This window comes from Takifugu flavidus, chromosome 13 (genome assembly GCF_003711565.1).
Source record: "Takifugu flavidus isolate HTHZ2018 chromosome 13, ASM371156v2, whole genome shotgun sequence".
Classification (NCBI taxonomy): domain Eukaryota; kingdom Metazoa; phylum Chordata; class Actinopteri; order Tetraodontiformes; family Tetraodontidae; genus Takifugu; species Takifugu flavidus.
Genome location: NC_079532.1, coordinates 15,227,591 through 15,358,608, shown reverse-complemented (window position 1 = coordinate 15,358,608; position 131,018 = coordinate 15,227,591). Strand labels below are relative to the sequence as shown.

At 44.4% G+C, this 131,018-nt stretch overlaps 2 protein-coding genes and 3 long non-coding RNA genes across 14 annotated transcripts; 1 reads left to right on the top strand and 4 right to left on the bottom strand.

Moving 5' to 3' along the window:
• Positions 1 to 20,009: 20,009 nt before the first annotated feature.
• Positions 20,010 to 124,327, bottom strand: LOC130536635 (spondin-1-like). 10 transcript variants are annotated; one of them, XM_057052712.1, is made up of 18 exons: positions 123,808 to 124,326; positions 113,146 to 113,252; positions 94,093 to 94,226; positions 84,185 to 84,258; positions 83,754 to 83,876; positions 81,122 to 81,256; positions 75,147 to 75,295; positions 54,914 to 54,961; positions 53,672 to 53,736; positions 53,026 to 53,227; positions 44,014 to 44,154; positions 40,989 to 41,064; positions 38,585 to 38,767; positions 36,211 to 36,381; positions 32,562 to 32,729; positions 31,722 to 31,880; positions 22,378 to 22,635; positions 20,010 to 22,308 (listed from the first exon to the last, which is right to left on the bottom strand). In XM_057052712.1, the coding sequence occupies exons 1-18, from the start codon at positions 124,022 to 124,024 to the stop codon at positions 22,145 to 22,147; spliced, it is 2,574 nt and encodes an 857-aa protein (XP_056908692.1). In that variant the 5' UTR covers positions 124,025 to 124,326; the 3' UTR covers positions 20,010 to 22,144. The 10 variants fall into 10 exon arrangements, with proteins under 10 accessions (XP_056908692.1, XP_056908696.1, XP_056908697.1 ...); XM_057052716.1 differs by lacking the exon at positions 31,722 to 31,880 and having other exon boundaries at positions 123,808 to 124,327; XM_057052717.1 differs by lacking the exon at positions 36,211 to 36,381 and having other exon boundaries at positions 123,808 to 124,327.
• Positions 25,227 to 31,332, bottom strand: LOC130536650 (uncharacterized). The gene is made up of 2 exons (XR_008953420.1): positions 30,302 to 31,332; positions 25,227 to 29,612 (listed from the first exon to the last, which is right to left on the bottom strand). It is a non-coding gene; the product is annotated as an uncharacterized LOC130536650 (long non-coding RNA).
• Positions 34,124 to 36,202, bottom strand: LOC130536653 (uncharacterized). The gene is made up of 2 exons (XR_008953423.1): positions 36,048 to 36,202; positions 34,124 to 34,468 (listed from the first exon to the last, which is right to left on the bottom strand). It is a non-coding gene; the product is annotated as an uncharacterized LOC130536653 (long non-coding RNA).
• On the bottom strand, positions 65,836 to 70,150 carry LOC130536643 (uncharacterized). The gene is made up of 2 exons (XM_057052741.1): positions 68,174 to 70,150; positions 65,836 to 67,978 (listed from the first exon to the last, which is right to left on the bottom strand). The coding sequence occupies exon 2, from the start codon at positions 67,292 to 67,294 to the stop codon at positions 66,161 to 66,163; it is 1,134 nt and encodes a 377-aa protein (XP_056908721.1). The 5' UTR covers positions 67,295 to 67,978; positions 68,174 to 70,150; the 3' UTR covers positions 65,836 to 66,160.
• Positions 119,926 to 120,236, top strand: LOC130536654 (uncharacterized). Its single transcript, XR_008953424.1, has 2 exons — positions 119,926 to 120,018; positions 120,081 to 120,236. It is a non-coding gene; the product is annotated as an uncharacterized LOC130536654 (long non-coding RNA).
• Positions 124,328 to 131,018: the final 6,691 nt, after the last annotated feature.

Below are 131,018 nucleotides of genomic sequence, written 5' to 3'. Positions count from 1 at the left end.
ATTAATCTACTCCTCCTACCCATCTTAATTATCATATTCCACGTGTTACTGGTCGAGGAGGGGGAGTGGCAGCAATCTATCACTTCAAGTTATTAATTAATCCTAGACCAAAATATGGCTCCAGTTCATTTAAAAGCCTGACTCTTGGCATCACCCATCTGAACTGGGAGGCAGAAAAGCCATTTCTGTTTGTAGTTGTATATCGGCCCCCTGCTGGGCCACATTCAGAGTTCCTGTCTGAGTTCTCTGATTTCTTATCTGACTTCGTCCTTAGAACGGACAAAGTCATTATCATTGGAGACTTTAATATCCATGTAGACATTGTAAATGACAGCTTAAGAAATGGCTTTATTTCATTACTTGAGTCAGTTAAACCAACTGACTCCTCCAGCAGATAAACCAACCAACTCATAACTTCAACCACACCCTAGATCTAGTTCTGACTTATGGTTTTGAGGTAGAACATGTGTCAGTGTTCCTTCAGAACCCACTCCTGTCAGATCATTCTTTGATCACTTTTACATTTATGATTAAGGATTCTTCTATGCTCAGAGCACAGTCTTACTATAGCAGATGTCTTTTAGATAATGCTGTAGCTAAGTTTAAGGAAGCAATCCCTGTGCTAATCCCAGGACCACCGTGTGTTTCCCCAGGGATAAATCATTATAATCTTAGCCCTGCTGAGGTTGACTCTATTGCTGAAGGTGCAGCAACCTCAGTGAGAATCACGCTTGATTATGTTGCCCCCCTGAAAAATAAAATAGTAAATCAGAGGGGGTGTGCCCCCTGGTATAATTCACATATCAGGACCCTCAAGCAGAAAGTGTGAAGACTGGAAAGGAAGTGGCATTCTTGTAAACTAGACAGCTATCATGTAGCCTGGAAAGACTGTCTATTAGTTTACAAAAAGGCCCTTCACAAGGCTAGAACAGCTTATTTTTCTTCTTTAATTGAGGAAAATAAGAGCAACCCCAGTTTTCTTTTCAGCACTGTGGCCAAATTAACTAAGAGTCACAGCGTTTTAGATCCACGTATCCCTTCTTCCCTTAGTGGTGAAGACTTCATGAGCTTCTTCACTGATAAAGTTCTAGCTAGAGAAAGCTAACCAGGCCAACCCAACAACTGGACCATCACCAGATGTGCTGACTGGGGGAACATACAGGTTCTCCAACGAGCCCTTAAACTCCTTCACCCCTATATATTTTTCTGAGGCGTCATCGCTAATTCAGAAATCCAAGACCACCACGTGTCTTTTAGATCCCATCCCAACACACCTGTTGAAGGATGTTTTACCATTGATAGGCAGTTCTGTCCTTGACCAGATCAATGGTTCTTTAGTGTCAGTTTATGTACCCCAGTCCTACAAGGTGGCAGTGATTAAGCCGTTGCTTAAAAGACCATCACTGGATCCTGACGTATTAGCAAATTATAGGCCAATATCCAACCTTCCTTTTATCTCTAAAGTTCTTGAGAAGGTGGTGGTGACTCAGTTACTGGAGCACCTGCAGAGGAACAGCCTGTTTGAGATGTTTCAGTCAGGCTTTAGAGCTCACCACAGCACAGAAACAGCACTTCTTAAAGTTACTAATGATCTTCTCATAGCTTCAGATCATGGACTGGTCTCTATGCTGGTTCTGCTGGATCTCCGTGCTGCTTTTGATACAGTTGATCACAGCATCCTGTTACATAGACTGGAACATGTGATTCATACAGTAGGGTTAGCCATGGAGTTCCTCAAGGTTCTGTACTTGGACCAATCCTCTTCACCTTGTACATGCTTCCCTTAGGGAACATTATTTGGCAGCATGGGATAAATTTTCATTGTTATGCTGATGACACTCAGCTTTATTTATCCATGAAACCAGAGGAGACAGAGAAGTTAGTGAAGCTCCAGATCTGTCTTAAAGACATAAAGTCCTGGATGTCTTCAAATTTCCTCCTCCTTAACTCAGGAAAAACTGAGGTCGTGGTGTTTGGTCCTGAACCTCTCAGGGATAGATTAGATCATATGATCACTCTAGATGGTATCTCACTAACATCTAGTCACTTTGTGAGGAATCTAGGAGTAACTTTTGATCAAAATCTCTCCTTCAACTCACACATTAAATTAGTCTCTAGAAGTGCCTTTTTTCACCTGAGGAACATCACAAAGATTGGGAAGCTACTGACGCGGCATGATGCTGAAAAGTTAATTCATGCTTTTGTTACTTCTAGGGTGGACTATTGTAATTCTTTATTATCAGGGTGTCCAAACAACTCTTTAAGAAGCCTCCAGTTGATTCAAAATGCTGCAGCCAGAGTTCTGACAGGCATTGACAAAAGAGATCACATAACTCCTGTAATGGCGTCGCTTCATTGGCTGCCCGTTAAATTTAGAATAATTTTTAAAACCCTTCTTTTGACCTACAAGGTCCTCAGAGGCCTAGCTCCATCCTACCTGGAGGAGCTAGTGATACCTTATCAGCCCAATAGACCGCTCCACTCTCAGAATGCTGGTCTACTTGTGGTTCCCAGAGTTTCTAGGAGTAGAATGGGGGGGCCGAGCATTTACCAGTAGCTACCAGGCCAGCCTGCTATGAAACCAGCTCCCTGTCCAGGTACGGGAGGCTGACTCCATCGCTACTTTTAAGATCAGACTTAAAACCTTCCTCTTTGAAAAAGCTTATTGTTACTAATTCTGTAATTCCAGTTACTATTATAGATAGACAAATTATCATACTTAGGGGGTCGTCTAATCATTAGGTCACATCTTAGCTATGCTGTTATAGGCCAAGGCTTCCAGGGTCCGGAAACATGATCACCTGACAGGCCTCTGTCACCCCACTGGATCATGGTCTCCTCTCCTCTCCTCTCCTCCTCCTCTCCTCTCCTCTCCTCTCCTCTCCTCCTCCTCCTCATCAAGCAGACTAGTTATGCTGATTCCTGTGTAGTTTTTCTGCTTCTCCCCCCCCCCCCCCATTCATTTACAGGTATCGCCGCTTTCGGAGCTGCATGATGACCTCCGGCACCGCTGACCCGTTGTATAGTGTATTTTTGTGTGTGTTTCTGTGCTCTGTGCCTCTCCTCTCCTCTCCTCCTCTCCTCTCCTCTCCTCTCCTCTCCTCTCCTCTCCTCTCTCTCCTCTCCTCTCTCTATACCCAGCCAGCCATCAGCAGGAGGGTCCCCCTACATGAGCCTGGTCCTGCTCAAGGTTTCTTCCTGTGAAGCATCAAGGTAGACATTTCACAGAGGATGCCGTACATGCTGCCGGGTTCTGGATTATTGATGCCAATTATGTCACATGCAGGAAGCTTTATGGTAAGACAGAACAATAACAGATCTGCCAGAAAAGCTGCTTCAAGAAACAACACCAATAGGTGTTGGTTTCATGCTGACAGCAAGCAATGGGCTGTATAGTCTTATACATAGATCAAGAGGTGGGAATAAGTGCTAGTAACTTTGCCCTTAAAATGCCCTGATTCCTTATTTGAGGTTTAGGAAAGCAGATCCACTCAGACTGTGGTACAAATTTTCATTGGCACTCGTTAGTGAGTTGAGTTAAACATGGATGCCTGGAGTTGCGGTCAGTCAGCAGTCAGCTTGGAGAAATACCTTCAGAAATAGCAGTGCAAATGGTTTTTCCATTCCATATGGGCAGCTCATGGGAGTGAATGATTGTGATCACCGGTCACGTCCTTGACTGTATGCTCCTCTAAAATAGACCGTCTCATATTACACATGAGTTGCTGACAACTTTCATGACTGAAGTCACAGCCCTGATTAATTCAAGACCCCTCATTCCTGTGTCTTTGAACACAGAACCACCTTGACTCCAGCTGTACTGCTGACCTCCCCTCCCCCCCCCCCCCCCCCCCCCCCCCCCCAAAAAAAAACAGCACGTCTCCTCCACCTGGAGATTTATGAAAAGTGAAACTCCTCAAAGAGGAATCGAAATATGTTCAGAGCCCAGCAGAGGCCTTTTGGAACAGGTGGCATTGGGAATGCACACACCACACAACAGTGCCAATGCAAGCGGCAAGACAACAGGCCTAAACTTAAGGGAGGAGACATAGTCCTGCTGAAGGATAACCAACCCAAAAGGAACAAGTGGTCTAAGGTCATTGTGAATGCTTCACTGAGCCAATATGGAAGAGTGAGGAAGGCAGAAATTGGGGTTTTCAAAGACAGAGCCCAAAATTTCTCTTTCAACCCTTCCTAAGGACTGGTTTATGTGGGGTTGATTAAAGACCACAGGTGGGAAGTTTTCAAAACCCAGTAGACTGCTGGGAGTTATTTGTTTCAGTGTTTTGAAGTCCCAATGTGGCCATTCCATGGTAACATGGACAATTTCCAGTTTAGAAAGGAAGTTGTTATAAATCAGGAAGTGAATGACGTCCTTCTGATAGAATGTTCTCTATGTTTTTTATCCTTTTTCCATCTTAAATACCCAATAAGATGCAATATATGTAAGTATAGGTGTTTATAAGGTTTAATTTAATGCTTAGAGAGCATTATTTTTGTCAAAATGTATGTTTATTTGTTAACTCATTTTTTGGTGGTATGATGGCCTCTTACTCTACAGTGTTTTTATACCTATACTTACCTTGCTTTCATAGACTGGTAATATAAATGTTATTCAGTGCATTTATAGAGTATATTAGTCCTGTTCAATGTAGTACAGGCAACATAGCTAATTTAAGTAGCTGTGTGGATTATAAACAATGCTCACCTGTTGCCTACCATCTTCTACCTGTATGTAATATCTATATTTTGTAATCTATGACGTTTTATAGTTTCAAATCTATAACCTGTTCCTAAGGTGAAACCTATTATTGTCAGTCTCTTATATGTCTTAGTTATCTCAGTTACCTTATGTTAGAGTTGAAACAGAGCAACCCAGCAAAATCCTGCGTGACTCAACAAAAGACACAGACACACGGTTGGCCTTGCAAGGGAGAACGAGCAGCAGTTCACTCTGGAACACCCTCCGTCGTTCTGCTCCTCTGCAAACCTCCTTCCTTTATTCACATCAGCTCGTTATCTTTGTGTAATTTCACCCCCTCCCTAGATGCTTTTAAGGTTTCAGATAACAATCTCACAGTAAATCTGGTGCTCTGGACAAGTGTACTAAATCAAGAGAAGTGAAAACACTGGGCCAGATTCACGAAGCGTTCTTACGAACAAATTTGTTCTTAAGTCCCACTTACGAACAGTTTACGAAGATTGTGGCATTCACCAATTTCTTCTTATCCTGGATTTATTCGTAGGTAAGAACAAATCCTACGAACACTCAGGAGTACTCTTGCGCACATTTCAGTGCCGACATGTTGGCATGGTTGTGTTTTCTTCTCTTGTGCAGTTCAATAAAATTCAATATTACAATGATAATTCTGTCATATTTATTTATTTATTTGTTTATTTCCTATTTTTGGTGATTTACGGAGAATTTTTAAATTACGTAAATGTGCCAATGACTTAACATTAATCAACCAAATTGGAAACCATGCCAAAACTGTCTTTTTATTTGATTTTATCTTGATTTATTTTATTAGGGGATCGAGGATATGCCCTAGCTCCCTAGTTGTTGACACCACTGACCAACCCTCAGACTCCTCAGGAAATTGTATTCAATCAGATGCATGCGCGCAGTCGCTCCACCATTGAACGCACCATCGGCATGTTAAAGGGGCGCTGGATGTGTTTGGACACAGAGCCACAACCCCGTGAGGATGTGCGTCCTGACGCAATGATGGGGCCAGACTGCAGGCACGCGGTTCATGTTCGAGCGCGATTAATTGCCCGTTTGTGAATAAAATGCATTATTGTCACAATCCGAGCACAGGTTTTACACGTTTATTTTTTTTACATTCTTATTTTTTTTACATTCTCGTTGATTTCTTTAAGCGTGTTGGCTATAGTCATCAGGGTTGAGGCAATTTTATCAAGCGTGTTAGCCATCCTTTCTTGATTGTTCAACACGGCGTCAGAAATCAGGCGTGGAGAGGCAAGCTTTGGGCATTTCGCTTTGGGCATTTCGCTGCTTTTTGCTCTGTCTACAGGGTCCTGCTGCAGTTCCTTTTATGGGCATTAGTGGGCGGTGACTTATGCTAATCGTATGTTAATTAGACTCACCTGGCACGCGCTTTCAACTTACGAACAGATGGCATTCATCAATCTAAGAACACAGCTGCGAACAATTCTGGGGCTTACGAACGCGTTGATGAATCCGACGTAGTGTTTTCTTAAAAAACTTCTTAAGGACAACTTAAGAAAGAATCTAAGAAGATTCTTAAGAACATATTGGTGAATCTGGCCCAATGTTCTTTATAGTTCTTTGAGTGAGAGAGGGGGACAGTGAAGGGAGGAAGATGAAGGAGCGTTTACTCTCCGTTATTACTGATCTCACAGTGTCTATACCGGCACTGAACACTGTCAGTCAGTTTAAGGCTGTAGAACATCTTTTTTTTTCAACTTGGATATTTTGTGAAGGAGAATTTGTTTATGTAAAATTACTTTGTCATTGATTGTTTGGACTGAACCGGACGGTTTGCTAACCGGACGGATTGCTAACCGGACGGATTGCTAACATCGCGTCCGACAGGAGGAACATCAAAAACATCAGACCGTGAGTTACCATTTTACACGGAACACAGATCACTTTGAAGAGCAGACATCGGTGCGGAGGATCTTAAAATTTTAAGTTTTATCGACGGAGTCACTTGCCCGCTGCTAGCGCCGGCTTGTTTTTAGCCACGGTGCTAACCTGGAATCACCTCCGTGTGCTGGCACGGTGCCTAGTGTGGCTGTCCCCCGGCTTAGGCTGCAGGCATGATGGCGGTGTGTGAGTCCTGCCTCCCCACGTTCTCCAAACTGAGGGAGAGCATCTCCGGGCTCCAGTCCGAACTCAAGGAGAGGGACACATTCATACTCGAGTCATCTGCTGTCGCCTCGACCCAGGAGAAACATATCGCCCGTTTGAGGTCCGAGGGACAGGGTCTGCGGGTCGACCTGCTGGACCTCTCCACTGTTGCTATGTCCCAGGCGAAACAAATCGCCCTCCTGAAGGCATCCGGCGCTGGTGACCGGAGCACGACGACCACGAATGACACCACCCTGTCATGGACCAGGTCCATCAACGCTGAAATTCCAGCTACAGCACCGGCGGAGTCCCGCCGGCACCGCCAGGAAGCCATGCCCAAGGGCGGCTCATTCCACCTCCTTCCTCCGCTCCACGAAATCGCAGGGTTTCATCGCCAGGGACGGAGCAGGAGCCCTAGTGAGCTCAACACCGCTCAAACCAAGGGAACCCTGGTCGGTGGTGGCCAGGGGCGCTGGGGCTCGTCCATCTCCCCCTCCTCCGCCCCCGTATCTGCCACTGGATAACAGGTACGATATCCTAAGCCTGCAGGACTTCCCTCCCGTGGGCGCTTGTTCCAGCTCGCCTCCTGGTCCTGTCCGTCCAGCTGGCTCTCACCAGACGAGGAACCAGGGTCAGCTCGCTTGACATGGCCCTCTGCTACCATCCTGGTCAGGAGCAGCCACGACCCGGCGCCACCATCCCCAGGCTCCTCGCCGCCACCGCCGCACCTCCAGACGATCAGAGGCGGCCACTCAGGTGCAGCGGACCCCCGCGGTGCTGGTGGTCGGGACCTCAATGGTCAGGCATGTGGCGGTGCACGATGGCCGGACCTTCTGTCACCCCGGTGCCCGTGTTGTGCGGAGGTTACATCCTCGGCCCTGCAGCTGAGTGCACAGCACCCCTCGGCCTCCACGCTGGTTCTGGAAGCCGGCATAAATGACCTCAAATTTCAGCAGTCGGAGGTTCTGAAGCAGGACTTCATCTCCCTGGTAGACTGTCTGCTGGACACGGGGAAGCGGCTAATTATCTCCGGCCCGCTTCCCCCACCTCGCTACGGTGACATCATCACCAGCCGCCTCCTTCCGCCAGCTGCACCTGTGGCTGAAGGGGTACTGCTTGGGCAACAGTATCCCCTTCGTTGACAATTTTGCTGCCTTTTTAAATAGACCCCATCTTTTTAAACGGGACGGCCTTCACCCAAACCATGAGGGGTCCTGGCTTCTATCTTTGAACATTGACTTGACTGTCCGTTCCTGCACAACATCCACTTCCTGACTATTGGTTAAAACACATGCACACCAACACTCTGCCCCCCACTCACACTCACATATACGTTCACCCCCCGCACGCTGCATCATACATGCCTCTCCACCACTACTCCCCCTGTCTGCCATCAACATCACAGATCATTCACTCCATTGACCCCATCATTTCATATGGACAGAAACCCAGGACTGCTTCCAGACGTGACAGTGCTTTTATTGTTCCTATAAAAAGACACGATGAGCGCACGTCCGGCGTGGACATAAAGATGGCCGTGCTGAACGTGCGCTCTCTTTTAAATAAATCTTTTATAATAAACGACTTAATTTTAGACAGAAACCTCGATGGTATTCTTCTTACTGAGACATGGCTTGGCACTGATGCACCTGCTGTTCTCACAGAGGCTTGCCCCCCAGATTTTAACTTTTTATTTTCTACAAGGGGGGGCAGGAAAGGAGGTGGAACCGCCTCAATAACAAGGACCCAAATGTCTTCACGCGAGGTCTCTTTTAATACGTTTACATCATTTGAGCATCATGCGTTTGTTTTTAGCAGCCCTCCTATTTTAAGCATAACAGTTTATAGACCACCCCAATACTCCACCTCTTTTATCAGTCAATTCTCGGAATTTTTATCAATCATTTACGCTAAATACAATAGGATTTTAATAACTGGTGATTTTAATCTACACCTCAACAACGCCTCGGACCCAGTGTCCAGAGAATTCTTAAACCTCCTTCACAGTTTGGATTTTAAACATGTCACGCAGCCGACCCACAACAGAGGGCGCACCCTGGACCTGGTCATAACCTATGGCCTGTCCGTGGGTGGGTCCTCTGTTGGGGATCTGGCAGTGTCGGACCACTTTTGTGTCTTTTTTAACATCACCAGTTTTAACCAGCGGAGGGCCCCTGTGAGAACGGTGAGGAGACGCTACCTGACTCCTGAAGTGGCTGCAAATTTTATCCAGATTTTACAGAGCACTCCTGCAGAAATTTTACCAGCACCGTGTGATTTTATTATTGACACTTTTAACATAAATTAAAGTCAACGCTGGACTCTGTGGCTCCACTTGTCACAAAAACTGTAAGAACAACGTGCACCACCGTGGAGAAATGAAGAAATTAGAAAACTGAAAAGATCCTGCAGGAGTGCTGAGAGGAGGTGGAGGAAATCCAAGCTGACCATTCATAAAGAAATATTTTATCAACACCTCAAAACCTACAATAACACAATCAAGCAAGCAAGAACCTCTCATTTCAAAAAACTAATCTCTGACAATAAAAACAACCCCAAATTTCTATTCCACACAATTGAGCTTTTAACCAATGGTAATTTTAACAGGTGTCCCACAACAACGACTGACACCCTCTGCGAGGCCTTTGCAGACCACTTCAGGAGTAAAATCGATGATATTAGATCCAGTCTTTTATCACAGCAAATTTTAATCAACAACACTCCTGGATCATTGCTTTCACCTGAGGAGACACTGGAGAGTTTTGTCCTGGTTGATGTGAGGACACTTGGTCGAGTTTTCTCCCAAGTAAGGCCCACAACCTGCCTTTTAGATCCAATTCCCACACCGTTTTTCAAAACATTTTATGGATTCTTTGAGGAGCATCTTTTATATATGGTGAATTGCTCTCTTCAGACGGGTGTCTTCCCCACCTCCTTTAAAACGGCGGTGGTGAAGCCCCTTCTGAAGAAGAGCAATCTAGACCACAGCGTTTTAAATAACTATCGGCCAGTATCCAACTCACCATTTTTAAGTAAAATTTTAGAAAAGCTTGGTTTTAACCAAGTGAATGATTTTTTAAACTCAAACGACATTTTAGAGAGGCATCAGTCTGGTTTTAGGATGAACCACAGTACAGAGACAGCCCTTTTAAAGATTTTAAATGACATCAGGTGTAACCTAGATAACAAAAAGCTCACGGTGTTGGTTCTACTGGATCTGACCGCCGCCTTTGATACAGTAGACCACCATATTTTATTGAATAGACTAAAGAACCTGGTCGGCCTCTCTGGTACTGTTCTTAACTGGTTCACCTCCTACCTTACTGATCGAAGCTTCTTTGTAAGTATGGATACATGCTCCTCGAGAATCCACGAGACAAAATGTGGGGTTCCCCAAGGGTCAATTTTAGGTCCAACCCTTTTTAATCTTTACATGCTTCCTCTTGGGGACGTCATCAGGAGTCACGGCATCAGCTTCCACAGCTATGCTGACGATACGCAACTGTACATCGCCGTGGCTCCTGATGACACAGGGCCAGTTGATGCCCTTTTTAACTGTATTTTAGATATCCAGTCATGGATGGCAGAAAACTTCCTACAGCTCAACCAGGACAAAACAGAAGTCTTAGTCATTGGTCCTGAAGGTCAGAGAGAGAAACTTGTACCAAAGTTAAAGGATTTTAAGCCATCTCAATTTGTAAAAAATCTGGGTGTGATCTTTGACTCTGAGCTTAGTTTTATCCCACACATCAAAAACATAACAAAGGTAGGTTTTTACCACCTGAAGAATATAGCCAGAGTCCGCCCGTTTCTCTCTCAGGCCAGCACGGAGGTGCTGATGCATGCTTTTATCTCTTGTCGTTTAGATTATTGTAATGCCCTGCTCTCTGGTCTTCCAAAAAAGAGCGTCACTAACCTACAATTATTACAAAACTCAGCTGCACGGGTGCTGACGAGGACCAGAGGGCGGGAGCACATCACACCGGTTTTAGAAGCGCTGCATTGGCTACCCGTGCGTTTCAGGATCGAATTTTAAGGTTCTTTTATTAGTTTTTAAATGTCTTAATGGTCTTGGCCCGACTTATTTATCAGACATGCTTTTATTCTATCAACCCTCGCGGACTCTGAGGTCCTCGGGCACCGGCCTTTTAACCATTCCACATGTAAGCTCTAAAACGCACGGGGAAGCGGCCTTCAGTTATTATGGTCCCCGACTGTGGAACAGCCTGCCGGAGAACCTCAGGGCCGCAGAGACTGTTGAGATTTTTAAAAAGAGGCTCAAGACACACCTTTTTAATCAGGCCTTTAACTGATTTTCTGATTATTTTTAATTTCTTTTATGTCCTCATAGTTTTTATGTCTTATCCTTATTTTACTTGATACTTTTACTGTTTTACTCCCTCAGTTCTTAGTTTCTCAGTTTTTAGTCTTTACACCTTTTAACCCATTTACTGTTTTAGTCTGTTTTAGTCTTAGTACTGTTTTACTCCCTCAGTTATTCTCAGTTTTTAGTCTTTACACCTTTTATCGCATTTACTGTTTTAGTCTGTTTTAGTCTTAGTACTGTTTTACTCCTTCAATTCTTAGTTCCTCAGTTTTTAGCTTTTATACCTTTTATCCCATTTACTGTTTCAGTCCTTCAGTTTTTAGCTCCAGTGTTTCCTCATGGTGTTTCCTCATGGGGGCCTGCCAGGCTGGGAGATGTTTCCGGTCTACCGCTGGGGGTGCTGTCCCATTGTCGACTCTGGCCTGGGTGGTTAGGGGGCTCTGTGCTTTGGTGTGGAGCCTCCGGTCTGTCCGGGTCGGGGTGGTCTTTGTGGCGGTACGACCTGTGGTCACGGACCGTGACCTCCCTCGGCCTGGTGGGCCTCCAAAGGTGGCGTCTCCTTCGCCTCAGGTCTCGGTGCCCAGCCATGTCTCAGCTTGCCTCAGCTTGTTTATGTGTGTGGGTGTGTGTGTAAGTGTGTTGTATGCATGTGTGTGTGTGTGTCCTTTTCTTGATTCTCTTGTTCTCTTTGCTGTTTTTATCCTTTGTGAGGCACTTTGTGCTACCTAGCGTATGAAAAGTGCCATATAAATAAAGATTGAATTGAATTGAATTGAATAGTGACTTCCCCTAAAACCAGCGAGTGATCAGTAAAACCAACTGGCATGATGTTACACTGCCTAAAAACACTGAAGTGATGCCTAAAACAATAAAAACGTTCAAGACTGGCTGAGGATATCCTACCGTCACCTAGGCGGGACCATGTGTATTGCCTGCTGTCTGCGTGCATCCTCCTACATCCACCAGGCCATGAAAATAGGCCAGCCGTCTCAGACAATGTTGCGAGGCTGGATGAGGCTCTGCATGGTCGCGGTCTAAAAAAAGACTCTGTGCAGTTAAGATCCCCACCCAGGAATAAAAACTCTCCATCCCCACAACCATTTAAAGCGGTGCTGACATTTTCTAAAAAGCTCTTTCTCTCTGTATCATTGGTGGGAGCATAAATATTAATAAAAACCAAGGAGTGATTCTGGAGGTGCGCCTTCACCAGCAAACACCGTCCCCTCACCACATGCTCCACCTCCAGGGATGATGGAGTGAAGCCCCTTGAAAAAAGGAGGCCCATTCCACCACTGAGGGTGTTGTTGAGGCTCAGCAGTGCCTGCCCTTCCCACTCCTTCTCCCAGTCCGTTTCGATGCGTCCATCGCTATGGGTCTCATGGAGGAACATGACATCAACGCATTTTCTTCTTACTGTATCGAACACAAGTGCCCGTTTTTTTTTTTTGCATCCCTGGCTCCGTTGACATTCAGCATTCCAATTTTGAATGTATTCATGGCAAGGGGAAAAAATAAATCAAATCAAATCAATCTTTATTTATATAGCGTCTTTTACAATCAAAATTGTTTCAAGGTGCTTTCCAGAATCCCAGGGCCTAACCCCCAACAAGCAACAGTGGCAAGGAAAAACTCCCCTTTAACAGGAAGAAACCTAGAGCAGGACCAGGCTCATGTAGGGGGACCCTCCTGCTGATGGCCGGCTGGGTAGAGAGAGAGGAGAGGGGGGAGGACAGGTAGATGATAGAATGGAGAGGAGAGGAGAGGAGAGGAGAGGAGAGGAGAGGAGAGGAGAGGAGAGGCACAGAAACACATACAAAAATACACTATTTATGCAAGCTGCCGGCCGAGTGGGTCAGCGGGGCTGGAGGTCATCACGCAGCTCCGAAGGTGGCGATACCTGTAAATGAATAGAGAATGGGGATGGGGAGAAGCAGAAAAACTACGCAAGAATCAGCATAACTAGTCTGCTTGATGAGGAGGAGGAAAGGAGAGGAGAGGAAACCATGACCCAGACAGAGGCCTGTCAGGTGATCATGTTTCCAGACCCCGGCAGCCTTGGCCTATAACAGCACAGCTAAGATGTTAACCTAATGATTAGACGACCCCCTAAGTATGATCATTTGTCTGTCTATAATAGTAACTGGAACTACAGAATTAGTAACAATACGCTTTTTCAAAGAGGTAAGTTTTAAGTCTGATCTTAAAAGTAGCGATGGAGTCAGCCTCCCGTAACTGGACAGGGAGCTGGTTCCATAGCAGGGGGGCCTGGTAGCTAAATGCTCGGCCCCCCATTCTACTCCTAGAAACTCTGGAAACCACAAGTAGACCAGCATTCTGAGAGGGGCTATTGGGCTGATAAGGTATCACTAGCTCCTCCAGGTAGGATGGAGCTAGGCCTCTGAGGACCTTGTAGGTCAAAAGAAGGGTTTTAAAAATGATTCTAAATTTAACAGGCAGCTAATGAAGAGACGCCATTACAGGAGTTATGTGATCTCTTTTGTCAATACCTGTCAGAACTCTGGCTGCAGCGTTTTGGATCAGCTGGAGGCTTCTTAAAGAGTTGTTTGGACACCCTGATAATAAAGAATAACAATAGTCCAGCCTAGAAGTAACAAAAGCATGAATTAACTTTTCAGCTGCGTCAGTAGTTTCCCAATCTTTGTAATGTTCCTCAGGTGAAAAAAGGCACTTCTAGAGACTAATTTAATGTGTGAGTTAAAGGAGAGTTTTTGATCAAAAGTTACTCCTAGATTCCTCACAGAGAGACTAGATGTTAATGAGATACCATCTAGAGTGATCATGTGATCTAATCTATCCCTGAGAGGTTCAGGACCAAACACCATGACCTCAGTTTTGCCTGAGTTAAGGATGAGGAAATTTGAAGACATCCAGGACTTTATGTCTTTAAGACAGGTCTGAAGCTTCACTAACTTCTCTTTCTCCTCTGAAACCATGGATAAATAAAGCTGGGCGTCATCAGCATAACAATGAAAATGTATCCCATGCTGCCGAATAATGTTCCCTAAGGGAAGCATGTACAAGGTGAAGAGGATTGGTCCAAGTACAGAACCTTGAGGAACTCCATGGCTAACCCTTCTGTATGAGGAGGGAACACCATGGACATGAGCAAACTGGTATCTATCAGATAAATATGATCTAAGCCAGTCTAGTGCTGTCCCTTTAATTCCAATCACATGTTCCAGTCTATCCTCTCCCTGGGCTACCACCTTATCGTGGTGGAGGGGTTTGCGTGTCCCAATGATCCCAGGAGCTATGTTGTCTGGGGCTATATGCCCCTGGTAGGGCCACCCATGGCAAACAGGTCCTAGGTTAGGGATCAGATGAAGTGTAGCCCAGACCTCCTAATGACGAAAAACAACGTTGGTACCAGGTTTCCCTTGCCCGGATGCGGGTCGCCGGGGCCCCCTCCTGGAGCCAGGCCTGGGGGTGGGCACGTTGGCGAGCGCCTAGTGGCCGGACCTCTTCCCATGGAGTCCGGCCGGGCACAGCCCGAAGAGGCAACATGGGACCCCCTTCCTTCGTGGGCTCACCACCTGCAGGAGGGGCCAAGGGGGTCGGGTGCATTGTGTTTTGGGTAGCAGCCGGAGGCAGGGACCTTGGTGGTCTGATCCCTCTAGGGACATGGAATGTCACCTCTCTGGTGGGAAAGGAGCCTGAGTTGGTGCGCGAGGTTGAGAAGTTCCGACTAGATATAGTTGGCCTCACTTTGACGCACAGCAAGGGCTCTGGAACCAGTCTTCTTGAGAGGGGTTGGACTCTCTACCACTCTGGAGTTGCCGATGGTGAGAGGCGACGGGCAGGGGTGGCAATTCTCGTTGCTCCCAAGCCCAGTGCCTGTATATTGGAGTTTACCCCGGTGGATGAGAGGGTAGCCTCCCTTCGCCTTCGGGTGGGGGGACGGATCCTGACTGTTAGTAGTAGTAGTAGTTCAGAGTATCCACCCTTTTTGGAGTCCTTAGAGGGAGTGCTGGAGAGTGCTCCTTCTGGGGGTCCCTCGTCCTCCTGGGTGACTTCAATGCTCACGTTGGCAATGACAGTGTGACCTGGAGAGGTGTAATTGGGAAGAACGTCCCCCTTGATCTGAACCCGAGTGGTGTTTTGTTATTGGACTTCTGTTCTCATCTCAGATTGTCCATAGCAAAGACCTTGTTCAGGCATAAAGGCGTCCACATGTGCACTTGGCACCAGGACACCTTAGGCCGCAGATCGATGATCGACTTTGTGGTTGTGTCATCGGATTTGCGGCCGCATGTTCTGGACACTCGGGTGAAGAGAAGGGCGGAGCTGTCAACTGATCACCACCTGGTGGTGAGTTGGCTCCGATGGTGGGGAAGGATGCCGTACAGACCTGGCAGGCCCAAACGTGTGAGGTTCTGCTGAGAACGCCTGGCGGAGTCCCCTGTCAGAAGGAGCTTCAACTCACGCCTCTGGGAGAGCTTTGACCATGTCCTGGGGGAGGCGGGGGACATTGAGTCCGAGTGGACCATGTTCCGTGCCTCCATTGTTGAGGCGGCTGACCGATGCTGTGGCCGCAAGGTGGTTGGTGCCTTTCGTGGCGGCAATGCCCGAACCCGCTGGTGGACACCAGCGGTGAGGGATGCCGTCAAGTGTGAAGAAGGAGTTGTATCGGGCCTGACTGCTTTATTGACATTCCTTTTAGCGCAGCTCGATCTAGTGAATGCGTCATTAAACCACAGGCACTACGCAGTTTCTATGCTATGCGCCTTATAACACGGTGTGCCCTGTGTATGAAAATAGTTCTAAAATAGGTCGTTAATTGAAGGTGCGCCTATAATACGGTGCGCCTTATGGTTGTGAAAATACGGTAATATTGCAATTTTATCAGGTTATTTTTGATGCTTTTTTATGTGTGTCGCAGCTGTACCTGCAGTAGAAGTTGTATAGCCATAAAATAGTTATTGAGGGTTGGATTGATTCAGACGTAGCACTACTGAAGGCCTAGGTGTGAAATGCACGGCCCGCCACTGATATACATACATACACATACACACACACACACACACACACACACATATATATATATATATATATATATATAAATTCTCTTCCTCGCCTTCCTGGGCGGTGCCTCCTTCCTTCAGACTCGGGTCCTCTACCAGAGGCCTGGGAGTCTCAGGGTTCTGCGCAGGATCTTAGCTGTTCCTAGGACTGCACTCTTCTGGACAGAGATCTCTGATGTGGTTCCTGGTATCTGTTGGAGCCATCTACTCAGGTTGGGTGTTACTACCCCCAGTGTCCCAATCACTACTGGGACCACTGTTGCCTTCATGCCCCACATTCTCTCCATCTCCTCCTTCAGCCCTTGGTACTTCTCCAGCTTCGCGTGTTCCTTCTTCCTGATGTTGCTATCACTTGGGATTGCTACATCTATCACCCCCACTGTCTTCCGGTGTTTACCCACCACCAATGTGTCAGGCTGGTTGGCCACCACCATCTTATCAGTCTGGATCTGGAAGTCCCACAGGATCTTGGCCTGCTTGTTCTCCAGCACTTTCGGGGGTGTCTCCCACCTGGACCCTGGAACCTCCAGTCCATACTCAGTGCAGATGTTCCTGTACACTATGCCAGCCACCTGGTTATGCCGCTCCATGTATGCCTTGCCTGCTAGCATCTTGCACCCTGCTGTGATGTGCTGGACTGTCTCAGGGGCATATCCACACAGTCTGCTCCTGGGGTCTTGTCTGGTATGGTAGACCCTGGCCTCTATTGCTCTGGTGCTCAGGGCCTGTTCTTGTGAGTAGTGAGTAGTGCCTCTGTGCTGCCTTTCAGTCCGGCCTTTGTCAGCCACTGGTGTGTCTTCTCGATATCAGCCACTTCCTCAATTTGTCGGTGGTACATTCCCTGCACGGGCTTGTCCTTCCATGATAGCCCCTCAGGTTCCTCCTCCTTGGTGGGCCTGAGGCATTCCCTCAGCAGTGGGTCATTGAGGGCCATCTTCTTGATGTACTCTCGGAGGCTTGTTGTTTCCTCCTGGACAGTATTTTGGACACTTCCTAGTCCTCGGCCCCCTTCCTCTCGCTTTGTGTACAGCCTCAGGACACTGGACTTAGGGTGAAACCCTCCGCGCATGGTGAGGAGATTCCTTGTCTTGATGTCAGTGGCTTGTATCTCTTCCAGTGGCCAGGGTATTATGCCAGCAGGGTATCTGATTACTGGCAGGGCGTAGGTGTTTATGGCCTGGATCTTATCCTTACCATTCAGCTGACTTTTCAGGACCTGCCTTAATCTCTGTAGGTATTTGGCTGTGGCTGACCTCCTAGCTGCCTCCTCATGGTTACCATTTGCCTGCGGGATCCCCAGCTGTCCTGCACATCTGTGATGTTCCCTTCAGATAGTTCATCCCCATCAGTTGCAATCAGCTTTCCTCTTCTAGATATCATCCCCACACATTTATCTAGTCCGAATGACATCCCAATGTCTTTGCTGTAGATGCTAGTGAGGTTAATCAGGGAGTCAATGTCACGCTTGTTCTTGGCATACAGCTTGATGTCATCCATGTAGAGGAGGTGGTTGATGGTTGTTCCACTTTGGAACTGGTACCCATAGCCATTCTTGGTGATGATCTGGCTAAGGGGGTTTAGGCTTATGCAGAACAGCAGGGGGACATGGCATCTCCTTGATATATGCCACATCTGATGCTCACCTGTGCAATAGGCTTTGTCGTGTTCCACAGCTTCATGGAGTTCTGGATTAACTCTCTTAGTGTCCTGTTGATGTTATACTGCCTTAGGCACTCCAGTATCCATGTGTCGGATTGAGTCATATTGAGTCATAGGCTTTCTTGTAATCAATCCGGGCAGTGCACAGGTTGGTGTGCCGCGTCCTACAGTCCTGGGCGATTGCCCTGTCGACCAGTAGCTGGTGTTTGGCACCTCTGGTGTTGTTCCCTATGCCTTTCTGTGCTCTGCTCATGTATTGATCCATGGGCCTGTTGATCTTAGCCGCTATGATGCCTGATAGGAGCTTCCATGTGGTGCTAAGGCAGGTTATGGGCCGGTAGTTGGACAGTATTGTGCCCTTCTGGGGGTCCTTCATTATGAGGACTGTCCAGCCTTGGGTTAGCCACTCTGGGTGGTCCCCTGATGTTAGCAGCTGGTTCATCTGTGCTGCCAGACGTTCATGGAGTGCAGTCAGCTTCTTAAGCCAGTAGGCGTGGATCTTATCGGGCCCTGGTGCTGTCCAGCTCTTCATTTTGGACACTCTTGTTTGGATGGGTGCTAAGGTGATGACTACTGGGTATTGTTCTGGGAGTTGGCTGTGCTCAGCTTGTAGGTCTTGCAGCCATTTGCAGTAGTGTTGTGCGTTGCCTCTTTCTCCCAGATACTCTTCCAGTATTGTTCTGTCTCAGCCCTGGGGGGGGTCTGTTGTCATCTTGTTGCCCTGCCATTGAGAGTAGGCCTTTGCTGGGTTGGTGGAGAACACCCTGTTTATTCTCCTTTCCTCTACTTCTCTTGTGTACCTTTTTAGTCGGGTAGCCAGGGCTGTGAGCCTTTGCCTAGCAGTCTCCAGTACCTCAGGTATGGACAGTTTGTTGTACTTCTTGGGCCGCTCTGTCCTCGGATTCACGCCTCTACTCAGCTCTGTTAGGATGCTGACTTCTCTCTGTGATGCCATGATTTTTTCCTCTAGTCTTCTCCTCCATGGGGCCATTTGCTCCTTATGGCTATTCATGCTCTTCATCTTATAGCCAAGCATCTGTAGGATTACCGTTGCTGCTGCATACATCAGCTGATTGGTCTCAGTGATGGTAGTGGTTGGGATGGTTGACAGTGTCGTGTTCATGTCCTCCAGTAGAGATTGGTCTGGTACTTTGTGTGTTAGCCTTGGCAGGGAGGTAGTTGAGTTCCCCCAGGACTTCATGATTCTCTCTCTCAGGTCAGCCTTTTTCCCGATTCCGTCTGTCATTGGGGCTTTGTACCCAATCATCTCTCGATGATGAAATCACCCCCATACTGACCTGGCATCCTGGCTCCCCCTTGCCATAGCATATTTGTACCGTGGGTGAGGCACAACACTGTGCTTCATCAATCTCTAGCTGTGATAGCAGCTTCTTAATGCGGGTAATCGAACACTGAGCTAAGAGCTGCTTCTTAGTCAGTGCGGATGTGGGGTTTCAAAGTACCCATTTCTCCCACATCCTCCGCATGTACCCTCTCTCGCTGGGGTTACTCCCATAGTAACACTCCATCAGTACCACATTCTCTGCCCTGCTCCATGAATGCCTTGTTCCAGTCGCCAATTTGACATCAGGTGGCCCTGGTTCCCTGACCCCTGACGCGGACCTTGTTGACCCGGGCGACGTCCGAGCCGGTATGACTCTATCAGGTATCATTCCGCTCATACCGAGGTGTAGGCATATATGCATAAGGAGCCTTGCCTAACGGCTGGATTCAAACCGATAACCTTCCGCACCAAAGTCAGTGGCATAAACCACTGACCTATCCATTATATATATAAAATTTCTAGTAGTATGATCATTTTATTTAATTATTATTGTAAATTCAAATGTCGAGATTATCTACTGCTCAGATTAATTGTTAGTCTCGGCCAAAAACTTGATCTTCGTGGAATCTAATAGCTACCAGCTGTGCTTTTTCTCATCTCGTCTTCTTCACTGCTTTATCCCTTATTAGGGTCACGGGGAGGGTACACAATAAATCCATTCAGCATTGTTGTCCTATTAGGTTTGTCAATCAAAATGTTTAAAAGGTCAAGTAATTGTGTGGATATCACTCAATCCTGCTGATATTGGGCCGCTTCAATTTTGAGAAGAGCCTAAGTATGAAATGAAAATATAACTCCTTGATTTTTCACACTTTATTGCATATGTGTCTCTTAGAAAATACATACTTTATAGATAAAATTGCATGAACATGAAGTGACAATGTACTGTACGTAACTACAATGGTGCTACGAATATAACATAGGTAATGCATGGATTTCTAATATAATGTCTATTTTTAATCATCAAAAAACATGTGCAGCAAAGCCTGTGCGAGATTTTATATCTCTGCAGTGTCAAAAAGCTTGCTCATGATTCATACCAGAGCCCATGGAAGAGAAAGCATAATCCCTTTTTAACATGCTAAATATTAATCTGAAAAAGTGTGATTATGTTACTTCAGAGAACATGTCAACTAGTATATATATATATATATATGTATATACCAATTTATTTAAGTATAAAACATCCCTTATTGAATGTATCTGTTAGTTGAGGAAAGTTAACATACATGTTCGGAGCTATGCATCACATAATTTAGTTTTGCCACGGTTTACATGTGCTAGCATCTTTAACTTGGAAAAAGAAAAATAGGCATCCTCAGTCTATTTTTTACATTTTAATTTGTTTAAAAAATGACTGTAGTTATCTTGAGTATAAAACAATATAATATATGAAATATAGATTCTTGATCTCTATCTAACATTTTTGGGGGGAATGATGGGATGCTTTGCTTTTAAGTGCCAGTAGAAGGAAACTATGTTGTTGAATCATTTATATGTTGATTTTAAATTGCTAAACTTATAACTTTTTACGACAATACAAGGATTTTTTTGACTGGTAGAATTACAGGAGGACATTTGTTAAAATGAGGGTCATTGAGCACTTCTTGAAGTTGTACTTCAAGTTCCATAACCTCAATATATATATTTTCAGTTTTAATGTCTCTAAAGTCATTGATGTGGTAGAAAAATAGTTAATAGAATTAATGGTGCTCAAATGGCAACTTTAGTGGGATTGTGTCAGCAGCAACTGAACTATGTAACTTCCTTGGGCAGGTATGAACACCGTGGTCCTGGTACATTGCAGATCCACTCAACCCCTGAGCCCAAGCTCAAATCCAGTCTCCCTGCTCGTCACACCCACTCTAATTTCCCTCTAATTTAATGGGAAAAATTAAATCTCACCAATTAAATCAGTGGTTCACAACCTGGGGGGCAGAGAGCTTTCTCTGTGCTGAGGTTGTGACGTTATCAAAATTTAAATTTGTGCATTTAATTTCCCAATAACACATCCAATTGGACAATCAAAATTCTTTATGTATGTAAGGTTAAACATATTTTTGGTCCGCATTTAAATGTATCAAGCTATTCTGAACTGTTCTCTGCATGTCAGCAAGATCGGGGCTATACATCATCCACTGTTTTTCTGCCCTAGAACAAAAATCAAAAGAGGTGTTTTGATATGAGTTTTGATGTCCAAAATAGTTTTGGTCTTATGAAACCAAAAATATTAGACTATGTATATATGAATGTAATGAATGAGGCCTACTCTATTCAAAGAATAAAGTTAAGTTCAGGTCTGAAGTGTGTTATGCACCTGATGACAAAACCTTTTTATTGGAAAAACGGTTGTGAACCGGTAGATTAGATCAGCAAAGAAATTACAGCCTGTGGTGTTGCTTCACAAAATTGGACATCTTTTTAAAGGTATTGGCTACAGGTATTACACTGCTTCTTTTGTTCTAAAAACATTTATCCATACACCAACTTTCCGTGACATGAACCAGGAGATATTGCTACAAATATTTAAGACAGTAATATTAATCATTAATGCAACTTAGATTTGCTGAAAATCTATCAAATGAACTATTGTTTTTGTCAGGACATACAGTGTGAAAAAACACAGAAGAATTACAATTGTAATTCTCCGAAACAGCAAGTAAATGTTGACTTCAACACCACTGAGCAAGCGCATAAACTGGTGTTTGTTTCAAAAGACAAGCATTTTATTTTTTACTTTTTTCTTTTTAATTGCTCATGTTATGTATTCATTTAGCAGGACTTTATTGCCACTACATCCCTATGATATCCAACATATATTGCCTTCCAAAATGCATAAGTATGCCATTGCCTCACCATCACCTTTCATGATTAATAAACCCTATTTATTTTGCTGCCTGTTTTATACCCTGTTTATGGCAAACTGTTGGGCTCTAGCATGGATGAACATGACAGGCACGGATTTCTTTGCGGTCCTTGCAGTTGTTCTCAAGAGACCCCTTAACTCGTTTCTTCAAGTACATGAAACGTTCCTGGATCCCCCCTCCACATGATTTGGAACAATAAGTCCAGCTGGTCCAAGACTGCATCCTACAACCTACAGACAGGAACATATCAACCCCACTCTTGAGTAACAGCATCACACTAATGAACAGATCCAACCCACCTTGCTGGTCGCCAACAACTGCATCACTACCCGCTTTACCATGTCTCCTTCTCTTTCCTCCAACTTCTCGTGTCTCCGCCTTTGTTTTGGTTTGACACTTTCTGATTTTGCATTTCTTCCGCTGAATAGTTTCTGGACAGGTGCTCCCCCCAAACTGTGGCTCCAACTTGACCATCCGAGTCCTGATGGTGTGGCCTTTACCGCAGGACTTGTTGCACTCATACCAGTCAGACCAATCAGAGACCATGCAGTCAATGGCTGGATTGGAATATTAAAAAAAAAGTTTGACACAGGTTGTTTGCAACATATTATGCATATTATTTTCAGTCTAACAAAATATAAAACACCTGAACCATAATTTCTTAATAATAAATGCCTGAAAGACAAGCAAACAGCATTACAATTTTTTTGGTGAACCTTCAACAATCCTAAAAATCTGAAATCCTGGAATGACAGGCTTTTTTGGGATTTGTATTATGAATCAACTACTAAATTGAAATGACAGAAGAGTACATATTTGCTGTGCTTGTGTGCTGTGCACCTAAAAAAAGCGTTTTTTAGTTTTATTATTTATTTTTTTACAAAAATGTACCAACAAATTCATTTTAAATTGGACAGAATAGGAATCCAAATAAATAATCCTATAACCTCATTATTCACTTAAAGATAAAAATCTGTCAGTTTCCCCTCACTTCAGTGTCAGGTTGAGAAAGCCCCTTCAGTGTGTCCTTATCCAAGCATGTTCAACTTGTTTATATAGAGAACACCCACATGAAAATCCAGTCTGCCTAGCCAGTCTGTGCCTGCGACCTTTGCAGTCCAAAAAGGTCTAGCCCCACCCATAACTCCTAGAATGTAAAAATCTCCTTTTGATACTCCACCTCTTCACATTCCTCTTAGGAAAAAGACAGGGGAAGCAAGTTTTGAAGGGGAGTAAAATTACATTGCTAACATAAAATGCAAAAAAACCCCAAAACATTTAGCTAGTGTGGTAACATCCAATGTGATGCTAGCATTAGCTTTATGACTCTAATTTAGATGTGTGCCTACAAGCTTACATTGGTACTTTTAATACATATGTACATGGGCATGTCATATTCTGATATCAAAATTCTATTTGAAACAAAGTGTTGAACATAGAAGTTTAATCAACTATCTAAGTTTTGTAACATAAAAAAAGTAGACATGTCTTACATGTCTTGAACCCAATGGTCATCTGTGGACATGGCTGTGAGGCCATTGAGAAGAAACTAGCACTTCATAACATCTTGATGGAAAAAAAAAATGATGGTGCTGGAGAATTTCCTCATTTTTTGCCTCAGGATAGTGCCAACTTTTGCTTCCATAATGTAATCAGAAGACTGTTCGTAAATTAAAAAGTTGTAAATAATGCAACATTTGTGATAATGATAATAACAATATTACATTAGTTATTGTTGCAGATACTTTTCCACTCATGATATTCCTGTAATGGGTTGTTTTTGTTGTCCATTTCAGAATAATATATCTGAGGCATAGTCAACTGAGAACCACTGTCCTTGATTTTCCCAATGTCCAGATAAGTTTGTTCTTTTTTGGATGTCTTTGTGTTTCAATTGTTTTGCACCTGTCTTAATGGCTTTAATCATGTTTTAACTTTTTTATTCTAACTCTTTTGGAGGTACAATTGTGTGATTTTGTAATAGATTTGTTCTTTGCAGCAAATGCTGCTGCATATCCTGGTTAGAACTTTCTTTAAAAAAAGGCTCTTAATCTCAAAGGGATTATTTTTCCTTGTCAAATAAAAGTCAAATAAAATTATCATGACAAGTCCCAAAATTCAACACAAAAGGCTGTTGTGATACATCAAGACATAAGACATGACAAAACACACAATAGTTGAGAAAATAGGTCGACTATAATAATAATAATAATAATAACAACAATAATAAAAATAATAAAATAGTACAAAGGATGGTGGTGTACTGATGATGTCCTCTATATGAATGTAGTTAGGAGAGGACTGGTTAAGCCCTGAGGAGTAGAGTTAAAAGACAGCACATAACAGAGTTTTATTTGTATCGGTATAAATGGGCATTAAATTCTGGACAAAGTGAGAGGAGCTAGATGTCTTTCCTAGGAACCTCAAGATGTATGTGTGTGTGTGTGTGTGTGTGTGTGTGTGTGTGTGTGTGTGTGTGTGTGTGTGTGTGTGTGATGCCCCTGTTTGTTTAAACCAGTACTACTACTAGACTGAGATGATTGACAGCAAAACCTACAACAGGATGGCAAAGTAAATTGAATAAATAATATAAATACAACTCATATTAACAGGGAGGTTAATAGATTGAAGTTTGACAAATAGAGGTAAAAAGTTTTTTTAGGTTTTTGTTTTTCAGCCAAAGAGTATATTATAATCTAATAATTTGCTGAATGTTTTAGTCTGTGGATTGATGGCTACATGGCTATGTGTAACAGATAAATAAAATGAACGCTAGTCACTCACTCCTCCATTCCTTAACATTCTGCTAGACAATCAAAAGTGCATGGACATAAGAATGTTTTTTTAATAAACATAAGTCTTCTACGCTGCTGAAAGCAGCAGTAAAGCCCCTTTCACATGGGTTGTTTCAGCAATGTGAAAGGTTATCATCGCAGGTCGCCCTTGGTCGAATGACCCTTCAATCGACCCGGAAAATTAGTGGGACGACGTATGTCACCTGCAATATGAAAGCCATCCCGCTAAATTACACGATAATGTTGATGTTTCTGCCTGTTGGCTTCTGATTTAGTCATTGAAGATCCTGTTAACAGAGACTTATCTTTGAAGGGCAGTGATCCCCCCATTTTTCAGTCAAACAAATCCAATGTGCAGCTACACAATCTTTAATGGAAGCATATGTGAAGTACAACATGCTCGGGAAATCCCAAGGATCAGGAATTGTTTGTATACCTACAGCATGTGTAGTGATATTACAGCTTTTTATCGATCATGCCACTTCTGAAATAGGCGAATTACATAGCTTCAGCAGCAAAGAAAAGATTCAGTGGCAAATTTAGGGGACTGTGCTGGACGCAGTTAATGACACTTTACCAGACTGGGTCGCTCTGAGTGGCCTTATTGTGAACTTTGCAAATTAATATATGTCGACTCAGCACTGGCCTCCAGAGGATCTAGAGCTCTCAGCTAGGTGCATCATCATTGTTCACTGCGTTCTCCACAGTTGTCAGGAATTTAAGACACACAGACACATTATTCGCTAAGAAGAATTTTTTTCTCAGAAAAAAGTCATGAGACCTTCTAAACGGAAGGTCAGTCCCACTACTGCTGGCAATGTGAAAATACCCAAAGGCTGAACCAAGGTGGGTCACCCTGCATGGGTGTCCTTTGTGGATGCGCTAATTTTATTGAGAAAGCAGTGGCAAGGAAAAACTCCCTTTTAACAGGAAGAAACATTGAGCAGGACCAGGCTCATGTAGGGGGACCCTCCTGCTGATGGCCGGCTGGGTAGAGAGAGAGAAGAAGGGGGAGGACAGGTAGAGGAGAGAGTAGGTAGGAGAGGAGAGGAGTGTATAGGTAGGAGAGGAGAGGAGAGGAGAGGAGAGATAGAGGAGAGGTAGAGGAGAGAATAGGCATAGATCATACAATACAATACATACAGAAATACAACCCTAACCTTATAATAAGTAAAATAAGGTGCAAGTTGAATGGGTCAGCGAGGTCGGAGGTCAGTATTCAGCTCTGAAGGCGGCGATACATAGATGAATACAGAAAGGGGGGGGAGCAGAAAAACTACACAAGAAATAACATCACTAGTCTACTTGGTGAGTTTGCTGCACCTTCAGCAATAGAGTCAACCTCTGGAGGGCTAAGATTATAATGATTGATCCCTGGAGAAGCACATGGTGGTCCTGGGATCAGCACAGGGATCGCTTCCTTAAACTTAGCTACAGCATTATCTGAAACATAGTAAGACTGTGTTCTGAGCATGGAAGAATCCTTAATCATAAATGTAAAAGTGATCAAAGAATGATCTGACAGGAGTGGGTTTCGAGGGAACACTGACACATGTTCTACCTCAACACCGCAAGTCACTGTGGTTGAAGCTATGCGTTGGTTGGTTTATCTGCTGGAGGAAACCAACTGACTCAAGTAATAAAATGAAGCCATTTCTAAAGCTGTCATTTACATGGATATAAATTATTGCTAAGGAGGGACATAGAAACATGAGGGAAACAAGTAGGGACAACAAACAACCGAACATCACATTTTTCAGTGATGGTGTCAACATGGCCACCAACCTGCCGCACATGCAAGAGATCAATGACTGCAAAACAAGGCACAGAGATGAGAACCTCAATGATGCCTTAAATACTTCGCTGTTGGAGGAAGGTCGGCACATATACTTGACAGATGGCTGCTGCTACAAAACAAGTGAAGACATTGCATCTTATGCAAAAGTGGAACTGAACTACAACAGCTATATCACTGTGAAAGCTGAAATCATCCCACAACCAGCCTCTGCGCAACTGGCAGATATAGTTGTGTTAACGAGAGCTTTGGAATTGCTGGAAGGGGAAACAAGAAACATTATCACAGACTCCGCATATGATCTTGCGGCAGTCCATGTCGATGGACCAATGTGGGTGAAGAGAAACTTCAAGAACTTGGCAGAGAACGCTGTGAGACACTGTGAGGCTTTGAAAAGGCTGGTAAAAGCCATGCATCTGCACATCGAAGTAGCAGTAATAAATGCAAAGGCTATAGGAAAAAGGCTGGATCTCACAAGGAAACAATGCAGTAGATATGGTCGCAAAGAAATCTGGTGGCTTTACGATGCCACTGAGAAGAAAAGATCAAGACGAAGAAGAAAAAGATCAAGAATAGTCAGAAATGAGAGAAGGAAATAAACCAACAGAGACATGGATCCTGGAAATGCAGGAAAAAGCCTTGCCAGAAGGAAAATATCAATGGAAACACACATTTACTATCAGAGTAGGAGAGTAGATGAAAAACGGACCGGCAGCATCCCTGAACCAATGATGCTAGGACAGGCACATTCAGTAGCCCATGAAAACATAGACAACATGAAGACACTGCTAAAAAGACTGTGGTGGTGGCCCAACTAAGGTACACCATTGGCAATTTTGTGGATGATTCCCAGGCCTGCAGTGCCCACAAGGACAGAAGAGCAATAAAAACCGTCACAGGCCAGTATCCACTGCCAAAAGGCAATTGATTACACAGACACGGGACCAGAATAAAGAACATGGTGGACAAATTTTCAAGCTGGTTGAATCGTACCCCTGCAAAGCCGAAACCGCTGCCAACATCGTAAAATTCTTGAAGACAGAGATCATACATGATATGGAGAGCCTAAGGTCATCCACTCTGAACACTTCACATTAAAGACCTTGAAGGAAGTGGAAGAGGCACACAATGCAAGTATGACACAGTGTTCCATCCCCAGAGACAAGCAGTGGTCAAAAGAGCCAATCGAATGAAATGCTAAGGCACGAATCATGTCCAGAGGAAAGAGCAATGCACTGCCAATTGCATTACTAAAAATGAGAAAGCATACATAAAGTAAAATGGAATGAACCAAAGTGGTGTGGTCCTTACAAAGTTTTATTGTTGGCATCACATTTAGTAAAAGGGAAATAGAACCCAGTGGGTCCAATTAACCCACTGCGGCCAAAGCCAAAGGGCCACAGGACAAACCCAACGCATGTACTGGCCCAAGGACACAAGTAATGCTGCTATTGATGTTATCTGTTGTGTAGTGTTGTGGCTGTTGTTTTACTTTTATTTTTATATTACTTTTTGGTGACCCTGTGACTGAGACAAGGAGAGAAAACAGTCAAGTGCTGCTGGATTGTGTGGCTAACATGAGATATAAAATAGCTCAGATAGAAGACTTGCCATGTTCTGTATGTTTCAGGCCTGTGAACTCATGTACTTGGTTGTTTGTTTGACAACCGAGGAAGACTTGATAAGCGGAGCTGCCAGCAAAAAGATGAAGATTAAAGTGAAAGTGAAAAAGGGGTGTGGCTTTATGGGCTCTAGAGGTGAGAGTTTGTATTGTGTCGTCTGTGAATAATTATGTCTACTTCTGCTTTCACAAAATTCTGCTTTCACAAAATTCTTGTATGTTTTCAGTGTGACATCCCTCATATTGGCCGACGGGGAGGTCACATTGACTTTTGAGAAGAACAGCTGCACAAAGGGCTTGAACTCTGCAATGTTGCACCCATGAGATGTTGTGGAAATACACTTATGACCAAATATACATCTGTGCTGCAGCTGATCTGAGAGGACAGCCCTCATACATTCATACTAAATAGTCAACTTTAATCATTATAGCTATGATCCATGCAAGCATGTACTGGTTTGTTTTTTCTTAGAATATATACTAAATGTTCTCCTTGTTTGGTCATTATCTAAGCACTGACAGCTTATACTGAGTTTTAAACAACGTGTGCATTGTGTAAAGATAACTTGTCTGCTAGAAAAATAAGTCGTTTGCTAGACCTACAACCGGGTCCGGTTGATCAGGTCCATTCTATCCTGTCTTATATGGCTTATATGTCCTGAATAGGTTGGCTTGACCTCTTTGAGATTTACGTTATCTGGGGCCTCCGGTGTCTCATGTCCTTGGCAGATGCCAGGAACAGGCAAAGCTTCTTCCAAAAACACAAGATACAGTATATATAGGATGGACCTGGTCTTTCAGTAGATTCCTTAGTTTGTGTAAAAACTTCAAACTGATGTATTTGTGTTGTAGTGAGTTGTCGTGATCAGTTTAATAGCCAGGTTATGGTTTAGTTGGCTTTGACACATTGTGAAGTTGATGTTAGTTAGGTTGCAATACATATTCTGCATTCCATTTACATTGAAAGTCAGAACTCAGAATGACATCACAGCTGAATTTTTAGCGTTCCTGTAACGATGTTGGAAAACAAGATGGTGACCTCCACCAAAGTGATAATCACGCTTGCCTTGTCCGAATATACCATATTTTCACAACTATTAGGCACACCTAAAACACTGAGATTTTCTCAAAAATCGACGGAGCGCCTTGTGTGTGGACGGAGTTCCAAAATCTGCTGTGTGCCTTTGGTGGGTGCACTACGGTAAACGCTCCACCAGTCGATTAGCGGCACACCTACGCGTAAGGATCCCCTAAAATGGCGCCGGTCAAGCGAGACGCGAATGAATGAGGCTTACTTTAAACTGCAGGCCATCGAATATGCGGCTGAAAATGGCAATCGAGCAATCTTAGTGTTTTCGCTTTATGAGGAGACGGCATCTCTCCATACGCCCAAGGACAACTGTTGCGCAGCGGCTGCCCGCGGATTACCAGGAGAGGATGGCCATCTTCCGCACCTACTGCTGCGACAAGATAACCGCGCCCAGCCACATCACCAACATGGATAAGATCCCTCTGACTTTTAACATCCCTTTTTGCCCACAAAGTGGAGAAAAAGGGACCGGCACGGTGGCGATATGCACAACGGGGCACGAGAAGTCGTTGTTCACCGTGGTTCATGGCTGCCGCGGAAACAGACAGAGCGCTGGATGACGGAACACTGCTTCACAAAGACTATGAGGCAGCGGCGGCGACGCATGGGCTATGATACCGTCTTCATGCATTGTAAGAGCTTTCACAAAAGCCGGCATCAATGCTGAAGCGGAACCGGTCGGTGAGTCTGATTCAGATGATTAAGAAGAGGAATTCGGGATGTTGGACATTGAAATAGTGCAGCTGTTTAATTTAGATACAGAAGATGAAAACTTTGATGGTTTTGTGGCGGAAGAATGAATATTTTGTTCAATAAATGTGTCGAAACTCACTGTTGTGGCTCGGGTTTCTCGCCTCCTCCCCCACCTGCAGGATCGGCAGGGGCGGGCCGAACTCTGATGAGCGCTGAGCCTCTGGCGCACCTGCAGCGCATTACCGTAATTCGGCGGCTACTTAAACTCCCCTCTCTTTGCCTCCGGTGCCGGATTGTTGTTTCGCTGCAGTGTCTAGCTCCCACCGTCTGTGATCTCCAGGTTTTTGCCTCCTGTTTTCCGTGGTTACTTCCAGCGTGTGAGTTTGTTCCAGTGCCTCGTCACTGCGTTTTCGTTTGTACTTTTTCTCGACGTTTTTTTCCCTGTATGGTGATTTTTAGTTCGTAGATTTTCTGTTGTTACTTTGCTAGAGTTGTTTCCATTGCTACTTTGATTGATTCTTTCGTATTGCACCTTTTTGTTATCAATAAAGAGCCGTATCTTTTACTCTGCATCTGGGTCCAGGCCTCCTTGACTTTCCATAACACTCACTGTTTTACTTCTGCTGTCATTTTTTACTGTATGTTTCAGCATGCGCCTTTTAATACAGTGCGCCTTATGGTCGTGAAAATACGGTAAACAAAATCTGGACATACATGCAAATTTCAAACGTGGTGAATGAAGAGGCAACACAAAAAAGCAGAATGTACCTTTTTTTTCTATCTCCTGGATTTTCATTTACAAAAAGAATCAAAGGGCGAAGGGGTGTTTACTGTTTAAACTCAAGCCAGCCATCTTTGAAAGCCAGCTTGGCAGTGGTGAGGAATCTCTGACAATCCGAGTAGGAAATCCGATTTCGGGGGCGTTCCAGGTAAAACTTACAACTTGGAACCGTGGAAATTTGGACATCCAAGTACAAATGTAATGCAACAATAGGGTCAGGATCTTTTGCATGCTAAGCTAACCGTCCTTCCTCTAACTTTTGGCACCCCATGAAACACACACCTACACACTCTCTCACATTTCACATGTGAATGAGACTTTAGAAACCAAATGGTCTAAGTATCCTACAGTCAGCCAACTTGGTCAACCTTATTTGTTTGTTCTTCTGTATTCCTGACCTCAAGGCCTCAGCAGCCCCTTTTCACACACAGTAGATAGATTGTATGTTTGCTTTATTCTTGTTAATAAATGTCTTCTAAACATACCTGTTGTCTGTTAAATATTGCACAAGACTTGCACAAGAATTCTGCAAAGCTGTACACTGTAAAGACCTCCAAATTTCTTCAAATGTAACAAGCTGTTAACGGACAAATTTTGGTACAAGTTATTAACTACAGTGCTAAATTGACAACCTAGTTAATTTTATGAGACTGAACGAGTCCTATGTTCAGTAAAAAGACATTTTTCCAAAACGGTATCGCCTCAGGCATGAAATTTTAACAACAATGTTGCTAAAATGCATCTTATAGACAATGGGCATAATCAGTCCCAAAAAGGTCAAACAAATTTATCCACCTTTATCAAATGACAGGACCAATAATAAACTGTACATTAAGAAAATAAAAAGTTTTGTTCTTCAGGAACTTACGACATTCAGGCAGCATGCACTTCTCAGACTGTTCCAGCTCCTCTGGGCACTCCACAGAATCTGAATTCAACATTCTCTGTCGTGTTCGTATTCCCAGCCCGCATGTCACACTACATTCACTCCAGGCAGACCAGGGTGACAACATGCATGGAATGGTATCTTCAGAAAGAGAACATTTGTGTAAAATTATCACTATTGGACTGAAAATCATATTTCTGTTCTTGGATTAGGATGATATTGGAAAATGTTCTTTGAGTTGTAAATTGGATTGTGTTTTTAGGATTAAAAAAAAAAACATGGTAATAAAATTCTGAACAAAAAATACAATTTCCAAAGCAGCCCTTACCATTCTTCCTAACATCAATCCATGTCAGGAATAAGTTACATTGAAAGATACTCTGTTTCTTCTGACTAAGAATTTAACAGAGAGAAACTCACTTTATAAGTTATATAATGCATGTGTGAAGTTTTAAACATTGCTTTTGCAAAAAACCCATGAAACATGACTGTGAAAGACATGTTTTGCCTCAAAATGGCATATGGCCTAAGGTTGGAAATAAATTTAAAAAGAAAAGAACTGAAAAGAAATTATATATGCAAGCAAAATACTAAAACCAAATGGATAATTGGCCAAAGAGGAAGAGTGAAAATTTACAGGTTAATAGGATTACTATATACACATAGAATAATCATTTTGCAGGTCTTAATGTTTACAAATTTCTATATTGTACTAATACATTAATTAATTTATCCAAAATGATTTGACATTCAAGCTCATTCTCTTTGTCAGTGTAAAAACAGCACTGATCAATACATTTTCAAAGATTTGTGATAACTTACGACACTTGGGCATCATGCATTTCTCCACTTCAGCCATTTCTGCATTACATATAGATCCATCGCGGGAAGGCATCTTTATCATGCGTTCACGCCTTCTTGTGCCCAAACCACAGGTGGTGCTGCACGGTTCCCACTCAAGCCACTCAGTCATCACACAACCACTTGGTGCTGCAGGAATGACAAAGCCCTTAGATACCAGTCCCTTGTTTAATGAATTTGCTATCAACAACAAACTCTAAAGTCTATCATTTATGTGAGGAAATATATAAATAATATTTAAAAATTGTATTTGTTAACTAATAATTAACACAGTTACACTACAACATTTATGTAAGTAAGTAATGCATGAATGAATAGTGTTGTAAGCATACCAAAAGATTTATTCTTAAATAATTAGTTGCATAAAATGGGAAAATCATAACTTTGAGTACAAAAATCGAAATGTTAGGTCAAGCCTAATATATTTTATTCAGAAATAACTGAAATGCCGTCATTTAAGATGGAATAGCTGTTGTAGTACTGTAGGCAGAAGAAAAAGAAGTGAGACTGGGTGATTTTTTTTCTTTTTCGAGTGAGAAAGGGCTGCTCTGCAAAACATGCTACGAAGCCAAATAAGTTTAGTATTGTGGACTGATTGGAAGTTGGAATACCTCAAGCATCAAGTTCAGAAGAAAAGTAATTTGAATGCTGTGGCAATCAAAGACACATTGAAGATGCCTGGAATGATGTGCCATTGATGCAAGATGTTGAAACTCTTCTTATGACAGTATATTCCACTTTCTCTCGATGCACTGTGAAGAGGGGCAAAATGGAGAACCGAAAAGATTCGCAATGAGGATCCACTGTCATTCAGGCCTCTGAAGGAAATGTGATAGCTGCAGCAGCACAAAGTTGTCAATTCTGTTCTGAGGAACTGCATTGTGCTTTGAGAACACTGCAAAAATTAACCCTGCCACAAAAAAACTGAGTAATTCAAAGTTCAAAGTCACTCACTGCTCTGGGAGCTGCTGTGTGCGGGCAGGCACACATAAGAAAGGCTACTTTTGAATGATACAACCTGGATAATATGGAAGGGCAGTGCTTTGCAAGAGCAAAAGATTGAGAAGTCACATCCTCAAAACTTGTGGGATGAGAAATATTTCCAGTGGTGTGACTGTTAATGAGGACCTTTTCAGCTGACAGCTGAAATGAGCTTATTCTTTTTATTCATTCACTCTTTGATCACTTGGATGCTTGTTTTCCAGAGGGTGAATTAGGAGTGGTCTGCAGTTAAAAGCACTAAGCTTAGACATCAGGTTTGACTATGGAAAAACAGATACTGCTACGCTGGCAAAGTATGAGACTATTCTCCACCATCCACATTCTATGGGGGCCATTAAAAGTGAATATGCTGAATTCAAGTACATAGTAAAAATAAAAACTTAAGGGTCAATCGGCACATTCTCAGACATGGGGGCTGCAACACATAGATGTGAGGTGTTAAAGGAGATCCAACAGCTACAGTTCAAGAATCCAGTGCAGATTTTGAAAGAGGCTTCAATTGAATGAATCACATCCAAACAGCATGGAGAAATATTTTTTTAAATGGCATAATTGGACAAGCTGATGTGCATAAAGTCAAAGCAAGAAACAGATGGGGCCGTCAAAGTCTATAACCACTAGAGAAGTGAAGACAGACAGAAAAAATAGGGGGGCATTTAAGTACCTGACATTTGTGTTTGTTCTAGTGTAATTTATTAAGAATTTTCATTTATGGATATTAATCATGAAATGTTATTATTAGATCTTGCTATGATCTCTGGTTTTGAACAGGTGTAATACTGGTCTGGCCACAGTGTGCACATAAAATGTTCCTCACAGTGGTCCAGTGAATACTCAGGGAATTCCATGTACCTTATATACAGTGCCTTGCGAAAGTATTCGGCCCCCTTGAACCTTGCAACCTTTCGCCACATTTCAGGCTTCAAACATAAAGATATCAAATTTAAATTTTTTGTCAAGAAACAACAAGTGGGACACAATCGTGAAGTGGAACGAAATTTATTGAATAATTTAAACTTTTTTAACAAATAAAAAACTGAAAAGTGGGGCGTGCAATATTATTCGGCCCCTTTACTTTCAGTGCAGCAAACTCACTCCAGAAGTTCAGTGAGGATCTCTGAATGATCCAATGTTGTCCTAAATGACTGATGATGATAAATAGAATCCACCTGCTGTGTGATAGTCTCAGGCTTCTGTTTAAAGCGCAGAGAGCATCATGAAGACCAAGGAACACACCAGGCAGGTCCGAGATACTGTTGTGGAGAAGTTTAAAGCCAGATTTGGATACAAAAAGATTTCCCAAGCTTTAAACATCTCAAGGAGCACTGTGCAAGCAATCATATTGAAATGGAAGGAGTATCAGACCACTGCAAATCTACCAAGACCCGGCCGTCCCTCCAAACTTTCATCTTGAACAAGGAGAAAACTGATCAGAGATGCAGCCAAGAGGCCCATGATCACTCTGGATGAACTGCAGAGATCTACAGCCGAGGTGGGAGAGTCTGTCCATAGGACAACAATCAGTCGTACACTGCACAAATCTGGCCTTTATGGAAGAGTGGCAAGAAGAAAGCCATTTCTCAAAGATATCCATAAAAAGTCTCGTTTAAAGTTTGCCACACGCCACCTGGGAGACACACCAAACATGTGGAAGAAGGTGCTCTGGTCAGATGAAACCAAAATCGAGCTTTTTGGCCACAATGCAAAACGATATGTTTGGCGTAAAAGCAACACAGCTCATCACCCTTAACACACCATCCCCACTGTCAAACATGGTGGTGGCAGCATCATGGTTTGGGCCTGCTTTTCTTCAGCAAAAATTGATGGGAAGATGGATGGAGCCAAATACAGGACCATTCTGGAAGAAAACCTGTTGGAGTCTGCACAAGACCTGAGACTGGGACGGAGATTTATCTTCCAACAGGACAATGATCCAAAACGAGCCAAAAAGCCAAATCTACAATGGAATGGTTCACAAATAAACGTATCCAGGTGTTAGAATGGCCAAGTCAAAGTCCAGACCTGAATCCAATCGAGAATCTGTGGAAAGAGCTGAAGACTGCTGTTCACAAACACTCTCCATCCAACCTCACTGAGCTCGAGCTGTTTTGCAAGGAAGAATGGGCAAGAATTTCAGTCTCTCGATGTGCAAAACTGATAGAAACATACCCCAAGCGACTTGCAGCTGTAATTGGAGCAAAAGGTGGCGCTACAAAGTATTAACGCAAGGGGGCCGAATAATATTGCACGCCCCACTTTTCAGTTTTTTATTTGTTAAAAAAGTTTAAATTATTCAATAAATTTCGTTCAACTTCACGATTGTGTCCCACTTGTTGTTGTTTCTTGACAAAAAATTTAAATTTGATATCTTTATGTTTGAAGCCTGAAATGTGGCGAAAGGTTGCAAGGTTCAAGGGGGCCGAATACTTTCGCAAGGCACTGTACATGAAAAATTAAGGGGAACATTGTTGAGCAGTATTTTCTCCATAATTATTTACTTTTTACCTGTATACTACTTAATAATATATATCAAAGGCATTGTAAATGTGAAATTAAACATGTATGTGCATTTTCATCAGTGTCACATGACTACACATAATGGACTCACAGCATTCATCATTGACAACACACTTTTCTGTCTCTTCAATTTGGTGTTGACACAAAGAGCTGTCCTCGGGAAACTGTTTGATGTATCTTTCTCTAGATCTCATGCCCATCCCACAAGACACACTGCAGGGTGACCAGCTGATCCATTCTGACATCATGCATGTGAATGTCTCTGTACACAAAACAAAGAACAATAAAATAGTTTGCACAAGAAGTACAAGCAACAAGAATATGTAAATAATTTTGGAATATTTATTTTTTTTAAATAAACTTGATTGTCATCACAGGAGGTATTTCTGCTGCTAACAGCATATATAACTTCTTCAAGACTTACACAACTGAATGTAGCTCAAATTTTCTGTTAAAGTTGTAAATATGTCTTCATTTTAAAAGGACACCCTAGAGATAGTGCTAACCACAGTATATTAGCTTTCATTCTTGCATGACAACAGAAGATATGGAGCAAAAATGGGTTAAACTGTGCTTTAAAACTCAGTTAGAGTGGAGAGTACACACATGGCAACAAGTGGAACATGCAAAGCACACACAGAAAAGCCCCCTGGCCCTGAGGGGATTTGAGACTGGAACCAACACAGTGCCCTGCGAAGCAACACTTTTGGTTCGTAAAAGCCTGTTAATTTTTTTTTTATGACAAATGCACCCCTTCCCCCCCAAAAATAAATAAATACATAAATAAAATTAATTAATTAATTAAAAAAATAAGTAATAATAACTTTTCTTCTTTTGCAATCAGGAAAAATGAGCAAAAGTGATTAGAAATACAATTTTAAACTAGAGACCAGCAAATTACCCTCCTCGCTGCTTGCAACATTTGTTAATTACTGTATTTTCACGACTATAAGGCGCACCTAAAACACTGAGATTTTCTCAAAAATCGACGGTACACCTTATAATATGCTCCTTGTGTGTGGACCGAGTTCCAGAATCTGCTGGGTGCCTTTGGTGGATGCACTACGATAAACGCTCCACCCATCGATTAGCGGCAAACCGTAAGGACCCCCTAAAATGGCACTGGTCAAGTGACACGCGTATGAGGCTTACTTTAAACTGCAGGCCATCGAATATGCAGCTGAAAATGGCAATCGAGCAGCTGCAAGACATTTTAATGTAAATGAGTCCATGGTCAGAAAGTGGAGAAAGAAAGTGAACTGCGCCAAGTGAGAAAGACAAAGCTGAGTTTCCGCGGGAACAAAGCAAGGTGGCCCGAGCTTGAAGACCGAGTGGAACAGTTGGTTGTGGAACAACTGGAAGGGGCGTCTTTACTGTCACCATTCGACAAAAGGCCAAAGCGATTGCTGAAGAAAGGGACACTGAGCACTTTCAAGGAGGTCCGTCTTGGTGTTTTCACTTCATGAGGAAGCGGCATCTCTCCATACACGCAAGGACAACTGTTGCGCAGCGGCTGCCCGCGGATTACCAGGAAAGGGTGGCCATCTTCCGCACCTACTACAAGATTACCGCGCCCAGCCACATCACCAACATGGATGAGATCCCTATGACTTTTGACATCTCTTTGACCCACACAGTGGAGAAAAAAGGGACCAGCACGGTGGCGATACGCACAACGGGGCATGAGAAGTCGTTGTTCACTGTGGTTCTCAGCTGCCACGAAAACGAACAGAGCGCTGGATAGCGGAAGGTGAACAATCCTTCACAAAGACTATCAGGCAGCGGCGGGCAAGTTATGCCACCATGGACTGTAGACGCATGGGCTATGATACCGTCTTCATGTATTGTAAGAGCTTTCACAAAAGCCGGCATCAATGCTGAAGCGGAACCGGTCGGTGAGTCTGATTCAGATGATGAAGAAGAGGAATTCGGGATGCTGGACATTGAAATAGCGCAGCTGTTTAATTCAGATACAGAAGATGAAAACTTTGATGGTTTTGTGGCGGAAGAATAAATATTTTGCTCAATAAATGTGTCGAAACTCACCATTTTACTTCCATTGTCATTTTTTACTGTATGTTTTAGCATGTGCCTAATAATACGGTGCGCCTTATGTATGTTTTAGATACAGATATTGCACCCGTAACTGAGACTGTGCCTTTTATTACAGTGCGCCTTGTGGTCGTGAAAATACGGTAAACTAACAACTTATAGTGGTGTATTTTCACATTTTTTGTACTAATATTAGTATTCTCATATAAAATTAACATACAAAAGAAAAGAATGAATGAAACTGCCTCAAATGAATGAATGAAAATACCTCAGATGATTCAAATAATTGCTTATAATTTATTCAGTCTACAGCCAACACTCCTTTTACAACTGATACTCTCATGCTTCTACTCTCTGCCTCTGTCTTGCTTTTCTTCTCTTTCAATCTGTTTGTGTTGGCCTAAAGTCTTTACCCTCTACAGTGCATCCCGGTGTCATGCAGGGCTGGAAATCTTGAGTGTGTGGACATGGCACAGTAGGGTCCAGCTGTGCCTTCAACATCCTCTGTCTCATCTGTCGACCTTTCTCACAAGTAGCACTGCTACACGCAGACCAAGGAGACCACTCCGAGTAAATGCATGTCTCTGGTATGTTATCTTAAAAGAAAAACAAAACAAAATGAATGACATTTATTCTTTTAGCACACCCTTTCACCCCCCCCCCCCCCACCCTAAAAAAAACAACCCAAAAAACATATATAATACAATATCACAGAGCTCACCACAGGTGCCTTTCGACGGGAGGTGGGTTACACCCGGGATAAGCTGTAAGCTCATTGCAGTGCTCCAGGTATTAATGTCTTCATTTTAAATTAATACACATATAAATTTGTTAGACATGGAAACCTGCCTCTTCCCTTCTCACCAGCTGAGGAGCAGATCTATTTGAAATGGTTTGGTCTGTTAAGTTTTATGATTGTATATTGGTTAGCTACTGTCCCCTTACAGCTTCAAGATTCAAGGTTCCAGGTACGTTTGCCCCAAGGCAGGATTAATTCCACCTGCCATTGACTCCACTTATTTTGAAAAACTGTCATGCCATTTATTTCTGCAAGCTAGGATTCCAGAAAATCTGATTGAGATGAAAGGTTGCGCATCTAGACGATAGCTCTCCAAGTTATATTTCTGAATGAATTACAAGACACACAATTAGCTTAAGGCCATGATGGTCAATATTTATTTCAAGGTCTGACTGCAGACTTCTCATCTCAGGCTGCTTCCAGATCTCTTATCTCAGGTTAACTTCTCAGTTCAGGCTGCTTTCTCATCTTAGCCCCTGAAATAACAATCTTTTGAAATAAGAAAATCGATCTTATTATTATTTTTATTGTTTTACCAAAGGATACTAAGGAACTGTAAGGACAATTTTACCACCTCAAAATCACCATGTAAGATGACCTGATGATTTGATGATAGTGCCAATTTTTATATTCAAAAAACTGATTACATGGGTTATGTTTGCTGTTTTACTAGCTGAACTGTTGCCCCTACAACTTGTCAAGTTTCATGGCTGAGATTCTGTGGACATTTACTGTTTACTGCTCTTGAGCATCATCATCACTCCTTCCCAGTGGTCCATTAACTGTCCACAATTAAGGTCCACAATGTCCATTTCCCACACTCTGTATAGCATCAAGTGGTTCAAAAGCCTTTGGGACATCTGAACTAGTCAGTACTTCTATTTCTCAATTTCAGGCAGATGGACAGAATTCAGAAAACACCACTGTTTGCTATTTTTCTAATGTGGGATGTTTCCTTGATGTACAGGTATAGTCTTCTGGGTGTCTATACCTGGTCGATCACAAAAATGGCTACCTTCAAGACCTAAAACAATGTCTATCCTTGACCCATGGTTGTCAAAAGAATAATTGATCTTCTTTGGAGCTTGGTCAAAAGGCCTACTGTACAAAATAATGCAGTGCTACCTATATCAAGAAATGTGAATGTGTGTACTACTCCAATCCCTTTCTTGGCTTTCAGTATTACTGGCAAAATTGAAAGTTTGCAGCTATTCTCACCAGCACCATTTTCTGGTTTGATATCCTCTCTGGTGAGGATCATTGGTTTGAACCAAAGCAACAACTTTCCATAGCGCTGCAACTTCACCCCAAAAAGAGTGTATGTCATCCGGTTAAACTGATGGCCCTGCTACATCCAAATCCATATAAGAGCTGGCAATTTTATGCTTGTTGCCAAAATGCTCCTGAAGTAAAGATTTAGCCTTCCAGTATCATCTATCTGTCAATATGTTGGCAGCTCCTTACTACTTACCTCGGACTCTCATGTATTGCTCCGAGCAAAATAAAAAGTATTTGAACTTTTCATTCTTTCTGTCTAAATAAAAGGACTTTGGTACTAAAGGAGATCACATTCTTATCATGATTTTTCCTTGTCTCCAGTCCTGCCTGCCACGTCCATTCTTAATACTTCAATCAGCCCAAATATTTTCTCCCTGATAAATCCATTTAGTTTGATTTATTTTGGCAATAAAATTCCTTCTACCCTGTTTCCAGTCTTGGTTTGCATTTTGGGTTTGGCGTTATAGCTGGCAAGACCTTAACATTTCTGAGAGCTGTAATCCACGAAGAACCTTCTCCCTGACCAAGAATCCTGAATTAACTTCAGCTTCTGTTGACCAGCACCCATGGCTGCTACCAGTGATGCAGAATTAATTATTTTTGTCATTCTGTCAATAGTATATGAGTGACTTCATCCACTGTGTCTTTTCTTTAAGGTTCATCTGGGGACAAATGTGAGGTTAATCTGAGGACAAGTGTGTATATAATTTTTTGCGTGTTTGTTTTTGCATATACCACACCTTCCTTCTTTTCCTCGTGTCCAATATCAGTCATGATGTCATCTAGGGTGTCTGGTATCACATTACATTGTTGCCCCTGAATGCACAAAAGAAAACCCGTTTCACATGTTTTACACGTATGCGACTGTACTTGTGTGCAGAGACACATATTGTCATCAAACTGCAATAATAAATATAGAAACATAATTGCTGATGGCGCCGCACGAGTGGCAGCCTGTAACAGCAGCTCCTGCTCACCTTTGAGCTTTTCGTTACTTTTTTTAAACTTTTTTTCTGTTCCTCCTACTTTTGTTTTAGTGTGTTTGGTTTGGTTTTATCTTCATCATGCATGCAAGACTTGTGGAGTTTGCACCGGTGGCTCTACTTGTTTTTTCACTTTATGTTACCATGTCCAGAGACCTGTCGTGGAGCTGCAGCTCGCTTGTGTATAGCAAGGACCAGCTGTTCACCCTGCGGAGCTCTGCGGCGCTGCCTGAGGAGCGACCCGATGTGCCCCCCGAGCTGAAGAGAAGGAGACGGAGACGCCGCGCCAGGGTCGAGCGCCACGCCAGGAGGAAACGTTATGGGCCTATCCTGACTTCCATCATCATGGGTAACGTCAGATCTCTCCCCAACAAGATGGACGAGCTGGCGGCGCTGACCCGGCATCAGCGGGAGTACCAGGAGTGAAGCTTGCTGCTGTTTACTGAGACCTGGCTAACCGCGCTAATCCACGGATATGGAAGACGTTCAGCATCGTCCCAGTGCCAAAGACACCGCACCCCAAGGAGCTCAAGAGTTACAGGCCGGTAGCTCTGACGTCTCATCTCAAAAAGATGCTGGAGAGACTCATCCTTGTTCATCTGCGTCCACTGGTTCTTTACGGACCCGCTGCAGTTTGCCTACCAGCTGAACATCGGGGTGGATGATGCCGTCATCTACCTCCTTCACACCTCCCTCACCCACCTGGAGAAGGCTGGAAGCACTGTGATGATCATGTTTTTTGATTTTTCCAGTGCATTCAACACCATCCATCCAAGGCTGCTGGGGGACAAGCTGCAGGTAGCTGGGGTGGATCACCACCTCACAACATGGATTTTAGACTACCTCACACAAAAACCATAGTTTGTCAGAGTGAAGGGCTCCAAGTCACATCGGCTTCTCTGCAGCACCGGTGTCACACAGGGAACAGTTCTGGCTCCTTTCCTGTTCACCCTCTACACTGTGGAATTTACATACTGTTCATCATCATGCCAACTCCAGAAGTTCTCTGATGACTCCGCTGCTGTTGGCCTCATCACTGATGGGGACGATGGGGAGTACAGAGGACTTATTGAGGACTTTGTGGACTGGAGCCTGCGGAACAACCTCCAGATCAACGCCAGTAAAACCAAGGAGCTGGTGGTGGATTTTCGCAGGAGTAACAACCCCCCATCTGCACCGGTGAACATCCTGGGAAAGGACGTCGATGTTGTGAAGTCCTATAAGTACTTGGGTGTTCACCTAAACAATAACCTGGACTGGACACACAAAACAGACGCCCTTGTAAAGAGCAGCAAGAGCAGACTGTTCCTGCTCAGGAGGCTGAGGTCTTTTGGAGTGCAGGGACCACTCCTGAACACTTTTTATGACTGTGATGGCATCTGCCATCTTTTATGGGATAGTCTGCTGGTTCAGCAGCATCACGGACAGGGACAGGAGGAGGATGGACAGACTGGTAAGGAGGGTCAGCTCTGTCCTGGGATATCCTCTGGGCTCAATGGAGGTGGTGGGAAATGGGAGGATGATGGCTAAGCTGTCATCCATGTTGAACAACACGTCCCACCCCCTACAGGGCACTCTGACAGCACTGGGCAGTTCATTCAGTGAGTGGCTGCTCCAACCTTGCTGTGTGAAGGGGAGGTATCGCAGATCTTTCCTGCCGGCTGCTGTCAGACTGCACAATAAACACAATGACCGCTAGTCTGGAGACTAGTAGACATAAATATATGTCTAAATTTACCAATGGACTCACAATAACTTTACAACTGTCTAATAGCATTTCAACCATTCTGCACACACTGAACATTATATATATATATATATATATATATAATAATGTGTGTATGTGTGTGTGTGCGTGTGTGCGTGTATACAGTATGTGTATACAGTATGTGTGGATAGGTCAGTGGTTTCAACCCCCAATATCGAGATTGTTTACAAAGCCCAAATGACAGACAGAATCAGGAAAAGAGAGTTGTGGTATGATAATATGATGGGTGTAAGTTGAACGTGGCTCTTCTTTATGAACTGAGACAGTGCTCATGTACCTGTGACAAGACCCTGCAAACTTCTGTAACTAATTAAACTATTATGTTATGAATACAAATCACACATTTCATTGATTGAGAATCGATTTTTCCTGAAAAAATGAACAGCTTGATGTTGCCAACCTTCCTCTATTGTTTCCATATCCTCTAACAATCATAAACTGCAATCAACACAAACAACAGTGTTTCTCCCTCTGCATATGGACCCAGTCTGTCACCTTGCTAAAATGCAAATTAAGTGTGTGGTTTGCACTTGTTTACATGTAGGTAGAGTAGCCTACAACTTACCAGATAGTCCTACAACGTCCAACACCTTCGTCTAGAAAACTACTCCACCTTGGCCTTCAAGTGAGTTGATAATGTCAAGGGGGTGAACCTAGAAGCCTTAGACTGTTATGTTGGAATTCATTGATTAACCCTCTGGATGTGTCATGGGCCTATCAGTGAAACACCCAAGAAGAAGGGTGCCCACTTTATAACCCAAAGAATGCAATCACTTACTTGGCATCCCACAGTTTTAGTGGGGTCTCAAGAATTCAATAAAGGATATTATCATCTAGTCCTATACAACAAAGCAGCTTTAACAGTATCAATTTGTGCACTATGCACACTACACCTCATTAGCCTGTTTTTTTCTGAAAAAGGGTTGTTTTTTTCTTTAGAATATTCTATTGTGTGTTTAAAGGAACAGAAAGAATACTTTTCTTCATAAGTTTACAATACAGGCTTAAGTTTACCGTTCTCGCAATGCGTTCCACTGTTATCCTGGCTAAGGGGATAATAGCACCTCCCTCTGGGTCATAAAATGGACTCTGGGGATGGTCCAAGCTTGTCAAAGGTCGAATCTTGTCCTGGGGAATAGTGGGCTTGTTTGGTGACTGCAAAATAACAAATTGTGAAAATTAATTATTTTTTCATATACAATAAAAAAGTTTTAACTGCAACAGTTTAAACGGTCAGAATAGAGTGATGTCATGCAGTGCCTGCCGGCTCATTAACTAAATAGGCCTGTGAGAGGCACTAGGGAGAAGCCAAGGGAGAAGCCAAAACCCACCTGTTTTTAAATGCTAATTTAGAGCACTTAACGACTGATTTCATTTAGGCTGAATTGATGACCATTACAACCGGAAAACTTTTACATATATGTGTGTGACTTGTCATTAAATTATCTTAAAAGGTGTAGGAAGAGCGACAAGTTCAATACGAAGCTGGATTTTCTATGGAAGCTCATGGCAGACTTGAGCGGAACTGACAGTGCAGCAGCTCATTTTATAGGGCAATGATTTATTGAATGTTCTAAAAGTGCTGTTTGTGAAGTGGCAGAGGCTTGTAGACAACTGGAACACTTTTGGGGGAAAACCTGGTCTTATTAGGAGAGACGGTGTTCATCCTACCCGGGATGGTGCCTCGCTCTTTTCTAGTAACTTGGCCAAATTTTCTGAGTTCTCCGATTTATTATCTGACTTGGTCCTTAGAACGGACAAAGTCATTATCATTGGAGACTTTAATATCCATGTAGATGTTGTAAATGACAGCTTTAGAAATGGCTTCATTTCATTACTTGAGTCAGTTGGTTTCCTTCAACAGAAAAACTAACCAACTCATTGCTTCAACCACACCCTTGATCTATGTAGTTCTGACTTACGGTGTTGAGGTGGAACATGTGTCAGTGTTTCCTCAGAACCCGCTCCTGTCAGATCATTCTCTGATCACTTTTACATTGATGATTAAGGATTCTTCTATGTTCAGAACCCAGTCTGACTATAGCAGATGTCTTTCAGATAATGCTGTAGCTAAGTTTCAGGAAGCGATCCCTGTGGTAATCCCATGACCACCATGTGCTTCTCCAGGGATCAATCATTATAATCTTAGCCCTGCCGAGGTCCACTCTGTTGCTGAAGGTGCAGCAACCTCACTGAGAATCAAGTTTGATTCTGTTGTCCCCTTGAAAATTAAAATAGTAAATCAGAGATGTGCCCCCTGGTATAATTCACACACTAGGACCCTTAAGCAGAAAGTGTGAAGACTAGAAAGGAAGTGGTATTCTTGTAAAATAGACAGCTACCATTTAGCCAGGAAAGACCGTCTGGCAGTTTACAAAAATGAACTCCGTAAGGCTAGAACATCTTATTTTTCTTCTTTAATTGAAGAAAACCAGAATAATCCCAGATTTCTTTTCAGCACTGTGGCCAAATTGACCAAGAGTCACAGTGTTTTAGATCCACTTATCCCTTAGTGGTGAAGACTTCATGAGCTTCTTCACTGATAAAGTTCTAGCTTTCAGAGAAAAAGCTAATCAGGCCATCCCAACAACTGGACCATCACCATGTGCTGACTGTGGGAACATACAGGGTCTCCAACGAGCCCTTAAACTCCTCAACCCCTATATATTTTTCTGAGGCTTCTTTGCTAACTCCAAAATCCAAGTCCACCACGTGTCTTTTAGATCCCCTCCCAACACACCTGTTGAAGAATGTTTTACCAATGATAGGCAGATCTATCCTGGACCAGATCAATTGTTCTTTAGTGACATGTTATGTAACCCAGTCCTACAAGGTGGCAGTTAACCGTTGCGTAAAAAACATCACTGGATCCTGATGTGTTAGCAAATTATAGGCCGATATCCAACCTTCCTTTTATCTCTAAAATTCTTGAGAAGGTGGTGGTGACTTAGTTACTGGAGCACCTGCAGAGAAACAGCCTGTTTGGGATGTTTTAGTCAGGATTGAGAGCTCATCACAGCACAGAAGCAGCACTTCTTAAAGTTACTAATGATCTTCTCATAGCTTCAGATCATGGACTGGTCTCTATGCTGGTTCTGCTGGACCTCAGTGCTGCCTTTGATACAGTTGATCACAGCAACCTGTTACAGAGACTGCAACATATGATTGACATTAAAGGGACAGCCCTGGACTGGTTTAGATTGTATTTATCAGATAGATACCAGTTTGCTCATGTCCATGGTGCCCCCCCTTCATACAGTAGGGTTAGCCATGGAGTTCCACAAGGTTCTGTACTTGGACCAATCCTTTTCAACTTGAACATGCTTCGCTTTGGAAACATTATTCAGCAGCATGGGATAGAGTTCATTGTTATGCTGATGACACTCAGCTATATCTATCCATGAAACCAGAGAAGACAGTTAGTGAAGCTTCAGACCTACATAAAGTCTTGGATGTCTTCAAATTTCCTTCTTCTTAAGTCAGGAAAAACCAAGGTCATGGTGTTTGGTTCTGAACCTCTCAGGGATAGATTAGATCACCTTATCACTCTAGATGGTATCTTCCTAGCATCTAGTCTGTCTGTGAGGAATCTTGGAGTAACTTTTGACCAAAATCTGTCCTTCAACTCACACATTAAAATAGTCTCACCTGAGAAACATCACAAAGTTCAGGAAGCTACCAACACGGCATGATTCTGATAAGTTATTCCATGTATTTGTTTCTTCCAGGCTGGACTATTGTAATTCTCTATTATCAGGGTGTTCAAAAAACTCTTTAAGAAGCCCCCAGGTGATCCAAAATGCCTCAGCTAGAGTTCTGACAGGTACTGACAAAAGAGATCTCATAACTCCTGTACTGGCATCTCTTCATTGGCTGCCCATTAAATTTAGAATATTTTTTTAAATTCTTCTTCTGACCTACAAGGTCCTCAGAGGCCTAGCTCCATCCTACCTGGAGGAGCTAGTGGCACCTTATCAGCCCAATAGACCACTCTGCTCTCAGAATGCTGGTCTACTTGTGGTCCCCAGAGTCTTTAAAAGTAGAATGGGGGGCCGTGCTTTTCGCCATCAGGCCCCCCCTTCTGTGGAACCAGCTTCCTGTCCAGGTACGGGAGGCTGACTCCATCTCTATTTTAAAGATTAGACTTAAAACTTTCCTCTTTAAAAAGCTTATTATAACTAATTCTGTAGTTGCAGTTACTATCCAAGACAGACAAATTATCATACTTAGGGGTTTTTCTAATTATTAGGTTAACATCTTAGTCATGCTGCTATAGGCCGAGGCTGCTGGGGTCCAGAAACATGATCGCCTGACAGGCCTCTGTCACCCCACTGGGTCGTGACTTCCTCTCCTCTCCTCTCTCTCCTCTCCTCTCCTCTCCTCTCCTCTCCTCTCCTCTCCTCTCCTCTCCAAGTAGATCATTGATGATGTCGTTTCCTGTATAGTTTCTCTGCTCTAGAGGTATAGCCGCCTTTATAGCTGTATGCTGGCCTGCCGACCTCTGACCCTGCTGACCCACTCTACTCTCATACCAGCAGATTGTGCTATTAATGAATCTCTATGATCTCTGCCTGTTCTCTCCTCTACCTATCTTCTCCCTTCTCTCTTTTTCTGCCCCCCCCCCCCCCCCTTCTGTATTCATTTACAGGTATCGCCGCCTTTAGAGCTGCATAATGAACTCCAACACCGCTGACCCACTCAACCGGCAGCTTATTCAATATAATGTATTTTTGTATGTATTTCCATGCTCTATGCCTCTCCTCTCCTCTCCTCTCCTCTCCTCTCCTCTCCTCTCCTCTCCTACCTATTCTATTATCTGCCTGTCCTCTCCCTTCTCCTCTCTCTCTACCCATCTGGCCATCAGCAGGAGGGTCCCCCTACACGAGCCTGGTCCTGCTCAAGGTTTCTCCTTGCCACTGTGGCTTGTTAGGGGTCAGGCCCTGGGATTCTGTAAAGCACCTAGAAACAATTTTAATTGTAACAGATGCTATATAAATAAAGATTGATTAATTGATTGATTGATCAACCATGAGATGGGCAAGCAGTTGTCATAGGGACATCATTGAATACTTTGCAAATTTTTGAGGAATACACACTCACTGTGAATAATCTGTTAGTCGGTGATATGCTGAGACTGTGAGACTAACTGTGAGACTAAGGTAATTAAGCTTTATTATAAGTGTTGGTGTTACGGTTTAGTTCGAAAAGGACCTGAATGCAGACAGGAAACAGCCAACTTGGTTTCAAAAGGGCATCAAACGTTGCGAGAGGGATAAACACCCTGGGCACATAGAAAAGATCCTGTGCAATTCTTCACAAAAGGATGGAGGTGTGGTGACCTTAAGAATGAAGTAAAGAATTTAAAAAACAAAAAACAAAATCAGGAAGCTCAAATGAAGTGAATCCCAGGCCTATATAGCCAGTCTATTGATAATTGGAGTAATTTGAGTTTTTTAGTGGATTTAGGTGCTGATGGGTGCATCACCAACCAAGAGGTGGTGAGGTAGTCCAACTTTCCCACAGTGGAGCTCCCCGAGCCAGTCACTTTCTTGAACCTCAACGGTAAGCCACTAATGTATCAGACAATGGCACTCTCTCTTAAGATTTTTGGGAACCATCATGAGGTGGTGAGGTCAGTTTTTTGTTGTTCCTCATCATCCCCCGATGTCCTCAGGTCCTCCTGGTTGAGACTCCATAACACTCATTTTAACTGGTCGTCATGCATGCTCACTGGCCTGAGCGCTTTCTGCCACCCCAATTGTCTTCAGTCCGCTCAGTGCTCCCTACCTGCGAGCACAATTCCCCCTTCTGAGCCACCCGACCTGTCAATGGTGCTAGTGGAATATCATGATCTTGCAGAGGCATTCAGTAAAAAGCGTACTCTCTCTCTCTCTGCCTCCTTATCAGCCCTCTGACTGCTGCATCAACCTCCTTCCCAGGGTGCCGCTTCCGTTCGGCAGGTTAAACCACCTCTCCAGAGCTGAATAGGAGGTAATGGAGAGGACAGGAGGTAATGGAGACATGACAGAGTAGTGCAGAATTTTTCTTTGTACAACAGGATGGTTCCCTACAGCCATGCATTGACCATCGGGGTCTCAAGGAGATCACCATGATGAATAAGTACCCTCTTCCTCTCTTGGACACTGCCTTCAGTCCTTTTCAAAAGGCCCAGTTCTTCACCAAGCCCGACCTGAGAAATGCTTACCATCTCATCCCGGATCTGGCAGGGGGGATTAGTAGAAAACAACCTTCAATACACCCCTTGGACACTTTGAGTGTCTAGTAATATCTTTTGGTTCGACTAATGCCCTGTTCTGTTTCACACTTAGTCAATGGGGTGTTGCGAGACATGCTCAACCGGTTCCTATTTTGTCAGTTTGTTGACGATGTTCTTATTTTTTGAGACTCAAGAAGAGCACATCCAGCACGTTCGTTTAGTTCTTCAGCACCTCCTTGAAAACAAGCTGTATGTGAAGGCCCAGAAGTGAGTTTTATGTCACCTCTGTCACTTTTCTGCATTTCGTCATCCAACAGGGGCAACTCTGTCCGCATCCATCGAAGGTGAAGGCCGTGGTGGAGTGGCCAACTCCTTCTTCCTGAAAACAGCTTCAGCATTTCCAGGGCTTTGTCAACTTTTATCGACAATTTATCTAAGGTTACAGCAAGGTGGTAGCCCCTCTGACCAGTTTGATGCAAAACCTCAAGCCATTCTGCTGGTCCCAAGAGACTGGGCCTGTGTTCTCTCAAGTCCCTATTTCACCTGCAGTTCTATTTTGGTCAACTTGGATCCCAGTCAGTTTGTGGTGGATGTTTCTGCCTCACACTCTCTCTCAGCAAGATCCTGTGGACCAGAAGCTCCATCCCTGTGCTTTCTTTAGTCGTCGACTGACGACCCTACACTATGATTCCTAGGTAATCCAAGGTAAGATTTCTGTGTCAACTGGACTGTTTTTTCCTTGAAGATGTTTCACCTTCTCTCCAGAAGGCTTCTCTAGTTCTGAACTCACTTGAAAATATCGCCTAATTACACATTTTTCACATTAACAGTCACACTGTGTATTCCTCAAAATCTCTGCTTCCTGTTGAGTCGTTGGCAGGATCGTTCACCGAGTTTTGGTTTGTGTGTCTCCCCTTTGTCTGCTTGGTCACATGGTGGTGAATCACCACCTTTTGGATTATTCTTGGAAGGAAAGAAGGACTGCATTTTTTATAGGTGATAGGAAGTGCCATAGCCCACCACCTCTGTTTAAGGATGGTTTTTCCAATTTGACATGGATGGCTTCCTGGACGCTGCTCTCGAACCAGTGATCTTCTCTGGCTTGTACCCGTACTTGACTGTCCTCAAAGGATTGCCTGCTTTCCTTTAGGTGTAGGTGTACTGTTGAGTCCTGACCTGAAGAGGTGGCATGTCTGTGTTGGGCCATTCCTTTATGGCAGTGCTTCTCAATTATTTTCTGTTACGCCCCCCCTAGGAAGAAGAAACCCCCCCGCCGTGACTATAATTAATATCATTTGTCTATGAAATTGTTATAAGTACACCTCTGCATAACATTGTATCCTTATTAATATTAAAGAAAACAAAAAAAGAAAGAAATATAGACCAAAGCCGGATGATTGTTGCCAATATTCGGCACGTTTTTGCCGAAAAAACTCAAGCGGCTGATCAGCGTGACTGGGGTGTAATGTCTTTAAGTGACGCCTTCATTTATTTGGCTTCATGCTGTCCTGCCAACATTTTTAGACACAGTAAACACACCGGTCTTTCCTCGTCTCCCACCGTAGTCGCAGTGAAGCCAAGCGCTATATATGCTTCGTCATATTTCCTCGTCTTAGCTTTCGGGAGACTTTCGTTTGTCTCATTATCTCCGTCTCTCTCCGCCTTTCTTTTAATCACTGTTAAGTATTTTTTCATGCTGTCTCTTGGTGGTTTGTTCACTGTACTTCCTATCTCTTGCTCTGTGGTGTGTGCGCGCGGGATGTGCAATTACACTTTATTCTAGTACGGCAAAAAAAACATGTTCTCCGGGGTCACACGCGCCCCCCCTGGCATGGGCGCGCCCCACTATTTGAGAAGCGCTGCTTTATGGAGAGGTTTAGTTTCACCAATGTACAGTTCCTTGCATTCCTCCTGGCACTGTACAGCATATTAGCATATTACTTTGTTTGTCTTGGTGTCTTGTCCTTCGTGTGATTCTCCTGAATTTTTCCAAGACTCCAGAGAGGTAGGGGATAGAAACGATGTGGTGTCTGTTTCTCTCCTCTCCTTTGCTGGGGTCTCATTTTTTGGAGGTCTTTGTGAAGGCCCAGTTTGGGTAACAGCATGTTTTGCTGGCCAGCAGTACCTGTACTTGATTGTCCTCAAAGGAGTGTCCGCTTTCCTTTTTGTTCTTTTCCTGTTTGTTTTGTTTTGTTTGTTTTGTTAAATACATTTCAGAGAAAAAGAAGTTTGTCCATATAATACTTACAGCTAAAAAAATGTGAGTGAAGTGGTGACTTTTTGCTTTTGCTTTGATTGGTGAGTATATTACAATTGTTCTATGTGCTTCAGTTTTTCCCAGCTACTTCAAGTTGCGTGGTTTCCTCGCGATGTCAGAGCTATGTTTGGTAAGATGCTCACCAAGAAAGGTTGCCAAATGTTTAATAAGGAATGAACAACTAAATACATTTTCACTTTTTCAAGTACGGTCAATGGCTGTATTTCTTTGACAAGAAACATTGTCGATTTGAAGGAAAATAACATCAGCCATCACTTTTCCACCAAGCATGCTAATTACACTAACAACCACTCAACACAAGAACGGACAGCTAGTGCCAAGCAGGAGTCAGCTGTTAGCCTAGCCACTGCATGGCAGCAAATGTTTTGCAGGGATACACAGCAAGTATAATATAGTCGAAACAGCAAATGCTTTATATTTATATCAGGCCATTGGCATTTTTTTAAATTTCTTTCCCAATTACTTTTATAAAGTATTTTTAGTCTGCTGTGACATTAGATTTCTTTTTACCTCACTTATCCTCTTGTTTTGTTGTACAGGGCCATCTCAATTCAGATTATTTACAGTCGGCCACATAAGCGCTGCATCTTGATGCTAATCCAATCTGGACACCGCAAGTCCTACTGTTATATTTTCTAACTACCAACTATGTCAACATAATTATTTCAGTTATGAAAAGCAGCAAGCTATGTGTAGGTATTGCAGAGCAGTACAATGCAGGTGATTAGGATGGATATTAGCAAGTATGGGAAAAGACTAGTGGTTCCTCTCATCGATAAGAGTTAATACTCTAGTCTGTATTAGATGATCAGTGCCATTATTTGTTGCCTGATAAATGACAGTAGTCTGTACAATATTGTGATATGGGCATGGTAATTCATAGGCTTTCCTGTGGAAAAGGGATTTCTTGGCCAAGAAAGCAAGCTACAACAAAAGACTGCATATAAGCACTCATTTGAAAGAATGTCTTCAAAACTGGACTTAAATTTTGCCTTCAAAATTAAAATATTCAGCTAGGTTTTAAAGCTTTTTACACATTTTATTTTATTCCTTGTAGCTGAGACATATTTATTTCCCTTTTGACTGAAAGCCTAGTTTTAAGTTTAGTTATATAATTTTCTATTTTCAGCAGTCAGGTAGCAAAATGCAGGAATGGCTGCAGGGACCTTGATTTTCCATATGTATGTAGCTTTCCCCATAACCCGCAAGGAACAGAGGATATAAGATTAATTTATAGATGAATGGATGGTTCTAGCTTGCTTGTCACATGCCTTCACTGCGTAGACTAACAGTAGCAGCAACAACAATCTGTGAGCTCACCCATGCTGTTGTCTGAGGCACAGGTAGAGTACTACCTGCATTACCTCATGCAAGTTGATCAAGAATAAAGTGATGAGGCTCTAACTTCCCTGAAAGCACATTACTGATACATACGTCTGGATACATGAAATTTGTAGTTATATTTACTTTGCATGACACAGTGTAACAATATTAAAACAGTGTAACAATAACAATATTAATTATCAAATACCTCATATGTGACACCGCTATCTGTTCCTGCATCCCAGGGAATAAGGTCTGCCACAAGCTTCTGGATCCAGCCGCACTCCTTGGTACAGAGGTCCTCTCCTGACAGCCCTACATTCCAGTCTGGACTGGGCCCCAGCATGGTGAGGAATGACATGAGGTGGCGGGCTTGATCAACAAAAAACTCTGCTGATGGAGCTGCTCGTCTGGAAAGGGCAGTGTATAATGACATACATAGAATTATGATTTTAATAGCAACATTCATTTTGTTTTGTTTCCTTGAACACTTTAATCCTTTTGGGGTCACAGGGAGGGTGCTGGAGCCTATCCCAGCTGCATATGGGCAAAGTTAGGATGCACCCCCTGGATGAGTCGCCATATATGTATGTATAAATACATACATATATACTGTATATACACACACCTGTGTATATAAAGCACATTTTCCCAAAAGATGTGTTTGTACACATTTATTTACATGTTTTCATATATGGCTGAGTGATACAAATGTGTTGAAGATTTCTTGTAGAGTAGGAACTTAAACAAAAACTAAACAATTTATCACTGTAATTGGATCTGCAATTATTAGGTATTTGTTTGGAGTCAAACAAATGCACTGATGTCCATTAAAGATATTGACTGATACTCACAGGTTAAGTGGCTGCCAAGCTGGCCACTGAGCCTTTGTCTTAATGACAGTCATTACCTCATTTCCCTGTGGATAAAGACAAGTATACAGACAAAAACCGAGATAAAAATTCAATAATAAACCTTAAATTGGGAGGACAAGCACAGATTATTTTAATGTCCAGAAAGAAATCAAGTAAAAATGCTCCTATTTTACAGCCATTACCTGTTATTTAAATGATGCCTAACACTGAGAATGCCCACTACTGACTAAAAAGTAGTATGGTTACTTTGTAAACTGCACAATGAAATCTTGATTATGCATGCAATGCAATGATGTAGCCAAAAGAGAAGGACTGTGTTTTTATGAGGCAAATTTGATTGGAGACTTTAAAAAGCTTATGATGTGCAAATTGTATTTTATCCTTTTAATACTATGTAATGATATGGTTTATTATAACATTTCCACAATAACAGCAGTTAAAATTTTGCTAAGAAAATCCGATATGTCTTCCCCTCTGCCATTTTTTCTTCTGGGACAACGTGAAGAGAAATAAAAATATGTATTGGCCTGGAAACAAACCTACATGCAAATAAATGTCCCTCTTTCTGGGAAGCATTGGGCATATGTAGACAGATACAACACATATCTTGACTATGAATATGGACAACAAAGGGGACAGATACACAAGCTGGCATTGAGAAAAAAAAACAAAAAACAAACAAAACAAAAAAACTAAACTAACAAAACAAACCCACAAAACAAAATGAAAACAAGACCTATCTGTGTTATAAACAGGGTTAGGGTTATACCATTTATAAAACAAGAAAAAATAAATAATTATACAAAACAATGTTTTGCTATAGTCCTCAATTTTCTGAAATCTGTTGTATGATGTACTTTAATAAATTATTAATTTTTGTTTGACTACAAACTTATATTTATTGTAATCTCATTTTGCTTTCCTGGCATGACATTTCTTATAGGTGCTATAGCCTGTTTTTTTTTTCCTTTTGGATTTTGTAATGTTTCAGTATACTTTAATTTCATGTCATGACATGACAAATTATAACTTTTTAAAAAAACTTTTTTTCAATGATGCAATGTATACAAAGATGAACACATATAATAACCTTTGTAATGGTATGGAATTGCTGTCATCAATGAATGTGGATGCATGTTATAATGGATGTTTTATACTAAAACCAGATGGGAGTGCAGAAGAGATGGAGATGCAGGTAAAGACAAAGGGGAACAACAGAACCTTGAACAGGACCATACTTCTATGGGGGATCGTCCTGCTGATAGCCAGCTGCATAAAAGGAGAAGAGGGGGAAAGTGGGAAAGGCAGAAATAGAAGGCTAGATACATTCCGAACATCATACACTCAAATACAGTAATTATACTGAGGAAAAAAATAAAATTGATTTACACAAGAGAAGGTGTTCAATGCATCATACTTTGACAGTCTATTGTGATAAGATGGGAGTGGCAGCAATCTATCATATCAATTTATTAATAATCTCCAAACCCAAGCATGGTTATAGTTCAGTTGAACTCGTGACTATTGGCATTACTCATCTGTGTAGTCGTGTATTGGGTGTTTTCCATTCCGGATTTCTGTAAAGAGAAAATAAGTTGCCACAAAAAATCTCTTTCAAAATTTGAGCAGGATAAACCCTGGCATTATTGTCTTGCAATATGTCATGCCATCAGGCAATAAAGGATCCAATGATGGAATAATCTGGTAATTTAATATATATTCAGGTAGTCCGATGAGCTCATAATTGGGGTGCAAAATATTGCCAAACCTAGACCTGACTAACTACAGCAACCCCAGATCATCGCACTGACCCCACAGGCTTGTACAGTAGTCACTAGGTATGATGTGACTTCACTTCACTTCATCTGCCTTTCTTCTTACCCTGATGTGCCCATCATTCTGAAACAAGGTATATCTGGGCACATCAGACCACATAACCTACTTCCATTACTTCCAATCATCCTGCTACCCAGAAATTTGAAGCCTTTTTTTCCCTTCTGATACATAGCTGTCAGTCCTAATTCCTTGGATTCCCTTCACAATGTTTTCATGGAATTGCTCTTACATTCACAATTAAACATAACCTTGAGTTCTACTGTGGTTTTTCTACAATTTCATTTCAACAAAGATTTAAGTGATCGCTTTTTAGGGGCAGGTGCTTAAAATTAAAAAGAGGCACATGGATCAAGACATTTTAACACCAGCAATGACGTACAGCACAATCAGCTAATTTGTAGCAACCCATTTTTCTTAAGAATGCAAGATACTGACAGTGCTTTGAAATGGCTCACTGTTACTGACCTGCTGTAGTGGGGATGTTTCTGCAGGAAACTGGTTGCTGAGAGAAGCTACAGTCAAATCTGACTGTAAACAGGGGGAGATTCTCACTGGAAAGCTGGCTGCTGCACACCAATATTAAGTAGCAATTAGAGACAATAAGTAAATAAGTAAATACATTCAAGAAAGTGTGGTAAATAATCTGAAAAGAGAAAATTATTGAGGGGGTGGTCATGGCAGGGGAAATAGTGGGAAAAAAATCTACATTATATGGAGAAAGTTGTGTGTCAGAGTAGCATTAATCTTACCTTTAATCAGCAATTAGTGCGATTTGATTGTTGTGATAAGAGTAACTTTCCATTGGCCATGACCTCAGAAATGTCAATGACATCACAAGTGATTGATTAGAACATCCTTCTCAATTTCCAATAAAATATATTTGACAACTTCTCCTCTAAGCAAAGGGTGCAAAGTTTTGTTTTCACTAGTTTTAGGTTTGAAAAAGAACATTCCATCTTTGCCCTGAGAAGTGTGCCATATGTCTCAGCAGCTCAAATTATGTAAGCAAATATTTGTCTTCCTCCTTAATGTTAAAGAACTTGCAGGGACTATCCATAGTTTGTAAAGCCTCTGTTGAGATTATCGCTGTTTTCGAGTTCTTTGGGACTGTCAGGCAATGAATGGCATTCAAGATTTTCCATGTAGAGTTATCTTCTCTTATTGTTACAGTTACCACAGGTGAGGGGCTCAGTCGCATTAATTCAGCCTTCTCTGTAGGCTATTTGAAGATTTCTACTATTTGTTTGTAGATTTAACTATTCCTCTGGGTCAGCCTCTACAATGCTCATCAAATGTTTTGTGTGCTCTCCTTTCCTCCTCCTCATCAAGCAGACTAGTTATGATGATTCCTGTGTAGTTTTTCTGCTTCTCCCCCCCCTCCCCTCTCTATTTATTTACAGGTATCGCCGCCTTCAGAGCTGCATGACGACCTCCGGCCCCGCTGACCCATTGTATAGTGTATTCTCTCCTCTCCTCTCCTCTCCCCCTCCTTCTCTCTCCTTCTCCTTCTCCCTCTCCTCTCCTCTCCTCTCCTCTCCTCTCCTCTTCTCTCCTCTCCTCTCCTCTCCTCTCCTCTCTCTTTACCCAGCTGGCCATCAGCAGGAGGGTCCCCCTACATGAACCTGGTCCTGCTCAAGGTTTCTTCCTGTTAAAGGGGAGTTTTTACTTGCCACTGTTGCTTGTCTGGGGTTAGGCCCTGGGATTCTGGAAAGCGCCTTGAAACAATTTTGATTGTATAAGACGCTATATAAATAAAGATTGATTTGATTTTGATTTGTGCTGCAGTCAGGTCCATGTCTTTTTGCTGCAATGTGTCAGATGCAGTTGGAGTCATCTGGACAGACGGATGACCTCTGGACACAGGAAATATTCAAAATGATGTTTTTGTGAAGGATCATTGGATCATCTGAGGTTGATGGACCTTGTATTGTCATTTCCTTAAGAAACAGCATGACAGCTGGGAGGATCTCTTCAGAGTCTTCAGCGAACATTCGTTGGAGGCTCATCGAGCGTCTGTCAGCCTCTTTAGCTCCAGCAGGCGCTGATCAAGACACAATGTTTTCTGCATTTACCATATTTTCCAGAGAATGAAGCGCATTTAAAAGCCTTTAATTTTCTCAAAAAATGACAGCGTGCCTTATAATCCAGAGCATCTTATATATGGAATTATCCTGTTTGTGCTTACTGACCACAAAGTAATTTTGTTGTGGTACAGAGTGCTCATGGTGCTCTGTCAAAATGTTTTAGTACAACTTTGATAAACTACAAAGCCCCACCGCTTGCAGCATTACAGCTACTATAGTCAGGAGCATCTTGGAGTAATGTACACTGTGCTTCACCATAACATTACAGTGTGTAGGACCCCAAAACGGGAGTTACAACGCAAACTTCAAACTCAAGGGAGAAACGCAGTAGAACATGGAAATAGAGCAGCTGCAAAAGACTCCAACATTAAAGAATCAATAGTACAGAATTGGAGGAAGCAAGACATTGACCTATGCCAAGTAAAGACCACCCAGAGTTTCTGAGGGAACAACGCGAGATGGCCACAGTTAGAGGACAAAATTGAACAGTGGGTTATTGAACAGAGAGCAGCAGGTAGAAACATCTCTATAGTCTCTATTCAAATGAAGGCAACAGAGTTATCACCGTCTTACAGCAACTGCCAAAAGATTACGAAGAAAAGATGGCCACTTTCCATGTTATAACTGAACAATTTTAAATTATTGTGAATACATTCATTAATGTTTGAACAATGTTGTGCCTGGCAATGCACATACCAGGCCTTTGAATTTTTTTAGGATTCCTAATTGAAGTCCGTTAAAGCACCCACTCATATTTGTAGCCCAATCCTAACCTTGACCCAATTCAATTCACAATTCAAACCTGAAGGGAGTGCTCCTTAATTTCCATTTTTCAGTGACAAATCTGTGGTTTCTTTCATCCATCATTTCACTCCTTTCAATTTATGTTTTAATGATGTTTCACTGATCTGGCCAAAGCTTTGATAATGCAGTGTTGACTTCTGTTTCAAAGGAGTGAGCGGTCTTTTTCTTTCTCCACCAATTTAACTCTTCTGTTTTCCAGCTTGTCCACTTTTCTTCATTTAAGAAAAGATGACAACTGAAAAAACATGGCATCAGCCCTCTTCATTCTTTGAAAATGATGATTACTAGATGGCATGTTCCACTCTTGCCACACATTTGACTAAAAGCCTCATCATAAATCATCATTGCAGGACATGGGCAGGAGCAGTTAGGTGCATAAGTCCAAGTAAGTTTGAGAATGGCCTTTCTTTGGCTTCAATCTCTCGTGACTTGCCGTTCCGTCTAAAATTGGCTTTGAATCTCTCTAGCTCTCTCACTCGAACGTCTTTCTCCTGGCTTGCTCTTTCCTCGAGTAAAATGAGACTTAATCTCTCTCTTCCTCCACCCAACTCCCCAACTAATAGATTAGACTCTACTTACTGTCCATCTAAAACAAAGCAAAATTTGCTATTGTATTAATTTATTATTTAATTACACATCTCTTGCCATTCATCAATATTAAAGTAATGATAGAAAAATATTATAGAAGCAAAACATAGCAATTGTGATTATTATTGTTCATAAGAAAAAACTTCTGCATTGTAAATTAATAGTACATGTGTTATTCTTACCTGTTACCTGTGTTCTTCATCCAGCTGGTGAGGGATCCACTACCCTTAGCAGAATCACACAGCACCTTTGGTTTTTGGTTCCACCTCCTCTCCTTACAAGGCATGTCTGCACAATCAAATATCATAATTTCTAAAAGAAAATGTGATTCCCCAGTGCATGCACACATGATGACATTTAATTCATTTTCTGGAAATAATGTATAGAATGGCAACAGGTTTGCTGAGCTAATCTATATAACACAATGTATTCTTACCCAAGCATACAGCAGAAAGCTTTTTTATCAGTTTAAATTGCACATCCTGGCATATATGTTGTCTATATATTGTTGTATACTGTATATAGACAATGTTTGACTGACATTTTCAAACTTATTTTGAGTGAGATATTGCTCAGTTTATGTAATATTTTTGCTGTTTTTAACATTAACATTGCTGCTGTGAAAAAATATTGTCACATTTAAAATGTAGATCTATTCTAGTATCTATCTTTTTTTAAATATTGTAATTACAAGAGTTTGACATTATGTGAATATGCTTAAATGTAGTTAATTATAATTCCACCAGAGAGATGGGAAAAGGTAAACTCCAGAAACTTACTTAAAAAAAACAAATGTAAAATATACTCATCCCCACAGTTACCTAAACGAGTAGCTAATGGACAATTCTTGTACAATTAGCAACAGGTAAGATTGCTCACAGTATGCTTCGTTCACTTAGTCATTTGCCTTACATGACACTAAACAACATAGACACAGTACTTCTGCAACCACTTACCAACATTTGACGATAAATATACTCCTGCAAGACGAGAGTACTTTGCAGCATCCCAGTGTTGTCTCAGTTGCAAAGCAAGAAGAGGACTTCAGGTGGCCTAAGAGCACGTCAAGGCACGACACGGATGAACGAGGGTAATGGTCAAACTTTTATTTAGTTAAATTATTATTAAATTTTAAATGTTATGTTAAAGAACACAAAAAGGCAACCACTGACACATACAAAAAAAAAAATCAAAAAACAAATGCCTCGACAAAAGGGTACTATGGGCATCAATGGGCCAAGGTTTAAACTAAACAGATGAAGGTTTAGAGGGAATCATTGAGAACAGGTACTTAATTCTTACTATGCCATCATCTTTATGGTGGCAACTTTCCCCATTTGTGATAAAGGCAAGTTTGGAAGGAGGAGAGGAAGCTGTGAATGGGTGACAGAAGCCTGTCAGGTGATCATGTTCTGTACCACAGCAGTCTTGGCTTACAGCAGCATAACTAAAATGTCAACCTAACAATTTGACGACCCACAAAATATAATAATTAGTTCGTCTAGAATAACTGGAACTACATAATTATTGTACTATAAGCTTTTTCAAAGATGAAGTCTAATCTTAAAAGTAGAGATGGAGTCAGCCTCCCGTACCTGGATAGGGAGCTGGTTCCACAGCAGGTGGGGGCTGGTAGATAAGTGCTCGGCTACCTTTAGAGATTCTGGGGATCAGAAGCCAGCATTCTGAGAATAGAGCGGTCTATTGGGATTATAAGGCATCACTAGCTCCTCCAGGTAGGATGGAGCTAGGCCTCTGAGGACCTTGTAGGTCAGAAGAAAAATTGTAAAAACTATTCCAGATTTAATGGGCAACCAGTGAAGAGACACCAGTACAGGAGTCATATGATCTCTTTTGTCAATAACTATCAGAACTCAAGCTGCAGCATTTTGGATCAAATGGAGGCTTCTTAAAGAGTTGTTTGGACAACCTGATTATAAAGAATTACAATAGTCCAGTCTGGAAATAACACATGCATGGACTAACTTTTCAGCATCATGTTGCATCAATAATTTCCTAATCTTGCAATATTTCTCAAATGAAAAAAGGCATTTCTAGTGACTGTTTTAATGTGTGAGTGAAAGGACAAATGCTGTTCAAAAGTTACTCTAAGATTCCTCACAGAGACTAGATGCTAAGAGAATAATATCTAGAGCAGGGGTTGCCAACACGGTGCCCATGGGTACCATGTCGCCCGTAATGATTACATGAGTTGCCCGCAGGCTTCTTTCAAAATTAGCTCAAATAGTGCCAATTTGTGAGTTGTAGCTATTTATTTTATTTTGCTTTTGCTATTCTTGTTTAAATTACATTTACATGTGAACTGGAAATGACAATATGTCATTTTCTTTTACAATGATTAATATAAATGAACTCTGATATAGTTTAAGAGTTAGTATTATGCGCAGTCCAAAATGTAGCATTTGTGGAGCGGCAAAAACAAAATGATTGCCCCCAAAAAAGATGGCACAAAAAAGAAAGAAAACATTTTCATGAAGAATGGGAGGTAAAGTTTTTTTAACCAATGTGATAGGAGCCTGCCTGTGTCTCTTTTGCGGGGTGACTGTTGCAACAGCAAAGCGACACAATGTGGAGAGACATTTCACAACTTGCCACACAAGCTACCATGCTAACTACCCACCGGGCAGTGCACTATGAGCACAAAAATCTCGCGATTTAAAGGCAGCTATGAGCAAACAGCAATCTTTTTTTTACACCGGTGAAAAGCTCCCAAAAAACAACTGAAGCCTCATTAAGAGCTACACAATTATTAATTAAGAAAAAGAAGGCCTTTTCAGATGGGGCAGTTGTCAAAGAAGCAGTGATGATAATTGCTAAAACTGTCCTGGACTGTTGTAGAAGTGATCATTTGAAAATGTTTAAGAAGAGGGAACACCATGGACATGAGCAAACTGGTATCTATCTGATGAATATGATCTAATCCAGTCTAGTGCTGTATCTTTCATCCCAATGACATCGTCCAGTCTCTGTTACAGGATGCTGTGATGACCTGTATCAAAATCAGCACCAAGGGCCAGCAGAACCAGCATAGAAACCAGTTCATGATCTGAAGCTATAAAAAATCATTAATAACTTTAATAAGTGCAATGGACAGCCAGGTACAGCCAGGCGGTGGACCCCCAATTGCAGCAAAACTGACAATTGACGTATAATTTCTAAATTTGAACATTTAGGAATGTCCACCGATGCGGAGGAAAACGTGTCTGGTGTGAACGAGAGGGTTCCAAATCAAGCAGATTTTTGTGGTCATCCTGATTCTTCCCACCCAGCTGATGAAAATAGTGAAATCTCAGGGGTTCACCAGTATCCTCTGGTAGTTTGAGTCATTTTTCATTGAGTGTTCAGGGTTTTTTCTGCCTACTTTGGGACAATTAAGTCATCCTTCATACTCCGTGCTTGAAGATCAGTGATAGAATCCTAAATAGTTTTATATTCAGCTAAGAGATGCACCATTCTGTTGCCTAGATGTTTCCATTGTCAGCTATCAGCATCAGCCTCAAGTAAGAGGTGGTTTATGTCTTGGCAGAGGCACGTATTTGTTGTGCTTTAATGAACATATGTTGATGTGATGTGCCATATGTGCATCTTTCATTCTTCTTCTTACTAATCCACATGTACTCATACATGTGTACAAATGCACACTTCTATTCTTCTATTTGTGGTCCAGTGAATTATCACAGTTCCCATTCGCCAGTTTAGCGGACTACATTCCCATAGTCACAGTAACAAATTAAAGTCTCTCAGGCTTCTCCAGCATCCTGAAGTCTCGTGAAACCACTCACCATTTTGGTGCGCTCGCAAGACTCACCACCATTTTTTAATTCTGCATTCCATTTACCTCGAAAAGTCGGATCTGGGAATGACATCACAGATGACTTTTCAGCATTCCAATTACAAAGTTGGAATACAACCTCCACGAAAACGATTCCGGCGCATGCCTTGTCCAAATTAAAACAACTTCTGGACAAGCCAGTGGTCGATTTGCAACTTTCAAACAAGGTGGATGAAGAGGAAAAACAAAATGTAGTCAATTTTTTTTCTCTTGGCATGTTTCTTTGTTTTCAAAAAGTATGGAAGAGTGAGTGCTCTGTTTACCATTTACACTTGAGCTTGCCATCTTCGAAAGCCAACTCTGAGGTAGTGAGGAATCTCTGACTTTCCAAGTACGGGGCACAGAAGAATATTGAAAAAATATAATTATGAAATTAATTATTATTCCTCAGTGACCTTTTTTGTGAATAATGGAACTTTTTTTTGGGGGGGTTAAATCTGACAATAATTTAAAATTTTCACTTTAATCTATACTGGTGATGCCCCCCCCCCCCCCCCCCCCCCTTGTTCTTTGACTTCTCCAGTGCCTTCAACACAATCCAGCCATCATTGCTGAGAGGGAAGCTGGAGGGAGCCGGAGTCCACTGTCACCTAGCTGCCTGGACCACCGACTACCTCACCAACAGACTACAGTACGTGAGGCTCCGTGACTGTGAGTCCGAGGTGGTAGTCTGTAGCACGGGGCCCCCGCAGGGTACAGTTCTCTCTCCCTTCCTCTTCACTCTCTACACATCGGACTTCAGCCACAACTCGGACAGCTGCCACCTCCAGAAGTTCTCCGACGATACTGCCATCGTTGGACGTGTGTCGGAGGGGAACGAACTGGAATACAGGGAGGTCATCACCAACTTTGTGGCCTGGTGTGAACTGAACCATCTGCGCATCAACGCCAGCAAGACAAAGGAGGTGGTGATCGACTTTAGTAGAAAGGCTTCTCACATTGCACCCGTGAACATCCAGGGTTTGGACATTGAGATTGTACAGGAGTAAAAATACCTGGGTGTTCATCTCAACAATAAACTGGATTGGACTCATAACACAGACGCCCTGTACAAGAAGGGCCAAAGTCGTCTTCATCTGTTGAGGAGAATGAGGTCCTTTGGAGTGTGCAGGTCACTGCTTAGGACTTTTTATGACTCTGTGGTGGCATCGGTGATATTCTACGCTGTGGTCTGCTGGAGCTGTGGAAGCTCAGAGAGGGACAGGAAGAGACTCAACAAGCTGGTCAGACGGGCTGGCTCAGTCCTAGACTGTTCTCTGGGCTCCATTGAGGAGGTGGAGAGGAGAGGAGGATGTTGGCCAAGCTGACATCAATTATGGACACCCCCTCTCACCCCCTACATGAGACTGTGGGGGCCTTAAGCAGCTCCTTCAGCAGCAGACTGTTACACCCACGGTGTAAAAGGGAGCGTTACCGCAGGTCATTCATCCCAACTGCAGTCAGAATGTACAATATTCACAACTCTTAATGTAGCACCAATAACCCAGGGTTGGCATATTTGCACTAATGAATCATCCTACTTCTGGTATGTCTTATTTGCACATCTCATTTGCACCTTATTTTTTTGTCTTCACACTGTCCGACACTCCTGTATATAATTTTTTATAATTCCTGTATATACTGTACAATGTACATAGCAATGTACATAACATAAGAGTCTTTTATTTAAATTTTTTTTCTTTTAGTACTTTTTCTGTATTGTACACCAAGGGCTACCGCTGTAACGTGCAATTTCCCCGATGTGGGATCAATAAAGTCTTTTATCCTCATCCTTAGTTACGATTTATATTGGAAAAAGTCTTTCCATGGTCATATGATATTATTTCAAATCCTACTTGGACCAAAATGTATGTGTATATATATATATATATATATATATGTATGTATGTGTATATATATATATACAGTATATAAGGATAAAAGACTTTACCACGCTTTTGGAATTCGATACGATACCGATACTTTTTCTTGTATTTTCATCGATATTGATACCGTCAATTTCTTACTGGCAATTTTTGTCAGTCAAAATATTATTACATTTAAGACAAATCACAAGACAAATACAGACCATTTATATACAATTTATTATGGTCAATTGATTACTAGGATTTCCTTATCCTTTAAACCTGCATAAGACAGTTGTTCCTTAAGAAAATTAACTAGAACAATGTCTGACACCATCACACCTTTAGTGCACTTGAGGTATGTCATGACACTTTACTGAAGTCTCAGATTGCTGTTCAGAAAAAGTATCATATTCACATTTTATGCTTTAAGACGATTGCATCTCTGGCTGATTATTTCCTCCGGCTCTGCCTTTTGCTGACTGTGTCGGCTCAGCGGGCTATGTTGCATGTTGATGCTCATTCGCTATCTCCTGTCACGTGACATGGGCCAGCTCAATACGCCGCCAGGTATAGGGGTGTCCTGGAACATATTAATTTAAGTAACTAATCTAAAACGGCAGAAAGTGATGCATACACCCCCAATTTTTTTTTAGTTAGTATCAATATTTATAAAAGAAAATCGATACCAAATGAGTAGCTTGAGAGTATCGATATATCGATACCACGTGATCGATCCGCCCATCCTTACCGTGGGTGTAACAGTCTGCTGATGAAGGAGCTGCTTAAGGCCCCCACAGTCTTGTGTAGGGGGTGAGAGGGGGTGTCCATAATTGATGTCAGCTTGGCTAACATCCTCCTCTCACCCACCTCATCAATGGAGTCCAGAGAACAGTCCAGGAGTGAGCCAGTCTGCTACTTTTCTTGATTCTTTCATATTACACCTTTTTGTGTTCAATAAAGAGCCGTCTCTTTTACTCTGCATCTGGGTCCAGGCCTCCTTGACTTTCCATAACACAATTATTAAATTAAATTAAATATTAACATTTTTGAACAATCGGGCACTTCAATTAATGGCATGCTACTGGTGAACATGAATCTGAAGTTTTATAAATACATCAGTGCTGCTACAGGCCAATAGTGTGTAATTTTACTGTGACATGAAAATATTGTAGGATAGGATAAACTTTATTGATCCCACATCGGGGAAATTCACGTGTTACAGCGGTAGCCCGTGGTGTACAGTATAGTACTAAAAGAAAAAAAGAAAAAGACTTATGCTATGTACATTACTATGTACATTATATACAGAAATTAAAATTTATATACAGAAGGAATGTCAGATAATAAGAAGAAAAATAAAGGTGCAAATAAGAGATGTGCAAATAAGACATTCCGGAGGTAGTATGATTAAGTAGTGCGGAGAAAATATGCCAAACCCTGGGTTATTGGTGCTACATTAAGAGTTGTGAATGTTGTACAATCTGACTGCAGTAAGGATGAATGACCTGCGGTATCGTTCCTTTTTACACCGTGGGTGTAACAGTCTGCTGCTGAAGGAGCTGCTTAAGGCCCCCACAGTCTCGTGTAGGGGGTGAGAGGGGGTGTCCATAATTGATGTCAGCTTGACTAACATCCTCCTCTCACCCACCTCATCAATGGAGTCCAGAGAACAGTCCAGGAGTGAGCAAGCCCTTCTGACCAGTTTGTTAAGTCTCTTCCTGTCCCTCTCTGAGCTTCCACAGCTCCAGCAGACCACACCATAGAAGATCACCGATGCCACCACAGAGTCATAAAAAGTCCTAAGCAGTGTCCTGCACACTCCAAAGGACCTCAGTCTCCTCAGCAGATGAAGACGACTTTGGCCCTTCTTGTACAGGGCGTCTGTGTTATGAGTCCAGTCCAGTTTATTATTGAGATGAACACCCAGGTGTTTGTACTCCTCCACGATCTCAATGTCCAAACCCTGAATGTTCATGGGTGCAATGTGAGAAGCCTTCCTACTGAAGTCGATCACCACCTCCTTTGTCTTGCTGGCGTTGATGCGCAGATGGTTCAGTTCACACCAGGCCACAAAGTTGGTGATGACCTCCCTGTACTCCAGTTCGTTCCCCTCAGATACACGTCCAGCGATGGCTGTATCATCGGAGAACTTCTGGAGGTGGCAACTGTCTGAGTTGTGGCTGAAGTCCGATGTGTAGAGAGTGAAGAGGAAGGGAGAGAGAACTGTACCCTGCGGTGCCCCCGTGCTGCAGACTACCATGTCGGACTCACAGTCACGGACCCTCACGTACTGTAGTCTGTTGGTGAGGTAGTCGGTGGTCCAGGCAGCTAGGTGACAGTCAACTCCGGCTCCCTCCATCTTTCCTCTCAGCAATGATGGCTGGATTGTGTTGAAGGCACTGGAGAAGTCAAAGAACATGACTCTCACAGTGCTCCCGGTGCTCTCTAGGTGTGAGAGTGACCGGTGCAGCAGGTAGATGACCGCGTCATCCACACCAATGCCCGGTCGATATGCAAACTGTAGAGGGTCCATCTTGCTGTCCACCAGCTGTCGGAGGTGGGTGAGAACGATCCTCTCCATGGTCTTCATCAGGTGAGAGGTTAAAGCCACTGGCCTGAAGTGGTTGGGCTCCCTGGCGTGCGCAGTCTTAGGAACCGGAACCACACATGATGTTTTCAACAGTAGTGGAACTCTCTCCAGACTGAGGCTCAGGTTGAAGATGTGCAGGAGTACTCCACAGAGCTGATCTGCACAGTCCTTGAGTAGTCTGGAGTTGATGCCATCAGGGCCAGTAGCTTTCCTTGTCTTGGTCCTCCTCAGCTCCTTCCTCACCTGATCAGCTGTAATGGAGAGGCGAGGTGTGACTCCTGGTGGGTGAGGACGGGGGTTGGACTGGGAGGGTCGATCTGGCAGGGGGTGGAGGGAGGTGGCGTGGTGTGAGGAGAGAGCTGCCAGTGCCGGAGGTGTTACGGGGGGAGAGGGGGGATGGTGATGTGACAGCACAGTCAGGTCTGGGCTTTGATGAGTGGGAGAGAGAGGGGGAGGGGCAGTACAGTTGAATCTGTTGAAAAAGGAATTCAACTCATTTGCCCAGTCCTGGCCCCCAGATTCAGGGCCCCTCCCACTGTCCTTTGTGTGGCCTGAGATGGTTTTTAGGCCTCTTCAGACTTCCCTGGCGTTGCTCCCCTTGAGGCGCTCCTCCAGCTTCCTCCTGTAGCTGTCCTTGCCTCTCCTTATCCCCCTTCTCAGCTCCTTCTGGACTCTCCTCAGCTCCTCCTTGTCCCCAGATCTAAAAACCCTCTTCTTCTCATTCAGCAGGGCTTTTAGATCAGGGGTCACCCAGGGTTTGTTGTTGGGGAAACACCGAACCTTCCTGGTATGCACGGTATTTTCCACACAGAAGTTGATGTAGTCTGTGATGCAGGTTGTCAGGCCGTCGATGTCCTCCCTGTGAGGTTCACATAACACATCCCAGTCTGTGGTGTCGAAGCAGTCCCTCAGAGCCATGCTGGTCTCCTCAGACCAGCTCCTTACATACCTCTTGGTGGGTGGTTGTTTATTCACCATAGGTATGTATGCAGGGGACAGATTCAGATTCAGATCCTTTATTGTCCCACACGGGGAAATTTACAGTGCAGCAAGAGCACTCAGAGAAAAATAAGATAAAATCAAATAGAACAGGTTGTGAACCAGGTTGTGATCAGAACGGCCCAGCGGGGGGAGGGGGGAGGAGGTGTATGCATCCTTTGTGTTTACATACATTAAATCCAAAGTTCTATTGTCTCTTGTGTGGCATTTCACATATTGGGTGAAGGTTGGGAGAGTGGAGGACAGAGAAGCATGATTAAAGTCACCAGAGATGAGGAGGAGGGACTGGGGGTGTGATGTCTGAAGCTTTGAAACTATGGTGTGTAAAGTCTCGCAGGCAGCAGCGGCATCGGCCGACGGAGGGATGTACACGGTTATCGCGATAACATGCAAGAATTCCCTTGGGAGGTAATATGGCCGAATGCTAACCGCTAGCAGTTTAATGTCTTTGCTGCAGTACTGCTCCTTCACCCTGATGTGCCCTGGGTTACATCATCTATCGTTCACAAACATCGCAATGCCCCCTCCTTTCCTCTTACCGCCTTCATTAGCTTTCCTGTCCGCTCTCACGAGTTGAAAACCATCCAGGGTTACGTGTGAATCCGACGACAGTCCATTCAGCCAGGTCTCTGTGAAGCACATGAGGCTACACTCCCGGTACTCCCTCTGTAGCCTGGTTAGCGCCGACAGCTCATCCATCTTATTAGGGAGAGATCTCATGTTCCCCATGATGACCAACGGTATGGATGGTTTATACCGTCTTTTCTTCTCCCGACGCTTCGTCCCTGCTCTGCATCCCCTTCTCCTTCTCCCTAATTCCGAGGGGATCACCGGTATTTCCGCGGGGAGTACCCTCGTGTTGCTCAGTGCTAACAGCTGTTCTGACCGAGACTGGTACAAAAGGACGCACGAAAGGACGCACAAAAGGTACAAAAGGACGCATGAAAAAAATATAAAAGCACACTAAAACATGTAAACACGCTCAGAGCTACTGTAACAATCTGCCACTCGTGCGGTGCCATCTTGGAAAGAGGGGGGATATACTGTATATATAATCTCTTTTCCTTGCCCACCTGGACGGTGCTTCTTTTAGACTTGGGTCCACTACCAGAAGCCTGGGAGTATGAGGGTTCTATGCAGGATTCTCTCTCTATCTCTCTCTCTCTGCCTATCTTTCTCTCTCTCAGTGCCTCTCTGTGAGTTTTCTGGAGAGCATGCTGAAATTGATGAAAGTTTCTGTTTTTTTTCCTCCTGACTATTTTTCCCTTCTTGGTGGTGTGTCTTCACTATAATCTGGGTGGTTTTTGTCGGGTGGTTTAGTGCAGTTTGGTGGAGGGTTCGCTGTGTTTTACAACGGGGATGCCGTCCTCGGGGATGCCATCTCTTTTGCTCCAACACAGGGTGCGGGTTCAATCTGACTCATCGGTGCCGGTGGAGAAGGTATTCCTGGCTGTAGGAGACCAGGTGTGACATTCGAACCTGTCCTACGCCTCCAGGATGAATAGAGGAGTGGTGGTCTTTATTAAAGAGGAGCGACTGGTGGCTGATTTGTTGGCTAGTGGGGTGACTCTGAATGGTGCGTACCTGCAGGTTTCCTCACTCACTGTGCCCTCCACTTGGGTCACCGTCTCTGGTGTTTCCCCGTTTATTCCTAATGAAACTCTGAAGCAGGAACTGCAGCACTTCAGGAAAATGGCAAGTGGTCTCAAAACTGTGGGTGAGCAATAAACTGCAATAAACTGAAGCACTTTCTCTAGTTCAGGAGGTAGTGATTAATGTTCCTGAACTATCCAACACAGATGATAGACGTGCATTTCACAGTGCACACCGGCACAATGTCAAGCAGTGTCGCCTCACCTCGCGGTGGTGGTGACAAGGTAGCGGAGGCTCAGCTGTACACCCTGTAATACATCAACAGCTTCCTTGATAAAAACTTTTGGCCAGTCTGTGAAGGTGACTGATTATTTCCCAGATCCAGAGAAGTTCCTGAAAAGTGCATTAACACTGCAGAAGGTTGTGGGAGTCATCATCCTAGATGAAAAGAAACAGTTCTGTCTAAAAAAAAAAACATAGGATGCAATGAGAAAGATGCTAAAGCAACTAAAGAGAAAAAAGTTTTTAAAAAATGCTATAAGAGCTCCCAAGTAGGCTGCTGATGATAATGATAATGATGAGGATGAATGTGATGCACAACTTGTCCCTCCTTTGCTTCTCCTTCTACTGTTTTCAACTCTCCAAGCTTCTATGAACAAGGGATCCATGGAAGAGGGTTCTAGTTGCAGAAATGGTTTCTCAGAGGAAACTAGAAATCTTTCTCCTCAAGGAGACACATAATGATGGAGACAATGAGGTAGATTCATTGGAACTGAACCACAGACTTCACACTGGACAGGATAGGACAGGAGCCTCATCTCCAGTCTGCTACTGTTTTGTTTAGGCTGGGAGCAGAGGTGGTCGATGTTTGGAGGATAAAACATCCCACCATCAAGCAGTATACATGGGTGAAGGTGGTGGATGGGGTTATTAGTGCAGTCCGGCTGGACAGATTCTACCTGTCACATGGTTTTAGCAATAGATTACTGAACAGTCACACTTATCCAGTTTGGTTCACTGATCATCACTTGGTAACTTTTGCCTTCCTTATCTCACAAACATACAAATGCAGTTCATACTAGCACTTTAATGTGAAGCTACTCCACGACACTGAGTTTAGTGGCAGGTTTGAGGCTTTCTGGGGAACCTGGAGAGGAAGGAAGGGGGACTTTGAGTGTCTTTGTCGGTGGTGGGAGGTGAGCAAAGTGCACATTAGAGTCTTTTGTCAGCAGTACATTAGTCACTCAACAACATGGGTCAAACAAACCATAGAACACTTTGAAAGGGAAATCAGGGATCTGGAAATTAGTTTTTGCACACATACCAGCACGGAGGGTCACAAACTGAAACAAAAGAGGCAGGAACTCATAACATTTTTACAGGAAAGAGTGAAAGGGGCTTAGGTGAGGTCAAGGTTCACCACCATCAAGGAGATGGATGCTCCCACCTCCTTCTTTTTTAATATGGAGAGGTCTGTTCCACACCTCAAACAGATGTTCTGTCCCTGCCTTCCTGATGGGACGGTAACAACTGACTAGGGTGAGACGAGTAGGCATGCTGTAAACTTCTACAGCACCCTCTATAGGGCAGAAAACTGTAGCAGGGAGGGCGAGCTGCTGCAGGGACTTCCTTGGTTGAGTCACGAGGGCCCGTCTAACCTGGATGCTAACATCCACTTTGAGGAACTAAACTACGGTGGGACAGATGTCTTCTGGTCTGGATTGCCCACAGACCTTTATAAACATTTCTGGAGGTGTCTGGGTGCTGCAGGAGGTGCTGCAGGAGTGCGTTCACACAGGTCTATTACCCACATCCTGTCGGACTGCGGTCCTCTCCCTAATCCCAAAGAAAAGGGAATAAGCTCTATTAAAAAACTGGAGACCTGTGGCGTTGCTCTGCACCCATTATAAACTTGTTTTGAAGGTGCTTGCCAAAAGGCCCAAGAACTACCTCGATTTGGTCGTCCACAGAGACCAGTCATATTGTGTACTGGACAGGTCCATTATGGGCAACCTATTTTTAATGAGAGACTTGTTTGACATTTGTAAATTGTACAGTGTGATTTGCTTAGACCAGGAGAAGGCCTTCGACAGGGTCGATCACAGATTTCTTTTTTCCACATTAAGGGTGTTTGGTTTTGGGGATTTTTTTTGGCACTTTTGGGTTTGCTGGGACGCTTGTTGTTTGGTGAAGGTTGGTGGTGGGCTGAGCTGTCCAGTGAACATCCAACGGGGACTAAGACAGGTATGTCCTATTTCCGGACAGGCTTGAAAGTCTTAGGTGTGTTCCTTGGGACAGAAAACGTTGAGAAGAAGAAATGGGAGTGTACTATGGAGCAGGTGTGTGCCAGATTCCTACAGGGGCAGAGTCCTGATTGTCAATAATTTGGTCGCCTCAACCCCTTGGCACAGTCTGACAGTCTTACCATAATTGGTTGGTCTGATCGAAGGAGTCCAGAGGCTGATTGTGAACTATTTATTTTCAGGTCCGCAGTACTGTACCTGCAAGTACAGGTGGGAGGACAGGGATTGGTGGACATCGCATTTCGTGTCACAGCTTTCAAACTGCAGGCGGTACAAAGACTCTTGTACAGTTTTAGCCTGCCATGGATGGATATGGCCTGTTTGTTGTTAAGGAAGGCCGGGAAAAAGGGGTACGACAAACACCTGTTCCTGCTTCATCCCCAGTCCGTGGGCCTGTTGCCTTGACACCTCACATTCTCTTGATCTCCTCTTTCAGCCTTTGGTATTTCTCCAGCTTCTCATGTTCTTTCTTCCTGATGTTGCTGCTTGGGATTGCTACATCTATCACCATCATTGTTTTCTGGTGTTAATCTACCACCACAATGTCAGGCTGATTGGCCACACCATCTTGTCAGTCTGGATCTGGAAGTCCCACTGGATCTTGGCGTGCTTGTTCTCCGGCACTTTCAGGGGTGTCTCCCACCTGGACCCAGGGACCTCCAGTCCATACTCAGTGCAGATGCTCCTGTACACTATGCCAGACACCTGGTTATCCCACTCCATGTATGCCTTGCCTGCCAAAATCTTTCACCCTGCTGTGATATGCTGGACCGTCTCAGGGGCTTCTCTACACAGCCAACACCTGGGATCTTGTCTGGTATGGTAGGCCCCGGCCTCTATTGCTCTGATGTTTGTTGCCTGTTCTTGTGCAGCCATGAGTAGTGCTTCTGTGCTGTCTTTCAGTCCGGGTCACTGGTATGTTTTTTCGTTGTCAGCCACTTCCTCAATTTGTCAGTGGTACATACCATCCATGGACTTGTCTTTCCATGATAGCCCCTTGGGCTCCTCCTCCTTGCTGGGCATCCGTTGCCTGAGGCATTCACTCAGCAGTGGGGGCCATTTTCTTGATGTATTCTCGGCAACTGGTTGTTCCCCCTGGACAGTACTAGTCTTCGCCCCCCTTCCTTTCACTCTGTGTACAGCCTAAGGATGCTGAACTTAGGGTGAAACCCTCCATGCATGGTAAGGAGCTTCCTTGTCTTGGTGTCAGTGGCTTGTATCTCTACGTGTTAATGGTTAATGTTTGTGATGCTTAATGTGAGAGCTCACACACCTGTTCAAGAACAACAGGATACAGCCACTGTAAGGAGTATCAGGATGCAACATGGATCGAAGTTGCCGATAACAGCGTAGGAAGCAGGAGAATTACTTCTCACGTGTATGTTTTTACATTGTATGGAAGGATGTGCTGTGTGTGTGAGAAAGCCAAGCTAATAAATCATTGAAGACATGTTCATATATTCACCATTATGGTTCACATGTTTTACTATGAATGGACCCTGCTATTGTGGTGTTTCCCCCTCCCTTTAGGCACAATTGAATTCTGTGTAACTAGGGACCTCCTAATCCTAATAAAAGAAGGGTGGCGAGAGGTGTGCCTCAGGACATGTATGAGATCTGTATCTGAGCACATCTCTCCGTCCTCCTTGCAAGTAAAATTCAAAAATGTTGTCTTTGCGTCATTTGTTTCTCTCATGTTTTAGGTTATCTGAACCTAACACTATGAGATCACTTAACTTATTGCCTAGCATTGTCTGAAAATAAAGTTATTTTTACCTGATGGCATATGATGAGAGCACACAATGTGCAGCTTTTTTTTTTCTTAAAATGGGGATTCGATAATTTTTGCTTTATGGAGAAGCTGCTTGATATGATAAGCCCAAAAGACACAATGTAGGCAAAGCTATTTTTGAAGCTGTCAGCATTATTCAAGCTAGAGGGCTTTATATGTAAAATTTCAGAGAATAAGGTGGCAACTCATTCTGGTGTGTATCCTGTCTTTGCCCATATGCAGCCCGGATAGGCTCTAGTACCAAAGAAAGCAGTCTAGAAAAAGAAGGAAGAAATAAACTTATGTCTATTATTCGGGCATTCTGGTACATCAGCGAACAAATGATCCCAGAGTGCATTGTATTTATTATTCAGCCTAAAAAAAATCAAATTGCTCGAAGATCTGCCATGTATACATACTGTAATGTTATAACGGAGTTTGGTCCTTGCCAGACTACAGTCAAAGAGTGCTTTTTTTATGTTTATGGTTGTGTTATTTTTTAGTTAATCAGTGAGAACCTTAAATAGTCCACTCAATCAAGATAGTAGATAATAGCAAACAAGTATGTAATTTGTACAAATCCTCTACTTGTAGTTCTAATGTATTTGATAAATTAAAAATGAATGAGAGCAAAAGGACATCTGCTTTTTGGTAGAGGTGGAATTTTATCATTCAGCAAAAATAAACAATTACGGTATGTCTCATCTTTATCAGTTATGTCTCGCCTTCTTGACCGTTTTATCCCCTTTGGGATGACAATGGCCAGTTCATCGCAGGGCCCTATGTGAGCATTTATGGGTTTGGTACCTTGCTCAAGGGTAACTCAGCAGTGCCCTAAAGGTGTTCTGGCACCTTCCACTACTAGCAGAACACCTTCCAAGTTTAGTCTGTACTGGGGCTTGAACTGAGAACCCTCTGCTTCTCAGCCCAGTTCCCAACAGATTGATCTACCACCAAATCAGTTATTGGTTTTTGGTGAGAATTGACTGTTTCCGAAATTAAGGCCTTCACAACCTGCCCACATTATACCTTACGGTTGGTTGAGGTGAGTGGAACTGATGGATTTGTGAACAACAAAACAGAGAGGGGATCATAGATACGTAAATACGATCTTTGTGCTCATGCTTGATTAATTCACAACTACCCTGTAATCAATAATGAAAGCTACCTTCTGTGCTAGTCCTACCTTCTGCCGAATCTCTTCTTCCATTCTAATAGGGGAACCAAATTCAGCAACCTGACGCACACCCTCAGTGGCAAAGCCTCCATATTCCCAGAGCATGTAGCTTTTTGAGTGAGATGCACCAATCAATGCTGACCAGTGGTTGGCTCGTCCTGTATATATGAAAAAAAAACAAAAAAGTTTATTATTATTGTTGTGAGACTGGAAAAACATTCAGTGAAACTTGATGTTGATTTTCAAAATCCCACGGGGTTCCTTTGTACACAAGTAAATCTTGCTAATTTTTTCATCCACTTAAAATTATAATAGCTTGGCTAGTTTTAATTGCATGCTTTTCACAGTTGAGTGTTTGAGCATCAGTGATGAATAAAGTATTCCACAGTTACATCATCTAACTTCATCTTCTATTTTGAGATAGGCAGAAAACATCAACTGCAGAACTTCTAAGAAATACTTTATATACATATGAAGTTATTATGCTTGAAGCATTCTGTTCTGTCCTGAGGGATGGACAGTGTGAGACGACTGAACAGTGCTTTTATTTTAACTCTTAAATTGCTGTTTTGTTATAGCGCCCGCATTTCTTAGTCTTATTGAAAAACAACATTTCATCTTTGAAATTGTATGTTTTAACCTATGCTATCACTTTCTTGTAAGTGTTCCTATGACATGTGCTGCTGACCTCTTGACCAGGTATACCCTTGTGAAAAAGATCCTGTTCTCAATGGGTTTTTATCTGGTTAAATTAAGCTTCATTAAATCAAAATAATATGTCAAGTGTGAGATCAAGGAAGTAGAAACTGCTAGTGAATCTCTGTTGGCCATTACACTCTCCACCTGCTATGGTAAAAGTTGAGGGGAAAAAGAATCTGCATTTACATTAACTTGAGTATGCTGGTTGAAGGCAATATCCCACCTTTTTTGGATATTGCTTTTACATGATCACAGCAAAACCTGTATATTCTTAACCCTGTTTAGAACATAAGTATAATTTTCTCAATTTCTGACATTTTTTACAACACAAACAATGGCAATGTTGACATCTTTCAAACTAAGACCACTGTGGCCTCTTGTGCAGTTGACACAGTTAATAGTTGCAAATTACATTTACATTTTTTATATTTTAGTCATTTAGCAGATGCATCCTCAAGAGAGGCCATTACATTTCTGATGTTTTTGCAACAAAATACTACATATTTTAATACTTTAACCCAGCCTACTACATCATCTCGTGGTCACATGACAACATTACACACATTTCATCAAAAACAAGATGGCAGGGATAGAAGCCAATTTTCTCAAGCCACTCTCAACAGAATAATGGACAAGTTAAAACAACTAATATTTTGTTGTTGAAATAATATTAGTCATGAACAATAATGTATGTGGGTTTATATAGCATGAAAATCTAACAATTTTCATTGACAAAAGCAGAATAGGTGTTCACAGCAATTGCAAACAGCTCTGAGGTGGCTTTATCAAATGGTGATGAGAATGAGCTGGCTGTTGGTGAATACATTTCACAGGAATTAGACCTCATGTCTATTGATCATAATGATTCTGAAGATGATTATTCACAAGCTCATTCACCAGATTATTCTGATGAACATTATTCACCACCTGAAGAAGCACCAGAATCAAAGTAAGCCACAAGATTCACAAATGCATTCACATGTTCATATGTAAATATGAACATGTCTTCATTGATTTATTATTTTGGCTTTCTCACACACAATTAAATTAGTCGCTAGAAGTGCCTTTTTTCACAGGAACATCACAATTATTAGGAAACTACTGACGCGGCATGATGCTGAACAGTTAGTCCATGCATTTGTTACTTCCAGGCTGGACTATTGTAATTCTTTATTATCAGGGTGTCCAAACAACTCTTTAAGAAGCCTCCAGTTAATCCAAAATGCTGCAGCCAGAGTTCTGACAGGCATTGACAAAAGAGATCACATTACTCCTGTACTGGTGTCTCTTCATTGGCTGCCCATTAAATTTAGAATAATTTTTAAAACCTTCTTTTGACCAACAAGGTCCTCAGAGGCCTCGCTCCATCCTACCTGGAGGAGCTAGTGATACCTTACCAGCCCAATAGACCGCTCCGCTCTCAGAATGCTGGTCTCCTTGTGGTTCCCAGAGTCTCTAGGAGTAGAATGGGGGGCCGAGCATTTAGCTATCAGGCCCCCCTGCTATGGAACCAGCTCCCTGTCCAGGTACAGGAGGCTGACTCCATCTCTACTTTTAAGATTAGGCTTAAAACCTACCTCTTTGAAAAAGCTTATTGTTACTAATTCTGCAGTTGCAGTTATTATCCTAGACAGACAAATTATCATACTTAGGGGGTCGTCTAATCATTAGGTTAACATCTTAGCTATGCTGCTATAGGCCAAGGCTGCCGGGGTCCAGAAACATGATCACCTGATAGGCCTCTGTCACCCCACTGGGTCATGGTTTCCTCTCCTCTCCTCTCCTCTCCTCTCCTCTCCTCTCCTCTCCTCTCCTCTTCCTCATCAAGTAGACGAGTGATGCTATTTCTTCTGTAGTTTTTCTGCTTCCCCTCGTTCTGTATTCATTTACAGGTATCGCCTTCAGAGCTGCATAATGACCTCCAACCCCGCTGACCCACTCAACCAGCAGCTTATTCAATATAATGTATTTTTTTATGTATTTCTATGCTCTATGCCTCTCCTCTCCTACCTATTCTATCCTCTACCTGTCCTCCCCCATTCTCCTCTCTCTCTTCCCAGCCAGCCATCAGCAGGAGGGTCCCCCTACATGAGCCTGGTCCTGCTCAAGGTTTCTTCCTGTAAAAGGGGAGTTTTTCCTTGCCACTGTTGCTTGTCTGGGGTTAGGCCCTGGGATTCTGGAAAGTGCCTTGAAACAATTTTGATTGTAAAAGATGCTATATAAATAAAGATTTGATTTGATTTGACACACACAGCTCATCCTTCCATACAATGTTAAAACATACACCAAGAGAAGAAATTCTGCTTCTCCCTGCTTCCCATGCTGTTATCGGCAACTCCAATCCATTTTGCATCCTGATACTCCTTACAGTGGATGTATCCTATTGTTCTTGAACAGGTGTGCGAGCTCACACATTAAGCATCACGAACATTAAGCATTAACAAGCCCCTCCTGGGCTACCACCTTATCGTGGTGGAGGGGTTTGCATGTCCCAATGATCCTAGGAGCTCCGTTGTCTGGGGCTATATGCCCCTGATAGGGCCACCCATGGCAAACAGGTCCTAGGTGAGGGATCAGACAAAGCGTAGCCCAGGACCCCCTCATGATGAAGAACAACATTGAGGCCAAGTTGGTGGCCGGACCTCTGCCCATGGAGTCCGGCCGGGCACAGCATGAAGAGGCAACATGGGATCCCTTCCCGTGGGCTTACCACCTGCAGGAGGGGCCAAGGGGGTCGAGTGCATTGTGTTTTGGGTAGAGGCCGAAGGCAGGGACCTTGGCGGTCTGATCCCCGGCTGCATAAACTGGCTCTAGGGACATGGAATGTCACCTCTCTGGTGGGAAAGGAGCCTGAGTTGGTGCGTGAGGTTGAGAAGTTCCGACTAGATATAGTTGGCCTCACCTCGACGCACAGCAAGGGCTCTGGAACCAGTCTTCTCGAGAGGGGTTGGACTCTCTACCACTCTGGAGTTGCCGATGTTGAGAGGCAACGGGCAGGGGTGGCAATTCTGGTTTCTCCCCAGCTCAGTGCCTGTATATTGGAGTTTACCCCGGTGGATGAGAGGGTACCCTCCCTTTGCCTTCAGGTCTAAAGGCCTATGGCCCAAACAGCAGTTCAGCGTATCCACCCTTTCTGGAGTCCTTAGAGGGAGTGCTGGAGAGCGCTCCTTCTGGGGGCTCCCTCGTCCTCCTGGGTGACTTCAATGCTCACGTTGGCAATGACAGTGTGACCTGGAGAGGTGTAATTGGGAAGAACGTCCCCCTTGAGCTGAACCCGAGTGGTGTTTTGTTATTGGACTTCTGTTCTCATCTCAGATTGTCCATAGCAAAGACCTTGTTCAGGCATAAAGGCGTCCACATGTGCACTTGGCACCAGGACACCTTAGGCCGCAGATCGATGATCGACTTTGTGGTTGTGTCATCGGATTTGCGGCCGCATGTTCTGGACACTCGGGTGACGAGAGGGGCGGAGCTGTCAACTGATCACCAGCTGGTGGCGAGTTGGCTCCAATGGTGGGGAAGGATGCCGGACAGACCCGGCAGGCCCAAACGTGTTGTGAGGGTCTGCTGAGAACGCCTGGCAGAGTCTCCTGTCAGAAGGAGCTTCAATTCACACCTCCGGGAGAGCTTTGACCATGTCCCGGGGCAGGCGGGGGACATTGAGTCCGAGTGGACCATGTTCCGTGCCTCCATTGTTGAGGCGGCTGACCAGTGCTATGGCCACAAGGTGGATGGTGCCTGTCGTGGCGGCAATGCCCGAACCCGCTGGTGGACACCAGCGGTGAGGGATGCCGTCAAGCTGAAGAAGGAGTCGTATCGGGCCTTACTGGCCTGTGGGACTCCTGAGGCAGCAGATAGGTACCGGCAGGCCAAGCGGAGTGCAGCTACGGCTGTTGCTGAGGCAAAGACCCGGGCATGGGAAGAGTTCGGTGAGGCCACCATCAGGCGTCTGAGGAAGGGGAAGCAGTGCACTGTCAACACTGTGTATAGTGGTGATGGTGTGCTGCTGACCTCAACTCGGGATGTTGTGGATTGGTGGAAGGAATACTTCGAGGACCTCCTCAATCCCACCAACACGCCTTCCAGTGAGGAAGTAGGGCCTGGGGACCTGGGGATAGGCTCTCATATCTCCGGGGCTGAAGTTGCCGAGGTAGTCAAAAAACTCCTCGGTGGCAAGGCCCCGGGGGTGGATGAGATCCGCCCGCAGTTCCTTAAGGCTCTGGTTGTTAGAGAGTTCAAGTACCTCGGGGTCTTGTTCACGAGTGAGGGAAGAATGGAGCAGGAGATCGACAGGCGGATCGGTGCGGCGTCCGCAGTAATGCGGACTCTGCACCGGTCCGTAGTGGTGAAGAGATTTACCGTTCGATCTTCGTTCCTACCCTCACCTATGGTCATGAGCTTTGGGTAATGACCGAAAGAACAAGATCACGGGTATAAACGGCCGAAATGAGCTTCCTCCGTAGGGTGGCTGGGCTCTCCCTTAGAGATAGGGTGAGAAGTTCTGCCATCCGGGAGGAGCTTGGAGTAGAGCTGCTGCTCCTCCGTGTTGAGAGGAGCCAGATGAGGTGTCTTGGGCATCTAGTTAGGATGCCCCCTGGACGCCTCCCTGGCGCGGTGTTCAGGGTATGTCCCTCCGGTAGGAGACCCCCGGGAAGACCCAGGACACGTTGGAGAGACTATGTCTTTCGACCGGCCTGGGAACGCCTGGGGATCCCTCCGGATGAGCTGGAAGAAGTAGCTGGGGAGAGGGAAGTCTGGGCTTCTCTTCTTAGGCTGCTGCCCCCGCGACCCGACCCCGGATAAGCTGTAGAGGATGGATGGATGGATGGATGGATGGATAAAAGCATAATGTGATGAAATACAATATAGCAAGAATAAAGAATATAACAAGGAAAAACAAATAAGAGATAACTTTGTTATGATTCTAACAATAAACTACTACAGAAAGAGTGTCCACACCAAAAAGTGGTTAATTTGCATGTTGATGCACTTTACAGATCTTGTACTTGTAAACACATGGCTGCTGTATTCCAATGACAAAAAAATGGTAGCCCAAGAAAGGGTATAATGAAATGGTGTCCACCAGCGGGTTCAGGCATTGCCACCATGACAGGCACCAGCCACCTTCTGGCCACAGCACCGGTCAGCCGCCTCAACAATGGAGGCACAGAACATGGTCCACTCGGACTCAATGTCCCCCACCTCCCCCGGGACATGGTCAAAGCTCTCTCAGAGGTGTGAGTTGAAGCTCCTTCTGACAGGAGACTCTCCCAGGCTTTACGTACTTGCGATACGTTTCGGTCGGCCGGGTCTGTCCGGCATCCTTCCGCACCATCGGAGCCAACTAACCACCAGGTGGTGATCAGTTGACAACTCTGCCCCTCTCTTCACCCGGGTGTCCAGAACATGCGGCTGCAAATCTGATGACACGACCACAAAGTCGATCATCGAGGCGTCCTGTGCCAAGTGTACATGTGGACGCCTTTATGCCTGAACTAGGTGTTCATTATGGACAATCTGAGACAATCACAGAAGTCCAACAACAAAACACCACTCGGGTTCAGATCGGGGGGCATTCTTCCCAATCACACCTCTCCAGGTCCCACTGTCGCTGCCAACGTGATCATTGAAGTCACCCAGGAGGACGAGGGAACCCCTAGAAGGAGCACAATCCAGCACTCCCTCTAAGGACTCCAAAAAGGGTGGATACGCTGAACGGCTGTTTGGGCCACAGGCACAAACAACAGTCAGGATCCATCCCTACACCCATAGGCAAAGGGAGGCTACCTTCTCATTCACCGAGGTAAACTCCAACATACAGGCACTGAGCCGGGGAGCAATAAGAATTGCCCGTCGCCTATCATTATTGGCAACTCCAGAGTGGTAGAGAGTCCAACCCCTCTCGAGAAGACTGGTTCCAGAGCCCTTGCTATGCGTCGAGGTGAGGCAGACTATATCTAGTTGGAACTTCTCAATCAGGTACACCAGCTCAGGCTCCTTTCCCGTCAGAGAGGTGACATTCCATGTCCCTAGAGCTAGTTTCTGCAGCTTGGGATCAGACCGCCAAGGTCTCTGCCTTCGGCTGCCACCCAACACACAATGCACCCGACCCCCTTGGCCCCTCCTGCAGGTGGTAAACCCACGGGAAGGGGGCCCCATGTTGCCTCTTCGGGCTGTGCAAGTGTTAGTGTGACCTGTGACCTACATTAGCTGATGTTCTATTGCCTCAGAATAGCAGGAGACAACCTGACCATCCTGTGACACTCCATCCCCCATTTTCTTATATGTTCCTTTTGTATATATCATGCTTTGTTTTATCCTGTGACGCTTACGCTCTATCATATGACGCTTACACTTACGCTTATTGTAATCATACATGTTCGTGTGCTAGTATAAAAATAAACCTCACCAGGGGCCACACTTGTAGCTCACACTGCAGACGTGTGGTTGCCCTTGCAGCAAGTAAACTGAAGCTTCCGTCTCATTCCTCTGATAGAAACAGCATGAGAAGAACTGATTGCTTTCTTCCTCCCTAACAGCAAGGCCGGACTCCATTGGCAGAGATGCGGCCACCAGGCGCTCGCCAAAGTGCCCTGCCCCCAGGCCTGGCTCCAGGAGAGGGCCCCGGTGACCCGCGTCCGGGCAAGGGAAACTTGGAACTAATATTGTTACTTGTCATTAGGGGGTCCTGGGATACACTTTGTCTGATCCCTCACCTAGGAACTGTTTGCCATGGGTGGCCCTACCAGGGGCATAAAGCCCCAGACAACAGCTTAAATGTGCCAGAACTTCTGTGGAAAAGAGCTTCACTTTCCAATAAAGGGCAAGAAGACCAGATCTGCCTGAAACAATGATCTTATTTTAGAGTTGGAGCCTTTAAATGCAGAAATTGTATGGTCTGGAGGCATTGTTTTAAGGGTAAGGAGAGCGCAACAACTTCAAATGTCATATGAAGATGGGAGGGATAGCATCAAATACAATAGCATATTCTCTTGGGCTGATGGGAATCTTGTATTCTGCAAGGACTTTATAGTAACTGTAACATAATCAATCTTTGTTAAAAAGCTGACTGAAAAGTAAAATACCATTGTTAAACCATGTATTGTAAAACAATGACTTGCTGTTATAAAGAATATAAACATTGTTCCAGATGTAACCTCCTTGGGAAGAGAAGTTGTGCTAGTACAGTAAAGCCCATGCCAAAGGAATCTGTTATTGTTCCAGTAAGTCTTGTAAATCTACTAGCAATATTGGTTTTATCCCTAGATGTTAATGATCGAGAGTCTCTCTCATGGAATCCATCCAATGTTTCAATGAGCCAGAGGCATTCTGACTGATACTAAAGCACTGGGCAACATAACCCAGAAGTAATGCAGAAGTCCAAAAACATTTTTTGGGCAAATCCACCAGGTGAGCAATTTTCATTCAAATAAATTTGTCTCGCACAGTGCCCATAATGTGTCGTAGAATCTCTTTAGCAGAAAGTCAGCAGATTGCGGATCTTGTCGGTACACTGACATGAGCAATAAAAAAGCTGTGTCATATCACTAGGCAAGCTGTATATAAATAATTCCCAATCGGTGGAGCATGATATACTTCACAAATGCACTACCAATAAAGACTGTCTAACCACATATTTAATTTGTTTAATTCAAAAAAACGTGGGAAAAATCTCTGCCCATCAGAAGTTAGTTGATGGGCAGGAACATCAAGGTCATCAAGTAATTTAGCGGGATGATGCTTTCACATTGCAGGTGCCCCGTGCCATCTCCCTAATTGACACTGCAAATGACCTTCAACAAAAAGCAATGACAACCGTTTTACACGGGTTTAGTTTGTTTTAGTTTATGAAACACAACAGAGAAAAAAACACAAGGAATATGCTTGCAGTAGTCGATGTCTGTGATCTGAACTCACTTGGGTAGTCCTTGGGATGTACTTTTTCTGACCAATTGCCATGAAATGTAAGTCTGTATTTGGCTGTTCCACAGGCACAACAATCCATTTCAGGAGTTTCTGTGGCTTCACCAAAGGCATGCTCTGTAGGAAGACAAGATTAACATGGTACCACCCCCGACAAAAAAAAGAGGTCTGTTGAAAATGGCACTGGATTAAAGAAGATGGTAAGACAGCAAACACAAAAATCGGAGTGGGTAAGTCAAAGCAAAAAGGTAAAAATAAAATAAAATCTCATACAATCAAGTGCTACACAGTAAATTAACTCTGAAAATGATTTATTACTATTAAAATATTGACATAAAAACGATTTCAGAATTTAAACAGTTTTACTTTTACTTTGTTTTACTTTCAAATGGGTGAGACAGGATCAGACAATGGCATCACATTACCTTTCTCACATAAGGGAATGGTGAGGGAGCCTTCATCCTGGAAATAAATTATCTTTTTCTGGAAAATACTGGCCCTAGTGAAACAAACACAGATCTAGTGAGAGTGTAAAAATGAAGCTAAAATTGAGAATTCGTGAAAATCGAAAAATGAGAAATTTGGATAACTGTAGCTTTGTAAATGGGCAATTACACAAGATGGTTTCTTGAGCTCTCATACGAACAAAGAAAAATCTCCTCTGAAAGAAAAATCTTTCACAGGATGAGGATATTTTTTCAACACTGACAGAACAATTGCTTTGGAAATAACAAAGTGGAAAAGATGTTATATATTGGACAATCTTATAGTCCAATGTAGAATATGCAGTGTCTTGCTGTGCCAAGAGGCAGGTTCTGTCAAATAAGCTGATACTGGTTGAAACTGTTGCAATAACCTTAACAATCGTCTTATGGAAACGCCAACTATCAAAATAGCCATCCACTGTAAAAACAAGTTTAGTAGTAGTATGTAGTAAGGCAACAGGTGTTTTATTTCCCATCACACTCTCGTACCACTTCAACATGGGCGGGGCCTTTAAAGCAATGCAACAAAAACTCTACAATTGGCTCTAAACAATGCAAATTCCAAATTGTAGGAAGCGTTGACCCAAACTACAAACAGAACTTAAGTACCAGTACACGCGCAGCATATAATTGCTACACATAAAACAAACTTATTAATCGATAATAACACTGGTTTAATTCATTCCTAGCTTGTGTTTGGTGTTTTAAAGTTTATCCAATATCACATTTATTCTCTTTTCTATATTTGTCTTTTTTAAGGGAAAAAAGAGAAAAAAAAGAAGGAAAACAGACCAAAAACAACAATACAAAAATAAATAAATAAAATAATTAATTGACTTGGAAATGATTCAAAAACAAATGAACAACTTACAAAAGTATGAAAGAGAGAGTAGAATAGAAGAAAAGTTAGATTAAAAAAACAATACATATTTACAAATCCATTCATATACTGCTTATACACATATAACAAGCTAATCCACATATACATATGACCCTATGGATCCAAATATATGTATATACATACCTGTGTACACCGATACTTGTGAACATAATCTAACAGCACATAATGGTAATAATAAACAAATTTAGACCATGGCAACACTGACACTAAGCAGCCAAAATCAATCAATCAATCAATCAACTAGTCAATCAATCTTTATTTATATAGCTTCTGTTACAATCAAAATTGTTTCGAGGCGCTTTACAGAATCCCAGGACCTGGACCAACAAGCAACAGTGGCAAGGAAAAAATCCCCTTTAACAGGAAGAAACCTTGAGCAGGACCTGGCTCATATAGGGATACCCTCCTGCTGATGGCCAGCTGGGTTTAGAGAGAAGAGAAGGGGGAGGAGGACAGGTAGAGGAGAGAATAGGTAGAGAACATAGAAAAACATTATATTAATTAAAATAAACTTCTGGAAGAGTCGAGTTGAATGGGTCAGCGGGGTTGGAGGTCAGTAGGTCAGCATACAACTATGAAGGCGGCGATACCTGTTGATGGATACAGAGAGGGGTGGGGGGGAAGCAGAGAAACTATACAAGAAACAACATCATCAATGAGCTACAAGAGGAGAGAAGTGGAGAGGAGAGGAAGCCATGACCCAGTGGGTTGACAGAGGCCTGTCAGGTGATCATGTTTCTGGGTGCCTCGGCCTATAGCAGCATAACTAAGATGTTAACCTAATAATCAGACGACCCTCTAAGTATTATATATTAGAGGGTCTACAGTTTACATTATATATATTCTCTGTCTAGGATAGTAACTGCAACTACAGGATGAGTGATAATAAGCGTTTTCAAAGAGGTAGGTTTTAAGTCTAATCTTAAAAGTAGAGATGGAGTCAGCCTCCCATACCTGGACTGAGAGCTGGTTCCACAGCAGGGGGGCCTGGTAGCTAAATGCTCGGCCCCCCATTCTACCCGTAGAGACTCTGGGGACCACAAGTAAACCAGCATTCTGAGAGCGGAGCGGTCTATTGGGCTGGTATGGTGTCACTAGCTCCTCCAGGTAGGATGGAGCTAGGCCTCTGAGGACCTTGTAGGTCAGAAGAAGGGTTTTAAAAATTATTCTAACTTTAACGGGCAGCCAATGAAGCGACGCCATTACAGGAGTTATGTGATCTCTTTTGTCAATACCTGTCAGAACTCTAGCTGCAGCATTGTGGATCACCTAGAGGCTTCTTAAAGAGTTGTTTGGACACCCTGATAATAGAGAATTACAATAGTCCAGCCTGGAAGTAACAAATGCATGGACTAACTTTTTAGCATCATGCCGCGTCAGTAGTTTGCGATGTTTCTTAGGTGAAAAAGGCATTTCTAGAGACTATTTTAATGTGTGAGTTAAAGGACAGATTTTGGTCAAAAGGTACTCCAAGATTCCTTACACAGAAACTAGATGCTAAGGAGATACCATTTAGAGTGATAATGTGATCTAATCTATCCCTGAGAGGTTCAGTACCAAACACCATGACCTTAGTTTTCCTGAATTAAGGAGAAGGAAATTTGAAGACATCCAAGACTTTATGTCTTTAAAACAGGTCTGAAGCTTCACTAACTGCTCTGTCTCGTCTGGTTTCATGGATAGATATAGCTGTCATCAGCATAACAATGAAAATTTAATCCACCAAAAGCCCTAGGTGTCTAATGTGCACTTAAAATTGGAAGGTAGATAAAGATGTAGGTAGAAAGAGGGGACGGTTGCCTTTAAGAACACCCCCTACCTCTAATCCACCCGCAGCGTACCCGCCCCCAAACCCTGTGTTGTTGTGTGCGTGTGGCGCATGTGTTTATATATATATATATAAATTACATGACTATTGGCCTGCTCAGCCTGAGGGGTGGCACAGGGCATTATTAAAAGGCCCCAACTCCCCTGCAAGGACCGAGTATCACGTTTCCAATATCATGTGTCTGGCCACTGATTTCCCTGAGTGGCCATCAGCATGGACATCATGTGGTAAACCTTGATTGAGTTTGCACCATATAGAGAATGATCCCCTGGATCATTCCATCTGCCACACAGTGCTAAAGCCTCATTGTTGGACCAAGGTAATGCCTTGCTTAGAGCCATTTTTATTTATTTTTTATATACAGAAATAGACATTTTGGTTGTTGCAGAGTTTTGGGTTTGACTTTTCTGAAATGCAATACTCTCATTAGTGACATCATTGTTGTTTAACAGTTGATGATAATTTCACATAATTATCTTGAGATCTTGAACTGACAGATCAGTGAGAGTATTGTGTCTTTTTTTAAACTGTGGCAGAAAATTATTATATTTTCCAATCATAAATAAGGTTATTATGTGTTTACCTGCATTTGACCTTTGTAAGTATAAAGTGCCAGAGCATTTGTAAAGGTTGTCTATGGTCAAATGGGCAGAGACTGGAAACTAAGCACAATCTCTCTCTCTCTCTCTCTCTCTCTCTCTCTCTCCTCTCTCTCCTCTCTCCTCTCTCTCTCTCTCTCTCTCTCTCTCTCTCTCTCGCTGACCGCGTGTTGGAGAGCGTGCTGTGAGTTTTGTTAGTTTTTGCGTGTTTTTCCCCGACTAACTCCCCCTTCTTGGCGGTGTATCTGCACTATTATCAGGGTGGTTGTTGTCGGGTGGTTTGGTGGAGTTTAGTGTAGTTTGGTGGAGGGTTAGTCGCGTTTTGCGGCGGGGATGGCGTCCTCGGGGATGCCGTCTCTCTCGATCCGTCACGGGATTCGGGTCCAACCCGACCCGTCTGTACCGGTGGAGGAGGTTCTCCTGGCTGTGGGAGACCAGGTGGGACACGCTAACCTGTCCTACGCCTCCAGGATGAACAGAGGAGTGGTAGTCTTTGTTAAAGAGGAGCGACTGGTGGCTGAGTTGGTGGGGAGGGGGGTGACGGTGAATGGTGCGTACCTGCAGGTGTCCCCGCTCGCCACGCCCTCCACTCGGGTCACCGTCTCAGGTGTTCCCCCATTTGTTACCAATGAGGCTCTGGAGCAGGAGCTGCAGCGTTTTGGAAAGTTTGCAAGTGGTTTGAGGACCGTGGGTCTGGGCTGCAGGAGCGACAAACTGAAGCACGTGCTCTCGCTCAGGAGGCAGTGCTTCATGTTCCTCACCTGTCCGTCACAGACACTGGACGTGTCCTTCAGGGTGAGACATGGAGACGGACACTACATGGTCTACGCTAGCTCTGGGAGCATGAGGTGTTTTGAGTGCGGGGATGTGGGACACAAGCGTGTCGCTTGTCCTCACAGACCCGCTAATGAGGGCGCTCGCACCGGCGCCATGTCGAGCCGCGTCGCCCCGCCGAGCGGCGGTGGTGACGAGGGGGCGGCCGATGTTGGAGGAGGCCCTAGTGGACAGGTAGAGGAGCAAGGAGGAGGTGAATGTGTAGCTGCAGTTAGGGCAGGAAGTGAGGGAGCAGCTGAGGAGGTGCAAATGGCAGGGAAGGCGCAGGCAGGAGCAACAGAGGAGGTGGAGATGGGAGCAACAGAGGAGGTGGAGATGGGAGCAACAGAGGAGGTGAAGATGGGAGTAAATGTACAGACAGGAGCAGCTGAGGAGGAGCAGCCAGGAGCTCAGGGGGTCAGTGGTGACCAGGGTCAGGCTGCTGGGGAGCAGCTCCCTGATCAGCCAGCTGAGATGCTGAGTGTTGATGAGGGAGGGGAGGAGGTGATGGAGTCTGACTCTAACTCCGACTGTGGGTCTATAGTGGACTCCCAGTCCCTTACTGGGGACCTGTACACCCTGGAAGACATCACCAGTTTCCTGGATGAAACCTTCGGCCAGTCTGTGAAAGCAGCTGATTTTTTCCCAGACCCTGAAAAGTTTTTGAAAAGTGCATTGATGTTGCACAAGGCTGTGGGAGTCGACCTCCTCGATGAAAGAAAAAGATTCCGTCTAAAGAAACACATGACACCGACAAGAAAGATGCTGAAGCAGAAAGGAAGGAAAAAAGTTAAAACATGTTAAAAGCCCCAAACAAGTTGCTGAGGTTAATGACGAGGATGAATGTGTTGCATAACTTTTCTTTCCTTTGCTGCTCCTTCTACTGCTTCACCTCTCCAAGCCTCTATGAACAAGCTCAGGGTGGCCTCACTCAACATCAATGGTGGCAGGGATCCACAGAAGAGGGCTTTGGTTGCAGATATGGTTGCTCAGAAGAAGCTAGACATCCTTCTCCTCCAGGAGACACACAGTGATGGAGACAATGAGGTAGACTGGGGTCTGTGGTGGAGAGGCCTGTCCAGGTTGTCCCATGGCACCAACCTGTCTGCAGGTGTGGCCACTCTGTTCTCTCCCAGGCTGGACGTTAGAGTCACCTCCACCACAGAGATCGCTGCAGGCAGAGCTCTAGCTGTCAGAGCTGAGGTTCAGGGCTTCGTCTTCTGTCTAATAAACATCTATGCTCCCAATCAGGGCTCAGACAGACTGGACCTGTTCCAGAAGGTCTCCTCGTTTGTGGAGCAGTGTGGTCAGGACGAGTGTGTAGTCATGGGGGGGGACTGGAACTGCACCACAGACGTCACACTGGACAGGATTGGACAGGAGCCTCATCTCCAGTCAGCTGCTGTGCTGTCTAGGCTGGGAGCAGAGCTGGGGATGGTAGATGTTTGGAGAGTGAAGCATCCCACCAGCAGGCAGTACACATGGGTGAAGGTGGTGGATGGGGTCATTAGTGCCGCTAGGCTGGACAGGTTCTACCTGTCCCAGGGTTTTAGCAATAGGTTAGTTAACAGTCACATTTATCCGGTTGGGTTCACTGATCATCACTTGGCCACTTTTGATTTTCTTATTTCACAAACACACAAATGCAGCTCATACTGGCACTTTAACGTGAAGCTGCTCCAGGACACTGAGTTTAGTCGTAGGTTCGAGGCCTTTTGGGGAACCTGGAGAGGGAGGAAGGAGGACTTTGAGTGTCTTGGTCAGTGGTGGGAGGTGGGTAAAGCACACATCAGAGCCTTCTGTCAGCAATACAGTAGTCACACAACAACACGGGTAAAACACACCATAGAACACTTGGAGAGGGAGATCAGGGATCTGGAGGGTAGTTTCAGCACACACACCAGCACAGAGGGACACACACTGAGACAGAAGAGGCAGGAACTCAGCTCTTTTTTACAGGAAAGAGTGAAGGGGGCCTTGGTGAGGTCAAGGTTCACCAGCATCAAGGAGATGGACGCTCCCACCTCCTTCTTTTTCAATCTGGAGAGGTCTGTTTCACGCGCCAAGCAGATGCTCTGCCTCCGCCAGCCTGATGAGACGATGACAGCTGACCAGGGTGAGATGAGGAGACACGCTGTAGACTTCTACGGCGCCCTCTACAGGGCAGAGGACTGTAGCAGGGAAGATGAGCTCCTGCAGGGTCTTCCTCGGCTGAGCCAGAGGGACCGGTCCACCCTGGACGCTGACATCACATTGGATGAACTTACTGCTGCGGTGGGACAGATGGCTTCTGGTCGAGCTCCAGGACTGGATGGTTTGCCCGCAGACTTCTATAAACATTTCTGGAGGTGTCTGGGTGCTGACCTGTGGGAGGTGCTGCAGGAGTGCACACAGGTCGATTACCGACATCCTGTCAGACCGCGGTCCTCTCTCTAATCCCAAAGAAGGGGGACCTGGCTTTATTAAAAAACTGGAGACCTGTGGCGTTGCTCTGCACGGACTATAAACTTCTTTCAAAGGTGCTCGCCAACAGGCTCAAGAACCACCTCGATTCGCTCGTCCACAGAGACCAGTCGTATTGTGTCCCGGACAGGTCAATTATGGACAACCTTTTTTTAATGAGAGATTTGTTTCACCTTTGTAAACTGTACGACATTGATGTCGGGGTGATTTCTTTAGACCAGGAGAAGGCGTTCGACAGGGTCGATCACAAGTTTCTGTTTTCCACATTAAGGGCTTTTGGGTTTGGGGATGTTTTTTTGTCACTCTTGTCTCTGCTGTACAGGGATGCTTGTTGTTTGGTGAAGGTTGGTGGGGGGCTGAGCTGTCCAGTGAGCGTCCAACGGGGAATAAGACAGGGATGTCCTATTTCTGGACAGTTGTACTCATTGGCCATCGAACCTCTCCTAAACAACCTAAGAACTAGGCTGTCGGGACTTTTGTTACCTGGTCTTCCTGAGCGTCCCCAGCTGGTGGTATCGGCTTATGCCGATGACATCAATGTTTTTGTTAGGGATCAGGGTGATGTGGACAACCTGATTGATAGTTTAGACCTCTACCAAGAAGCCTCCTCTGCTAAGGTAAACTGGGAGAAGAGCGAAGCTCTGCAGGTTGGCCCGTGGACAGGTAGGGACAGACCAAGACTACCAGGAAACCTCAGCTGGGGTAGACAGGGCCTAAAAGTCTTAGGTGTGTTCCTTGGGACAGAAACCTTTGAGAAGAAGAACTGGGAGGGTGCTGTGGAGCAGGTGTGCACCAGACTGTCCAAGTGGAAATGGCTGCTACCTCAGCTTTCCTACAGGGGGAGAGTCCTGATTGCCAATAATTTGGTCGCCTCGACTCTTTGGCACAGGCTGACGGTCTTACCGTCACTGGCGGGCCTAATCGAAAGAGTTCAAAAGCTGATTGTGGACTTTTTCTGGTCGGGCCAGCACTGGCTGAGGTCTGCAGTGCTGTACCTGCCAGTACAGGAGGGAGGACAGGGATTGGTGGACATTGCATCTCGTGTCACAGCCTTCAGACTGCAGGCGGCACAAAGATTGTTGTACAGTTTTGGTGTGCCGTGGACGGATATGGCCTGTCTGTTGTTAAGGAAGGCTGGGCGACTGGGGTATGACAAACACCTGTTCCTGCTTCAGTCCCAGTCCATGGACCTGACTGGTCTTACACCCTTCTACCAGTCAGTGTTGAAGGCATGGCAGGTTTTATCATCTAAACACAAAGCCGTGACAACACCAGGGATGTGGATCTTTGAAGAGCCCCTTTTTGGAAACAGCATCATCACCTCTCGGGTCCTGTCCTCCGCCACCCTGAGGTCCAGACTGAGGGATGCTGGAGTAGTGAAGCTGGGTCACTTGCTGAAGACCTCTGTCCCCGATCTCTCTGACCAGCTCAGCATGAGGTCCAGCAGGCTGCTGCTCCAGCTTGTAAGAGAGGTCTGTGCTTCCCTGCCAGAGGCCCTAAGAGTCTTTGTGTTGGATCCATCTGTGTATGAACTGTGGGACGACAATTGTGAGTATGTCTTTCCCTCCTTGGCTGTCTGTCCAGCTGTTGGACAGTGGCAGCCCGAGGAAGACGACCTGCTGTCCCTGAAGTCTTCGTTATCAGTGGATTTTGAAGGTGTCGGGAGGAAGGATCTCTACATCTTAGCTGTGAAGGTCAGAAACTTGCGCTCCCTGGAAGGGCTGAAGGCGTCAGGGTGGACTAGTTTTTTTGGCGCAGGCTCTTCCCCGGGGGGTTGTTGGCGGTCCCTGTACAAGCCTCCTGTTGATAAACGGACAGGAGACCTCCAGTGGAGGATTGTGCATGGGGCCATAGCTACTAACAGGTATCTGGTGCACCTTGACCCCAGCAAAGGGGATGGCTGCCCTTTCTGCTCCCAGTCAGAAACCATCTACCACCTCTTTGTCCAGTGTCCCAGACTGGTGGGGCTGTTTGGACAGCTACAGAGGTGGTTTCTTGGGTTAGGTGAGGGCTTTTCTTTCAGGACGTTTATCTTTGGTCCACACTACCGTGCAAGGAGGAAGGCTGTACACCAGTTGGTCAATGTCCTCTCGGGGACGGCTAAGTTGGCCATATGGAAGACCAGGAAGAACCGGGTGAGAGGTCAGGGGTCAGAGGACGTGGTGGCCATGATGACTGGACTGCTGGCAGCTCGGCTCAGGGTGGAATTTAATTTTTATAAACTGACCGGCCAAATTGGCACATTCGAAGACATCTGGGGCGTGAGAGATGTCCTGAGTTCAGTTAGGGAGAACTGCTTGATTTTGAATTTTTGAAGGTCTCCAATCTCTCACTCTGAATTGTGTAAATGCAAATGTGAATAATACATGTAAATAAAGGTGTTGTTAAATCTCTAAATCTCTCTCTCTCTCTCTCTCTCTCTCTCTCACTCTCACACTCACACTCACACAGGCAGCAAGCTGCAGGCTGGTCAGAATTCCATCAGCCTGATCCTGTTAAATTTCCTGCCAGCTTTTAAGAGCGAGAATCAGTGACGTAAATCTATTTGTGGGCTTATTCAGTCATTTTTGCTCTTCCCTTCTTACCCCCTTTTTGTTCTTTTTTCACTGACATACACAGACACCCATCTCTTTACTATGTTTGACATATCTATTAAGAATTTCTAGTCGCAGTGCAAATGAAGTACACTTTTGACTACTGTTTTATTCATTGACATCATTTGAAAATAATCTTTTTTATTTAAAGACAAGCTACTTTGGTGAGTATTGTGTGTTTATAAAGTGTCAAGCTGGTTGAGAGAGTCTTTTCTCAAATTCACAACTTCAATCTTGTTAATTGAGTCTAAGAAACATTTGTTTTCATTCCCTGTTAACAGAGTGGTGCCCTGCACCATTAATTTTGACTGATTACATTTACATGTTATATAATTTGACCAATTCAATTTAACAGGCTTCAACTGGGTTTCCCTGTCCACTATTGTGGGAACTAAGAAGTACGTTTGTTACCATACACAATACAGTAAAATTTTTAAAATGGGGAGTTCAATAGTTGATCTACAGTGTGAAATGAAACAACCTCTCCATATCCACCAAACTCAAACCAATGATGCATCAGTAGCGAGTATATGTGAGCAAACGTGAGCCTGTGATAGTTAAAAAGAGAAGGCAAACAAATGTTATTTCCATTGTGTATGGACTATGTTGAGTCAATACCAAACAGTAAGGGTAACAAAAGTCAAACTCACTTTAATGTAACACAGCCAGCCCCTACAGCTGGTGCTGTCCAGAAGACCTGAATTCTGGTGCGCCTGCGAGGTGTGCTCTCTGTAACTGCAGGGGGACAGTCGGTCATAAACTGTGTTTCACCCTCATCAATGATCTAGGAACAAAGAAAAGCATGATGTTTGACAAGATTAATGGTTTTAAAATTGTCACTGACATGAAAAAATAAATCATGAATGAATTCCTTAGTTTTATGATCCTTTGTGAGCATTTGTGGGTTCCTCTGTGTCAATTTGGATGAGGTACTTTGCAGATTGGTTGTTTTTAGTTTGTTTGATTTCTTTTTCGCTGGTGTGTTTCATCAGCCCGAGTCATACTTTCTGTAAAACATGTTCTCGTGTATCTTGTTTTTTTCCACTGAGGTCGCTGTGTCTTCTTCCTCTGAAAGAACAATATCTGCATTCTTTGCATCTTTTTTTCAGTGTGGATCCAGTTTGTTGATTTCCCAAGCATGCCTTCTATGGTGATTGCATCGCTCCTCAATTCCTGTTTACCATTTGCTATTTGGACCCTCGGAAAGCAGAACGTAACGACCAGTTTTCTAAGAAGCTCGACATTGTGAATTCTGCCCACCTGCCAGGATTCTCAGTTCTCGGGACCGCTATCACAACCTCTTTGCACCTAAAGCACAGCCACCTTCCACACCAGGAGGGATGACACTCCCCAATTTGCAAACTTAAAAAGAAATTCTAAATGTGGACACAAATATCGATACACAACTACAAAAATGACTGTCATTTCCAATCTGCAGTTTAGAACCTTAAAATATAGAATGTTTTGGATTAAATAATATCCATCCATCCATCACAGTCAGATTTCTCGCAATATCTTGCACAATTCACACTGAAGCACTCAATAGGTTTACAGCTCATTGTTTGCATCAACATCAACTTAAAGGGATGTATTAATAGCATAACTATGTTCACGTTGTGTTGATATAATGTTTAATATATGAGGCCTAAGGTCTGACAACTTCCAATAAACGATGTGGCAATGTAAGGATAGACAGCCCTACTGCAAAACAGGAATACATTTTTAAAAAGCTTCCAATTTCTTTATTTCGACCAAAAATATGACAAAAAGAATAGCCAAATGTTTAATTTGATTAGATTTATCCTTCAAATGAGCCAACATGTCACAGAAAAAAAAAGATCTTGGGGTGGCAGGAGGAGGGAGATACTTCTGCACACTGAGAAGACAAGCACAGGCCATGTTTTAAGGACTGGGAGGAAAAATCCTTCTTTAATGAATGAAAACAGATGGTCAGTCAAAAAACAAAATGGTCCCAGATGTTTCAAAAGTATGCCAAGCATGATGACAGTCTGTACATTTACATACACAATTTAATCAATCTCTTTTTGAAATTTGAATTTTGAGCATTGTCAGAATTTGTTCCTTGCCCCAGTTTACAAGTAATGAAGAAAATCAAATAACTGAGGGGAACATGTCTTCCTCCTCAACACTAGGTGGTGATATGCATGGTTTCAGCAGTTAATATGGGCCTCTTTCTAGTTGTGCTGGACTGATCATCTCTCCCTCCAACACTGATAACACAACTGGGCCTAGTCTAGCTAAGCTACACAAAACAAGGAATTTTTATCTGATGTATTTGTGTTGTCGTAAGTTGTTGCGATCAGCTTGGTCGTCAGGTTATGGTTTAGTTAGCTCTGCAAAATTTATATTTTGTTGTTAGTTGAGTTGTAATATAGAGCACTGGTCACTTTATTATATGAACAGATGCCTTTTTGAGTTTAATTCTGCTTCCCTTTTTAACATCTCCATAGTCAACTTTTGCTACTCATTTGGCACCATAAGTGATTCTGCGCAACAGAGAAGGAGTTGTAATCAGAAACAGTAAAGCCAGGTCCATCTTTTGTTCAAAGGACCAGTAACATATAATGGATCCAAAAACACCCAAATTAGACTTTAACTACACAGTCCCACTAACTACCTCACCTTAATATGAAAGCAGAACCAATAAAGCTAGGTAACAAAAAACTATATATGCGTCTGCAACATCAACTTGTGGAAAATAGGAGAGAGCATCCTGCCAGAGGAAAGTGAACTTAAGTACCATATTTTCACTATAGACTATAAGGCGCACTTAAAATCCTGAGATTTTCTCAAAAATTGGCGTGCGCCTTATAATATGGTGCTCCTTGTGTGTGGACTGAGTTCCAAAATCTGCTGTGTGCCTTTGGTGGGTGCACTACGGTAAACGCTCCGCCCATCGATTAGCAGCACACCTATGCGTAAGGACCCCCTAAAATGGCACCGGTCAAGCAACACGCATATGAGGTTTACTTTAAACTGCAGGCCATCGAAAATGCGGCTGAAAATGGCAATCAAGCAGCTGCAATGTAAATGAGTACATGGTCAGAAAATGGAGAAAACAAGAAAGTGAACTGTGCCAAGTGAGGAAGACGAAGCTGAGTTTCCGCGGGAACAAAGCAAAGTGGCCCGAGCTTGAAGACCGAGTGGAACAGTTGGTTGTGGAACAGCGAACAACTGGAAGGGGCGTCTCTACTGTCACCATTCGACAAAAGGCCAAAGCGATTGCTGAAAAAATGGACATTGAGCACTTCTAAGGAGGTCTGTCTTGGTGTTTTCGCTTTATGAGGAGGTGGCATCACTCCATACGCACAAGGACAACTGTTGCGCAGCTGCTGCATGCGGATTACCAGGAGAGGATGGCCATCTTCCGCACCTACTGCAGCGACAAGATAACCGCGCCCAGCCACATCACCAACATGAATGAACCAGTCAGTGAGTCTGATTCAGATGATGAAGAGGAATTCGGGATGTTGGACATTGAAATAGCGTAGCGGTTTAATTTAGATACAGAAGATGAAAACTTTTTACTTGTGTTGTCATTTTTTACTGTATGTTTTAGCATGCGCCTAATAATACGGTGCGCCTTATGTATGTGTTAAATACAGATATAGCACCCGTAACTGAAACTATGCCTTTTATTACAGTGTGCCTTATGGTCGTGAAAATACGGTAACCTCCATTTGCCCAGGTGTAGCTCAAGAAGCTGATGACAAACTAACTACATGCTTCCTACTTTACTAAATATAATGTATTTCTGCATGTACTCTGTGGAGTATGTGTGCCTATTCTCTCGTCTCATCTCCTCTCCCTCTCCTCTCCTACCTATTCTCTCCTCTACCTGTTCTCCCCCTTCTCCTCTCTCTCTACCCAACCGGCCATCAGCAGGAGGGTCCCCCTACATGAGCCTGGTCCTGCTCAAGGTTTCTTGACTGGAGGACTGGAGATGTATGAAGTTCGGGTGGCATAGATGGTCTTCTGGTTTCTCAATTCACTGCTCACTGCACCTCCTGCTTTTCCTATTACTGTCCTTGGCCTGCCTAAGCATATTCTTGAGTTGATGATTAACTCCTCAGCTTCTGTTCTCCCAATTCCTGAAATGAAAGCCTCTTCTCAGTAACTCAGGGTTCACCCAGGGTTTGTTGTTGAAACATCGTACTCTCGTACTAGCACAGTGGTATTCAAACGGAAGCTAATATCAGCTGATGCAGTAAGTAAGGGTGTCAATGGGCCTCATTCACCAATTCTTCTTTAGAATCTTCTTAGATTCTTTCTTAAGTTGTTCTTAAGAAGTTTCTTAAGAAAACCCTACGTCAGATTCATCAACGTGTTCGTAAGCCCCAGAATTGTTCGCAGCTGTGTTCTTAGATTGATGAATGCCATCTGTTCGTAAGTTGAGAGCGCGTGCTAGGTGAGTCTAATTAATATACGATTAGCATACATCACCGCCTACTAATGCCCATAAAAGGAACTGCAGCAGGACCCTGTAGACAGAGCAAAAAGCAGCAAAATGCCCAAAGCTTGCCTCTCCACGCCTGATTTCTGACGCCGTGTTGAACAATCAAGAAAGGATGGCTAACATGCTTGATAAATTTGCCTCAACCCTGATGACTATAGCCAACACGCTTAAAGAAATCAACGAGAATGTAAAAAAAATAAACGTGTAAAAGCTCTGCTCGGAAACCGGTCTCTCTTATTTTTTCCTTTTGAAGTGAATCAAGACTGTTAGACTGAAATTGTGACAATAATGTATTTTATTCACAAACGGGCAATTAATCGCGCTCAAACGTGAACCGCCCCATCATTGCGTCAGGACGCACATCCTCATGGGGTTTTGGCTCTGTGTCCAAACACATCCAGCACCCCTTTAAAATGCCGATGGTGCGTTCAATGGTGGAGCGACTCCGCGCATGCATCTGATTGAATAAAATTTTCTGTGGAGTCTGAGGGTTGGTCAGTGGTGTCAACAACCAGGGAGCCAGGGCATATCCTCGATCCCCTAATAAAATAAATTAAGATAAAATCAAATAAAAAGACAGTTTTGGCATGGTTTCCAATTTGGTTAATTAATGTTAAGTCATTGGCACATTTATGTAATTTATGTAAGTATTTATGTAAAAATTCTCCGTAAATCACCAAAAATAGGAAATAAATAAATAAATAAATATGACAGAATTATCATTGTAATATTGAATTTTATTGAACTGCACAAGAGAAGAAAACACAACCATGCCAACATGTCGGCACTGAAATGTGCGTAAGAGTACTCCTGAGTGTTCGTAGGATTTGTTTTTACCTACGCATAAATCCAGGATAAGAAGAAATTGGTGAATGCCACAATCTTCGTAAAATGTTCGTAAATGGGATTTAAGAACAAATTTGTTCGTAAGAACGTTTCGTGAATCTGGCCCAATGTTATCAGCCTAAGAATTGTAATCCCAGTCCCTCACTGGTCTGAACAGTCCACACTTTCAGACACCTTTTCTATGCAGGCTCTTTTCTCACTCTGGGTGTGTATTCTTATACCATCTGGAGGGAATATACAGTAGTCCTTTACATGAGCATGCAGTGGGTCCAATGTCTTGCTCTCTCTGGTTTAACAATTCACATATTGGATGAAAGCAAGAAGAGTGAAAGCGATCAAGGCTAGACTTAAGTTGAAGCAGGGTGCAGAGATTTTGAGTAACTGCGCTGTGGAGCAGCTCACATTCAGCTTCTGTGTCCCAAGAGGGATGTAAATCAATAACATGCAAAAACACACTCAGAATGTCTTGTCTCATCTCTTCTTTTTAACCACTTTAACCCTTTCAGGTCACGGGGAGGGTGAGCATATATATGCCAAAGGAAATCATACCTTTTTTTGATTAATTGGGATTATGTTGCAGAAATTAAATATATACTGATGGAAACAGCCATCAAAAATATTGCTACAATCCCTTGTAAGTATACATATTTAAACAAAACGTATAACAAAGTCCAGATTACATGATATCAACTGGCAAGTATTTGAAGTATTCTCTACAAGAGTCGGAGTCGATCGTCACCTAGCTGCCTGGACCACCGACTACCTCACCAACAGTACGTGAGGCTCTGGGACTGTCTGAGGTGGTAGTTTGCAGCATGGGGGCACCGCAGGGTACAGTTCTCTCTCCCTTCCTCTTCACTCTCTACACATCTGACTTCAGCCACAACTCAGACAGCTGCCACCTCCAGAAGTTCTCCGATGATACAACCATCGCTGGACGTGTGTCTGAGGGGAACGAACTGGAGTACAGGGAGGTCATCACCAAGTTTGTGGCCTGTGGTGAACTGAACCATCTGCGCATCAACGCCAGCAAGACAAAGGAGGTGGTGATCGACTTCAGTAGGAAGGCTTCTCACATTGCACCCATGAACATTCAGGGTTTGGACATTGAGATCGTGGAGGAGTACAAACACCTGGGTGTTCATCTCAATAATAAACTGGACTGGACTCATAACACAGATGCCCTGTACAAGAAGGGCCAAAGTCGTCTCCATCTGCTGAGGAGACTGAGGTCCTTTGGAGTGTGCAGGACACTGCTTAGGACTTTTTATGACTCTGTGGTGGCATCGGTGATCTTCTATGGTGTGGTCTGCTGGAGCTGTGGAAGCTCAGAGAGGGACAGGAAGAGACTTAAACTGGTCAGAAAGGCTGGCTCACTCCTGGACTGTTCTCTGGACTCCATTGATGAGGTGGGTGAGAGGAGGATGTTAGTCAAGCTGACATCAATTATGGACACCCCCTCTCACCCCCTACATGAGACTGTGGGGGCCTTAAGCAGCTCCTTCAGCAGCAGACTGTTACACCCACGGTGTAAAAAGGAACGATACCGCAGGCCATTCATCCCAAATGCAGTCAGATTGTACAACATTCACAACTCTTAACGTAGCACCAATAACCCATGGTTTGGCATATTTTTCTCCGCACTACTTAATCATACTACCTCCGGAATGTCTTATTTGCACATCTCTTATTTGCACCTTTATTTTTCTTCATATTATCTGACATTCCTTCTGTATGTAAATTTTAATTTCTGTATATAATGTACATAGTAATGTACATAGCATAAGTCTTTTTCTTTTAGTACTATACTGTACACCGCGGGCTACCACTGTAACACGTGAATTTCCCCGATGTGGGATCAATAAAGTTTATCCTATCCTACAATATTTTCATGTCACAGTAAAATTACACACTATTGGCCTGTAGCAGCACTGATGTATTTATAAAACTTCAGATTCATGTTCACCAGTAGCATGCCATTAATTGAAGTGCCTGATTGTTCAAAAACGTTAATATTTAATAATTGTGTTATGGAAAGTCAAGGAGGCCTGGACCCAGATGCAGAGTAAAAGACACGGCTCTTTATTGAACACAAAAAGGTGCAATATGAAAGAAGAAAAGCAGCAACAGAAACAAAACTAGAAAAGTAACAAAATCTACGAACTAAAAATCACCATACAGGGAAAAAGTACAAACGAAAACGCAGTGACGAGGCACTGGAACAAACTCGCGCGTTGAAAGTAACCACGGAAAACAGGAGGCGAAAAACTGGAGATCACAGAGGGTAGGAGCTAGACGCTGGCGAAACAATCCGGCACCAGAGGCAAAGAGAGGAGTTTAAGTAGCCGCCGAATTACGGTAATGCGCTGCAGGTGCGCCAGAGGCTCAGCGCTCACAGTTTGGCCCGCCCCTGCCTGCCGATCCTGCAGGTGGGGGAGGAGGCGAGAAACCCGAGCCACAACAGTACCCGCCCCCTCAATGGACACCTCCTGGCGTCCTACCTGGCTTGTCTGGGAACCTGAGATAAAAATCCCTCAACAATTGTGGGTCTAAAATAAGGGAGCGCCCAATCCAGGATCGCTCCTCTGGGCCGTACCCCTCCCAGTCAACCAAATACTGGAACCCCCTTCCCCGCCTGCGTACATCCAAAATCTTGTTGACCGTGTAGGCCGGATGGCGTTCGACAAGGCGCGGGGGGGTGGTGGTGGCGCAGGAGGTTGGTGGGTGCTTTCGGCAACAGGCTTGAGGAGGGAGACATGAAACACTGGGTGGATCTTCAGGGAGGCTGGGAGGCGGAGACGGACTGCACAAGGGTTGATGATTTTGTCCACGGGTAAGGGCCGATGTACCTGGGGGCGAGTTTCCTAGAATCAGTCTGGAGGGGGAGATCGCGGGAGGAGAGCCACATCTGCTGACCCACTTGGTAATTAGGTGCCGGTGCTCGGTGGCGGTCTGCCAGGCGCATGTTACGCTCCGCTGTCCTGTCCAGTGCGGCTCAAGTCTCCCGCCACACCCGTCTGATCCGGCGGAACTGGGCTCGGACCGAGGGTACCGCCGCGTCAGACTCTTGGCTGGGGAACAGAGGAGGTTGGTAGCCGTGGTTGACCATGAAGGGAGACAGACCGGTTGCTGCACTGACGAGAGAGTTGTGGGCGTACTCCACCCAGGGTAGATGTGAGGCCTAGGAGGACGGGAGGCGGGAGACCACACAACGCAGGGATGCCTCCAAACTCTGGTTGGCTCGTTCCGTCTGCCCGTTGGACTGGGGGTGGTAAGCGGAGGTGAGGCTGGAGGTGGTTCCCAGGGCCCGGCAGAACGCCTTCCACACCTGGGAGGTGAATTGAGGTCCGCGGTCTGACACAATGTCTTGTGGAATTCCATGGAGTCTAAAAACATGTTGACTCAGGAGGTTTGCTGTCTCCAAGGCGGTGGGGAGTTTAGGGAAACAAAATGTACCGCCTTGGAGAAACGATCGACCACTGTTAAGATAGTAGTGTTACCTTCAGAGGGGGGCAGTCCGGTAACGAAGTCCACAGCGATGTGGGACCAGGGACGAGGGGGAATGGGTAGCGGCTGCAGGAGTCCTGCGGGGCCCTGTGTGAAGATTTGCTGTGCATACACACGGTGCACGCATCAAGGTCTGGACGTCCGCCGCCATGGATGGCCAGCAGAAGCGCTGTCGGATGAGGGCTAAAGTGCGATGAACTCCTGGGTGGCAGGCTATTCGGGAGGTGTGTCCCCATGAGAATACCGATGACCGGGCAGACGGGGGGACGAACAGCCGGTCCGGCGGGCATCCGTCTGGGACCAACTGTCCCTGGAGCGCTTCCCGAACCTCCGCCTCGACTGGCCAGTGGACCTCGCCCAGCACACACTCCGGGTCCAAGATGGTCTCCCTGGAGGGCTCCCTCTCCTCCGAGGAAAACTGGCGGGAGAGTGCATCAGGCTTTGTGTTCCATGAGCCGGGGCGATACGTGATCGTGAAGCGGAACCTGCCGAGGAATAAGGCCCAGCGGGCCTGTCGTGAGTTCAGGCGGCGAGCTGTGCGCAGGTAGGCGAGATTTTTGTGGTCCATCCACACGATGAAAGGCTGTGTCCCTCCCTCCAGCCAGTGCCTCCACTCCTGCAGAGCCAGGACCACCGCCAGGAGTCCCCGGTTACCTACATCATAATTGGCTTCTGCTGGGGAAAGACGGCGTGAGAAAAAGGCGCAGGGGTGAAGCTTATTATCGGTGGCCTGGCGCTGAGAGAGGACGGCCCCTACCCCGGAGTCTGAGGCATCAACTTCGACCACGAACTGTCGCTCCGGATCTGGGTGCGCAAGGACAGGGGTATTGATAAACATGTTTTTTAGTTTTTCGAATGCCTGCTGTTCAACTGGAGACCAGACGAAAGTGAGCTTGGGGGACGTGAGATGCGTGAGTGGTGCTGCCGGGCGGCTGTAGTTTCGTATGAAACGTCGATAGAAATTGGCAAAGCCTAAGAAACGCTGAAGCTGCTTGCGGGTAGTGAGCACGGGCCAGTCCTTGACTGCTGCCACCTTGGAGGGATCTGCGCAAAGCTGTCCCTTCTCAATCACAAAGCCTAGGAAACTTACAGAGGATGTATGGAATTCACACTTTTCCGCTTTGGCGTACAGCTTATTTTCCAATAGTCTCTTCAACACTTCCCGCACGTGCCCACATGCTCCTCCAATGACCTGGAAAATATCAGTATGTCATCCAGGTAAACGAACACCGACTTATTCAGCAGATCCCGCAGCACATCGTTGACTAGACATTGGAATACGGCAGGGGCATTAGTGAGTCCAAAGGGCATCACCAAGTATTCGAAGTGGCCTAGCGGGGTGTTGAAAGCCGTTTTCCACTCGTCGCCCTCCCTGATTCTGATGAGGTGATAAGCGTTTCTCTAATCTAATTTAGTAAACACCGTAGCGGTGTAGGGGGATGAAAGCTGAGTCAATCAGAGGGAGAGGGTACTTGTTCTTCACAGTGATGTCATTTAGTCCGGTGTAGTCAATACAGGGGCGTAAGGATTTATCTTTCTTTTCTACGAAGAAGACCCCGCCCCCACGGGAGACCAGGAGGGACGAATGAGACCGGCTGCCACTGACTCCGTAATGTACTTCTCCATTGCCTCCCGCTCTGGCTTGGCAAGGTGAAAAAGTCTCTTGGTGGGAAGAGTGGCACCGGGGAGCAAGTCTATGGCGCAGTTGTAAGGTCTATGGGGGGGGGGGTAACGAGGAGGCAGATGCTTTGCTGAAAACTTGCTGAGGTCGTGGTAGTCGGAAGGAACATTGGTTAAATTGATCTCCTCGTGTGCTGGAGATGGGTTCGTGGGCCTGGTTGGCAGAGCGGATTTAAGGCAGTGGGCGTGGCAATGGTCCAGTTGCGGATTGTGGCAGTAGACCAATCGATGTCGGGGTTGTGAAGCTTCAGCCAGGGGATGCCCAGGATGATGGAATTTAGAGGAGTGCAGAAAACAAACATCTCTATGAACTCGTGGTGGTTGCTGGAGAATCAATTTCAGGGGTTGCGTTTTGCGCGTTACTAACGTTAGAAGTTTTCCATCTACTGAGTGCACCTCTTTTGGGACCGCCAAGTCATAAGTGGGGATGCCATGAGTGTTAACAAAGTCTGCGTCGATGAAACTTTCATCTGCGCCGGAATCCACTAACACGTTAGTAGGGATGGAGTGTTCAGGGAGATGGATCATACCTTGGACTTGGATCCTTGACGTGGAGGAGGAAGAGATACGACTCAGCTCGGTCCCTGGGCTTATCGATGAACCCCGTCCCCTTGGCACCTCAGGATATCGGGAAATATAGTGTCCCTGCTGTGTGCAGTAGAGACAGAGCTGGTACTGCATGCGGCGCTGTCTCTTGGCTGCCGTGAGGCATGTCCTTCCTAGCTGCATGGGCTCCTCTGCGGACCGCGGCGGTTGCTCCTGGGCGTAGTGAGGGGCGGCAGGAGATCTCGGGAAGGAGTCAGGTGGTTAAAACTGGGTGCAGGTGCGGAACCGTCCCCTCTGCATCCCCTGCCGCTCCCTGGCTCTCTCCCTGATCCTATTGTCAATGCGGATGGTTAAATCAATAAGGGAGTTAAGGGAGTGGCACTCATCTTGAACAGCTAATTCATCCTTCAGCTCTCCTGCTAGCCCCTTGAGGAATATGGCTTGCAAGGCTTAATCCCCCCACCCACTCTCTGCCGCTAGAATGCGAAAGTTTACGGCGTACTCAGGAACAGAGGAGCTACCCTGTCGGAGGTCTAGCAGTTGACTCACCGCCTGTCTTCCTTTCACCGGGTGATCGAAGACCCTCTTCATCTCCTCCACGAACCCGGTGTAATTGCCCATCAACTCCTGTCGCTGTGTGGCAACAGCTACGGACCAGGCAGCAGCTTGTCCGGTGAGCAAACTCATGACAAAGGCAGTCTTGGCTTGCGGGGAGGAGTAGGTGAGGGGTTGCTGGGTAAAAACCAACTGGCACTGGTGCAAAAACTGGGAGCATGTCCCCAAGTCTCCTGAATACCGTCCTGGGATGGGGATATAGGGCTCACGTGGCTGCGTAGCAGGGTTGGTCGGCAGCCTGTCGACTGGGACCAACGCGGTGGTGTCCTGTGCGCGAGGAAGCCGTTCGTCCAGGGCCACCAGCTGACCGCTGAGTTGAGAGACGCCGGCCGTGATGCGCTGCATGTGCTCGGACATTTGGCGCAGAGCCGACTCCACCTGGTGGACCCGCGCTGCTTGCACGGAAAGCGCCTGCTTCAGCCGATCTGACTCTGCTGGGTCCATAGTGGCCGGACTGTTCTGTTATGGAAAGTCAAGGAGGCCTGGACCCAGATGCAGAGTAAAAGACACGGCTTGTGGCAGGACGAGGAACGACTCGGACAGAGCAGATGGTTTAGACGTCTTTATTCTGCAACCAGCAGACCAACTCTGAATGGCGCGTTGGACAGTGCATCCAATCAAGGGATAACCACGCCCATCACCCCATGCATCACCTGGGTGTGAGATACACCCAAATGTGTCCGCCACACAGCCCCCCCCCCCGAACACCCAGAAGGGAGAAGAACAGCAGAAAGAGGGAAAGGAAAAATAACAATTTTACATTTCAGTCCCTGACAGGGGGTTTAATCAGCCTGCCATAACGGCTGCGGCGCCCCTCTTCCGGGAACGCAGATGAGTCGCAGGCAGGAGAAACAAAGTCCACAGCAGGCTGTAAATTAGAACAAAGATCATCAGACGGGACATTCTGGACCTTGGGAGGACGGCCCCGACGGGGGACCTGAGCCGGCAACACATCCTGCCCAACCAGCAAATGCGCCGGCTTCAGCCTATCCAACGTGACCCGCTCCGACCGACCACCCATATCGAGCACGAAACTCTTCGCCCCCGTCTCGAGCACCCGGAATGGGCCGTCGTAGGGAGGGCGAAGGGGTGACCGGTGGGCGTCATGTCGTACAAAAACAAAACGAGCTGTTGCTAAGTCCGTCGGTACAAACGACCGCGGGAAACAGTGGAGCACAGGGGATGGAACCAGAGCAGGCCCAGCCGAAAAGTAACTTCCGGCAGGAAAGTTACAAGGAGGCGAACTCTCTGGCAGAAATTCCCCTGGAACACGAAGCGGTTGTCCCAAGACCAATTCCGCAGGCGAAGCATCCAAATCCTCTTTAGGAGCTGAACGCAAACCAAGCATCACCCAAGGTAAACGATCCACCCAGCTGTCATCCGAAAGCGCGGCACGCAATGCTGCCTTGAGTGAACGGTGAAAGCGTTCACAAAGCCCGTTAGCCTGAGGATGGTACGCAGTGGTACGGTGAACCTGTGTGCCCAAGGACCTAGCCATAGATGACCACAGTTCCGAGACAAACTGAGGCCCCCTGTCAGAAGTAATGTCGGAAGGGGAGCCAAAACGTGCGACCCAAGCCGAAAGAAATGCTCTAGCGACGTCTGCCGATGTCGTGGAGGAAAGAGGGACCACCTCCGGCCACCTGGTGGTGCGATCCACCATAGTGAGCAGATGAGTGTACCCGTGGGATGGCGGTAAGGGTCCCACCAGGTCCACATGCACGTGGTCAAACCGTCTGGCTGGAATCGCGAATGGTTCAAGGGGTGCCTTGGTGTGCTGGTGAACCTTAGCACGCTGACATGCCACACAGGCTGCTGCCCATTCTCTGACCTCCTTGCGAAGGCCAGGCCAGACAAACTTGGCACTCACCAGTTTCACCGATGCGCGGACCCCCGGGTGTGAGAGGGAATGGACCATATCAAAGACCCTGCGGCGCCAGGCCACCGGGACCACAGGTCGGGGACGACCGGTGGAAACGTCACAAAGGAGGGTAGGACCGCCATCCTGTACTACAGCTTTCTCCAGCTTCAAGCCTGTACCGGTGGACTCAAGAGCCCCTATCTCCGGGTCCCCCGACTGGTCAGCCGCCATGGCAGAGAAATCCAGCCCTAAGTGCACAGGACAAATCAACACCCGCGACAGACAATCGGCCACCGGGTTAGCTTTTCCAGCCACGTGCCGAACGTCAGTCGTGAACTCCGACACTGCTGCCAGATGACGCTGCTGACGCGCAGACCAAGGCTCCGACACCTTTGACATAGCGAATGTCAGAGGTTTGTGGTCGACATAAGCCGTGAAAGACCGGCCCTCGAGCAGAAAACGAAAATGACGCGTAGCCAGGTACAATGCAAGTAACTCCCGGTCAAAAACGCTGTACTTCCGCTCATTGTCCCGTAGCTTGCGACTGAAAAATGCAAGGGGCTGCCATGCACCACCCACACTCTGTTCGACCACTGCCCCGACAGCCACATCTGAGGCGTCAGTCGTCAAAGCGATGTCTGCCCGAGGTGCCGGATGGGCCAACAGTGTGGCGTTGGCTAAGGCAGACTTGGCCCCCTCAAACGCCTGGACCCGCTCGGCAGTCCAGTCGACCTGATCAGTAGCCCTCTTCATCCGTAGGGCCTCATACAGTGGCTGCAGGAGGTGGGCTGCCCTGGGGAGAAAACGGTTATAAAAATTCACCATCCCCAAGAATTCCTGCAGAGCCTTAACGGAGACTGGACGAGGAAATTCCGCCACCACTTGCACCTTGGATGGCAATGGAACTGCACCATCAGAAGAAATGCGGTGGCCCAAGAAATCAATCACCGGCAGACCAAACTGGCATTTCGCTGGGTTTACGATCAGGCCATGATCTGCCAGTCGCTGAAAAACCTGCCCAAGGTGGGTCAGGTGCTCATCTGCCGAAGGACTTGCTACCAATATGTCGTCCAAGTAGACGAACACAAAGGTGAGGTCACGCAATACCGAGTCCATTAGCCGCTGAAAGGTCTGTGCTGCCCCCTTCAGGCCAAAGGGCATGCGCAGGAACTCGAAAAGCCCAAACGGGGTAATCACGGCAGTCTTGGGCACATCCTCGGCACGCACCGGAACCTGATGATAGCCCCGCACCAAGTCTACCTTGGAGAAAATGGTAGTGCCTGCCAAGCGAACGGAAAAATCCTGAATGTGCGGAATGGGGTAACAGTCATGGGCTGTGATGTTGTTAAGACGATGAAAATCGCCACAGGGCCGCCAAGTGCCATCCGCCTTGGGCACCATATGGAGCGGAGAGGCCCATGGGCTGTTAGAGCGCCGCACAATCCCCAAACGCTCCATTGTGGCGAATTCCTCCCTAGCCGTCGCCAACTTCACAGCATCGAGTCGCCGAGCGCGTGCAAAAACGGGCGGACCCGCGGTGGGAATGAAGTGCTCCACCCCGTGCTTTGTGACGGCCGTGGAAAACGCAGGCGTAGTAAGCGACGGAAAATCACCCAGCAACCGCTGAAAAACATTGCCCGCCGCAGCAAAACTGGCATGTGCCAGCGGCCCAGGTCCCCCCGTCAGACATGGAAAGGTGGCAAAAGACACAGCATCGATTAGACGTCGGTTAGCAACATCCACTAGCAGACCATGAGAACACAGAAAATCTGCGCCTATGATGGGAACAGTAATGGAGGCTAACACAAAGTCCCATGTGAACCTGCGTCCAGAAAAACAAACAGTCACCGACCTGGTACCAAATGTCTCAATAGAGGAACCATTAGCAGCAGTCAGTTGGGGGCCTGCGCCCGAGGATGACAGGTCTGCGCTGCCTGGAGGGAGGAGGCTCTTCTGGGAACCAGAATCCACCAGGAACCGCCGGCCTGACAGGGAGTCTTTGACGAACAGCAGCTCCTCTGTTCACCAGCGCCCACAGCTGCTACTGAGCGCCGGCCCTGGCGTTTCCCTGCGTCTCGAACGCACATGGAGGAACGCAGCGCCGGGCCTTGTGGCCAAAACGCTGGTGGAAGAAACACAGGTCACTCTTCCTCCTCCGGGAGGAAACTCCAGCAACCATCGCCTGGTCTGTGTCCTCTGGTACCAACAGCCGGGAATCCGCCAACACGCTCTGCACGGAGGTCCTCCTCGCAGTCGGCAGCACACGATCCGCTTCCTCAGCCAAACCACGGAAATCACCAGCCGCCAAACTCGGGGAGTTTGCCAAGGCCGCCCGGACCGGATGTGGAAGTTGGCGCAGGAAAATGTGCGGGAAAAGGAACCCACCTTCGTCTGAGCCCAGCAATGACAGCATGCTGTCCATAAGGTCCACCGCCGAACCATCGCCCAAACCCGGCAGGGAAAGCAGTTTGTCCGCCCTTTCCGCGGCGGATTGGCTGTACCTCCGGAGCAGAAGCGCTTTGATCGCTGCGTACTTGCCGCGCTGTGGCGGATCCCGCAGCAGCTGCATGACGCGGCGAGTGGATTGCTGGTCCAGAGCCGCGACCACCAAATAATATTTGGAGTCGTCCTCGGTGACTCCTCGCAGGTGGAAAAGCGCTTCGACATGCTGGAACCACGGGGCCGGGTCGCTCTGCCAGAAGTCGGGCAGCTTCACGGACGCGATGACGCTGGCTGGTTGCGCGTGTCGGGGCGACATTACCGAAGAGGAGATACCATCGTCTGCTGCCTCAAACATGTTCAAAACGGGGTCACCAATGTGGCAGGACGAGGAACGACTCGGACAGAGCAGATGGTTTAGACGTCTTTATTCTGCAACCAGCAGACCAACTCTGAATGGCGCGTTGGACAGTACATCCAATCAAGGGATAACCACGCCCATCACCCCATGCATCACCTGGGTGTGAGATACACCCAAATGTGTCCGCCACAGGCTCTTTATTGAACACAAAAAGGTGCAATATGAAAGAATCAAGAAAAGTAGCAACAGAAACAAAAGTACAAAAGTAACAACAGAAAATCTACGAACTAAAAATCACCATACAGGGAAAAACCATTGAGAAAAAGTACAAACGAAAACGCAGTGATGAGGCACTGGAACAAACTCACGCGTTGGAAGTAACCACGGAAAACAGGAGCCGAAAAACTGGAGATCACAGAGGGTGGGAGCTAGACGCTGGCGAAACAACAATCCGGCACCGGAGGCAAAGAGACAGGAGTTTAAGTAGCCACCGAATTACGGTAATGCACTGCAGGTGCGCCAGAGGCTCAGCACTCACAGTTCGGCCCGCCCCTGCCTGCCGATCCTGCAGGTGGGGGAGGAGGTGAGAAACCCGAGCTACAACAAATTGCTCTGTACATACATACATACAGGTTAGGTCAGCCTACAGTGGCAACCCAGTAATGACCCTCCATCTGGCCTTCCAATTTCAGTGTAAAATTTTGTTTATAAACACGATTAAAATAAAAATGATTTCATTTCCAGAATGGAAGAAATTAAACTCGTTAACTTTCTCCTCCCTTTTCTTTGAAGCACTTCTTACCAGCGCATGAAACCCTACCTTACCACACCAAAATACCAACAGTGGGATGAAATTGAAAATAAAACACTGATAGAAAAAGAACTACAGTGGGACCTCTACTTACGAAATTAATTGGTTCCGGAAGTTGTAGAGACGCGTTTTCCATGTAAATGCCCTAATCCATTCCAAGCCCCCAAAAATTCGGACATATTTATTTTTTTCATAAATCATAAAAATGCATCAAAACATGTAACAAATACATGTTACAATTAGATTACAGCACAATAAATGTAGGAATTCAGTGCAAGGCTTCTCCAGGAACAAAATGAACTTTATTACAGGTTAATCTTACATTAGCCGTCATTACTAACAACGAACGTTAACACTTGTGGTAACACCGCCATCTAATGGACAAACATACGAACACCAACAATAAATCCGGAAGATGACTAAGAAGACACTGGGATACACACAAACTTCTACATATTGACGTCCCTCCTAGCCAACGGGATTACAGGAAGATGCTAGGCGATAGCCAATGGCAGAGCAGCTACAAGCATGTTTGCGTTCGCTAAACTCCGCGAGCTGCGAGTAGCAGCGGTAGCGTATTTTTGCTTTTCATATCCTGAAATTTCTTTCGTAACAACAGGAAATATTTTCCTGTTGAGACGTTTCATAACCTGAAAATTTCGCATGTAGAGACGTTCGTAAGTAGAGGTCCCACTGTACTGAAAAGAGATGGATATTCAGGAAAAAAAGACTGACATATTGTATTTATCAATAAACATATTTTATTGTTCAATTAAACTTCAATCAAACTGAATGCCAATACAACTAATACAACTTTATCTACAAAGATAACCCAAACTTTATTTAATTCCCAAACTGATTGTTAGTATTTTGGCCACATATTATGTTTCCTAATCTTAAGTGTTAAAATCAAGTCATGTTTCTGAGAATTTCCATATTTTATAACATGGGTGAAAGCCAATGCATTGTTAATCTTTGGTGTTCACTGATGCAGTTTGAATGGCATTAAAAGCTACCAAACCTAAACATCATGAATAGTCGTGAGGTTAAAAGATTTAGTACAAGAGAAATAAGAGGGCATTGTATGACCCCTTTTAGGAACAGATTATACATACTGGGCTATTCACATGGGCAAATCACGTTTTTATGCTTGTTCAACAGGTCGAATCATTGATGGAGATGAGACAATAATGCTCTATAACTATCTAGAAAAGGAGCCCATGTGCCTGTTCTAAAAACAGGGCACTTACCAGTGAGTTGCCTATCAATTTTATTTTATTATTTTATTAAAATTCCTTTTTACTCACTTTTACATTGTCGTATATTTTAAAATGACAATATTAATATCAATGACAATGTTTTTATTTAATATACTGTATATGAATGCTCATCTTGTCTACTTATTATTGTGTCATTATTGTGCGCTTGACAAATCCTTGGCATTCATGGAAACAAGCTAGGGAGGGCTGCAAAGTTGAGGAGCAGAATGGGTTTCTGCCAACAAAAACATGGCAGAAAAAGGCAAATGGGAGGAATAGTTCTTTTTTCACTAATGTGAAATAAACCTGTGCTTGTCTCAGTTGCAGGGTGAGTGTGTTAACAGCAAAGCGGCACAATGTGGAGAGGCATTTCAGTTTGTCACAAAAGTTACCATGCTAACTACTCACTGGGCAGCACACTACGGGGATCAAATCCATTGAGATAAAGGCAGCTTTGTGTAAACAACAGTTTCACAAGGGAAAAACTCCCCAAAACCACTGAAGCTGCAAAAACTTTTTAGATAAAGAAAAAGAAGGCATTTTCAGAAAGGGATATTTTCAAAAAAGCAATGATGATAATCAGCACAACAGTGGCAAGGTGCCGGGTGTGAATGAGATCTGCCCTGTGTAGCTCGTTTCTGCATGTTGAAGGGCTCTACAACATCACATGGTAGTTGGGAAAAGTGCTGCTGGAGTGGCAGACCTGGCAGACCAGTCAACCTATCAGTTTGACTGGTCTGACTAAATATACTATACTCTGATTAAAAAGTGTTCCTCTAATTTTTTTGAGCAGTGTAGTTGTAGTATTCTACAAATATGAGGCACCATAACACATGATTTATTGTTAATAAAATACAATTTTCAGTGGCTTGTGAAAATGGCACATTCCTACAAAGGTTGTAAAAGTGATTATTTGAAAAAATAAACAATTGGGGTTTTTTGGGAGAAATATTGCACAGTTATTGTCAGAAATTATTAACTGTATCACTGTTGACACATAGATGAATATCATCAATATAAGACAAAACCGAGCCATTTTTTGTTGCAGAAATGTGTAGAAAACAGATAGCCATTGGTATTACTCAGTATCCTTGAAGTAGCTCTCAGTTTCTGAAAAACTGGTGATCCCTAATTTAGAACATGCACGCATTCAAATAAAAAAAAAATCTAAATATATCAAGCAAACAAAAGTCCCTGCAATGCCTATGGCTCTACATCAGTCAAGCAGTTGGAACTACAAACAACTCCTTATCACAACAAAAGTCATCTAGTGTAAATTCATCTGTATCCTAGGAGCTCACCTGGAACTGTCCAGCATAGTCATCTTCTACAGTGCCCTCTCTTCCCTCCTTCAGTGCAATGAGAGTGAATCCTCTGAAATAAGCTGGACTTGTTGCCATAAGAACCACTGTAAATATAAGAAAGTGTGCATTAACTCCAAGATTGGAAAGGGAAAAAACAGCATCACTGTGAGCGGCTGCATGTTGCGTAAGACTCATTAAGCTCTAACTGACATGACGATTAACCGATTTTGCCCAACACTGAAAACATGAAGCCAACGAATGGCATGTCTGTAAGAGATGCTACTTTCTTCTAACAACATATTTTTTTGTTTTTATTTTACGTTAAACTTTATATGTGTAAAAAAATAATTGAATGTAGTTAACTACAGTTATCACAATTAGAGTGTGTTCACAAAGAGCACTTCAATTGTTGTTTATTGTATTGTAATAATGTTTTATTCCTGTCATGTTAAATACTGAATATAGGTCTCATTAGTCACTATAAAAACTATTCTCATGGTGCATGCACTGCACAATGGTGACTATTAAGAAATACTCATCCAGAATTACAAATTTAATTGGCTCTTAAAATAAATGAACTGTCCTTGGTGCAAAAGCACAAAGAGACATGAATACAGAGACAGTTAAACTTGTTTTAATTTATTCTTAATGTCATACATAAATATTTTCAATCATGTCAAATTCAATATCCAGCTTAGTCTTGTCTAGAGGTAATTGATCAATCAGAAATTAACTGGAAAGAACAAGTAAAAAGGTGCTTCATGAGTCCCAGGTAACTGAGGAGAATTTCTACTGGATTGCTAAATAAGCTTCAGTAAAATTTCACAACAGAGACTAACACAACACACCTTGTCACAACTGTAAATATATTTATTGGCAGGTAAATTAGTTTGTTTCACTGAACTTGCCATACATGTCACTTGAATATCGGCATGCCTCAATATCATATAGACCAGGGGTTGGCAACCCGCGGCTCTTGAGCCGCATGCAGCTCTTAAGCGCCGTCCTAGTGGCTCCCTGGAGCTTATTCAGAAATGGAAATGGAAAAACATGGTGTGAATATATTTTTTGTTATATATTTTTTGTTTTAATATAATTTCTGTAGGAGGAAAAACATGACAAACATTCTTAAAGATTTCCAATGCTGTAAAAATGTGTATAATAAATATTTAATTTCAACATCTCTGTCACACCTGTGGGTTAAATCTTTTTTGTCCCGTCTCCATGTTGGTTTTGTGACTTCCTGTTTTATTTTGAAACTAACTCTCCTCTCGTTTCAGGCCACTTGCCTTTCCTTATGTGTCACCTGTCCAATTGTCTTCCCTGATTCCTGATTGTTTCCAGCTGTTCCCCATTACCCCCATGTGCTTATAGTCTGTGTCTCCCTTGGTCCAGTGTATCACGTCCCTTGTCATAATCACCAGCTTGTCCTTCATTGCCATGAGAATCTTCAAGACCATCACAACCTTTGTTTGTCTGATCCTCGTAAGAGAGTGTATTTTGTTTGGCTTTGCCCCTTTTCTCGATTTCTTTAGTTTAGTTGTTTGTTTTTTTTTGTTTCATCCCTCCTTGGAGGCGTTTTGAGTTTGAATAAAGACTGTTAGTTCCTGAAAGCTCTGAGCTCGAGTCCTCAGAGTGAGTATTGTCAATCTCATTATAATGGAAGTTAAACTTAAAGCACCATCGTACAGCAGAGTGGTCACGTGGTGCGTCATTCTCTCCAGGATGCTGCAGGGAACAAAAACATTTCATCATGGATGCTCTTTATCCATTTGTAGCCTACTTATCATTTTGAAAGTAGGCTCATATAGCTAATATAGACAGTTACAGCATGTGTTGCCATCGTTATAAGGCTTACATAAGGCCAATAATTTTTACAGCTCTGGACAGATTTGTTTTTGTTTTTTTGGTCCAATATGGCTCTTCCAACATTTTGGGTTGCCGACCTCTGATACAGACTGATGAACAAAGGAACTAACTATCATTAGCTAGAGAACATACATGGAGAAAATTGGAGAAGCAAGCTATGCATTTGACAAGTCATTCAAATGACATACTCCTGTGTTTGTTAGTATCGCCTTGTCTCGTTTTCTCCTGCTTATACGGATCTGGGTTGCAGGGGCAGCAGCTTCAGGAGGGATGCCCAGACAGCCCTCTCCCCAGCCACTTCCATCAGCTCCTCCGGGGGGGACCCCCAGCTGCTCCCAAGACAGGCGACAGATGTAATCCCTCCACCTACTCCTGGGCCGGCCACGAGGCCTCCTCTTGGTGGGACATGTCCGGAACACCTCTAAAGGGAGGTGTCCAGAAGGCATCCTGTCCAGATGCCCGAGCCACCCCAACTGACTCCTCTCGATGTGGAGGAGCAGCGGTTCTACTCCGAGCCCCTCTCGGATGTCCAAGCTTCTCAGCCTATCTCTAAGGCTGAGCCCGGCCACCCTGCGGAGGAAACTCATTTCAGCCGCTTGTATCCGTGATCTCGTTCTTTCAGTCATCACCCAACGTTGATGGCCATAGGTGAGGAATGAGACATAGATCGACAGGTAAATCGTCACCATGACAGATCGGTTAAGCGCCTGCATCACTACTGACGCCGCTCCGATCCGCTTGTCGATCTCCCTTTCCATCCTACCCTCACTCGCGAACAAGATCCTGAGATATTTGAACTCCTCCAACTGAGGCAGGACCTCCTCCCCGACCCGGAAAGGTCACTCTACCTTTTTCCGAGTGAGGACCATTGCCTCTGACTTGGACGTGCTGATCCGCATCACAGTCGTTTCACACTCAGTCGTGAACCATCCCAGAAGAACTACATCATCCGCAAAAAGCAGCAACGAGATATTCCACCCACTGAACTCGACACCCTCCACTCCCCGGCTGTGCCTAGAAATTCTGTCCATAAAAGCTATGAACAGAACTAGTGACAAGGGGCAGCCCTGGCGGAGTCCAACCCTCACTGTGAACAAGTCTGACTTACAACCGGCTATCCGGACCAAGCTCCTGCTCCTTCGGTACAGGGACTGGACGGCCCTTATCAAGGGACCATCCACCCCATACTCTCGGAGCACCCCCCACAGGATGCTCCTTGGGACCCGGTCATAGGCCTTTTCCAAGTCCAGAAAGCACATGTGGACTGGTTGGGCAAACTCCCAACTCCCCTCAAGCACCCCAGCAACGGCAAAGAGCTGATCCTGGTTCCACGACCGGGGCGAAACCCGCATTGTCCCTCCTCAAACAGAGGTTCGAATATCAATCTAATCCTCTTTTCCAGCACCCTGGCATAGACTTTCCCAGGGAGGCTGAGGAGTGTGATCCCTCTACAGTTGGAACACACCCTCTGGTCCCCACTCTTAAAAATAGGGACCACCACCCGGTCTGCCAATCCAGGGGCACTTCCCCCAATGCCCACGCAATGTTGCAGAGGCGTGTCAAGAAGGACAAGTTGTCATCTGCCACCCCTAAGGCGCCGGACAGTTTGCCAGAATCTTCTCCGTGCCAACCAAAAGTCTTCCTCCATAGCCTCACGGAACTCCTCCCACGAGTTTTTGCCTCCGCGACCGCCTCAGCCGTAGCTCGCTTAGCCAACCTGTACCGGTCAGCTGCTTTCGGAGATCCACAGACCAGCCATGACCTGTAGGCCTCTTTCTTCAGCCTGACGGCTCCCCTCACCTCTGGTGTCCACCATTGGGTACGGGGACCAGCGGCCTTGCAGCCGCAACTCGTGACAGCCACTTCGACAATGGTGGAGCGGAACATGGCCCACTCAGACTCAATGTCCCCTACCGCGCCGGAACACGATCAAAGCTCTGTCAGAGGTGGGAGTTGAAGACCAGCCTGACAGGCTCCTCCACCAAGCGTTCCCAACAGACCCTCACTAAGCGTTTGGGCCTGCCAGGTCCATGCGGTTGCTTCCCCCCACCCCCACCTCACCACCAGGTAGTGATTAGATGACAGCTCTGCTCCTCTCTTTACCCGAGTGTCCAAAACCGCAGATCAGCTGACACGACTAGGAAGTAAATCAATGACCTACGGCCCAGGCCGAACATGGTGTTAGTTATGGCCAAACTGCGACTAGCACAGAAGTCTAATAACTGCACACCACTCTGGTTCTGATCGGGCAGACCGTTCCTCCCAATCACGCCTTTCCAGGTCATGCTGTTGTTACCCACGAGTCTCCCAACAAGTCTCCCAGCAGAATGATGGAGTCCCCAGTCGGGACACTATCCAGCGTCTGTCCTAGGTCCTCCAAAAAGGGCGGGTACTCTGAACTATTGTTCGTTGCATAAGCACAAACAACAGACGGAAACCGTTCCTCGACCGCGAGAACCCCAACATCAAACTAAAGAGTCTAGGGGCAAGCAAAAAGCCCACCCCAGCTCTCCGCCTCTCACCCTGAGCAACTCCAGTGAAGAAGAGTGTCCAAACCCCCTTCAAGGACTTGGGTTCCCGAGCCAACGCTATGTGTGGAGGTGAGGCCGACTATACAGTATCTAGTCGGTAGCGCTCAACCTCCCCTACAAGCTCCAGCTCTTTCCCGGCCAGAGAAGTGACGTTCCATGTTCCTAAAGCCAATTTCCATAACCGAGGATCAGACCGCCAAGGCCCCCGCCTTAGTCCGCCGCCCAAACCACACTGTATCGGACCCTTCATGCTCCTCCTGCGGGTGGTGGGTCCACTGGGGACGGGAGTGTCCACATAGCTGTAGGTCCGGCCGCCAGGCACTCACAATCGAGCCCCAGCCCCAGGCCTGGCTCCAGGGTGGGGCCCCGGTAACCCTCCAGGCCAGGTACGCGGTTTCTCTCTTCACTGTTCCATGAACTATTCTTTGTCTGACCCTTCAACTAGGACCAATCTGCCTTGGGAGACCCTACCAAGGGCAAACTGCCCCGGACAGCATAGCTCCCAGGCTCATTAGGGTACGCAAACTCCTCCACCACGATAAGGTGCTGGTTCACGGAGGAGTGTTTGTTAGTATCTTCAAGGTAAATTACGTCTAGTGTACCTAATTCTGTACCCTGCACAACACTCTGAAACCTTTTCTATCTCTGCTGCTTCTATGTGTGTTGACAGGATTTTTCCAGGCTCCTCTTCGGAGCCTTGATGTCGGGGAGGAGGAGAAGGCGAAAAAACCTTTCCATACAGAAGGCACCTGTCTGCGTGTTTGTGTCCAAAAAATGCAATGCACCATACCAGAACATTGGGCCAGATTCACGAAACGTTCTTACGCACAAATTTGTTCTTAAGTCCCACTTATGAACATTTTACGAAGATTGTGGCATTCACCAATTTCTTCTTATCCTGGATTTATGCGTAGGTAAGAAAAAATCCTACGAACACTCAGGAGTACTCTTACGCACATTTCAGTGCCGACATGTTGGCATGGTTGTGTTTTCTTCTCTTGTGGAGTTCAATAAAATTCAATATTACAATGATAATTATGTCATATTTATTTATTTCCTATTTTTGGTGATTCACGGAGAATTTTAAAATTACGTAAATGTGCCAATGACTTTTGCCAATGAATTTTATTCAATCAGATGCATGCGCGCAGTCGCTCCACCATTGAACGCACCATCGGCATTTTAAAGGGGCGCTGGATGTGTTTGGACACAGAGCCACAACCCCTTGAGGATGTGCGTCCTGACGCAATGATGGGGCCAGACTGCAGGCACGCTGTTCACGTTCGAGCGCGATTAATTGCCCGTTTGTGAATAAAATGCATTATTGTCACAATCCGAGCACAGCTTTTACACGTTTATTTTTTTTTACATTCTTCTTTTTTTTACATTCTTGTTGATTTCTTTAAGCGTGTTGGCTATAGTCATCAGGGTTGAGGCAATTTTATCAAGCGTGTTAGCCATCCTTTCTTGATTGTTCAACATGGCGTCAGAAATCAGGCGTGGAGAGGCAAGCTTTGGGCATTTCTGGGCATTAGTGGGCGGTGACTTATGCTAATCGTATGTTACTTAGACTCACCTGGCACGCGCTTTCAACTTACGAACAGATGGCATTCATCAACCTAAGAACACAGCTGCGAACAATTCTGGGGCTTACGAACGCGTTGATGAATCCGACGTGGGGTTTTCTTAAAAAACTTCTTAATAACAACTTAAGAAAGAATCTAAGAAGATTCTTAAGAACATATTGGTGAATCTGGCCCACAGCTGCGAACAATTCTGGGGTTTACGAACGCGTTGGTGAATCCGACGTAGGGTTTTCTTAAGAACAATTTAAGAAAGAGTCTAAGAAGATTCTTAAGAACATATTGGTGAATCTGGCCCATTGTTCTTTCCAAAAGGTTGCTCAGCATTTTATTGAAGATCAAAAAGATGTCAGGATTACAGCAGCCAATGAGTCAAAAAAATAAAACAACAATCTCACAAAGCAGAAACCTAGTGGTGAATCAAAACCCAAGAAGTCATTCGACTGTAAGATAAGTTGGCATTGAATCGCCTCCGAGGTACCTGAATGCTCACCAGCCAATGTACCTTTCCGGACTTGGGATGACGCCTTATGCTCTCTGCCAAATGCTAACATCCAGTTTTTATATTCACTAAGGAATGCACTGAAAGACTATTTTACGACCAGGTCCATATCTTGTGTTTGTGAAACAATCTCTGCCTGTTCTATCATCTTCCAACAATATGAGACCTAGCAGACAATGGGCCAGATTCACCAATATGTTCTTACGAATCTTCTTAGATTCTTTCTTAAGTTGTTCTTAAGAAGTTTCTTAAGAAAACCCTACGTCGGATTCACCAACGCGTTCGTAAACCCCAGAATTGTTCGCAGCTGTGTTCTTAGATTGATGAATGCCATCTGTTCGTAAGTTGAAACCAGGTGAGTCTAATTAACATATGATTAGCATAAGTCACCGCCCACCAATGCCCATAAAAGGAACTGCAGCAGGACCCTGTAGACGGAGCAAAAAGCAGCAAAATGCACAAAGCGAAATGCCCAAAGCTTGCCTCTCCACGCCTGATTTCTGACGCCGTGTTGAACAATCAAGAAAGGATGGCTAACATGCTTGATAAAATTGCCTCAACCCTGATGACTATAGCCAACACGCTTAAAGAAATCAACGAGAATGTAAAAAAAATAAGAATGTAAAAAAAAAAAAAACCTGTAAAAGCTGTGCTCTGAAACCGGTCTCTCTTTTTTTTTCTTTTTATAGTGAATCAAGACTTAGACTGAAATTGTGACAATAATGCATTTTATTCACAAACGGGCAATTAATCGCGCTCAAACGTGAACCGCGTGCCTGCAGTCTGGCCCCATCATTGCGTCAGGATGCACATCCTCAAGGGGTTGTGGCTCTGTGTCCAAACACATCCAGCGCCCCTTTAAAATGCCGATGGTGCGTTCAATGGTGGAGCGACTGCGCGCATGCATCTGATTGAATAAAATTTCCTGTGGAGTCTGAGGGTTGGTCAGTGGTGTCAACAACCAGGGCATATCCTCGATCCCCTAATAAAATAAATCAAGATAAAATCAAATAAAAAGACAGTTTTGGCATGGTTTCCAATTTGGTTGATTAAAGTTAAGTCATTGGCACATTTACGTAATTTTAAAATTCTCCGTGAATCACCAAAAATAGGAAATAAATAAATATGACATAATTATCATTGTAATATTGAATTTTATTGAACTCCACAAGAGAAGAAAACACAACCATGCCAACATGTCGGCACTGAAATGTGCGTAAGAGTACTCCTGAGTGTTCGTAGGATTTGTTCTTACCTACGCATAAATCCAGGATAAGAAGAAATTGGTGAATGCCACAATCTTCGTAAAATGTTCGTAAGTGGGACTTAAGAACAAATTTGTGCGTAAGAACGTTTCATGAATCTGGCCCAATTAGCTTTGCAAAATGGACATTAGTTGTTCAAAACTCAGCATGAGTTGTCACATGATGACTGAATAAGCAGAACATTCAGTGCCTAAACTCAGCAAAAACACACCAGTACATGCTTACATGGATCATAGCTGTGATGATTAAAGTTGATTATTTTGGATGAATATATGCAGTTTTAACATTTGCTTTGATTTTTTTTAACCCTTCGTGTGTGACTTAAAATCTCTGTGTTCTTTTATATTTTTGTGCAAAGTCAGAAGTTGTTTTGACTACTCAATTGACAACCTTAGTCCCTGATGTGTTTGGACAGCAAAGAAGTTAACTTTGCCACAAACCTCACACACGAGCCTTTTGACCTAGCATACGAGCCACTTATTCTGTGATGAAAAATACCTGATTTGGTCCTTTGACCAGCAGTCTGGCTATTCTAGTCCCATGGGGTTATTGTTGACATCACTGGCAACAGGTGAATCAGAAAACTCCTCTGTGTTAGCAGAAGTGCTGGCTAAGCTGGCTCCTCTTCACTTGTAAAGCGTTAAGATCTGGCTGTCCTCCTGGGTTCTCTTTTGGGCCCTTTGGAGCCACGCCATTTGGATCTAGATTCACTGATCATCTCAATCATATCAAGTAGTAAATCAACTTGGTGTCAACTCGCGTAGATGTTCACATTCAACATCCGCTACTTCTCTTTTGCTGGCACACTCAAGTTGTGAGACCTCCTTACGGGTGAATGCCTTGTGAGCGACAGATGTGCAGCATGTACTAGTGCACGATGGTTAATCTAGAGTTCATGAGAAGTCCTGCTACACTGTAAAAAGTCCAGGTGCACCAGGGAATAAAATTGAGAAACGCCAGTGCTACGTACCCATCACTAGCGGCCCACTTAAGACAATGATCATCACGGTCACTTGAAACTACTTTTTTAGTTCTGAACCTACTGATGTTATATGACAGGATGAGTCAAACGCCAGATTTTAATATATTTTCTAGGAGCATGACTCTATTCATATTTGCATGTTAAAGCTCCCAGAAACAACAAAGGAAGTGAATGTAGGTCAGATGTAGGTCAGACTCTAAATAGTCCTATCAAACAACAATTACTGCAGGCCCCAGGGAGCTCTGCTACAGTAACTAATTTTAAAATCATAAATGACCATTATAATGGTAATATGACATTTTCACTTTTGCTAGAACATATTTTAACCTTTATATGCTGGCTAAAGCAGTTTAGCTCTATATAAAGGATCAGCACCAAATGAAAGTAGTCACTCATTCTCTGTTGATCTGGTTGACATTTTATTCATATTTGAAACAAATTAAAACAAGTCTATATTAGCCATGAATAAAGAGTGTAAGCATCTGGTATCACTAGTTTAGCCCAAAAGCTCAATAAAATAAATAACTCCAGTGGCAAATCTAAGTAAAATGTTAAATGAAATGTTAAAAGTTGCAATAGATAAAAGTTTATCGTTGTACATTTGCTTTTTAATCTTATTGATTTCATGGTTATATTCATTTCTGTTTTTGCTTAAATTTAACAATTCCAAATCATATATTTTTTATAAGCACAGTAGGTGATAAACAATGATTTAATTTTCATTTGCAAGTTTTGAGGAAATGCATCACTCCAAGGGTTAATGCTAGTCTCATTTTTTAATCTTCTTAACCACTTTATCCCTTTTGGGGTCATGGGGAAGGTACACAATGGGAGAAGGCAGGCTATATCCCTGGATGAGTCAGCAGTTAATCACAGAGCACTATATCAGCATTTCTGGGTTTGGTACCTTGCTCAAGGGAGTGCTCGGCAGTGCTCTGAAGGTGTTCTTGGCACCTTCCATGTTTTCTCTACACTGAGGCTTGTACAGAGAACCCTCCACTTCTCAGCCAAGTTCCCAACAGACTGAGCTACCAGCATTAAAGCTAGTCAATAATTACAATTACATTACATTGATTACTTGTACTTCAAAAGAGAGCAATATATATATGTGTGTGTGTGTGTCTACTGCTTCTGTTGAACAGACATTCTCAGCCCTAAAGCGAATTAAAATGTATGCCAGAAATACAACAGGGCAGGCTCGACTTTCAGCATTAGCTTCGATGGCGATAGAAAAGGACTTCTTGATGGAGCTGAAACGCACGGATAATCTGCACAACAGAGTAATTGAAATCTTCTTGAGGAAAGAAAGGAGGATGGATTTTGTGTACAAATAATCAGGATTTTTGGTGAGTAAAATCACCAAATCATCATTTTACTCACCAAAAATCCTGATTATTATACTAAAATGTTGCTGTATTCCTAAATAATGTAGCATGTTGGGGAGGGTCAGTGTGGAAATTTCCCAGCATGCTTTGTGGCAGTGTGCCTGTGGGTTCAGGTTGGTGTTAACCCTGTTTTTGTTCGTTGTAAATGTTATCTTTTGCAACTTTCAATGTTAGTGTTCTATTTATTGAGTTCTGGTTGTTGATGTATTTAATTACTGTTTTAATTACTGTTTGCACTTGCACACCATAAGCCAGGTTATGTGTCTGATTGAAGACCTCCCTTCCTTCATGTGTCTTCAGTTCAGTGTTAAATGTTGTGACTCTTTAATGCAATCGATCTGTGTAATAAGCTGGCAGAAGTCTGTATATGAGTTCTTCCGCTGCAGTGGCAGTTTTATAGCCATAAAATAAATATTGGGGGTTGGATTGATTCAGATGGAGCACTTCTGAAGGCCTCAGTGTGAAATGAACAGCCAGCCATATGTGTGTATATTTATTTATTTTTTTTTAAAAGCTTGAGCTAGAACGTTCTTGATGGTTACCTCTGTAAGTGCTGCCAGGCTCGTAGGTTTCCGGGTCTCCTTCCATTCTGAGTCGGAACTCATGGTGGCCATCTCTCCGGGTCCCTTGTGTCTGAGCTCTAAGTATTCGCTCGCAGTACACGTCCGATATGCCCTCAGAGGCCTCTGCGAAGGCGTCGCACACAAGACTTGATATCAAATAGTACAGCAGGAGCAGCGAATACATTTGCAGTCCCATGTTTAACCCCGAAGATAAACTCGCAGTTTTAAGTGTAACATAAAAATCCTTTAAGAGAAAAAAAAGTGAATCCGATAGGCAGGAGCGCAGTTTCCGTGTCCTCCTGAGCAAAACTATTTGTCCGTCATTCAGTTCGAGTATCAAATAGAGGGAGACGAGTTTATACTCAAGTGGAGACAGCGCTTCGGACGCAACACGTCGAAGAACAGATAGACAGCAGTGATTAGCTGCTCCTGCTGCTGTTGTTGCCAACGCCACCCGTGCTGTTCCCGGATCAGTGCTCACTGTGGTGAGGAGGGCGGGAGAACACCAGATAACAGAGGGCGGGTGCACGAAGATGTCTCCTTGGCTTCAGGCGAAGGAAGTTCCAAATTTGAGCGTTTTTTTTTTTTCCCAGTCTGCCCTCGACACGCACATACTAGCGCATAGCGCTTGCAGGCATTTCACCTTCTCTGTAAATCGGGATAAACTCAGTTTTGCGGAATCCAGCTAGTTGTCCAAATTGTTAAAATATCTTACCACTTGTGGACTCCACGAAACTGAATGCATTTATATTTTACATGGCACTCGTGCAGTCTACATACCAATAATAACATAGCAGCAACAAAGAAGGTTGTTGTCAGTAGATGTCTGTAAGGTATCTGAAAACCCAGCTTCAGCCGTTTATTTCACTAATAAGTCTGCTTTGATCTATGCTACACAATAACTTTATAATCTCAAATGTTTATTGCAAAAGAATGTCTAGCAGAGTTTAGTAAAATATGGTTCTTATTTAGTTCTTGAGGTGTTGAATTTTACAAAAGTTTTTTTTAACCCCAATATTCCCTTCATAAACATGAAGGGAAAACATCTGTTTTCTGCATTCTTGTTAAGACAACAAGGAAAAGATTTTGTTCGAATGCAAAATAAGTTACCACTTGATGTCCGAATAAATAAAAGAAAATTCCTAAAATACCTTTGAAAAGCTAAACTGATATTGTCATGTCACAAGAGATTGTCACAACATTGGCTCAGAGGGAGGCAACATAAATGACCCAAAACCAAACACGTAGAAGACACACCAAAAATGTATTCATGTATGAAACCAAAATCATTCATCCATCCTCTACCGCTTATCCGGGGTCGGGTCGCAGGGTCAGCAGCCTAAGCAGAGAGGCCCAGACTTCCCTCTCCCCAGCTACTTCTTCCAGCTCGTCCGGGGGGATCCCCAGGCGTTCCCAGACCAGTCGAGAGACATAGTGTCTCCAACGTATCCTGGGTCTTTCCGGGGGTCTCCTACCGGAGGGACATGCCCTGAACACCTCACCAGGGAGGCGTCCAGGGGGCATCCTAACTAGATGCCAAGCCACCTCATCTGGCTCCTCTCAACGCGGAGAAGCCGCGGCTCTACTCCGAGCTCCTCCCAGATGGCAAAGATTCTCACACTATCTCTAAGGGAGAGCCCAGCCACTCTACAGAGGAAGTTCATTTCAGCCGCTTGTACCCGTGATCTTGTTCTTTCGGTCATTACCCAAAGCTCATGACCATAGATGAGGGTAGGAAGATCGACCACTCCATTCTTCCCTCACTCGTGAACAAGACCCCGAAGTACTTGAACTTTTCCACTTGGGGAAGGATCTCCTTGACCCGGAGAAGGCACCCCACCTTTTTCCAGTTGAGAACCATGGCCTCGGATTTGGAGGTGCTGATTCTCATCCCAGCTGCTTCACACGTGGCGGCGAACCGATCCTGTGATCGTTGGAGGTCACGGGCCGATGACGCCAACAGGATCACATCATCTGCAAAGAGCAGAGACCCAATCCTGAGGTCGCCAAACCGGACCCCCTCCACACCATGACTGCACCTAGAAATTCTGTCTATAAAAGTTATGAACAGAGTGGGTAACAAAGGGCAGCCCTGGCAGAGACCAGCCCTCACTGGAAACGAGTTCAACTTACTGCCGGTAATGCGGACCAAAACTCATGGTGTTCCCTCCTCATACATTCGGGTTAGCCATGGAGTTCCTCAAGGTTCTGTACTTGGACCAATCCTCTTCAGATTGTACATGCTTCCCTTAGGGAACATTATTCGGCAGCATGGGATAAATTTTCATTGTTATGCTGATGACACTCAGCTTTATTTATCCATGAAACCAGAGGAGACAGAGAAGTTAGTGAAGCTTATTGTTGTTCGGACTTTTGAGTCTTGGCCCTCCGAAAAGGCCCACAGGAAGCACACGGAAGTAATAACTTGTGGTTATTTATGATGTTCTTTTTTTATTTTAATCACAGGTCATAAACCTGAAATTAATCCAAAATGAAAAGTTATATAAAATTGTCACTAGACAGTAATCATTTAGCTGCACATATAGTCTAAATTAATTACACTGGATCAAAATCACTAAATTATACAGCACAAGACAGTATTTACCAGTAAAAAGTTAACATTTTACATGCAGAAGAAAGCTGGCTAAAGGTAGCCTGAGATGCTAACTAAGTTAGCTTATCGCGCTAGCGCGAATTAGCGAAAACGCTAATTAGCGATCAGCTTCTAGCAGAACAAACTTACTAAACTTACTAGCTTACTAGAACAAACATTCTGTAAATATCACAGCAAACAGTTATCATCTTTTACATGTACAAATTATACTATTATACTATTAACTAACTTAACATTAGCTTACCAATGGGCAGTGTGCTCCTGTATAGCTCCAAAAGCAAATTTAACGGCTTGAGAGTAACCGTAAACCCGGAAGTCACCACGCCCCTTTCACACTAAAATGCTCAACTTCAAAACAAATGAAAGATGACTAAATCTTTAAATAGCCTGTTTAAACCTTTATAATAATGATAAATAACACAAAAATGTAAAGGACTTAACAATTGTTACTAATTCTGTAGTTCCAGTTACTATCATTGATAGACAAATTATCATACTTAGGGGGTCCTCTAATTGTTAAGTCACATCTTAGCTATGCTGTTATAGGCCAAGGCTGCTGGGGTCCGGAAACATGATCACCTGACAGGCCTCTGTCACCCCACTGGGTCACGGTTTCCTCTCCTCTCCTTTCCTCCTTCTCATCAAGCAGGCTAGTTATGATGATTCCTGTGTAGTTTTTCTGCTTCCCCCTCCCTCCCCTCTCTGTCTATTTACAGGTATTGCCGCCTTTCGGAGCTGCATGATGACCTCTGGCCCCGCTGACCCGTTGTTTAGTGTATTTTTGTGTGTGTTTCTATGCTCTGTGCTCTGTCAAATCAAATCAAATCAAATCAATCTTTATTTATATAGCGTCTTATACAATCAAAATTGTTTCAAGGCACTTTCCAGAATCCCAGGGCCTAACCCCAGACAAGCAACAGTGGCAAGGAAAAACTCCCCTTTAACAGGAAGAAACCTTGAGCAGGACCAGGCTCATGTAGGGGGGCCCTCCTGCTGATGGCCGGCTGGGTAGAGAGAGAGGAGAGGGAGAAGGAGAGGAGAGAAAAGGAGAAGGAGGGGGGAGAGGAGAGGCACAGAGCACAGAAACACACCCAAAAATACACTATACAACGGGTCAGCAGGGCCGGAGGTCATCATGCAGCTCCGAAAGGCGGCAATACCTGTAAATAGACAGAGAGGGGAGGGAGGGGGGAGCAGAAAAACTACACAGGAATCATCATAACTAGTCTGCTTGATGAGAAGGAGGAAAGGAGAGGAGAGGAAACCATGACCCAGTGGGGTGACAGAGGCCTGTCAGGTGATCATGTTTCCGGACCCCGGCAGCCTTGGCCTATAACAGCATAGCTAGAATGTGACCTAATGATTAGACTGTGGCAGGACGAGGAACGACTCGGACAGAGCAGGTGGTTTAGACGTCTTTATTCTGCAACCAGCAGACAAACACTAAATGTCGCATTGAACAGTGCATCCAATCAAGGGCTAACCACGCCCATCACCCCATGCATCACCTGGGTGTGGCCCCCTAAGTATGATAATTTTTCTATTTATGATAGTAACTGGAACTACAAAATTAACAACAATAGGTAGCTAAATGCTCGGCCCCCCATTCTACTCCTAGAAACTCTGGGAACCACAAGTAGACCAGCATTCTGAGAGCGGAGTGGTCTATTGGGCTGGTAAGGTATCACTAGCTCCTCCAGGTAGGATGGAGCTAGGCCTCTGAGGACTAAGGATGGGCAGATCGATCCCGTGGTATCGATATATCGATACTCACAAGCTACTCATTTGGTATCGATGTTCTTTTATAAATATCGATACTAACTAAAAAAAAATAAAAATTGGGGTGTATGCATCACTTTCCGCCGTTTTAGATTAGTTACTTAAATTAATATGTGCCAAGACACCCCTATACCTGGCGGCGTACTGAGCTGGCCCATGTCACGTGACAGGAGATAGGGAATGACCATCAACCTGCAACATAGCCTGCGCCGAGCCGACACAGTCAGCAAAAGGCAGAGCCGGAGGAAATAATCAGCCAGAGACGCAATCGTGTTAAAGCAGAAAATGTGAATATGATACGATTTCTGAAAAGCAATCTGAGACTTCAGTAAAGTGTGATAACATACCTCAAGTGCACTAAAGGTGTGATGGTGTCAGACATTGTTCTAATTATTTTTTTATGGAACAACTGTCTTATGCAGGTTTAAAGGATAAGGAAATCCTAGTAATCAATTGACCATAGTAAACTGTATATAAATGGTCTGTATTTGTCTTAAATGTAATAATATTTTGACTGACAAAAATTGCCGGTAAGAAATGAACGGTATCGGTATCGGGATCGATATCGATATCGATGAAAATACAAGAAAAAGTATCGGTATCGTATCGAATCCCAAAAGTGTGGTATCGCCCATCCTTACTGAGGACCTTGTAGGTCAGAAGAAGGGTTTTAAAAATTATTCTAAATTTAACGGCCAGCCAATGAAGCGACACCATTACAGGAGTTATGTGATCTCTTTTGTCAATACCTGTCAGAACTCTGGCTGCAGCATTTTGGATCAACTGGAGGCCTCTTAAAGAGTTGTTTGGACACCCTGATAATAAAGAATTACAATAGTCCAGCCTGGAAGTAACAAAAGCATGAATTAACTTTTCAGCATCAGGCCGCGTCAGTAGCTTCCTGATCTTTGAGATGTTCCTCAGGTGAAAAAAGGCACTTCTAGAGACTAATTTAATGTGTGTCTAGGGACTAGACTAGTCTAGTGCTGTCCCTTTGCTCCCAATCACATGTTCCAGTCTATGTAGCAGGATGCTGTGATCAACTGTATCAAAAGCAGCACTGAGGTCAAGCAAAACCAGTATAGAGACCAGTCCATGATCTGAAGCTATGAGAGGATCATTAGTAACTTTAAGAAGTGATGTTTCTGTGCTGTGATGAGCTCTAAAGCCTGACTGAAACATCTCAAACAGGCTGTTCCTCTGCAGGTGCTCCAGTAACTGAGTCACCACCACCTTCTCAAGAACTTTAGAGATGTGCCTCTCCTCTCCTCTCCTCTCCTCTCCTCTCCTCTCCCCCTCCTTCTCCTCTCCTCTCCTCTCTCCTCTCCTCTCCTCTCCTCTCCTCACACCCACACTAATTATCTTTACGGTGTGTCTAAATTACTCCCCAAAAGCTTAACTGAACTAACTAGCACCCCAATATGTGAAAAATGTTCACTTTACTTGCTGGCTTGGAGCGGGAGTTGATCCGAGGAAGCAGATGGAGAAGACGACAGCCACAACCGATCCTGTTTGTGACACCAATTTCCTTCTGGTGGTAGCCGAGATGTGTTGATGAGGAAGGAGTCTTCGCAGACACCAGCTTGGTTATCATAGATGTTTCTTGGAGAGAACAGTCACGTATCAATCGGACGCTGCAGCTTGCCCGAGGGAGGTTTCGCGGTCCCGTTGGTGAAGAACTCCGAAGTGTTTACATCGATAGCTCCTTCTTATACAGTCAAGTAAACACATTCTTTTCTGATGACCCCATGCTCCGCAATATAGCAAACCCAAAGGCATAGATTTCAGTTAATACCAAAAATGGGAGTAGTAGAAAGGCTTCATGCTACACATCCTCATATGGAGAACAACCAGGAGCCTAAGGGCTCCAGCGTCATCTCTTAGCAGCTTCTCTTAGCAATAACAAGCCTTCCATTGCGATCTTACAGAAAGGCAGAAGACACAGGACACATGTGGAGCATATCCTAATATGGCACCAGACTGGCTGCTAAACACATTGCGGCCTTACAGAAGTAAAGGCCTGCACAGAATAGATAGCTTCAGATACTACAAATCTCTCAGAAAACTTACCCAAATGCAGTAGTGATGGAAACAAGCAGTAGTGATGGAAAGCCTATCTGATCAAATAACACAAGTGCAATCAACCCACATACCATGTCCACCATATCAACCTCCATCTGTGACACCTGTTCTGTCAGTACCTCAGCCAGTCTTTATCCAATCTTCTTTTAGAGGTGGACAAAGTAGAGGCAATTTCGGACAATTTTCAAGAAACAATTTTGGTCCTAATCCTGCGAATAACCTGATGTACTGTTTTAAATGTGGGCAACCAGGGCATATTGTGCGTGAATGTAGAGGATTTGCAGGAGGATTTGCCAGAGGAACTTTCAGGAGAGGCTTTCAAGGGAATTTCAGGGGACAGGTATGCCAGTCCCGTGGACCGGTGAACCCTAAAAGGGGATTTGTGTCCGGGTTCTAGGAATGCCCAGAGAACCCGAGTGGGAGGTGCTAGCTGGTAGTGTCAGGGCCGGAACAAGATCCAACGATTATGGTTGAAGTAAATGGGCGATCACTTGAAGCGATGGTTGACTGCGGAGCTTCTTTCACCTGTATCCGACCTGAAGATGCTATACATCTCCCCATGTCTGGTCAATTAGTTCGGACAGTCGGGTTTGAGGGTATGAACCAGCTGATTCCTCTTACAAAACCAGTTGAGCTCCGAGATAAAAATCAAAAGATTGTAATTCCTATATTAGTGTCAGAACATACACCTATCGCACTTTTGGGGAGAGACGCA

What these genes read in the sequence shown, in the direction of transcription:
- LOC130536643 (XM_057052741.1), bottom strand. Translation starts at nt 67,294, where the DNA reads ATGAAGACCATGGAGAGGATCGTTCTCACCCACCTCCGACAGCTGGTG.
- LOC130536635 (XM_057052712.1), bottom strand. Translation starts at nt 124,024, where the DNA reads ATGGGACTGCAAATGTATTCGCTGCTCCTGCTGTACTATTTGATATCA. An exon ending in ATAGCGGTGTCACATATGAG is followed by an intron (nt 44,155 to 53,025) that starts GTATTTGATAAT and finishes GTTATTTTGCAG; the next exon opens with TCACCAAACAAGCCCACTAT. An exon ending in AGTTGTTGGCGACCAGCAAG is followed by an intron (nt 22,309 to 22,377) that starts GTGGGTTGGATC and finishes TCCTGTCTGTAG; the next exon opens with GTTGTAGGATGCAGTCTTGG.